Source organism: Ranitomeya imitator, chromosome 5 (assembly GCF_032444005.1).
Source record: "Ranitomeya imitator isolate aRanImi1 chromosome 5, aRanImi1.pri, whole genome shotgun sequence".
Taxonomy (NCBI): Eukaryota; Metazoa; Chordata; class Amphibia; order Anura; family Dendrobatidae; genus Ranitomeya; species Ranitomeya imitator.
The window spans coordinates 6,610,093-6,754,271 of NC_091286.1; the positions used below are offsets into that span (position 1 = coordinate 6,610,093).

At 46.9% G+C, this 144,179-nt stretch overlaps 1 long non-coding RNA gene across 1 annotated transcript; it reads right to left on the minus strand.

Annotated features, from left to right (window-relative positions):
• Positions 1 to 41,694: 41,694 nt before the first annotated feature.
• Positions 41,695 to 112,160, minus strand: LOC138680501 (uncharacterized). Its single transcript, XR_011321621.1, has 3 exons — positions 112,089 to 112,160; positions 67,837 to 67,986; positions 41,695 to 42,061 (listed from the first exon to the last, which is right to left on the minus strand). It is a non-coding gene; the product is annotated as an uncharacterized lncRNA (long non-coding RNA).
• Positions 112,161 to 144,179: the final 32,019 nt, after the last annotated feature.

Below are 144,179 nucleotides of genomic sequence, written 5' to 3' on the forward strand. Positions count from 1 at the left end.
TTTGTGGTATAAGCATTCCCATTCGGTACTGAATACACTCTGCTGGACATAAAGTATTATAAGAGACTCACATTGAGAAATGTCCTCAGCAGAGAGTGGTTTTTGGCAGACGTGCCAACCATGACAGTCTTTGTCTCCATGTGAATTGTGATAAGATCTCGCAATGTGGACTAACCTTGCAATAGTCTTGACGAGTTTCATCCAATTGGAGAAGCGTTCAAAGCGCTGACAACCGAGGGTGGAGGTTCGTTTAGCGTTCGTGGCCAGAGCACTGACCTCGGAGTGGACTTCTGGATCATCGTCCGGATCCTGGATGCTGAAGACTTCCTGAACACATTCACTTCCCTTCTGTTCCAGCAGAAACTTTGGACCTGAAAGCCAAGAAGAGTTAGCAAAGGAATTTATAGACATAGATCTACTGGCATGGTCGGCTGGATTAAGTTCAGATGGGATATAGTGCCACTGTTCAGGTTTGGAAGACCTTCTTATTCTCTCAATGCGGTTACTGACGTACACGTAGAAGCGCCTTGTTTGGTTGTAGATGTAACCTAAGACAACTTTACTGTCACTGTAGTATTGTACGTCATCTATGTGAGTGTCCAGCTCATGCTGAATAAAGTCTGCGAGTTCTACTGCAAGCACAGTCCCACAGAGTTCCAGCCTGGGAATAGTGTGGTCAAGCTTGGGAGCCAACTTAGCTTTGCCGAAAACGAACCCAACATGATCTTGATTGTCAGATCCCGTTATCTTCAGGTAGACAACAGCTGCAATGGCCTCCGTGGATGCATCCGAGAACACATGGAGTTCCGTCCTAGTGCTAGCAGCAAGTGAGATTCCAGCGTAGCATCTCGTTATATGGATTTTATCCAAGGCACACAAAGACTGCTTCCAGGTTTCCCATTTTGGTTCCTTATCAGGAGGTAGAGGGGTATCCCAGTCCTTGACAGTTTCGGACAGCTGTCTCAGAAGGGATTTACCTTGTATGGTAATTGGTGCTACGAATCACAGTGGGTCATACAGGCTATTTACCACTGACAGGACACCACGTTTAGTGAATGGTTTGTCTGCACAGTTGATTTGGAATCCGAAGGTGTCGGCTGACAGGTTCCACCTCAGGCCTAAGCTTCTCTGCACAGGCGGACGGTCTGGTCCCAGGTCTATGTCCTTGAATCCAGGTGCGTGGTCGCTTGACTCAAAGGCTCTCATGACAGCCGGGCTGTTTGAAGCAATTTTGTGCAGTCTAAGCTTAGCTCGGTACAGCATATGTTGGGTCCTTTTGAGTAGGTCGATTGCAGCTTCTTCTGTAGGTAGAGATTTTAGTCCATCATCTACGTAGAAGTCTTTCTCTACAAAGTCTCTGGCGTCTGTTCCATACTCGGACTCTCCTTCTTGTGCGGTTCTCCGCAGGCCATATGTTGCCACAGCGGGTGAAGGGCTGTTCCCGAATACGTGCACCCGCATGCGATACTCCACCATCTCTTTGCTGGGGTCATTGTCCTTGTACCACAGGAACCTGAGGAAATTCCTGTGGTCCTCTCGGACTATGAAACAGTGGAACATCTGTTCAATGTCGGCGGTGATGGCAATGGGCTCTTTCCTGAACCTCATCAACACTCCTACTAGGTTGTTTGTTAGATTAGGACCTGTGAGGAGGACATCATTGAGAGATACGCCTTGATGTTTGGCGCTTGAATCAAAGACAACTCTAATTTGTTTAGGTTTCTTCGGGTGATATACTCCAAATGAGGGTAGGTACCAGCACTCCTCGTTTTCCTTTAAGGGAGACGCTGGCTCCGCATGGTTGTTATGGAATATTTTGCCCATAAAGGTGACAATGTGTTCTTTCATCTCCGGTTTATTGCTTAGCGTGCGCTGGAGAGAGTTAAATCTGGACAAGGCTTGTTCACGATTGTTCGGGAGCCTTACCCTGGTAGCTCGGAAGGGTAAGGGGAAAACCCAGTGATTGGTTTCATCCTTAAGGAACTCATTGTCCATTATCCTGACAAATTCCTTGTCTTCCATAGATGGGGCTACTTTGTTGTCATCCTTAGTGGTATGAAACACCAATTTTCCCAAGTCGTCTGCATAGGGAGAAGGGATAACATCAGGCAGCTGTACAGAATCTGGAAGCTTTTCCTTCACCTCATAGTGATGAGGACATGGTTTGCAGAAGGTAGTGCGCCCGTCTCGGCGTACGTACGTCTTAAAGGAATGGACTCCTGTTTGGTCCAAGCATACATTTCCTATGACTACCCACCCCAAGTCAAGTCTCTGGGCGTAGGGGGCGTAGTCAGGACCATTACACTGTTGGCGGACCTTATGTATCCTCAAATTGTCTCTGCCGAGCAGAAGTAGGATTTCAGCATCTGTGTCCAAAGGTGGGATAACGCTGGCTAGGTGCCTTAAGTGTGGTTGGTGGAAAGCAGCTTCCGGGGTAGGGATCTCATCCCTTTGGTCTGGTATTTGATCGCATTCAATTAGCGTAGGTAGGGGTATTTCTACGTCTTCATTGACAAGAGAAGCGATAAAACCTTGTGCTCTTCTGCCGCTAGTCTCTATGCGCCCCGAGCAAGTATTCAGAGTGTAGGGCGCTGCTGGTCCCTTGATTCTAAAGGCTTCAAAGAACTTAGGTCCAGCTAGGGATTGATTGCTCTGATCGTCAATGATGGCATACATTTTTACAGCCTTCTCTGGTTGCCCTTCTGGATAGACTCTGATTAGGCATATCCTGGCACAGCATTTAGCACTTTGATTCTCCCCACATACCTCTGAGCATGAGCAGGACACAGCTGTGGTGGACTTGGCGTGATTCTGTGGCTCCCCGCCATGGTTTGTAGCGGGACTAGAGGTAACTGCAACTGCTGTTTCGCCGGTGACTGAGCCTGGGTGCAAGGCTGATGGGTGTCTGTCGCTATGACACTCTTCACACTTAATGGCAGATTTACAGTCCTTGGCCATGTGTTCTGATGAAGCGCAGCATTTGAAACATATCCCAAGTTCACTGAGGATTTTCTTGCGCTCCTGCATGGTTTTGGACCTGAAGCCTCTACATTTGTTCAGTGAGTGTGGTCTTTTGTGAATGGGACACTCACGATTGAAAAACTTATCCCTCGACGGAATAGTGTACTGCTTGTCGGCAGGTACTGCAGGTGATGGCAGGTTAGTCTTTCTGACGCTTACACTGTTCCTTGAGTCCTTGCGTCTATGTGCGACGCTTTCATACCTTGATGAAGGTGTTGCTGGAGCTGCAGTGTTAGACTCCAGGAAGTCGAGGCTAGGGTCGTTCCTCATTTGGGCTTGTTCGTCAATGAACTTGCAGAACTGAATGAACGGAGGAAAGGTGACGTCATGTGACCTTTTATACCTGGAGACACACACTGCCCACTTCTCTTGCAGACTATGTGGCAGCTTTGAGACGATTGGGTTCACCCCATGGGCAGTGTCCAGGTAGCACAGTCCTGACAGACGAGGGTCTCTTTTAGCAAGTTCCAGCTCCATAAGCAGATCACTTAAGTCCAGAAGCTTGTGGGCTTCCTTAAGGTTGATCCTTGGAACGTTCTGCAGTCTCTTGAATAGGGACTTTTCTATGGCTTCAGCGCTGCCGTAGGTTCTTTCGAGTCTCTGCCAGGCAGCAGCGAGACCTGCTTCAGCTTGCCCCACATAGACTCTACTCTGGAACTCTCTACCCCAACACATCAGACTTGCGCCTACCATAGAAACCTTCAAAAAGAACCTGAAGACTCATCTCTTCCGACAAGCCTACAGCCTGCAGTGATCCTAAACCTACTGAACAGCCGTACAGCCAGCTCTTCCCTCTCCTAGTGTATCCTCACCCACCCCCTGCAGACTGTGAGCCCTCGCGGGCAGGGTCCTCCCTCCTTATGTACTCGTGTGCCTTGTTATCTGCTCATGTTTAATGTATTTGTCTATATTTGCCCCGTATTCACATGTAAAGCGCCATGGAATAAATGGCGCTATAAAAATGTATAATAATAATAATAATAAATAATAGACGGTCCTAAGACTCTTGATACGGTTTGTGGATTCAGGACCCAACCATTTTACCATGAGGTCGAGCTCCTGCTCCGCGGATAGGTTGAGATCAGCAATGGCGGCCTTGAAGGTTGCTTTCCAGGCTCTGTAGTTCTCTGCACGGTCGTCGAATTTTGAGAGGCTAGTGCTGATTAGCTCCCTGCTCACCATGAACCTGGCAAACTCGGACATGTCTGATCCTTCACTCCTTGTTACCATATTAGCTTGTGGTGCCCCTCGGGCGTATAAGCTGTGTGGCGTGGAAGGGTGAATTGTTCCCGGGTAGAATGATGTCGCTGCAGGGTTGAGCTGTGGTTTAACCTCTAGAGATTTCGATGACTGCTGCTTGAACTGTGGAGGCGGGCTGGAGTGTGCCTTGTGGTCGTCTTGCGATGATGATTGCTCCTGAGGGGGTACATCACGGCGTTGGTCTTGGGTCTCTGTAGGGGCTGTGGGCGATACTGGCACCATAGGTTGGGCTGACTTGGACGTTTCCGCAATGTTGGGTTGAACGTCACTGGAGAAGGTGTGCGCTGCAGGTATCTGTTTCTGCACGTAGTCTCTGGTACGAACAGCTGGGTCGTCTTCTTCCTGTGGTGGCAGGCAAATTGGGTCAGGTTTTGCTTCAATGCTTGCTCGAGTATTTTTACTTCGGCTAATGCAATTTCTTCCTCCATTTCTGTTTGAAGAATCTTTGCTCTAGCCTCTGCTTCTGTTTGAAGAATCTTTGCTCGAGCCTCTGCTTCTGCTCTCTTCGCTTCTGCTTGTTTGAAGAATCTTTGCTCGAGCCTCTGCTTCTGCTTTCTTTGCTTCTGCTTTAGCCTCTGCTTCTGCTTTCTTTTCGGTGTATGAACGTCTTAGTTTGGACCGCTCTGCATTTAAACGGGCCTCTAGGATTCTGTCGCTGAGGGCTGAAGTTCTTGAGCAGGATGATTTGTATGACCGAGCAGAGTGTTTAGACGAGGCTGACCTGTGCGATCTAGTTTCTTGCAGATGGGTGATACGAAGCTCCGCTTTATCTTTGGCGTCTTGCACGGCAGCGTCCCTTTCTCTGTCTGTGGAATCTGCCTTGCTTAACTCTGATAGGGCTTCGTCGATTTTAGATTCTTTTAGGAAGGCAGCATACTTTGTGGACAGTCTCTTGTATCTGCCGTGGGCCACGTCTAGCTGTCTTATAGTGTCCTGTAAACCCGCTGCATCATTTTTATGGCGTTGGACGCTTGACATAAGGGAGGCGACTCGTTCCCATAGGTCGTCCAAGTTGTCATTGAACTCATCCCTTGTGGAACAGTAATTCTCGAGGACCTTTAATGTTGGCTTGATGGAACGTACTGGTCGTGCATCTGGGTCTGCTGTGGAAGCGGGCTCTGCTTCCTGGTCTTCATAATGGACAGTATCAGGTTGTATTTGCTCTGTTTCAGCATTGGGGAACTGTGGAAGGTCCTTTTCGGCCATTTTGATTTAAGGTGCGCTGTCCCTTTAAGAAACTGAACCTTTGAATTGGGGGCTGGAAATTGCGGTGCAGCTTAGTTGCGACCCCCTGATAAGATTCCCAAGGTGTTGTTGGAGAATTGTGGGGTTCTGCGGTCCGACGATCTGCAGCAGTGTGGTATAATACACAGAGAGTCTTTATGTACAATGCAGTCTGAGGTGATGCTGCAGGAGATTTCTTAGCAGAGCAGGGCTGCAGTATGTGAGCGGGCAGAGAGCAGGCACGTGAATAGTGATATAAGGGTGATTCTGGCCGGGCTTCAAGGCAGTCTTTCGACTGTTCTGTCCCCACATGAGGCGAATGAAGGTGTCGCAGACTAATAAGAGTTGTGAGAGATAATCGTACCTTCGTATTTCTTCGATGTGAGGCAGACAGGACCAATGCCGCTCAGCGTCCAGAGAGATGATGCACTCCAGGGATTGTGTAATCCAGACTTGTTTATTTTGTAGATCTGGACATACAGCGTATAACTGGTAATACAGAACTTCTCCAGAAATGCAGGGTAGACAGGGTACAGTAAGATGTAGCACCAAGTGTGTCTGCAAGTGTGAGCAGCATGAGAGAGTGGTCAAAAGACTGATGCCTTCCTAAGCCCAGTTCAAAAGCACGTCCTCTCACAACAGAAAGTAAACTGGAAATGGCTGCCAGAGGAAGAGAAGATTTGACCCCTGAACCAGATGTAAGACATGCCCACAAGAAATACATGAAAAACAAGCTGCCATACAGAAAAAGGCCATTGGTGGCAGCAGAGTAAAATATAACAACATACATGGAAACTGAGGAATATACATGGAACAGCACAGTCGGGCCGAGATTCCGACGCTAGCGTTTGTTGTGCCGCACAACGGGTGCAGCGGATGCATTTCTCCGGCGCATCCGCTGCCCCATTGTAAGGTGCGTGGGGGCGGAGTTCCGGCCGCACATGCGCGGTCGGAAAAAGCGGTCCGTCGGCTGCAAGAAACGTTACATTTAACGTTTTTTGCTCCTGGCGGTCCGCGACAACACGACGCAACCGTCGCAATGCGTCAGTAATGTAACTCTATGGGGCAAAAACGCATCCTGCAAACAACTTTGCAGGATGCGTTTTTTCCCCTAAACGACGCATTGCGACGTATTAAAAAAAACGCCAGTGTGAAAGTAGCCTAAGTTGTAGGGCCACTGTCTCTTTGGTGCCTTCTTTTTATATTAGCTGATTACGCCTCCTGGTGGCTATAACAGGAACATCCTCTCTAATTGAGGGATCTGACCTTAGCGAGGTGTGGTCTGCTCAATGTCCCAAGGAATGTTGTAGGAAACATGCGGTCACTCTGACTTCTGATGTGTTGGTGCGCTGATCATTGAGAAATAATTCCCAGAATCCCCCTGGTGCCCCACCCCCGTGGAGCCACCTCCAGGGTCTGCTCCTCCCTCCTCCAGGGTCTGCTCCTCCCTCCTCCAGGGTCTGCTCCTCCCTCCTCCAGGGTCTGCTCCTCCCTCCTCCAGGGTCTGCTCCTCCCTCCTCCAGGGTCTCCTCCTCCCTCCTCCAGGGTCTGCTCCTCCCTCCTCCAGGGTCTGCTCCTCCCACCTCCAGGGTCTGCTCCTCCCTCCTCCAGGGTCTGCTCCTCCCTCCTCCAGGGTCTGCTCCTCCCTCCTCCAGGGTCTGCTCCTCCCACCTCCAGGGTCTACTCCTCCCTCCTCCAGGGTCTGCTCCTCCCACCTCCAGGGTCTGCTCCTCCCTCCTCCAGGGTCTGCTCCTCCCTCCTCCAGGGTCTGCTCCTCCCACCTCCAGGGTCTGCTCCTCCCTCCTCCAGGGTCTGCTCCTCCCACCTCCAGGGTCTGCTCCTCCCTCCTCCAGGGTCTGCTCCTCCCTCCTCCAGGGTCTGCTCCTCCCACCTCCAGGGTCTGCTCCTCCCTCCTCCAGGGTCTGCTCCTCCCTCCTCCAGGGTCTGCTCCTCCCACCTCCAGGGTCTGCTCCTCCCTCCTCCAGGGTCTGCTCCTCCCTCCGCCATGAACTGCTTGTTTCTCTGGTGCATATTTCATTACTGGACAAGTCTATGGGGTTAGTTGTCACCAGTGGTGCATGGCCCAGCGCTCTCTTCCTTTGTCGTTGTATGCCGCTGATCTCCACTGATTGTCGTTGTATGCCGCTGATCTCTACTGATTGTCGTTGTATACCGCTGATCTCCACTGATTGTCGTTGTATGCCGCTGATCTCCACTGATTGTCGTTGTATGCCGCTGATCTCCACTGATTGTCGTTGTATGCCGCTGATCTCCACTGATTGTCGTTGTATACCGCTGATCTCCACTGATTGTCGTTGTATGCCGCTGATCTCTACTGATTGTCGTTGTATACCGCTGATCTCCACTGATTGTCGTTGTATACCGCTGATCTCCACTGATTGTCGTTGTATGCCGCTGATCTCCACTGATTGTCGTTGTATGCCGCTGATCTCCACTGATTGTCGTTGTATGCCGCTGATCTCCACTGATTGTCGTTGTATGCCGCTGATCTCCACTGATTGTCGTTGTATGCCGCTGATCTCCACTGATTGTCGTTGTATGCCGCTGATCTCCACTGATTGTCGTTGTATACCGCTGATCTCCACTGATTGTCGTTGTATGCCGCTGATCTCCACTGATTGTCATTGTATGCCGCTGATCTCCACTAATTGTCTTTGTATGCCGCTGATCTCCACTGATTGTCGTTGTATACCGCTGATCTCCACTGATTGTCGTTGTATACCGCTGATCTCCACTGATTGTCGTTGTATGCCGCTGATCTCCACTGAATGTCGTTGTATGCCGCTGATCTCCACTGATTGTCGTTGTATACCGCTGATCTCCACTGATTGTCGTTGTATGCCGCTGATCTCCACTGATTGTAGTTATATGCCGCTGATCTCCACTGATTGTCGTTGTATGCCGCTGATCTCCACTGATTGTCTTTGTATGCCGCTGATCTCCACTGATTGTGGTTGTACGCCGCTGATCTCCACTGATTGTCGTTGTATACCGCTGATCTCCACTGAATGTCGTTGTATGCCGCTGATCTCCACTGATTGTCTTTGTATGCCGCTGATCTCCACTGATTGTCATTGTATGCCGCTGATCTCCACTGATTGTCGTTGTATACCGCGGATCTCCACTGATTGTCGTTGTATGCCGCTGATCTCCACTGATTGTCATTGTATGCTGCTGATCTCCACTGATTGTCGTTGTATGCCGCTGATCTCCACTGAATGTCGTTGTATGCCGCTGATCTCCACTGATTTTCTTTTTTATGCCGCTGATCTCCACTGATTGTCGTTGTATGCCGCTGATCTCCACTGATTGTCTTTGTATGCCGCTGATCTCCACTGATTGTCGTTGTACGCCGCTGATCTCCACTGATTGTCGTTGTATACCGCTGATCTCCACTGAATGTCGTTGTATGCCGCTGATCTCCACTGATTGTCGTTGTATGCCGCTGATCTCCACTGATTGTCATTGTATGCCGCTGATCTCCACTGATTGTCGTTGTATACCGCGGATCTCCACTGATTGTCGTTGTATGCCGCTGATCTCCACTGATTGTCATTGTATGCTGCTGATCTCCACTGATTGTCGTTGTATGCCGCTGATCTCCACTGAATGTCGTTGTATGCCGCTGATCTCCACTGATTGTCTTTGTATGCTGCTGATCTCCACTGATTGTCGTTGTATGCCGCTGATCTCCACTGTTTGTCGTTGTATGCCGCTGATCTCCACTGATTGTCGTTGTATACCGCTGATCTCCACTGATTGTCGTTGTATACCGCGGATCTCCACTGATTGTCGTTGTATACCGCTGATCTCCACTGATTGTCGTTGTATGCCGCTGATCTCCACTGATTGTCGTTGTATGCCGCTGATCTCCACTGATTGTCGTTGTATGCCGCTGATCTCCACTGATTGTCATTGTATGCCGCTGATCTCCACTGATTGTCGTTGTATACCGCGGATCTCCACTGATTGTCGTTGTATGCCGCTGATCTCCACTGATTGTCATTGTATGCTGCTGATCTCCACTGATTGTCGTTGTATGCCGCTGATCTCCACTGAATGTCGTTGTATGCCGCTGATCTCCACTGATTGTCTTTGTATGCTGCTGATCTCCACTGATTGTCGTTGTATGCCGCTGATCTCCACTGAATGTCGTTGTATGCCGCTGATCTCCACTGATTGTCTTTGTATGCTGCTGATCTCCACTGATTGTCGTTGTATGCCGCTGATCTCCACTGATTGTCGTTGTATACCGCTGATCTCCACTGAATGTCGTTGTATGCCGCTGATCTCCACTGATTGTCGTTGTATACCGCTGATCTCCACTGAATGTCGTTGTATGCCGCTGATCTCCACTGAATGTCGTTGTATGCCGCTGATCTCCACTGATTGTCGTTGTATGCCGCTGATCTCCACTGATTGTCGTTGTATACCGCTGATCTCCACTGATTGTCGTTGTATGCCGCTGATCTCCACTGATTGTCGTTGTATGCCGCTGATCTCCACTGATTGTCGTTGTATGCCGCTGATCTCCACTGATTGTCGTTGTATGCCGCTGATCTCCACTGATTGTCGTTGTATGCCGCTGATCTCCACTGATTGTCGTTGTATGCCGCTGATCTCCACTGATTGTCGTTGTATACCGCTGATCTCCACTGATTGTCGTTGTATGCTGCTGATCTCCACTGATTGTCGTTGTATGCTGCTGATCTCCACTGATTGTCGTTGTATACCGCTGATCTCCACTGATTGTCGTTGTATGCTGCTGATCTCCACTGATTGTCGTTGTATACCGCTGATCTCCACTGATTGTCGTTGTATGCCGCTGATCTCCACTGAATGTCGTTGTATGCCGCTGATCTCCACTGATTGTCGTTGTATGCCGCTGATCTCCACTGAATGTCGTTGTATGCTGCTGATCTCCACTGATTGTCTTTGTATGCCGCTGATCTCCACTGATTGTCGTTGTATGCCGCTGATCTCCACTGATTGTCTTTGTATGCCGCTGATCTCCACTAATTGTCTTTGTATGCCGCTGATCTCCACTGAGTGTCGTTGTATGCCGCTGATCTCCACTGATTGTCGTTGTATGCCGCTGATCTCCACTGATTGTAGTTGTACACCGCTGATCTCCACTGATTGTCATTGTATGCTGCTGATCTCCACTGATTGTCTTTGTATACCGCTGATCTCCACTGATTGTCGTTGTATGCCGCTGATCTCCACTGATTGTCGTTGTATGCCGCTGATCTCCACTGATTGTCGTTGTATGCCGCTGATCTCCACTGATTGTCGTTGTATGCCGCTGATCTCCACTGATTGTCGTTGTATGCTGCTGATCTCCACTGATTGTCGTTGTATGCCGCTGATCTCCACTGATCGCTGTGTTTTGCCTCTGATCTCCACTGATTGTCGTTGTATGCCGCGGATCTCCACTGATTGTCGTTGTATGCCGCTGATCTCCACTGATTGTCGTTGTATGCCGCTGATCTCCACTGATTGTCGTTGTATGCCGCTGATCTCCACTGATCGCTGTGTTTTGCCTCTGATCTCCACTGATTGTCGTTGTATGCCGCGGATCTCCACTGATTGTCGTTGTATGCCGCTGATCTCCACTGATTGTCGTTGTATGCCGCTGATCTCCACTGATTGTCTTTGTATGCCGCTGATCTCCACTGATTGTCGTTGTACGCCGCTGATCTCCACTGATTGTCGTTGTATACCGCTGATCTCCACTGAATGTCGTTGTATGCCGCTGATCTCCACTGATTGTCTTTGTATGCCGCTGATCTCCACTGATTGTCATTGTATACCGCTGATCTCCACTGATTGTCGTTGTATGCCGCTGATCTCCACTGATTGTCTTTGTATGCCGCTGATCTCCACTGATTGTCGTTGTACGCCGCTGATCTCCACTGATTGTCGTTGTATACCGCTGATCTCCACTGAATGTCGTTGTATGCCGCTGATCTCCACTGATTGTCTTTGTATGCCGCTGATCTCCACTGATTGTCATTGTATGCCGCTGATCTCCACTGATCGCTGTGTTTTGCCTCTGATCTCCACTGATTGTCGTTGTATGCCGCGGATCTCCACTGATTGTCGTTGTATGCCGCTGATCTCCACTGATTGTCGTTGTATGCCGCTGATCTCCACTGATTGTCTTTGTATGCCGCTGATCTCCACTGATTGTCGTTGTACGCCGCTGATCTCCACTGATTGTCGTTGTATACCGCTGATCTCCACTGAATGTCGTTGTATGCCGCTGATCTCCACTGATTGTCGTTGTATGCCGCTGATCTCCACTGATTGTCGTTGTATGCCGCTGATCTCCACTGATTGTCGTTGTATACCGCGGATCTCCACTGATTGTCGTTGTATGCCGCTGATCTCCACTGATTGTCATTGTATGCTGCTGATCTCCACTGATTGTCGTTGTATGCCGCTGATCTCCACTGAATGTCGTTGTATGCCGCTGATCTCCACTGATTTTCTTTTTTATGCCGCTGATCTCCACTGATTGTCGTTGTATGCCGCTGATCTCCACTGATTGTCTTTGTATGCCGCTGATCTCCACTGATTGTCGTTGTACGCCGCTGATCTCCACTGATTGTCGTTGTATACCGCTGATCTCCACTGAATGTCGTTGTATGCCGCTGATCTCCACTGATTGTCGTTGTATGCCGCTGATCTCCACTGATTGTCATTGTATGCCGCTGATCTCCACTGATTGTCGTTGTATACCGCGGATCTCCACTGATTGTCGTTGTATGCCGCTGATCTCCACTGATTGTCATTGTATGCTGCTGATCTCCACTGATTGTCGTTGTATGCCGCTGATCTCCACTGAATGTCGTTGTATGCCGCTGATCTCCACTGATTGTCTTTGTATGCTGCTGATCTCCACTGATTGTCGTTGTATGCCGCTGATCTCCACTGATTGTCATTGTATGCTGCTGATCTCCACTGATTGTCGTTGTATGCCGCTGATCTCCACTGATTGTCGTTGTATGCCGCTGATCTCCACTGATTGTCGTTGTATACCGCTGATCTCCACTGATTGTCGTTGTATGCCGCTGATCTCCACTGATTGTCGTTGTATACCGCTGATCTCCACTGAATGTCGTTGTATGCCGCTGATCTCCACTGATTGTCGTTGTATACCGCTGATCTCCACTGAATGTCGTTGTATGCCGCTGATCTCCACTGAATGTCGTTGTATGCCGCTGATCTCCACTGATTGTCGTTGTATGCCGCTGATCTCCACTGAATGTCGTTGTATGCCGCGGATCTCCACTGATTGTCGTTGTATGCCGCTGATCTCCACTGATTGTCGTTGTATGCCGCTGATCTCCACTGATTGTCGTTGTATGCCGCTGATCTCCACTGATTGTCTTTGTATGCCGCTGATCTCCACTGATTGTCGTTGTATGCTGCTGATCTCCACTGATTGTCGTTGTATACCGCTGATCTCCACTGAATGTCGTTGTATGCCGCTGATCTCCACTGATTGTCTTTGTATGCCGCTGATCTCCACTGATTGTCATTGTATGCCGCTGATCTCCACTGATTGTCGTTGTATGCCGCTGATCTCCACTGATTGTCTTTGTATGCCGCTGATCTCCACTGATTGTCGTTGTATGCTGCTGATCTCCACTGATTGTCGTTGTATACCGCTGATCTCCACTGAATGTCGTTGTATGCCGCTGATCTCCACTGATTGTCTTTGTATGCCGCTGATCTCCACTGATTGTCATTGTATGCCGCTGATCTCCACTGATTGTCGTTGTATGCCGCTGATCTCCACTGATTGTCTTTGTATGCCGCTGATCTCCACTGATTGTCGTTGTACGCCGCTGATCTCCACTGATTGTCGTTGTATACCGCTGATCTCCACTGAATGTCGTTGTATGCCGCTGATCTCCACTGATTGTCTTTGTATGCCGCTGATCTCCACTGATTGTCATTGTATGCCGCTGATCTCCACTGATCGCTGTGTTTTGCCTCTGATCTCCACTGATTGTCGTTGTATGCCGCGGATCTCCACTGATTGTCGTTGTATGCCGCTGATCTCCACTGATTGTCGTTGTATGCCGCTGATCTCCACTGATTGTCTTTGTATGCCGCTGATCTCCACTGATTGTCGTTGTACGCCGCTGATCTCCACTGATTGTCGTTGTATGCCGCTGATCTCCACTGATTGTCGTTGTATACCGCTGATCTCCACTGAATGTCGTTGTATGCCGCTGATCTCCACTGATTGTCGTTGTATGCCGCTGATCTCCACTGATTGTCGTTGTATGCCGCTGATCTCCACTGATTGTCGTTGTATACCGCTGATCTCCACTGAATGTCGTTGTATGCCGCTGATCTCCACTGATTGTCTTTGTATGCCGCTGATCTCCACTGATTGTCATTGTATGCCGCTGATCTCCACTGATTGTCGTTGTATGCCGCTGATCTCCACTGATTGTCTTTGTATGCCGCTGATCTCCACTGATTGTCGTTGTACGCCGCTGATCTCCACTGATTGTCGTTGTATACCGCTGATCTCCACTGAATGTCGTTGTATGCCGCTGATCTCCACTGATTGTCTTTGTATGCCGCTGATCTCCACTGATTGTCGTTGTATACCGCTGATCTCCACTGAATGTCGTTGTATGCCGCTGATCTCCACTGATTGTCGTTGTATGCCGCGGATCTCCACTGATTGTCGTTGTATGCCGCTGATCTCCACTGATTGTCGTTGTATGCCGCTGATCTCCACTGATTGTCTTTGTATGCCGCTGATCTCCACTGATTGTCGTTGTACGCCGCTGATCTCCACTGATTGTCGTTGTATACCGCTGATCTCCACTGAATGTCGTTGTATGCCGCTGATCTCCACTGATTGTCGTTGTATGCCGCTGATCTCCACTGATTGTCGTTGTATGCCGCTGATCTCCACTGATTGTCGTTGTATACCGCGGATCTCCACTGATTGTCGTTGTATGCCGCTGATCTCCACTGATTGTCATTGTATGCTGCTGATCTCCACTGATTGTCGTTGTATGCCGCTGATCTCCACTGAATGTCGTTGTATGCCGCTGATCTCCACTGATTTTCTTTTTTATGCCGCTGATCTCCACTGATTGTCGTTGTATGCCGCTGATCTCCACTGATTGTCGTTGTATGCCGCTGATCTCCACTGAATGTCGTTGTATGCCGCTGATCTCCACTGATTGTCGTTGTATGCCGCTGATCTCCACTGATTGTCGTTGTATGCCGCTGATCTCCACTGATTGTCGTTGTATGCCGCTGATCTCCACTGAATGTCGTTGTATGCCGCTGATCTCCACTGATTGTCGTTGTATGCCGCTGATCTCCACTGAATGTCGTTGTATGCCGCTGATCTCCACTGAATGTCGTTGTATGCCGCTGATCTCCACTGATTTTCTTTTTTATGCCGCTGATCTCCACTGATTGTCGTTGTATGCCGCTGATCTCCACTGATTGTCGTTGTATGCCGCTGATCTCCACTGAATGTCGTTGTATGCCGCTGATCTCCACTGATTGTCGTTGTACGCCGCTGATCTCCACTGATTGTCGTTGTATACCGCTGATCTCCACTGAATGTCGTTGTATGCCGCTGATCTCCACTGATTGTCTTTGTATGCCGCTGATCTCCACTGATTGTCGTTGTACGCCGCTGATCTCCACTGATTGTCGTTGTATACCGCTGATCTCCACTGAATGTCGTTGTATGCCGCTGATCTCCACTGATTGTCTTTGTATACCGCGGATCTCCACTGATTGTCGTTGTATGCCGCTGATCTCCACTGATTGTCGTTGTATGCCGCTGATCTCCACTGATTGTCGTTGTATGCCGCTGATCTCCACTGATTGTCGTTGTATGCCGCTGATCTCCACTGATTGTCGTTGTATGCCGCTGATCTCCACTGATTGTCGTTGTATGCCGCTGATCTCCACTGATTGTCGTTGTATACCGCGGATCTCCACTGATTGTCGTTGTATGCCGCTGATCTCCACTGATCGCTGTGTTTTGCCGCTGATCTCCAGGTGAGGCATTCTGGGTTACTATCAGTCAGGACCTTTGCACTGGAGGAAGCGACAATCTCATGGACTCTGGTTTTCCCTCCGCTCGTGTGTTACGTGTCGCTCTATGTGCAGAGCATCGCACCCGTTGCCTCTGAAGTCTCCGAGATGGCAGAGTTATAAATAGCCGGATCCGTGGCCTCAGATTACCGCAAAAAATCCGCAACGGACAAGGTGACATCTCTGCTCGAGCGTGGAAATATCTGTACAACCAGGAGCTGAAGAACGGAACAATGGACAGATAATGGCATCACAAGATCAGAGAAAGATACATAGATACATAGATAGATAAATGATAGATAGATAATAGATAGATAGATAGAAAGATAATAGATACATAGATAGATAAATGATAGATAGATAAATGATAGATAATAGATAGATAATAGATAGATAGATAGATAGATAGATAGATAGATAGATAGATAGATAGATAGATAGATGATAGATAGATAGATAATAGATACATAGATAGATAGATAGATAAATGATAGATAGATAAAAGATAGATAGATAGATAGATAGATAATAGATACATAGATAGATAGATAGATAGATAATAGATACATAGATAGATAGATAAATGATAGATAGATAGATAGATAGATAATAGATAGATAGATAGATAGATAGATAGATAGATAGATAGATAGATAGATGATAGATAGATAGATAGATAATAGATACATAGATAGATAGATAGATAGATAAATGATAGATAGATAAAAGATAGATAGATAGATAGATAGATAATAGATACATAGATAGATAGATGATAGATACATAGATAGATAGATAGATAGATAGATAATAGATACATAGATAGATAGATGATAGATACATAGATAGATAGATAGATACATAGATAGATAGATAGATAGATAGATAGATAGATACATAGATACATAGATAGATAGATAGATAGATAGATAGATAGATAGATAAATGATAGATAATAGATACAGTTATATGAAAAAGTTTGGGCACCCCTATTAAGCTTAATGTTTTATAAAAATTGTTTTTTTTGCAGCAGCTATTTCAGTTTCATATATCTAATAACTGTTGGACACAGTAATGTTTCTGCCTTGAAATGAGGTTTATTGTACAAACAGAAAATGTGCAATCTGCATTCAAACTAACTTTGACAGGTGCATAAGTATGGGCACCCTTATCATTTTCTTGTTTTAAATACTCCTACCTACTTTTTACTGACTTACTAAAGCACTTTTTTTGGCTTTCTAACCTCATTCAGCTTTGAAATTCATAGCCAGGTGTATACAATCATGAGAAAAGCTACTTAAAGTGGCCACTTGCAAGTTGTTCTCCTGTTTGAATCTCCTCTGAAGAGCGGTATCTTGGGCTCCTCAAAACAACTGTCTAATGATCTGAAAACAAAGATTATTCAACATCGTTCAGGGGAAGGATACAAAAAGCTGTCTCATAGATTTAACCTGTCAATTTCCACTGTGAGGAACATAGTAAGGAAATGGAAGAACACAGGTACAGTTCTTGTTAAGGCCAGAAGTGGCAGGCCAAGAAAACCATCAGAAAGGCAGAGAAGAAGAATGGTGAGATCAGTCAAGGACAATCCTCAGACCACCTCCAGAGAGCGGCAGCATCAACTTGCTGCAGATGGTGTCACTGTGCATCGGTCAACTATACAACGCACTTTGCACAAGGAGAAGCTGTATGGGAGAGTGATGCGAAAGAAGCCGTTTCTGCAAGCACGCCACAAACAGAGTCGGCTGAGGGATGCAAAAGCACATTTGGAGAAGCCAATTTCTTTTTGGAAGAAGGTCCTGTGGACTGATGAAACCAAGATTGAGTTGTTTGGTCATACAAAAAGGCGTTATGCATGGCGGACAAAAAACACAGCATTCCAAGAAAAACACTTGCTACCCACAGTAAAATTTGGTGGAGGTTCCATCATGCTTTGGGGCTTTGTGGCCAATGCCGGCACCGGGAACCTTGTTAAAGCTGAGGGACCCATTGATTCCTCTCAGTATCAGCAGATTCTTGACAATAATGTTCATGAATCAGTGACAAAGTTGAAGTTACGCAGCGGATGGATCTTTCAGCAAGACAATGATCCAAAACACCGCTCCAAATCTACTCAGGCATTCATGCAGAGGAACAATTACACTGTTCTGGAATGGCCATCCCAGTCCCCAGACCTGAGTATCATTGAACATCTGTGGGATCATTTGAAGAGGGCTGTCCATGCTCGGCAACCATCAAACTTAACTGAACTGGAATTGTTTTGTAAAGAGGAATGGTCAAAAATACCTTCATCCAGGATCCAGGAACTCATGAAAAGCTACAGGAAGCGACTAGAGGCTGTTATTTTTGCAAAAGGAGGATCTACTAAATATTAATGTCACTTTTCTGGTGGGGTGCCCATACTTATGCACCTGTCAAATTTTGTTTGAATGCAGATTGCACATTTTCTGTTTGTACAATAAACCTCATTTCAAGGCAGAAACATTACTGTGTCCAACAGTTATTAGATATATGAAACTGAAATAGCTGTTGCAAAAAAAACCCAATTTTTATAAAACATTAAGCTTAAAATTAATAGATAGATAATAGATAGGTAGATAATAGATAGAATAGATAATACATAATAGATAATTGATAGATAATAGATAATAGATAGATAATAGATAGATAGATAATTCATAATGGAATTAATAGATAATAGATAGATAATAGATAGATAATAGATAGATAATTGCCACGATAATGCCATATTATATTATGGGTTTAGTTTCAGAAGGACATGGCTTTCTACACACACAATGCAGCTGCGACCCCCTGTGATGAGGGAACATCCGCCATCTTGGATAGGGAATACTAACAGAGATTGGGGTGACTCCATGTTGTCTCCTATCAGAATTCACCTGGTCACACATCTGCAGGGATGAGCACTCCTGACCACCACCCTTTTCCCCTAGCTGAATAAAGTTCCTTTTAGTATGGTAATGGGCTGAGCACAGTGTAGCAGGCAGATGGCATTTCAAAGCCTGAGTGAGGAAGCCACGCCAGCAGGGGGCATTGAGGTGTCAATTAAAGCGTGCATATCAGGTGGCTTCAGGAGCCTAAGTCTATTATCTGCCCAGCCGGACCGTCTCCACCATGAAATTATGAATTATAGACGCGTTGTCCAAGGTACAGACTCATAAAAAATATCCTCATGGCCCTGAAGAAATTTTGCATCTGACAGTGCAACTCTCGGGTCCATGGGAGATGCGGAAGCTGAGATATAGAGATCAGCCTCCCACAGCGACCGAATGGGTCCAAGTTTGATCCCTATACGACTGGCAAAACAAACCTCATGCGCTGGTACCACCCGTGTACTGATCCGAGAGAGCAGTTATCCCATTTATTAGATATTGGAATAAATCTTGCAGGGAAGCTGAGGGGTGGAGAATGCTAGCACACCTAGTTACAGGGGGGAGGGACACGGAAGGTTTAAGAGCTGAGGACACTTGGAGAGACCCTCAGACAGAACAGAGGAAGATGACTAACTAAGGAACTAAGGGAAAGGGTATACCAGCCAGAGAGGAGCAAGCATACGCTTTCTGTGGGCTGCCCGGCAACTAAGTCTTGGATCGGCGGAACACTGAGCCCCCCAGCTTTCACAAGCGACCCTCAACCTGGTAAATTGACCTCCAGCTTTATACCTTTAAGCCTTGTCTTATGATTGTTATATTTTACTCTGTAACTCTTGATATATTTTGACTGTATATTTCTTGTAATTACCTATTGCGCCCTTAAGGCAATTAAATCATAAATTAATTTTGGGCTGATCCTTTTACTCTGATTGTGAATCTTAGAATACCCAGCGTGGGTAACTGGGCAGTCTCCCCGGCGGTCATTTGGTCTAGGTGCAGTTCCCTTATTGGCCTGAGAGACAAAGGGGGCGCCAGAGAGCTGTGCCTGTGTAGTTACATCACGAATTGGTGACGTGGGAGGAACTGGGTTTCAGTCACATTGGATGCAGCAGTTGGGATCAGAGTAATAGTGTGCGTGGGACCCCTACTCCCAGACACTAAAGACTACCAGTGGTAACTTTCACTGTTGGGGTCATAAGGTCAGCCCAGCACTAGACGGTCAGAGTGTAGCTATAATAAGTTGTGTGCAGGGTGTTATGACCTGGTGGTTAGGAGCACCCGACCTGATAGTTAAACTCATACAGGACGAGCTCTGGGATGTGGGAGCTCTGCTGACCGCAAGCCCTAATCCTATCGCACACACTAGAAATAGCCGTGGAGCGCTCCTGACGCTCCCTAGGCGCCTCGTCACAGCCTAAGAGCTAGCTAGCCCTAGAGAAGAAAATAAAGCCTACCTTAACATAGTAACATAGTAACATAGTTAGTAAGGCCGAAAAAAGACATTTGTCCATCCAGTTCAGCCTATATTCCATCATAATAAATACCCAGATCTACGTCCTTCTACAGAACCTAATAATTGTATGATACAATATTGTTCTGCTCCAGGAAGACATCCAGGCCTCTCTTGAACCCCTCGACTGAGTTCGCCATCACCACCTCCTCAGGCAAGCAATTCCAGATTCTCACTGCCCTAACAGTAAAGAATCCTCTTCTATGTTGGTGGAAAAACCTTCTCTCCTCCAGACGCAAAGAATGCCCCCTTGTGCCCGTCACCTTCCTTGGTATAAACAGATCCTCAGCGAGATATTTGTATTGTCCCCTTATATACTTATACATGGTTATTAGATCGCCCCTCAGTCGTCTTTTTTCTAGACTAAATAATCCTAATTTCGCTAATCTATCTGGGTATTGTAGTTCTCCCATCCCCTTTATTAATTTTGTTGCCCTCCTTTGTACTCTCTCTAGTTCCATTATATCCTTCCTGAGCACCGGTGCCCAAAACTGGACACAGTACTCCATGTGCGGTCTAACTAGGGATTTGTACAGAGGCAGTATAATGCTCTCATCATGTGTATCCAGACCTCTTTTAATGCATCCCATGATCCTGTTTGCCTTGGCAGCTGCTGCCTGGCACTGGCTGCTCCAGGTAAGTTTATCATTAACTAGGATCCCCAAGTCCTTCTCCCTGTCAGATTTACCCAGTGGTTTCCCGTTCAGTGTGTAATGGTGATATTGATTCCCTCTTCCCATGTGTATAACCTTACATTTATCATTGTTAAACCTCATCTGCCACCTTTCAGCCCAAGTTTCCAACTTATCCAGATCCATCTGTAGCAGAATACTATCTTCTCTTGTATTAACTGCTTTACATAGTTTTGTATCATCTGCAAATATCGATATTTTACTGTGTAAACCTTCTACCAGATCATTAATGAATATGTTGAAGAGAACAGGTCCCAATACTGACCCCTGCGGTACCCCACTGGTCACAGCGACCCAGTTAGAGACTATACCATTTATAACCACCCTCTGCTTTCTATCACTAAGCCAGTTACTAACCCATTTACACACATTTTCCCCCAGACCAAGCATTCTCATTTTGTGTACCAACCTCTTGTGCGGCACGGTATCAAACGCTTTGGAAAAATCGAGATATACCACGTCCAATGACTCACCGTGGTCCAGTCTATAGCTTACCTCTTCATAAAAACTGATTAGATTGGTTTGACAGGAGCGATTTCTCATAAACCCATGCTGATATGGAGTTAAACAGTTATTCTCATTGAGATAATCCAGAATAACATCCCTCAGAAACCCTTCAAATATTTCACCAACAATAGAGGTTAGACTTACTGGCCTATAATTTCCAGGTTCACTTTTAGAGCCCTTTTTGAATATTGGCACCACATTTGCTATGCGCCAATCCTGCGGAACAGACCCTGTCGCTATAGAGTCCCTAAAAATAAGAAATAATGGTTTATCTATTACATTACTTAGTTCTCTTAGTACTCGTGGGTGTATGCCATCCGGACCCGGAGATTTATCTATTTTAATCTTATTTAGCCGGTTTCGCACCTCTTCTTGGGTTAGATTGGTGACCCTTAATATAGGGTTTTCATTGTTTCTTGGGATTTCACCTAGCATTTCATTTTCCACCGTGAATACCGTGGAGAAGAAGGTGTTTAATATGTTAGCTTTTTCCTCGTCATCTACAACCATTCTTTCCTCACTATTTTTTAAGGGGCCTACATTTTCAGTTTTTATTCTTTTACTATTGATATAGTTGAAGAACAGTTTGGGATTAGTTTTACTCTCCTTAGCAATGTGCTTCTCTGTTTCCTTTTTGGCAGCTTTAATTAGTTTTTTAGATAAAGTATTTTTCTCCCTATAGTTTTTTAGAGCTTCAATGGTGCCATCCTGCTTTAGTAGTGCAAATGCTTTCTTTTTACTGTTAATTGCCTGTCTTACTTCTTTGTTTAGCCACATTGGGTTTTTCCTATTTCTAGTCCTTTTATTCCCACAAGGTATAAACCGCTTACACTGCCTATTTAGGATGTTCTTAAACATTTCCCATTTATTATCTGTATTCTCATTTCTGAGGATATTGTCCCAGTCTACCAGATTAAGGGCATCTCTAAGCTGGTCAAACTTTGCCTTCCTAAAGTTCAATGTTTTTGTGACTCCCTGACAAGTCCCCCTAGTGAAAGACAGGTGAAACTGCACAATATTGTGGTCGCTATTTCCTAAATGCCCAACCACCTGCAGATTTGTTATTCTGTCAGGTCTATTAGATAGTATTAGGTCTAAAAGTGCTGCTCCTCTGGTTGGATTCTGCACCAATTGTGAAAGATAATTTTTCTTGGTTATTAGCAGAAACCTGTTGCCTTTATGGGTTTCACAGGTTTCTGTTTCCCAGTTAATATCCGGGTAGTTAAAGTCCCCCATAACCAGGACCTCATTATGGGTTGCAGCTTCATCTATCTGCTTTAGAAGTAGACTTTCCATGCTTTCTGTTATATTTGGGGGTTTGTAACAGACCCCAATGAGAATTTTGTTACCATTTTTCCCTCCATGAATTTCAACCCATATGGACTCGACATCCTCATTCCCTTCGCTAATATCCTCCCTTAAAGTGGACTTTAGACAAGACTTTACATAGAGACAAACCCCTCCTCCTCTCCGATTTTTACGATCCTTTCTAAACAGACTGTAACCCTGTAAGTTAACTGCCCAGTCATAGCTTTCATCTAACCATGTCTCGGTTATTCCCACTATGTCAAAGTTACCTGTAGATATTTCTGCTTCTAGTTCTTCCATCTTGTTTGTCAGGCTTCTGGCGTTTGCGAGCATGCAGTTTAGAGGATTTTGTTTTGTTCCAATCTCCTCACTGTGGATTGTTTTAGAAATGTTCTTACCTCCCTTCTGAGTATGTTTTCCTGGGTCGTCTTTGTTCGAGTCTAATGTTTTTCTTCCCGTCCCCTCTTCTTCTAGTTTAACGCCCTCCTGATGAGTGTAGCGAGTCTTCTGGCAAATGTGTGTTTCCCAGGTTTGTTGAGGTGTAGTCCGTCTCTGGCGAGGAGTCCATCATACCAGTAATTCACACCGTGGTCCAGGAATCCAAATCCTTGTTGTCTGCACCATCGTCTTAGCCAGTTGTTTGCATCAAGGATCCTGTTCCATCTCCTGGTGCCATGCCCGTCTACTGGAAGGATAGAAGAAAAAACTACCTGTGCATCCAGTTCCTTTACTTTCTTCCCCAACTCTTCAAAGTCCTTGCAGATTGTCGGTAGGTCCTTCCTTGCCGTGTCATTGGTGCCAACATGTATCAGAAGAAATGGGTGGACGTCCTTGGAGCTGAAGAGCTTTGGTATCCTATCGGTCACATCCTTGATCATCGCACCTGGAAGGCAGCATACTTCTCTTGCAGTTATGTCCGGTCTGCAGATGGCTGCTTCGGTGCCTCTCAGTAGTGAGTCTCCCACCACCACCACTCTTCGTTGCTTCTTGGCTGTACTTTTTGCTGTCACTTGTTGCTGTGTGCCCTTTTCTTTTTTGCTTGCTGGTATTGCTTCATTCTTAGGTGTGCCATCTTCATCCTCTACAAAGATTTGATATCGGTTCTTCAGTTGTGTGGTTGGTGATTTCTCCATGGTCTTCTTGCTTCTTTTGGTCACATGCTTCCACTCATCTGCTTTTGGAGGTTCTCTTGCCTCAGAGAAATTCCCCAAAGGAATAGGCAGCCCCCCACATGTAATGACTGTGAGTAAAGATGAAAGTCACAAACGCAGAAATGAGATAGGTTTCAGCAAAGGGAGGCACGACTTACTAAACAGACAGAGGATAGGAAAGGAATCTTTGCGGTCAGCACAAAAACCTACAAAAGACCACGCAGAGTGTGCAAAAGGGTCCTCCGCACCGACTCACGGTGCGGGGGTGCCACCCTGCATCCCAGAGCTTCCAGCTAGCAAGACATAAACAAGAAAACCAGCTGGACAAAGAAACAAGAACGATAATAACAATCAGGAACTTAGCTTCTGCAGGAGAAGACAGGACACCAGACAGATCCAGGAGCGAACTGAACCAATGCTAAAACATTGACAGCTGGCATGGAGAAACGATCTGAGTGGAGTTAAATAGAGAAGCCAACCAAAGGATAAACCACGTCACCTGTGTAAGGAACCTCAGAAGCAGCAGCTCCACTCACAGCCACCAGAGGGAGCCCACGGACCGAACTCACCGAAGTACCATTCATGACCACAGGAGGGAGCTCAACAACAAAATTCACAACAGCAGGGTCAGGGTTACAGCTGTGTCAGTAACCAGAGGTTCCAAAGATAGTGGATGGCACCAGGAGTGCAGTGAGGGCGCAGGCCAGTGCTATGGTCTATGAGGAGGTGGTGGTTGACGATACCGTTCAAGGCAAGGGGGAGCTCAGCCCGGACTCCCCAAGGAGCCAGCCACCCGTGCTTAGTCCGGCAAGGGACTACCCACCACCTACCTGCCCCAGCCTGTCCACATCAGTGGCCCTTGTTGCAGCTGCAGTGGCATGTCTCGAGGCGGGTAATGAAGATGCCTATATGAGACTCATGGCAGCTGCAGAGAAAGCAGCGGAGGCCGAGCGTGCAGAATGGCGTGAAGCAGCGGAGCGAGCAGAGAAAGCTGCAGAGCAGGCAGAGAAAGCTGAAGAGCGGGCAGCGGAGCAAGCAGTGGCAGAGAGAGCAGTGGAATGCCAGCACCGACTGGAGATGGCTCAACACGTCATCCCACTGGATGCCCCAGCACCACCAGAGTCCAGGGCTTCCAAAGTCTGGGCCGAGGACTTCCCTGCTTGAGAAGGATGGAGACCTGGATTTCTTCTTGCTGGCCTTTGAAAGGACCTGCCTTCAACACCATCTGGCCCCGGATCAGTGGGCAAGATACCTGACCCCCCGTTCGAGGGGTAAGTCCGTGGAAGTTTTGGGGGACTTACCTGCCGGGGCGGAGCAGGACTACAGCAGCATCAAGCGGGCCCTGATCCAGCACTACAGCCTCACCCCGGAGTTCTACCGCAAGAAGTTCCAGAGCCTGCAGCAGGGTCCAAAGGACACCTGGACTGACCACATGCGGGCGTTGCTGAGAGCTGCAGAGTACTGGACCTCGAGTCTAGCGCTCACCACCCAGGAGGTCCAGGAACTGTTCGTCACAGAGCAGTTCTTGTGGAACTGCCCAGAGGACCTCCAGCAATTCCTCTGTGACCGGAAACCGAAGGGGGCTTCTGCTACAGCCGCCCTGGCAGATGAGTATGCCAATAACAGGGCGCCTGAGCCAAAGAAGCCTGCCAGCAGCACCTGGAGAGGGGGTAAGCCCAATCCTGCCCCTGTTTCCCCAGCCCCCAGAGTGCAAGGGGTGTACCCCCCTGCTGCCCTCTCCAGGCCAGGCGCAGAACCCAGACGTTGTCATCACTGCAACCAGCTGGGACACTTCGAGGCTGTATGTCCCCAGCGTCTTAAGTCCCCATCCCTGTCCCCAAAACCGTCCACTGTTTTATGTGTGGGAGGGGGTGGTGGGAGGTCCCTGGACAATTACCAACCCATCACCATTGGCCGCTCAGCTATCATGGGACTGCGGGACACAGGCGCTGAACGAACCCTGGTACGTCCTGAGGTGGTGTCCCCTCAAGACTTGGTACCAGGGAAAACCCTTTCTGTCTTCGGAATTGGAGGCATGGAACCGGCGCTGCCTGTCGCCAAGGTGTTTTTGGACTGGGGTGTCGGGAGGGGAATGCGGGAGGTGGGAGTAACGTCAAATATTCCTGCCAATGTATTACTTGGGACCGATTTGGGGCAGCTAGTGTCTCAGTATGTGGCCACTGAACCCCCAAGTTCGGCTCCCCAAGAATGTCATGACTCTACTGTCACAAGACTAGGGAGTCCACCACTCCTTATGGGTCATTTGCATCAAGGCTGTTCCATCCAGCATGTCCACATGAACATTTCCTCTCTGAACCCTGCTTATACAGGTACTATACAGATGATCAGGTTTTTAAATACATTAGTTAGGGATTATATACATTAGGTAGGACTGCTCTATATGGGTACACCTTGACAATTGGTGGAGCAGCTTAGTATACATTTTTTTGCAAAAAAAGTATCAACTAAATACCCTGTTTTTTCCATCTTTTGACTAGCACTTGCTTATTACTGTGATTTTTTTTTTTACAACAGAGTATTTTTGACCTCACTGTGCTCTTTTGTGTCTTCAAGTTTCTTGGTGGTGTGTGAACAGGTTCCTACAGACTTGTTCATTGTGCAAGTAGCCCATGTGTTTCTGGTTCTGTAATTGTTCTCTTGATTCTACAAGACTAGGGAGTCCACCACTCCTTATGGGTCATTTGCATCAAGGCTGTTCCATCCAGCATGTCCACATGAAAATTCCCTCTCTGAACCCTGCTTATACAGGTACTATACACATGATCAGGTTTTTAAATACATCAGATAGGGATTATATACATTAGGTAGGACTGCTCTATATGGGTATACCTTGATGATTGGTGGAGCAGCTTAGTATACTTTTTTTGCAAAAAAACGTATCAACTAAATACCCTGTTTTTTCCATCTTTTGACTAGCACTTGCTTATTACTTATTACACAGATGCGAGCCTGGAGAATTTGAGACACCTCGCCGAGACGCCCACTTCCGTGACTGATAAGGAGAGTGTGTTCTGGGAATAAGGGAGGTTGTACCGGGAGACAGTACTCGGAGAATCGCAAAAGGAGTGTGTCACGATAATGTATGAAATATAATATGATGTTGTAGCTTTGTCTTTCAGCCCACGCTGGGGGCTAAAACCCCCCTTCTTTCTCTGGCTCTCTTTGTCTCTTTGTGTTGGAATGTATGGTAGAAGAGGGTTTTATTGCCCTAGCCATAAATTCCAGGCTCAAGAAAGTTACTCGTACCCCTCCCAACTGCACTAGCAGAAACTGGTAGAGAAGCTTCCAGAATCCATGAGAGTCTTTGTTCTAATATGATAAGATATTGGGCCAACGACTTGGGCTACGAGAATATTGAATATATATTCTTAACGTCCATCGGCGGATCTGTCACCCGCTGTAAACATGAGCTTTAACTCCATCAGGTAAAAAAGTAGGGATTTCTCTGTAATTATGCATCACAAATAGGACATATTTGATCTCATTAGAATGCCAATGTTAATACGAGATGAATGCTGGGTTTGTTATGACTATGACATGTTCTGTAGCGGAATTACAGGCATTAGACAAATTTAGGTTAAATTTAGTTAGACTGAAGAGGTAGGAGGGTCTGGGATAGCCAGCCCTTTCTGTGATGTCACGGGCTGCAGGCTATAAGCGTTTTGCCAGACTCCAGCAGTGAGTCTGTCTGCTGGAGCCCATGTGAGTCTGACTTGAACAGCTGTTCCTATCCAGAGTCCTGATGCACTGGGACAGATAGAAACTCCACTAGCCTGGTTGCCTGAAATGATCTGAACACATGTAAGTGTTATTTCTCATGTAATCCCTGTTTTTTTTTTATAATTACATTGTACATATTTTCAATTGTCTCATATTGTAACATCTTTTTATAAACACTGCCTTAATTTTAACGGAGTAAAATATATAAATTACTAGTTCGTTCTTCCTGTTCTAAAACGTACCCTAAGTCTCCTGAAGAGAATTACGCTACTGTTTTGGGTTAGCTTTGGACCCGTTTAATCGAAGCTGGTGGCAGCTTACCGTGTGCAGGCCTTTGGGTGTCGTTGTAGCGACTGCGGCGTTGATAATTATTGTTCCTGCCTGAGTGGGAGTAGTTAATCGCGTCGCTGCAGCGTGCCCAATAGCCAGTACAGAGCAGGCAGCCTTTCTGGCGACTAATTACCCTAGGTGCAGTACCTAATCTGACCTGAGAGAAAGGGGGGCGCCAGAGAGCTGCAACTTTCAAGTGGACCTGTAAGCGGGATATACATAAATCCCTGCAGTTCGTGGTATATTGCAGAGCAATGGGATACCTAAAATAAGCCCCTGCTGTAAACTAAGAGGTCAATAGCCTTGTGTGTGTTTTTTTCATCACGTTGTGGAGTGGAGGGATAACTGTTGTGAATTCTGTGGCTGAATTCACTCCTGTGGTCACAAGTGGTACTGCAGCTTCTGAGCTTCCTCCCTCAGGTGTTCTGGTGAGCTCGTTAACTGCTTCATTACTTAACTCCGCCTGATGCTGCTATCCTTGCTCCTTGTCAATGTTTCAGTGTTCGATCTGAGCTTCTCCTGATTGTTCCTGTGACCTGCTGCTCTGTATAGCTAAGTGCTTTTGCTTTTTTGTTGCCTTTTTTCTGTCCAGCTTGTCTTTTGTTTTGCTGGAAGCTCTGAGACGTGGAAACTCTGTAGACTGCACACCTGATCCTATCCTAAACACAACTAAAAGCGGCTGTGGATTGCGCCTAACAACTACCTAGGCAACTCGGCACAGCCTAAGAAACTAGCTAGCCTGAAGATAGAAAAATAGGCCTGACTTGCCCCAGAGAAATTCCCCAAAGGAAAAGGCAGCCCCCCACATATAATGACTGTGAGTAAGATGAAAAGACAAAACGTAGGGATGAAATAGATTCAGCAAAGTGGGGCCCGATATTCTAGGACAGAGCGAGGACAGTAAAGCGAACTTTGCAGTCTACAAAAAACCCTAAAGCAAAACCACGCAAAGGGAGCAAAAAAAACCCACCGTGCCGAACTAACGGCACGGCGGTACACCCAGTGGCGTAGGAAGGGGGGTGCGGGGGGGGCGGTCCGCCCCGGGCGGCACAATGCGGGGGGGCGGCCGGCGCTGCAGAAGAAAAAAAAAAAAAAAAAAAAAAAAAGACGCCCCTTTAAATCTTCGGGCGGCGCCGTCCGCCACCACGACCAGGGCCAGCTCCCCCCACCACCGGACCCCGCCCCCCGCTCTATACTCACCTCTCCTGGTTCCTGCGGCGCCGGCAGTTGCAGCGTCCTCTGACTCTGCGACGTCTCAGAGCAGAGGGCGCGATGACGTCACTACTGTGCGCGCCGCTCAGCCTCTCTGTCCTGAGCGTCGCAGAGCCGGAGAGACTGTACCGGACCTGCGCTAGGAACGGGAGAGGTGAGGATTTTACTTTTTTTTTTTTTTCTTTATGTCTGACTGTCTGGGGCTGGGGCAATGCTGGACACACTGGGGCAATACTGGAGACCATGGGGCAGATTGCTGGACACACTGGGGCAGTACTGGAGACCATGGGGCAGATTGCTGGACACACTGGGGCAATACAGGAGACTATGGGGCAGAATGCTGGACACACTGGGGCAGTACAGGAGACTATGGGGCAGATTGCTGGACACACTGGGGCAATACAGGAGACCATGGGGCAGATTGCTGGACACACTGGGGCAATACATGAGACCATGGGGCAGATTGCTGGACACACTGGGGCAATACATGAGACCATGGGGCAGATTGCTGGACACACTGGGGCAATACAGGAGACTATGGGGCAGATTGCTGGACACACTGGGGCAATACTGGAGACCATGGGGCAGATTGCTGGACACACTGGGGCAATACAGGAGACCATGTGGCAGAATGCTGGACACACTGGGGCAATACAGGAGACCATGGGGCAGATTGCTGGACACTGGGGCAATACTGGAGACCATGGGGCAGAATGCTGGACACACTGGGGCAATACAGGAGACCATGTGGCAGAATGCTGGAGACCATGGGGCAGATTGCTGGACACACTGGGGCAATACAGGAGACAATGTGGCAGAATGCTGGACACACTGGGGCAATACAGGAGACCATGGGGCAGATTGCTGGACACACTGGGGCAATACTGGAGACCATGGGGCAGAATGCTGGACACACTGGGGAAATACTGGAGACCATGGGGCAGAATGCTGGACACACTGGGGAAATACTGGAGACCATGGGGCAGATTGCTGGACACACTGGGGCAGTACTGGAGACCATGGGGCAGATTGCTGGACACACTGGGGCAATACAGGAGACTATGGGGCAGAATGCTGGACACACTGGGGCAGTACAGGAGACTATGGGGCAGATTGCTGGACACACTGGGGCAATACAGGAGACCATGGGGCAGATTGCTGGACACACTGGGGCAATACATGAGACCATGGGGCAGATTGCTGGACACACTGGGGCAATACATGAGACCATGGGGCAGATTGCTGGACACACTGGGGCAATACAGGAGACTATGGGGCAGATTGCTGGACACACTGGGGCAATACTGGAGACCATGGGGCAGATTGCTGGACACACTGGGGCAATACAGGAGACCATGTGGCAGAATGCTGGACACACTGGGGAAATACTGGAGACCATGGGGCAGATTGCTGGACACACTGGGGCAATACTGGAGACCATGGGGCAGAATGCTGGACACACTGGGGCAATACAGGAGACCCTGGGGCAGATTTCTGGACACATTGAGGCAATGCTGGAGACCCTGGGGCAGACTTCTGGACACACTGGGGCAATGCTGGACACTGGGGCAGATTGCTGGACACACTGGGGGTAATATGCTGGACACACTGGGGCAATGCTGGACACTGGGGGTAATATGCTGGACACACTGGGGCAGACTGCTGGACACACTGGGGAAAGGCTGGACACTGGGGCAGATTGCTGGACACACTGGGGGCAGTGCTGGACATACTTGGGCAGATTGCTGGACACACTGGGGGTAATATGCTGGACACACTGGGGCAGATTGCTGGACAACATGGGGGTAATATGCTGGACACACTGGGGCAGATTGCTGGACAACATGGGGGTAATATGCTGGACACACTGGGGCAGATTGCTGGACAACATGGGGGTAATATGCTGGACACACTGGGGGCAGGACTTGAGGCATGGGCAGAATGTAGATACGGGGCATGATTGGAGACACGGGGCAGGATTGGATCATGGGGCAGGACGGATACGATGGAGGCTGGTGGGGCAGGATGTGGAGATCATATGGGGTAGAATGGATACTCATGAGGGCAGGATACGAGAACATATGGCTGGAGCCAGGAATGAGAAACGGGGCCAGGGTGAGGAATATTATTACCATAGGGGCTAATTAAGGGATATTATTACTGCAGTGATGTATTTATTTTATTTTTTGAGTATACTGTTTTAAATGGGGGGGCGGTCCTGTTACTGTGCAGAGTGACACTATATCACCTTTTTTTCTTCATGTGATGTAATGTAGAAGTTGTGAAAAATTAAGTAATGTGTTCTGCAAGCGGAGCTCGAGATAACTGTGTTATTTCCTGCAGAAACGAGTCCTGGCTGGAAGGAATGATGGCGGTCTGTGCTGGCTGAAAGATGAAGGACTTCACCTAGAGACGTCACTGGTGAGTCAGTGTTACCTATACACTGACACTATACACTGTATACTATATAGAGGTCCTGTGTATAATGTCACCAGTGATCTCTGTATTACCTCTACACAGACACTGCATACTAAGTACAGATCTCCTGTGAATACTGGCACTTATGGTGATAGTATTGTGGGTTTTTTTTTATTACTGATCAGTATTGTAGTATTCAGTCACTATGTGGTGGTAATATGTGGTCTGGAAATGGTGTTGTGGTATTTGTCCCTTGTATGTAGTATTATTCGGTCACTATGTGGCCTGGTCATGGTGTGGTGGTATTAAGTCACAGGTGTGGCATGTGGGGGTGACACCATTAGGCCCAGTTTAAGTTCTACAAAACAGGAAAACCGTTTTTGGTAACCTTTGTGTGTATTGAGCCGGGGGGGGGGGGCGCCAAACTCGGGAACAGCCCCGGGCGGCAAAAGCTCTAGCTACGCCTCTGGGTACACCCTTTGCGTCTCAGAGCTTCCAGCAAAACAAAAGACAAGCTGGACAGAAAAAAGGCAACAAAAAAGCAAAAGCACTTAGCTATACAGAGCAGCAGGTCACAGGAACAATCAGGAGAAGCTCAGATCCAACACTGAAACATTGACAAGGAGCAAGGATAGCAGCATCAGGCGGAGTTAAGTAATGAAGCAGTTAACGAGCTCACCAGAACACCTGGGGGAGGAAGCTCAGAAGCTGCAGTACCACTTGTGACCACAGGAGTGAATTCAGCCACAGAATTCACAACAGTACCCCCCCCCCTTGAGGAGGGGTCACCGAACCCTCACCAGAGCCCCCAGGCCGACCAGGATGAGCCGCATGAAAGGCACGAACAAGATCGGAAGCATGAACATCAGAGGCAAAAACCCAGGAATTATCTTCCTGAGCATAACCCTTCCATTTAACCAGATACTGGAGTTTCCGTCTAGAAACACGAGAATCCAAAATCTTCTCCACAATATACTCCAATTCCCCCTCCACCAAAACCGGGGCAGGAGGCTCAACAGATGGAACCATAGGTGCCACGTATCTCCGCAACAATGACCTATGGAATACATTATGTATGGAAAAGGAGTCTGGAAGGGTCAGACGAAAAGACACAGGATTAAGAACCTCAGAAATCCTATACGGACCAATATAACGAGGTTTAAATTTAGGAGAGGAAACCTTCATAGGAATATGACGAGAAGATAACCAAACCAGATCCCCAACACGAAGTCGGGGACCCACACGGCGTCTGCGATTAGCGAAAAGTTGAGCTTTCTCCTGGGACAAGATCAAATTGTCCACTACCTGAGTCCAGATCTGCTGCAACCTATCCACCACAGAATCCACACCAGGACAGTCCGAAGACTCAACCTGTCCTGAAGAGAAACGAGGATGGAACCCAGAATTGCAAAAAAATGGAGAAACCAAGGTAGCCGAGCTGGCCCGATTATTAAGGGCGAACTCAGCCAACGGCAAAAAGGACACCCAGTCATCCTGGTCAGCGGAAACAAAACATCTCAGATATGTTTCCAAGGTCTGATTGGTTCGTTCGGTCTGGCCATTAGTCTGAGGATGGAAAGCCGAGGAAAAGGATAGGTCAATGCCCATCCTACCACAAAAGGCTCGCCAAAACCTTGAAACAAACTGGGAACCTCTGTCAGAAACAATATTCTCAGGAATGCCATGCAACCGAACCACATGCTGAAAGAACAAAGGTACCAAATCAGAGGAGGAAGGCAATTTAGCCAAGGGCACCAGATGGACCATTTTAGAAAAGCGATCACAGACCACCCAAATGACTGACATCTTTTGAGAAACGGGAAGGTCAGAAATGAAATCCATCGAAATATGTGTCCAAGGCCTCTTTGGGACCGGCAAGGGCAAAAGCAACCCACTGGCACGAGAACAGCAGGGCTTAGCCCTAGCACAAATCCCACAGGACTGCACAAAAGTACGCACATCCCGCGACAGAGATGGCCACCAAAAGGATCTAGCCACCAACTCTCTGGTACCAAAGATTCCAGGATGACCAGCCAACACCGAACAATGAAGTTCAGAGATAAGTTTATTAGTCCACCTATCAGGGACGAACAGTTTCTCTGCTGGACAACGATCAGGTTTATTCGCCTGAAATTTTTGCAGCACCCGCCGCAAATCAGGGGAGATGGCAGACACAATGACTCCTTCCTTGAGGATACCCGCTGGCTCAGATAAACCCGGAGAGTCGGGCACAAAACTCCTAGACAGAGCATCCGCCTTCACATTTTTAGAGCCCGGAAGGTACGAAATCACAAAGTCGAAGCGGGCAAAAAATAACGACCAACGGGCCTGTCTAGGATTCAAGCGCTTGGCAGACTCGAGATAAGTCAAGTTCTTATGATCAGTCAATACCACCACGCGATGCTTAGCTCCTTCAAGCCAATGACGCCACTCCTCGAATGCCCACTTCATGGCCAGCAACTCTCGATTGCCCACATCATAATTACGCTCAGCGGGCGAAAACTTCCTGGAAAAGAAAGCACATGGTTTCATCACTGAGCAATCAGAACCTCTCTGTGACAAAACCGCCCCTGCTCCAATCTCAGAAGCATCAACCTCGACCTGGAACGGAAGAGAAACATCTGGCTGACACAAAACAGGGGCAGAACAAAAACGACGCTTCAACTCCTGAAAAGCTTCCACAGCAGCAGAAGACCAATTAACCAAATCAGCACCCTTCTTGGTCAAATCGGTCAATGGTTTGGCAATGCTAGAAAAATTACAGATGAAGCGACGATAAAAATTAGCAAAGCCCAGGAATTTCTGCAGACTTTTCAGAGATGTTGGCTGAATCCAATCCTGGATGGCTTGGACCTTAACTGGATCCATCTCGATAGTAGAAGGGGTAAAGATGAACCCCAAAAATGAAACTTTCTGCACACCGAAGAGACACTTTGATCCCTTCACAAACAAAGAGCACGCAGGACCTGAAAAACCATTCTGACCTGCTTCACATGAGACTCCCAATCATCTGAGAAGATCAAAATGTCATCCAAGTAAACAATCAGGAATTTATCCAGATACTCACGGAAGATGTCATACATAAAAGACTGAAACACAGATGGAGCATTGGCAAGTCCGAATGGCATCACTAGATACTCAAAATGACCCTCGGGCGTATTGAATGCAGTTTTCCATTCATCTCCTTGCCTGATTCTCACCAGATTATACGCACCACGAAGATCTATCTTAGTGAACCAACTAGCCCCCTTAATCCGAGCAAACAAGTCAGATAACAATGGCAAGGGATACTGAAATTTAACAGTGATCTTATTAAGAAGGCGGTAATCAATACACGGTCTCAGCGAACCATCCTTCTTGGCTACAAAGAAGAACCCTGCTCCCAGTGGTGATGACGATGGGCGAATATGTCCCTTCTCCAGGGATTCCTTCACGTAACTGCGCATAGCGGCGTGTTCGGGCACGGATAAATTAAATAATCGACCTTTAGGGAATTTACTACCAGGAATCAAATTGATAGCACAATCACAATCCCTATGCGGAGGTAGGGCATCGGACTTGGGCTCTTCAAATACATCCTGATTATCAGACAAGAACTCTGGGACCTCAGAAGGGGTGGATGACGAAATCGACAAAAATGGAACATCACCATGTACCCCCTGACAACGCCAGCTGGATACCGACATGGAATTCCAATACAATACTGGATTATGGGTTTGTAGCCATGGCAACCCCAACACGACCACATCATGCAGATTATGCAACACCAGAAAGCGAATAACTTCCTGATGTGCAGGAGCCATGCACATGGTCAGCTGGGTCCAGTATTGAGGCTTATTCTTGGCCAAAGGTGTAGCATCAATTCCTCTCAATGGAATAGGACACCGCAAAGGCTCCAAGAAAAACCCACAACGTTTAGCATAATCCAAATCCATCAGATTCAGGGCAGCGCCCGAATCCACAAACGCCATGACAGAAAACGACGACAAAGAGCAGATCAAGGTAATGGACAGAAGGAATTTGGACTGTACAGTACCAATGACGGCAGACCTAGCGGACCGCTTAGTGCGCTTAGGACAATCAGAAATAGCATGAGTGGAATCACCACAGTAGAAACACAGACCATTCAGACGTCTGTATTCCTGCCGTTCAACTCTAGTCATAGTCCTATCGCACTGCATAGGCTCAGGTTTAACCTCAGGCAGTACCGCCAAATGGTGCACAGATTTACACTCGCGCAAGCGTCGACCGATCTGAATGGCCAAAGACAAAGACTCATTCAAACCAGCAGGCATAGGAAATCCCACCATGACATCCTTAAGAGCCTCAGAGAGACCCTTTCTGAACAAAGCTGCCAGCGCAGATTCATTCCACTGAGTGAGTACTGACCATTTCCTAAATTTCTGACAATATACTTCTATATCATCCTGACCCTGGCACAAAGCCAGCAAATTTTTCTCAGCCTGATCCACTGAATTAGGCTCATCGTACAGCAATCCGAGCGCCAGGAAAAACGCATCGACACTACTCAATGCAGGGTCTCCTGGCGCAAGAGAAAATGCCCAGTCTTGAGGGTCGCCGCGCAAAAAAGAAATAATAATCAAAACCTGTTGAATAGGATTACCAGAAGAATGAGGTTTCAAGGCCAGAAATAGCTTACAATTATTTTTGAAACTTAGAAACTTAGTTCTATCTCCAAAAAACAAATCATGAATAGGAATTCTTGGTTCTAACATAGATTTCTGATCAATAGTATCTTGAATTTTTTGTACATTTATAACGAGATTATCCATTGAAGAGCACAGACCCTGAATATCCATGTCCACACCTGTGTCCAGAATCACCCAAATGTCTAGGGGAAAAAAAAAAAGTGAACACAGAGCAGAAAAAAAAAAAAATGATGTCAGAACTTTTTCTTTCCCTCTATTGAGAATCATTAGTTAGGCTCCTTGTACTGTTATGTTTGCTAATGACAGGTGTTATGAAGGCAATCCAGAAACACAGTGTGCTTAGCGATCAGAGCGCACACAGTGATCTGACAAATACCCAAAAATACAAGAACGAGCTCTGAGACGTGGAAACTCTGTAGACTGCACACCTGATCCTATCCTAAACACAACTAAAAGCGGCTGTGGATTGCGCCTAACAACTACCTAGGCAACTCGGCACAGCCTAAGAAACTAGCTAGCCTGAAGATAGAAAAATAGGCCTGACTTGCCCCAGAGAAATTCCCCAAAGGAAAAGGCAGCCCCCCACATATAATGACTGTGAGTAAGATGAAAAGACAAAACGTAGGGATGAAATAGATTCAGCAAAGTGGGGCCCGATATTCTAGGTCAGAGCGAGGACAGTAAAGCGAACTTTGCAGTCTACAAAAAACCCTAAAGCAAAACCACGCAAAGGGGGCAAAAAAAAACCACCGTGCCGAACTAACGGCACGGCGGTACACCCTTTGCGTCTCAGAGCTTCCAGCAAAACAAAAGACAAGCTGGACAGAAAAAAAGCAAAAAAAAGCAAAAAGCACTTAGCTATACAGAGCAGCAGGTCACAGGAACAATCAGGAGAAGCTCAGATCCAACACTGAAACATTGACAAGGAGCAAGGATAGCAGCATCAGGCGGAGTTAAGTAATGAAGCAGTTAACGAGCTCACCAGAACACCTGAGGGAGGAAGCTCAGAAGCTGCAGTACCACTTGTGACCACAGGAGTGAATTCAGCCACAGAATTCACAACAGATAACTAAGATAAGCCCACCTGCACATGTGATAGCCGTCTGTTGGTCTAAAGTCACCCCGATCTGTGACGTGGGGGTGACGGTCACGGTGTGAATCGTGACAAATTGGTGGCAAGGCGGTGGGATCTTAGAGCATTAGTGATTTGGTTTGAGCAATTATTCCTCTCACTAAAAACTTGCAAAGTTCTTGCGAGAACTCTGGAGAACGTACTCAGTGTTTATTAGTCCTGAGACAATTGTGTGTACTGGTAATTATCCCTTCCCTTTCTCTTCGTTTTTCTGTCCTATCTTTTATTTGGCAACCATGGTTGTGCTGGGAGAAACCTTTTATAAGAAGCAGTCCAAGGACACTCTTATGGCCTTGTGCATGTCACAGCATATTGACTGTGCGGGCAAGACCAAGGCTCAAATGGTCGCTGAACTGGTGCAATTTGAAGCAGACCAAGCCAGGCCACAGAGCCAAGAGGCTCTATAGAGTATGTCATGTGCTTCCATGACAAGATGCAGACCTTGCCGCAGTTGGTGCATGACAATATGACGCAGGCTCAGGCTGATCAGAAGAACTGGTACGACCAGAACGCCCGGGAGCGGACTGACCTACCACGTGGGTAAAAAGGTGTGGGTGCTGGTCCCCGCACCAAAGGATAAGCTTCAGGCAGCCTGGGAAGGCCCATACGTCATCCACCAACAGCTAAACCCGGTCACCTACGTGGTCACGCTTGACCACGCTCGGGGTAGGCAAAAGGCCTTTCACGTCAACATGACGAAGGCTCATCAAGAACATGAACCTTTCGTCCTACCGGTCTGCAGCCTGCCTGAAGACGGGGAGGAAGACCTCCTCCTGGACATGCTGGCCCAAGCCAAGGCCGGTTTGTCCATTGAGGACGTGGCGGTAAGCACCTCACTAATCGAACCCCAGCGGTTGCAGTTGCGGACCAAGCTGGAACTCTTCCGAGTCGTGTTCTCCAACCGACCTGGAAGGACTGAGTTAGCGGTCCATGAGGTGGACACCGGGAATCATGCCCCACTACGGCGAACACCCAATTGGATCTCCGACGAGGTGCAACAGGTTATGTGCCAGGAGTTCAATGAGATGTTACAGCTGGGGGTGATTAAATGGTCAAAGAGCGCGTGGGCCTCAGCTGTAGTCCTTGTGCCAATGAAGGATCGGACCACCCAGTTTTTCATGGACTACAGGGGGCTCAACGCCATCACAGCCTTCTGACGTGCACCTAATGCCGCGCATCGAGGAGCTGCTTGAGAGGTTAGCTGGGGCAGATTATCTGACCATAATGGATCTGATAGCAACTTATATGGCTTTCTGTATGGTGCATAATATTCAATCAATAGTCTGTACCCATAAATTGAAGGACATAGAGACCTATCATCAAATTGATAACACAACTACAAAAAAGCGGGGCGGAGGCACGTCCCTAGGAGTGTGAGTCTGCATTACAGTGGGTAAACAGTGTTTTTCATTGCATTATTATTTTTTTCATTGCATTACTTTCTATTATCCATCTCTTTTGGTTTCGCTATGACGGCGTTGTGGAGTATGTGCTGATTGCAGCTACTCTGGCAAATATTAATATTGATATTATGGCAATGCCTGGTACCCCCATTGGCAGCAAATATTCATGGTTATTGTACTAGCCCTTTTTTTTGATACTTTTGGGCAACCAGTAATTACTATCTATATAAAAACTTTTCAGGATTGATTAGTGACACTAATCTCCTGGGTACGTGCCTCCTGCTACTTTTACAGCATTTTCATGGATGTCGCTTTGTATATCACCTTTTTTGCACTTGTTGTCTGATGTTTTAAAAAAATCATTAATAAAGTGGTTATATTTTGATACTTTATTTCTTGACTTAATATCATCCTTTTTTGTATTTGTATAATGGATCTGAGTCAAGGATACTGGCAGATTCCCCAGAGCCCCGATGCGCAGAAGAAGTCCGCCTTTATCACACCCTTCGGACTGTATGTGTCCACGGTCATGCCCTTCAGCATGAAGAATGCTCCTGCCACTTTCCAGCGGATGGTCAACCACCTACTTCAGGGACTGGAGAAGTACACGGTGGCGTACTTGAATAACATTGCCATCTTCAGTTCCTCCTGCGATGAACACCTGCAGCATCTCGAGGAGGGCTCAGGCAAATTCACCGAGCTGGACTGTCTATAAAGCCCGGAAAGTGCCAGATGTGTATGAGTGAGGTCCACTACATGGGGCACCGGGTAGGCGGGGGCACCATAAAGCCAGAACCTGAGAAAGTGGAAGCGATCGTGTTCTGACCCATCCCGAGGACCAAGAAACAGGTGATGTCCTTCCTGGGCACTGCAGTGTACTATAGGCGCTTAGTACAGAACTATAGTAGCCTGGCAAAACTCTTGACGGACCTCACCAGGAACAAGCTACCTCACATTGTCAACTGAACCGACGGCTGTGAGAGGGCCTTCCAGGCATTGAAAACAGCCCTGTGCAACTACCCTGTGTTGAAAGCAGTCTACAGCAGTCAACCGTTCTTGGTGCAGACCGACGCCAGCGAGTTTGGCCTTGGTGCTGTGCTCAGCCAGCTTGACTCGGAGGACCAAGAACACCCCTTGTTGAACCTGAGCTGGAAACTTCTGCCGAAGGAAGTGGCCTACTCCACCGTCGAGAAGGAGTGCCTGGCCATAGTCTGGGCCCTACAACGCTTGCAGCTCTACTTGTACAGTCGCACTTTCATGGTGTTAACCGACCACAACCCTCTGCGCTGGCTAAATGCCATGTGTGGAACCAACGGAAGGTTGCTACGCTGGAGCCTTGCCTTTCAGCAGTTTGACTTCACCATCGAGCACAAAACGGGCAGGGAGCATGGCAATGCGGATGGGTTATCCTACAGGGGTGAACCTGCTGAGGTGCTCATGGAGGCGTACCGAGAGATTCTGCCTCTGTAGCGCAGTCCAAAAGGGGGAGGTGTCACGTGAATGTATAAAATAGAGTAGGATTTTTCATTCTCCCCTGTTACACACACTGTGGGCTCCGACCCCCCTTCTTCTTCCCACTGCCTTCGCTTGCCTAGGCACAATTCCTGTGTAACTGAAACCCAGTGGGGAGCCTTGAAACTCCTCTCTGCTCTTTTCCATCTCGTCGGAATGTTAATTAGCCCAGAGCTGGTTTCGTCCAAAAGAAGCATGTGCTTTCCTTTGTAGATATGGGAGGTAGTAAAAAGGGCATATCTCGGGCCAAATCAATGATAGAAAAGTTACGTATGCATATTCAGAATGTGATTTAATATAGCTTCACAACAGGGCCTCTTGCTGGAGTCTGGCACCAAGAGAACCAGAGAAATGGATTTCTCCTGAACCATGTGGAATAGCTAGCCCTAGTCCGGACTCATTAGAAAGCTAAATTCAGTATAAGATGATTGATGTGTGTGTGCCGTTACTCTGCTAAGCTCTCCAGACAAGATATGATCATTAGAAGTGTTGCTAACAAATCTGTAGCTTTGAGAAAAGGGGAGGGCGAGGGTAACTCAACCCCCTTTTGGGATGTCACAAGCCCAGCAGTATAAGTTCCTGCACTCAACCCAGCCTTCATTCTTTCCTGGGACCTCAATGCACCAAGACCCACTGATGAATTGGGATATATGGCTCCGCCTACCAGCATGTTTGGCATGAAATGATCTAAGCCACATGTGAGTGCTAATTTCTGTTTTAGTCCCTGTTTTTTTTGTGATTGCTTTGCACATACTTTAAATTGTCTCATATTGTAAAATCTTTATATACCTTTTGCAAACACTGCCTATGTCTTTTTATGGAGTGAAATATAAATTTACTAGTTTGTTTTCCTTGCTCTCATACCCTAAGTCCTATGAAGTTAATTACGCTACTAATTTGGGTTGGCTCGAACCCCTCTGTGAGAAATCTGAGCTGGTGGCAGCGAAGTGTGTTCTGGCTAGGTGGGTACAGATGGCAGCGACGGAATGGGGTTTATAAGCTATTGTCTGGCTGCGGCCTGAGCATTTATAATTCCCCCGCTGCAGCGTGCCTGCTAGCCAGTCCACAGTGAAGCGGCCTGTCCGGCAACTAATTATCCTAGGTGTAGTTCCCTGACTGACCTGAGGGTAAGGGGGCGCCGGAGAGCTGCAAGTTCCGAAGTGAACTGGAAAGCGGGATATACATGAGTAAGACTTCACAGTTGAAACGCGTTGATCCTCCTCACTGGTGTGCCAGGTGTTTGCTATGTTAAGATTTTTCTTGTTGAAGAACTTTTTATTGCTTTAGTTGTCTAATAAAGTCTCACAAAGTCTGAACTGCCTCCACCTCCAGCTCATTTCTCTTTTTGTCTTCATACATAAATCCCTCCAGTTCGTGATATATTGGAGGAGCAGTGGGAGAACTAAAATAAGCCCCTGCAGTAAATTGATAGGTCAATAGCCTTGTTTGTGTTTTCATCACATTGTAGCAGTGGTGGGATAATTAAGATAAGCCCCCTGCACATGTGATAGCCGTGTGCTGGTCAAAGGTCACCCCGATATGTGACAGCAGGATGTAACAAATGAAAGTGGAGGTACAGGTGGTGAAGTTCACATTCGTTTTTTATTGATATTTCTGTGGAACCTCGGGACAATGGTGCAGGGGGCTCCAAAAGGGGCATGACTACGTGAGGCCCAGGCACCCGTGGTAAGTCCCCTCGAACCGGGTCAGAATGGAATGCCTGGGGGACAGGGGTGCAACCTCCAGACATGAGGCAGCTGTCCCAGCGGGACAGACGGACAAGCAGGATTAACAGATGTCAAGGAGCTGACCGGTGGGTTCCGGGTGTACGGGTACGAGCTGGCACAGGTTGTACTGGCGTTGTCCAGAGATATGGATGGCTGAATGGCTGGATGAGACGGAACTGGCGTAGACAGAACAGACATTGTTCAGAATAGCCGGGTAACTGGTAGATGACAGTCTGCGGAGACAAAAAGTGTAAGCAGAGCACTGGCAGAACACTTCAGAAGCTAAAGCACAAACTAGCCGAAACCAGAAGCTAGCAACAGAGAATACTTGTTGCTCCGACACTCTCCCTATGGTGGAGGGGCTAGAAAGAGTAATCACTAAGATGCCATTGGTCAAAAGTACTTTTTGAAAAATGCATGCTGTCTCTTTAAGAGACTAGGAGCACGCGCGAGACCTAAACACTCTGCCCGAGAACCTGCTGGCCGTGCGCCAGGAAGCAGAGGGAAGAGAGGAAGCAGAGGCTGCAGCAGGACGGTGCACAGCCGGCGCAGAGCGGGAGTCCCGACGGGGACTCCGCGAAGGTACAGGACCGGGACAGGATGTAACACAGGATCTGCACCAGAGTGCAGCAGGCAGATTGCGTGTCAGAGTGCAGCAGGCAGAGTGCGTGTCAGAGTGCAGCAGGCAGAGTGCGTGTCAGAGTGCAGCAGGCAGAGTGCGTGTCAGAGTGCAGCAAGGACTGGTGTGCAACAACTTAGACTGCAGAAGAGGAAGGTTGCTCAGGCACCTCCTCAGTGGGGAGGAATATATTACATAATGCCCTACAGCCATTGGCTGGGGAGGAAATTGCAAATGCACGCACTGACCCTTTAAGAGAGTGGGAGCGCGTGTGTGTGTGTGCTCTAAAGACATCGCTGGAGGGCCAGCTGGAAGCATGCAGAGCATGGGGAAGGGAAGCACTGACCGCAGCACGGGTGAGTGAGGTGACGCCACAGAATGGGCAAAAATCACACCTGAGCAATGCCTGCAACTAGTTTTTCCCTATACAGGAGGCGTCTGGAAGCTTCAGCACCAACAAAGGCTTTTGTACAAATTATTATTTAAATTTCAGTAAGCGTGTTCAATGCTTTTTCCCTGCATCATTCCTCATTATTACACAATTTATGGATATCTATGGTGATTGCCTTCCTGTGTTGGGTTGGTACCGACATTTCATGTCAATGGCTCCTTTAGAAATAGATTTACTTAGAAAATTGGTTACGTGTTCAATACTTATTTCATCAGATGTAGATCCCAAACTGCGGATGAGAAATATACATCTTAGACACTTGATGATCACAAACCTCTGGAGAAAAGTATGGAACCCAGATCCCATACAGTATGAACACAGTGTAATCTTACAACCTTCCACGGGTGACCACAGCGTGAAATGTGAGATCAGGAGACCGCAGCAAAATCACAAGTGACCCGTAGATTTCAGACCTAAATTGTCTCCATGAAATGTGTGACCTGTAAAGGAGCAAAGCAAACAATGAAAGTAAATGGTAACTAGTTTATCCACATTATGCAGGGGCTGCCTGTGGGAAGTCTATCTTACACATCTGTGTGGGATCTTAGAGATCGGTAGGGAATCGTATAGATCTGTGCTGGATCCTGAGAGATCTGGCCTGGATTTCAGACATTTATGCTGAATATTATAAAATATACTGGATCCCAGACACCTGTGCTGTGCTGCAGATATCTGTTCTGGATCCTAGTAATTTGTGCTGGATCTTAGAGATTTGCGATGGATATTATAGACATTTATGCTGTATCACAGACATGTGTGCTGATTCCTATACATCTGTGCTGGATCTTAGAGATCTTTGTTGGATCCTAGACATCTGTGCTGGATATTAGAGAAATTTGCTGAATCTTAGACATCTTTGAAGGATGTGGAATGGCCGCCAGGGCCGTGGGGTACTTGGCACCGGGTCCGGTACTTAAATGATGGTATGGCTTCCCCCAGGGTTCCCAGTGTAATAGATGAAGATGGTGATAGATGATGTAGTAAGAAACAGAGGACACAGGGTTATAGTCTCTTTACCTCTTTACTGTAGTGTTCAGGCAGCCACAGTCCAGGGTACCGGATCACAGATGCTTGTGTGGTCCGGCCGGCTTGGAAGCATCTCAGGTTTCCCCCTAACCAGGTGGGGTTAGAAGCCTTCCTTCTAGAGCTGTGTTGTAGTCCCTTGCTGCCTTAGGCCTCACACAAGGTCCTCACGTTCTCTCTGTCCCCCTTTAGGTAGGACACTACTCGTACGACAGGTGGCTCGAGCCTTTTTACAGGATCTCTATCACGACTCGGGCTCTATCTGTTACTGTGTCCTCGGGTGTTAATGGTGAACAGGTAACTTGAAATTTATCTGTCTGCCGGTTTCTGCCGTGGGGCATGAAGTAGTGCACAACCTCAGTCTTCCTGCTACCGGTATCTACGCTCAGCGTGGAGGAAGCTCACTAGCAGCTTCTCTCTCCAGCTCTTCATTCTCCTTCACTTCTCTCCTCTATCAGTCTCCTACAGACTGCTCTGCTTTCTCTTTCCTTCCCAGGAGCCGTAGAATCACTTGTCTCCATGGCCCCAGCTTTCCTTCCTCCCTCCTCGCTCTCCTCCCACCAACTGTCTAACTCCAATTGCCTAGCAACTGCCCAGTAACTGACTCCTCCTCCTGACCAGAGAGAGCAGCTCCCCTGAAGTCGGGTATTGAGCTCCCCCTTATGGCCTGGAGTCAGAACAATGTTGTATGTGCTGATTACCTGATAAAAGGAATCCTTCCTCGCTTCCAAGCGTGACATCACTCTCCCCGTGAGGAAAGTAATGCCACTGTGACAACCAGGAACCTGGGGTGTTACAAATGCAAGAAATCTGTGCTGGATCATAGACATCTGTGTTAGATCTTAAAGATTTATACTAGATCCCAGACATGTGTGCTGGATCTTCGATATCTATACTGGATCTCAGACCTGTGTTGGATCTTAGAGAACTGTGTTGGTTACTAAATATCTGTACTGGAACTTAAGGTACCTTCACACATAACGATATTGTTAACGATATCGTTGCTTTTTGTGACGTAGCAACGATATCGTTAATAAAATCGCTATGTGTGACAGCGACCAACGATCAGGCCACTGCTGGGAGATCGTTGGTCGCTGAAGAAAGTCCAGAACTTTATTTCGTCGCTGGCTCTCCCGCTGACATCGCTGGATCGGCGTGTGTGACACCGATCCAGCGATGTCTTCACTGGTAACCAGGGTAAACATCGGGTAACTAAGCGCAGGGCCGCGCTTAGTAACCCGATGTTTACCCTGGTTACCATGCTAAAAGTAAAAAAAAACAAACAGTACATACTTACCTAACGCTGTCTGTCCTCCAGCGCTGTGCTCTGCTCTCCTCCTGTACTGGCTGTGAGCGTCGGTCAGCCGGAAAGCAGAGCGGTGACGTCACCGCTCTGCTTTCCGGCCGCTGTGCCCACACAGACAGTACAGGAGGAGAGCAGAGCACAGCGCTGGAGGACAGACAGCGTTAGGTAAGTATGTACTGTTTGTTTTTTTTACTTTTAGGAAGGTAACCAGGGTAAACATCGGGTTACTAAGCGCGGCCCTGCGCTTAGTTACCCGATGTTTACCCTGGTTACCGGCATCGTTGGTCGCTGGAGAGCGGTCTGTGTGACAGCTCTCCAGCGACCAAACAGCGACGCTGCAGCGATCCGGATCGTTGTCGGTATCGCTGCAGCGTCGCTTAATGTGAAGGGACCTTTAGACATCTATGCTGGATCACAGACATCTGTGTTCGATCTTAATGATGTTTGCTGGATCCTAGAGATCTGCTCTGAATCTTAGATATCTATACATGATCCCAGACATCTGTGCTGGATCTTAGAGATCTTTACTGGATGCCCGACATCTCTTTTGGATCATAGAGATCTGTGTTGGATCTTAGACATCTGTGTTGGATCATAGACATCTGTGCTAGATCTCAAAGATCTTTGCTGGATCCTAGAGACCTGTGCTGGATCTTAGAGATTTTTACTGGATGCCAGACATTTGTTTTGGATCATAGAGATCTGTTTTGGATCATAGACATCTGCGCTAGATCTCAAAGATATTTGCTGGATCCTAGAGACCTGTGCTGGATCCTAGAGATCTTCTCTGGATCTAAGAGATCTATACTGTATCCCAAAAACCTGTGCTGCATCTTAATGATCTGTGCTGGATCTCAGACATTTGTGCTGGATCTTAGAGACCTGTGCTGGATCCCAGACTTTTCTGTGCAGTCTTTTTGAGGTTGGTTGTATGGCCGCCATTGTGTTATATTCCCTGCGGTCTCTGCTTCCTACTTTAGTCTTAGTATTTACTACAGCTCTGTCCTGTGAATCAGGAGGCTCAGGATGAACAAAAGCAAAGCTTGCTCCAAGAGGACACGCTCCTATCTGCAGGACTCCGGCAAACAGAGGGTTACTGGAGACTGTCTGCCATTAGAGTAGACCCTTCCTTGTTCCTTGTACACGGCTCCCATGTTCCCAGGTTATAATGGTCTGCACTCAGAAAACACAAAACAACCAGTCCAGAGGCCAAAACCGCAGATATTTACTGCAGCCGAAAATATAGCCAAGTGGATGACCAGGGGCTCGTGCACCCACAGACCTCGCCCCAAACCTCAGACCTCAGCCAAGACCTCGCCCCAAACCTCGGACCTCAGCCCAGACCTCGCCCCAAACCTCGGACCTCAGCCCAGACCCCCAGTATTTACAACGAGGCCCTGGATCATGGACGCACAAAACTGAGTTATAAGCAAAAACGAAAAGCAAAAATATTCCCAAAAAATTTTGGAAAACGTGACCCCAGTGAGTGTAAAACGTCCCCTCTAGCAGGGCGGCAGGACGCTGGCCGCACGGCCCTCCATCTGCCATCCCATCGCACGGCTGCAGTCAGGGGTCCAGATTATCAGAGCTTTATGGAGGTGACCCGCTGTGCTGGGACGGGGCGAGCCGGAGCCTCTGCCAAGCCAGCAGGTATTCTGGGCAGCCGCAGTGTTAATAATAGTCGGTAAACAGGGAGGCGCTGCTGTTTATAGCCGCCCGCGTGCCCCGCTGTGTACGGGCGTTATTATGTCACGTTACCGTCTGTGCTGTCATTTACATTGCTGTGCAGACGTCTAAGGCTATGTGCACACGTTGCGGATTTGCCTCTGGAATTTTTGGTGCAGATTCTGCATCTCTTGGCAGAAAACGCGGTGCGGATTTGATGCGTTTTTTTATTTGGATTTTGTGCGGATTTCTTGCGTTTTTACCCCTGCAGATTTCTATAATGGAATGGGTACAGAAACGCTACAGATCCGCACAAATATATGACAAGCTCCTTCTTTTAATCTGCTGCGTTTTCCGTGCGGAATTTTCCGCACCATTAGCACAGCAATTTTTTTCCATTGATTTACATTGTACTGTAAATCGCTTGCGGATCTGCAGCATATTTGTGCGGAAAAAAAGGCTGCAGATCCGCAGTAAATCCGCAACATGTGCACATAGCCTTACACTGGCGTCACATCGCGTGCGGCCCCTACGATCTGTGGCCTCATAGGGGTTTATGTCTGAACTGCTACTCAAAAGGATCCGGGCGTATGTGCCAACGGCTAGTGACTATAATGACGCCATCACCATGTGCTCTGTGCATCATTCACAGCTTTAATCACCTACTGCATGTCAGCAGAAGATGTAGTCAACTGTGCCTCCATCATCAGTATGTGGTCACTGCCCATCACCTCCATCAACAGTATCTGGTGACCGCCCGTCACCTCCATCATCAGTATCTGGTGACCGCCCGTCACCTCCATCATCAGTATCTGGTGACCACCCGTCACCTCCATCATCAGTATGTGGTCACTGCCCATCACCTCCATCAACAGTATCTGGTGACCGCCCGTCACCTCCATCATCAGTATCTGGTGACCGCCCGTCACCTCCATCATCAGTATCTGGTGACCACCCATCACCTCCATCATCAGTATCTGGTCACTGCCCATCACCTCCATCATCAGTATCTGGTGATAACCCGTCACCTCCATCATCAGTATCTGGTGACCGCCCGTCACCTCCATCATCAGTATCTGGTGACCGCCCGTCACCTCCATCATCAGTATCTGGTGACCACCCGTCACCTCCATCATCAGTATCTGGTGACCGTCCATCACCTCCATCATCAGTATCTGGTCACTGCCCATCACCTCCATCATCAGTATCTGGTCACTGCCCATCACCTCCATCATCAGTATCTGGTGACCGCCCGTCACCTCCATCATCAGTATCTGGTGACCACCCGTCACCTCCATCATCAGTATCTGGTGACCGTCCATCACCTCCATCATCAGTATCTGGTCACTGCCCATCACCTCCATCATCAGTATCTGGTCACCTCCCATTACCTCCATCATCAGTATCTGGTGACCGCCCGTCACCTCCATCATCAGTGTCTGGTGACCGCCCATCACCTCCATCATCAGTATCTGGTGACCGCCCGTCACCTCCATCATCAGTATCTGGTGACCGCCCATCACCTCCATCATCAGTATCTGGTGACCGCCCGTCACCTCCATCATCAGTATCTGGTGACCGCCCGTCACCTCCATCATCAGTATCTGGTGACCGCCCGTCACCTCCATCATCAGTATCTGGTGACCGCCCATCTCCTCCATCATCAGTATCTGGTGACCGCCCATCACCTCCATCATCAGTATCTGGTGACCCCCCATGGCCTTCATCACTTCTTCTCGTCACTTGTACACAGGTTATGGAGGGTCTCGGCAGGAGATTGTGCCAAACATCTTGGAGACCTGACCCCAGATCTTCTGTGTATGATTCTTGTGCGGATCCTTCTGTCTCTTCCTTTGATCCCAGACAGACGGGACGATGTGAGATCAGGGCTCTCTGTTGCCGGACCATCACCCCCAGGACCTCTTATTAATGATATTTGCTGGATGTTGGAGGTCGTTGTCCGGCTGCAGAATAACTTTGGAACCAATCAGACGCCTCTCTCATGGTTGCTCATAACTCCCAGCAGCACGCCCGCTGTCTTGGGGTCATATACTTACATCTGATCACTTGCTCATGTCACATCTCTAGAATTTGACCCTTTTTCATCTTTGAATCCACAGAAACTCTTACTGTGTCTCTTATTCATTCTCGTCTGGACTACAGCAACTCTCTATTGGTAGGTCTCTCACTTACCAAACTGTCTCATATTTCTGTCCAGCCGCTACACAGATGCCTCCACCTTGTGCCAGTCATTACACTGGTTGCCCATTCTCTACAGAATGCAATATATACTTATCTCTGTCACCCACCAGGCTCTATACAGTCCACGAACTGTATTGGTGTTAACTTGATTTTTCTCCCCAGGAGTTTAAGGCTACTTTCACACATCAGGTTTTTGCCGTCAGGCTAAATCCAGCGAATTTCAAAAAAACGGATCCGGCAAAAGTTGCCACCGGATAGAATTTTTTCTCATAGACTTGTATTAGCGCCGGATTGCTACGGATGGCCTCATGTTTCATCCTTTTTTTTTGCAGGATCCGTCAAAAATCCGTTTTCCGGCCGGCAGAGAAAACGAACAGGATGACCTGAGGAGGGAGCCAGGTCAGGACCACATGGACTGTGAGTGCTCCTGGACTGTCGGAGCTGTGGTGACTTGGCCACTGGGCTACTAGGTTTGTTAACATTGAATTCCTTTATTTGGACACATGGAACAGGAAAAGGATTGGCCAACGGGTCTGGTGTGTCTTAAAGTGAACCGCATGTGTGTCTGAGTCCCAGGAGCAAAGGGACCAGGATCAGTCGGACCTTTGTTTAAATAGGAACTTGGACACTCTGTCGGGGTCCCTAAGAAAAAGGAATTGGGAGTCATGTGGACCCGTGGTGGCAAAGGTACTCAGACACAATGTGTCATGGTCCCCATGGCGGAGGGACCAGGGCCAAGCAAACCTGGAGTACTAAACTGACAACCCGAGGATTGTGCCGTGTTATAAGGGACTATGCCCACACGTCTGCAGGCTAATGGGTATTGTTGGCATAAGGGCCAGGTCAATATACAGAGTTGAACTGTTCCTTCCAGGGTCTCAACCAAGCGGGACCGGTACCAGTCCTGACCAGGAACAGGGTTAGATATGAACGAGAGAGAAGAAAAATGGACTCTTAAGTAGATTATAAGAATTTTTGTGGTTAGTTACACATATTTTATAATAATCTTTTATATTTGTGATATAACCTCCGTTACGGTATGGTCGGGGACGACCATGTTTTAGGAGGGAGGATTGTAAGGGTGTGTTGGGGTCAAGCCATGCCCAGCCTCCCTTCCTGGTAAAGCGGGTACATGTTACCTATAAGATGATGTATTATGTGATAATGCTTCATCGTGTACTAAGATGCTTTATGATGTATGTGTAATGTGCAGGTATGCATCTATTATGGACTAGGGATGGAGTTATGGAGTTACTGTATAAGTGTAGGATGCAGTTAGAGCAATAGTAATGGGTAGTATAGGGTTTAGTACAGTGGGGGGCATGGAGATTAGGAGATTAGATAAGGTTAGGATAGAACTGGTTAAGAGAATAAGGGATTTCCAGGTTAGGAGGGGGCAGGGTAGTGATAGTTGAGGCACTTCCTGGTTTTAACCGGTTAGAGAGTGGGATGAAGAACAGTGAGGTTGTTTCAGGAACAAGTTTAAGAAGAAAAGATCAGAAGTTCGGGGCCTCAGGGCTGGAAGCCATAAGAGTGGCAGCAACTAGCTATCTGAAATTCGAGGTTTCCATCCACAATGACTGGAGATCGTGCTAGCGGTGATGGTACAGAGGACGCAATGTATTTTTTGAGTAGAGTTCGATGTAACACATTATGGATCCTAAAAGAGAGCGGCAAAGCAAAGCAACAAGCTCCGGGATTGACGACGTCCACAATCTTGTAAGTACTGATGAATGAACCAAGAGGGAACCAACAAACATGTCCGTACCCACCAAACGTCTCCGATCAGCCACACTCTTATATTTGGACCCCATCTTCCTCAATTTATCAAGAGCTCATTGCCACACAGATGTAATTGATGATGAAATGCGTTCTTCCTCAGGTATTCCAGAACGATTCCTATTGAGTTGAACTGAGGATGATACCCGTATGCCCCAAAAATGGGGATCAGACGGTGTTAAAACTGATATGCCTTGGAGATCGCAGTCATACAGCTGAAGAGTTGTGGACAGTTCTCCAGGCCGAGTTTGATCAATGGCTGTCTCCACTGAACCTGGAGACGGGGAAGGTCGTGTCCGATAATGATGCGAACCTGGTGGCAGCCCTACGGCGAGGATTGCATGGCTCACGTCCTCAACTTGGTGGTACAGCATTTTTTCCTCCACTATCCTGGCCTGGCCGAGCGGCTGCAGAAAGCACGTAAGTTGTTTGCTCCTTTCTGCCGTTCGCTCCCCTCAGGTCATCGACTTGCATCGATACAGAGGTCTTTGTCCATGCCAGTTAACAGGTTGATAAGCGATGTGCCGACACGGTGCAATTGAGTCACCCACTAGGACAATGGGGACACTTGGTACCGGGTCCGGTCGCTCTTAAAGGGGATGTCACAGTGGCTGCGGCCCTGGGACTCAATTAAAGGGGAACGGTCTTTTAAGGGGTATTGTGAAAGTCTATTTTCGTGACTCTGGAGCGCACCCAGACGCAGGGCCGCAGGTTACTCGGTACCGGTCCTCTCTGGCTCAGTTCTGGGGTTGTCACGGTGGCTGGAACCGGTCCGTGACCCTGCTAAGGGGCGTCCAATAAAAGGGGTGGTGAAAGTCGGCTAAGGATTCGTGACGCCACCTGTGGTATTTGGTCAGGTCGACCGACGCTGCTTGGGGTCCACTGGGGTGATGTGATGGCAGCTAGATGGTATACCTTCCCACAGGTGAAGTATGTCCCCAGGGCTATCCAGTAGTGTAGGTGGCGATGGTGTGAGGCGGTCAATAACGAGGACACAGGGTTGCAGTCTCTTTACCTTTTACTGATGGCTTCGGGATCCTCAATCCAGAGCACTGCTAACAGGGCTGGCTGAGACCGGCCGGTCCGAAGGCACATCCAGAGTTCCCTTTACAGGTGGAAATCGTTGCCTACCACTAGCGCCTGTGTGTTGTAGTTCTTCCCTGCTGAGCATTCGGGATAGTCCTCACAACTTCTGTTCTCGTTCTTTCTCTTCTCTCCGTCCCCCAGATTATATGGCTAGGACGCACCCATATGACAGGTAGGCCTGGCGATGCCCCTCTCCCACGATTGCCTCCTATGTCTGTTCAGGTGATTTAAGTCAGACAGCCAACCTGTAATTAACTGTCCTGCCGCTGTTTGAAGTAATGCGTAGAGTCTGTTACTTCCTCGGTGCTCCGGCCACCGGCTACGCGCCTCAGTAGGAAGTTGCCGTTCTCGGGGCACGACTCCTACTGGCTCTCCTTTGTGCTTGATCTCGTTTCTCACTTTCCACAATATCCTTCTCTTCTTGTCCTTTCTTAGGATACCGCCGCAAGGTAGTGCAGGCGCAGTTCTGTTGCTTTCTATTCGTTCTGCTAGGCCCCTGTCAGGAACCCACCCCTGACAGGTCCTCCCTGGAGCTCTCCCAGGCTGCGTTCTGTCCTAACTTCCTATCTGACCCCTAGTTTTACCAGTGTGAGGAGTGGCCTAATACATAGTGCCTTTTGCTCCCCTAGTGGCCATAGTGTGAAGTGTAATGTGTGCTGTGATACCTGGTCAGATGAACTCCTTTAGTGCAATCAGACATAACATCACCCTCCTTAGCGGCAGAGCGACATTACTGCAATGACCAGGTCTCTGGGGCGCTGCAACTCCACCTGTGCTTCTCGGTCAGTAGGGACTGACGCCGCTTAAAGGGGTTCTCTGGGGTGGTGGTATGGCGGCTGGATGGTGACACTTCCCACAGGTGAAGCGGGGTCCCCAGTGCTCCTAAGGTGTATGGTGATGATGGTGTATGCCGGTGAATGAGTAAAGGACACAGCGTTGCAGTCTTTACCTGGTTTACTGAAGTTGTCACAGGCCTCAGTCCAGGGTACTGGCAACAGGTACATAAGGAGTCCAGGCAGCCCGGAAACAAGTGAAATCCCCTTGGCAAGTCAGGTTGGGAGCCTTCCACTTTGTGCTCACTATAAGTCCCTTCCTGCCTGAAGTGTCCTATCAAGTTCCTGGTCCGTTATCTGTCCTGGGACAGTAGCTGTATGATAGGCAGCTTGAGCCATTCTTTCTAGGGTCTCTGCACAGTGACTCCAGGCTCCAGAATGCTGCTGTACCACAGGCTTAATACAGGCAGTATATGTATAGTCCTATGCCCTCCGGTTCTGCTATGGGGCTTGCAGCTCTGTCATGATCCCAATGGCAGGGTATCACAAAAGGACAAGCACAAAAAAAACTGAACAAGCTCTAGGGTGATGGAAACTGAGCTGACCGCGATCCTGAACCTAATTCACAACACTAGCAGTAGCCGGGGATGATTCTAGACGTCTCGCGCCAGCCGAAGGACTAGCTTCCCCTATTAGAAGAAACAAAGACCTCTCTTGCCTCCAGAGAAACACCCCACAGAAATAGCAGCCCCCCACATGTAATGACGGTGAAATGAGAGGAAAGCACATACGTAGTAATGAAAACAGATTCAGCAAAATGAGGCCCGCTAAAACTAGATAGCAGAGGATACAAAAGTGAACTGCGCGGTCAGCGAAAAACCCTACAAAAAACCATCCTGAAATTACTTGAACTCATGTGCCAACTCATGGAACATGAGGAGTAATATCAGCCCACTAAAGCAACCAGCAACAAGGAATCACATAACTGCAAGCTGGACTAAAACAAAAATAAAGCAAAACGTGGAACAGGAAAATCAAAAACTTAGCTTGTCCTGATGATTACAGAAGCGGAAAGCAGAGGTAACAAGACACACTGATTACATTGATCGCCGGCGAGGAAATGACAAAAAAGCCAGGTTAAATAGGAAACTCCCATATCCTGATAGAACAGGTGGACACCAGAGACCGCAGAGAACACAAGTCACCCAGTACCATCTGTAACCACCAGAGGGAGCCCAAAAACAGAATCCACAACAGTACCCCCCCCTTGAGGAGGGGTCACCGAACCCTCACGAGAACCACCAGGGCGACCAGGATGAGCCCTATGAAATGCACGGACCAAATCAGCAGCATGAACATCAGAGGCAACCACCCAAGAATTATCCTCCTGACCATAACCCTTCCACTTGACCAAATACTGAAGTTTCCGTCTGGAAACACGAGAATCCAAGATCTTCTCCACAACATACTCCAATTCTCCCTCCACCAGCACCGGAGCAGGAGGCTCAAGCGAAGGAACAACAGGTACCTCATACCTCCGCAACAACGACCGATGGAACACATTATGAATAGCAAACGATGCCGGGAGATCCAAACGAAACAACACAGGGTTAAGAATTTCCAAGATCCTATAGGGACCGATGAACCGAGGCTTGAACTTAGGAGAAGAGACCTTCATAGGAACAAAACGAGAAGACAACCACACCAAGTCCCCAACACGAAGTCGAGGACCCACGCGGCGACGGCGATTAGCAAACTGCTGAGCCCTCTCCTGGGACAACTTCAAATTGTCCACCACATGACTCCAAATCCGATGCAACCTATCCACCACCATGACCACTCCAGGACAATCAGAAGGCTCCACCTGACCAGAGGAAAAACGAGGATGAAACCCCGAATTACAAAAGAAAGGAGAAACCAAGGTAGCAGAACTAGCCCGATTATTAAGGGCAAACTCGGCAAGCGGCAAAAAGGAAACCCAGTCATCTTGATCAGCAGAAACAAAACACCTCAAATAAGTTTCCAAGGTCTGATTAGTTCGTTCCGTCTGGCCATTCGTCTGAGGATGGAATGCAGACGAAAAGGACAAATCAATGCCCATCTTAGCACAGAACGTCCGCCAAAATCTAGACACAAACTGGGATCCCCTGTCAGAAACAATGTTCTCCGGAATCCCATGCAAACGAACCACGTTCTGAAAAAACAGAGGGACCAACTCAGAGGAGGAAGGTAACTTAGGCAAGGGTACCAGATGAACCATCTTAGAAAAGCGGTCACACACAACCCAGATGACGGACATTTTCTGAGAGACAGGGAGATCCGAAATAAAGTCCATGGAAATGTGCGTCCAAGGCCTCTTCGGGATAGGCAAAGGTGACAACAATCCACTGGCCCGAGAACAGCAAGGCTTAGCCCGAGCGCAAACTTCACAAGACTGCACAAAAGAACGCACATCCCTCGACAAGGAAGGCCACCAAAAAGACCTGGCCACCAAGTCTCTAGTACCAAATATTCCAGGATGACCTGCCAACGCAGAAGAATGGACCTCGGAGATGACTCTACTGGTCCAATTATCCGGAACAAACAGTCTTTCAGGCGGACAACGATCAGGTTTATCCGCCTGAAACTACTGCAAAGCACGTCGCAAGTCTGGGAAGACAGCCGACAAAATCACCCCATCCCTAAGGACACCAGTGGGCTCAGAATTTCCAGGGGAATCAGGCACAAAACTCCTAGAAAGAGCATCCGCCTTCACATTCTTTGAACCTGGCAGGTATGAAACCACAAAATCGAAACGGGAGAAAAACAGTGACCAACGAGCCTGTCTAGGATTCAGACGCTTGGCAGACTCAAGGTAAATCAGATTTTTGTGATCAGTCAAGACCACCACACGATGTCTAGCACCCTCAAGCCAATGACGCCACTCCTCAAATGCCCACTTCATGGCCAAAAGCTCCCGATTACCAACATCATAATTCCGCTCAGTGGGCGAAAACTTTCTAGAAAAGAAAGCACATGGCTTCATCACCGAGCAATCGGAGCTTCTCTGTGACAAAACCGCCCCCGCTCCAATCTCAGAAGCATCAACCTCAACCTGAAAAGGAAGCGAAACATCTGGCTGACGCAACACAGGAGCAGAAGAAAACCGGCGCTTAAGTTCCTGAAAGGCCTCCACAGCCGCAGGAGACCAATCAGCAACATCAGCACCCTTCTTAGTCAGATCCGTCAAAGGCTTAACAACACTAGAAAAATTAGTTATGAAACGACGATAAAAATTAGCAAAGCCCAAGAACTTCTGTAGACTCTTAAGAGATGTAGGCTGCGTCCAGTCACAAATAGCTTGAACCTTGACGGGATCCATCTCAATAGTAGAAGGGGAAAAAATATACCCCAAAAAAGAAATCTTCTGGACTCCAAAGAGACACTTTGAACCTTTTACAAACAAAGAATTGGCCCGCAGGACCTGAAACACCTTCCTGACCTGCTGAACATGGGACTCCCAGTCATCAGAAAAAAAACAAAACATCATCCAAATACACAATCATAAATTTATCCAGATATTCACGGAAAATATCGTGCATAAAGGACTGGAAGACAGAAGGAGCATTAGAAAGTCCAAAAGGCATTACCAAATACTCAAAATGGCCCTCAGGCGTATTAAATGCGGTTTTCCACTCATCACCCTGCTTAATCCGCACAAGATTATACGCACCCCGAAGATCAATCTTAGTGAACCATTTAGCCCCCTTAATGCGAGCGAACAAATCAGTCAACAATGGTAAAGGATACTGATATTTGACCGTAATCTTATTCAAAAGACGGTAATCTATACAAGGCCTCATGGAACCATCTTTTTTGGCCACGAAAAAAAAACCTGCTCCCAAAGGAGACGAAGATGGACGGATATGTCCCTTTTCCAAGGACTCCTTAACATAATCCCGCATAGCAGCATGCTCTGGCACTGACAGATTGAACAAACGACCTTTAGGAAATTTACTGCCAGGAATCAAATCTATAGCACAATCGCAATCCCTGTGAGGAGGAAGCGAACTGAGCTTAGGCTCCTCAAAAACATCCCGATAATCAGACAAAAATACAGGAACCTCAGAAGGAGTAGATGAAGCGATAGAAATCGGAGGTGCATCATCATGAACCCCCTGACATCCCCAGCTTAACACAGACATCGTTTTCCAGTCCAAGACTGGGTTATGAGTTTGTAACCATGGCAGACCAAGCACTAAGACATCATGTAAATTATACAGTACCAGGAAGCGAATCACCTCCTGATGAACGGGAGTCATACGCATGGTCACGTGTGTCCAGTACTGAGGTTTATTCATAGCCAAAGGTGTAGAGTCAATTCCTTTCAAAGGAATAGGGACTTCCAGAGGCTCCAGACTAAACCCACAGCGATTGGCAAATGACCAATCCATAAGACTCAGGGCAGCGCCTGAATCCACATAGGCATCGACGGAAATGGCTGATAATGAACAAATCAGAGTCACAGACAGAATGAACTTAGACTGTAAAGTACTAATGGCAACAGACTTATCAACCTTTTTTGTGCGTTTAGAGCATGCTGATATAACATGAGTTGAATCACCACAATAAAAACACAACCCATTTTTCCGCCTATAGTTTTGCCGTTCACTTCTGGACTGAATTCTATCACATTCCATTGTCTCAGGTGCCTGTTCAGAAGACACCGCCAAATGGTGCACAGGTTTGCGCTCCCGTAAACGCCGATCAATCTGAATAGCCATAGTCATAGACTCATTCAGACCTGTAGGCGCAGGGAACCCCACCATAACATCTTTAATGGCCTCAGAAAGGCCATCTCTGAATCTTGCAGCCAGAGCGCACTCATTCCACTGAGTAAGCACCGACCATTTCCGAAATTTCTGACAATATATTTCTGCTTCATCTTGCCCCTGAGAGAGAGCCAATAAAGCTTTTTCAGCCTGAATCTCTAGGTTAGGTTCCTCATAGAGCAAACCCAATGCCAGAAAAAAACGCATCCACATTGAGCAACGCAGGATCCCCTGGTGCCAATGCAAATGCCCAATTCTGAGGGTCACCCCGCAGGAAAGATATTACAATCTTGACTTGCTGAGCAGGGTCTCCAGAGGAGCGAGATTTCAAAGAAAGAAACAACTTGCAATTGTTCCTAAAATTCAGAAAACTAGATCTATCTCCAGAAAAAAACTCTGGGATAGGAATTCTAGGTTCAGACATAGGAGCATGTACAACAAAATCTTGTATATTTTGAACCTTAGCAGCAAGATTATTCAGGCTGGAAGCCAAACTCTGGACGTCCATGATAAACAGCTGAGGTCAGAGCCATTCAAGGATTAAGAGGAGGTAAGACGCAGCCAGGCTGCAATTAAGGCTAGGCAAAAAACTCTGAGGGAAGGAAAAAAAAAAAAAAAAATTCCTCAGACTACTTTTCCTCCTACTTCAGCCAATACGATTACCACTTTTTGGGCCGGCGATACTGTCATGATCCCAATGGCAGGGGATCACAAAAGGACAAGCACAAAAAAAACTGAACAAGCTCTAGGGTGATGGAAACTGAGCTGACCGCGATCCTGAACCTAATTCACAACACTAGCAGTAGCCGGGGAACGTGCCTACGATGATTCTAGACGTCTCGCGCCAGCCGAAGGACTAGCTTCCCCTATTAGAAGAAACAAAGACCTCTCTTGCCTCCAGAGAAACACCCCACAGAAATAGCAGCCCCCCACATGTAATGACGGTGAAATGAGAGGAAAGCACATACGTAGTAATGAAAACAGATTCAGCAAAATGAGGCCCGCTAAAACTAGATAGCAGAGGATACAAAAGTGAACTGCGCGGTCAGCGAAAAACCCTACAAAAAACCATCCTGAAATTACTTGAACTCATGTGCCAACTCATGGAACATGAGGAGTAATATCAGCCCACTAAAGCAACCAGCAACAAGGAATCACATAACTGCAAGCTGGACTAAAACAAAAATAAAGCAAAACGTGGAACAGGAAAATCAAAAACTTAGCTTGTCCTGATGATTACAGAAGCGGAAAGCAGAGGTAACAAGACACACTGATTACATTGATCGCCGGCGAGGAAATGACAAAAAAGCCAGGTTAAATAGGAAACTCCCATATCCTGATAGAACAGGTGGACACCAGAGACCGCAGAGAACACAAGTCACCCAGTACCATCTGTAACCACCAGAGGGAGCCCAAAAACAGAATCCACAACACAGCTCCCCACAGCCTCGGGCTCCCGGTACCCAGTCCACAGGCTTAATACAGACAGTATACATATAGTCCAATGCCCTCCGGTTCTGCTATGGGGCTTGCAGCTCCCCACAGCCTGGGCTCCCGGTACCCAGTCTCCACGCTCTGGCTCACAGGAGGCCCACTCTCAGCCTCCCTTAGCCCTAAATCTCGTCTCTGCTCCTTTCCTGCCTCTACTCGGCGTCTCCTCTCTCTGGACCAACTGTCTGCTGTCTGGGATGAACGAACTACCTTCCCTCCAAAACCAGAATATATCCAGGGGAGTTCACCCTGAATCCGGGTTCAGAGCTCCCCCTTCTGGCCTGGAGTGTGAACGTGTTGTATGTAGTGATTACCTGGTGAAAGATATCCTTCATCGCTTCCAAGAATGACATCACTCTCACCGTGGGGAAAGCAATGCCACTGTGACGACCAGGACCCTGGGGCGTCACACAATTCCACTCTGCACATATTGCAGCGACTGTGGCAGCAACGAGCCCTGATGTAGTATATCAAGTCGTATAGCCTGGGCCAACGCAGTACGGACAATGTGCATATCACGTTTACAGAGTGGGCACAGATTAAGGACCTCTGCACCCTTCTGCACAGTTTCAAAATGGCTACTAAGATGGTTAGTGCTGACGATGCCATCATCAGCATCACTATTCCGGTCATATACATGCTGGAGCAGACTTCGAATAACCTGCGGGGGGAGATGGTGGTCCCAGAAGAATAGGAGGAAGCAGAGGAGGATGCATAAGGGATATCATTGTCTCTAAATTCAAGACTGTCGTCACACAGACAGGTGCCAAGGTAGGGGGGATTACTGCGATCGAGTGGACTGGTGAAAACAGACAAACTGCTATCGAAGGTGCAAGATCCGAGGAACAAATAGAGGAAGAGGTGATGGGCGAGCAACTGTCAGATGAAGAGGATAATCCCCCCTCTCTGTTGTTCTTGGTTGGTGGGGGGGACGGAGGAAACTCATTGTTACTCCGCCACCAACACAGCATGGGCTTGGACCTCATGGTAGACCCCGACATATTATTATTATTATTTATTGTTATAGCGCCATTTATTCCATGGCGCTTTACATGTGAGGAGGGGTATGCATAAAAACAAGTACAATAATCTTAAACAATACAAGTCATAACTGGTACAGGAGGAATGAGGACCCTGCCCGCGAGGGCTCACAATCTACATGGGATGGGTGAGGATACAGTAGGAGAGAGGACCCTGCCCGCGAGGGCTCACAATCTACAAGGGATGGGTGAGAATACAGGAGGAGAGAGGACCCTGCCCGCGAGGGCTCACAATCTACAAGGGATGGGTGAGGATACAGTAGGTGAGGGTAGAGATGGTCAGGCAGCGGTTTGATCGATCGGTGGTTACTGCAGGTTGTAGGCTTGTCGGAAGAGGTGGGTCTTCAGGTTCTTTTTGAACCTTTATGAGCGCCTTCTTGCTGCACTATCAGCAGCATGATCCCCGTATAGTAATGATTAGGAATAATGCTGACTACTGGGTGCCGCTCTGTTAGATTCATGTTATAAAACCAAATTTTGCCAGATGATTCCCGCCCTAGAAAGGGACCCGCGAATGCTGGAGTATCAAAACACGCTTTTACACAACTTTAAGAGATCTTTTCTCCAAGACAGCAGTGAAGCACACCGTTCACATCGCAGCTCTAGACTACCAACCTCCGGCACATCAATTCATCAATGACAAAACATTAGCAGCAGCAGTGGTGGAAGTGGAAGAAGACCAACTCATGAACCAGCACAACAGAGTCCACTAGAAACCACTCACTAGTGACCCCATTTTGGAAACTACACCATGTTCCAAATTATTATGCAAATTATATTTTTCTCAGATTTTCCTAAATGGTCGGTGCAAATGACAGTCAGTCTAATAAAAGTCATCACCCGTTAGATTATACATCGAATTTTATTGAAGAAACCTCCCAATGATAACAGTATAATCTCCAAAATGAATAAAACCCCACAATGCACTGATCCAAATTATTAAGCCCAGTAGAATTTCTATACATTTGATATAAAGAACTGAAAAGTCTCATTTGTGGAATTTGCAGCATTAGGAGGTCACATTCACTGAACAAAAAAGCTATTTAACCCCAAAACCTCCTAACAGGGCAAGTTACATGTAACATAGGAGCCTTCTTTGATGTCACCTTCACAATTCTTGCCTCCATTGGACTTGTGAGTTTTCGGAGAGTTTCTGCTCGTATTTCTTCCTTCTCAGAGCTGCTGTTTTGATGTGATCGGCCTCCCACCTTCATAGATCTTTTGCTGGATGATTCTCCAAAGGTTCTTGATAGGGTTGAGGTCAAGGGAAGATGGTGGCCGCACCATGAGTTTATCTCCTTTTATGCCCATAGCAGCCAATGACTCAGAGGTTTCTTTGCAGCATGAGATGGGGCATTGTCAGCATGAACATGATTTTGCTCCTGAAGACACGTTTCTGCTTTTTATACCATGGAGGAAAGTTGTCAGAAGCTCTATATACTTTGCAGAGGTCATTTTCACACCTTCAGGAACCTTAAAGGGCCCTACCAGCTGTTTCCCCATGATTCTGGCCCAAAACATGACTCCTCCACCTCCGTGCTCATGTCGCAGCCTTGTTGGGACATGGTGGCCTCCACCAACCATCCACTACTCCATCCATCTGGACCATCCAGGGTTGCTCGACACTCATCAGTAAACAAAACTATTTGGAAATTAGTCTTCAAGTTTGTCTGGGCCCACTGCAACCGTTTCTGCTTGTGTACATCGATTAGGGGTGGCTGAATAGTAGGTTTATGAACCACAGCAAGCCTTTGAAGGATCCTACACCTTGAGGTTTGAGGGACTCCAGAGGCACCAGCAGCTTCAAATAACTGAAAAAAAAGAAAGTATGACGGCACCAGGATGAGTGGTTATTGATGGTAATTGATATAGGCAAACAAGCTGCAAAAAATCAATGTTTCATGCGGCAGGCAGACAAACCGTGGATTAGAATCGCATAGTGGTGCACAACCAAGCAGCAAGTCATATAAGGGCGTCCAGAGAGAAAAAAGAAAAAAGTTGGCACTCACCCACCGATGAAAGTAGAAAAGTCCTTTATTTATCCATGCAATGGGATGCGGACATGCCTGTAGGGCTGCAGTACAAACGAGAGGGTATGATACCTGGACCCGTTGAAGCGCAGTTCGCGCGAAACGGCCGTCGTCCGGTTCCCTCCTCGCACCCTCTCGTTTGTACTGCAGCCCTACAGGCATTTCCGCATCCCATTGTATGGATAAATAAAGGACTTTTCTACTTTCATCGCTGGGTGAGTGCCAACTTTTTTCTTTTTTCTCTCTGAGCTTCAAATAACTGTTTGCTGGTTTGTAATTGCTTTTTAATAATAATCTTTATTTAGCGCTAACATATTCCGCAGCACTTTACAGTTTGCACACATTATCATCACTGTCCCCGATGGGGCTCACAATCTATATTCCCTATCAGTATGTCTTTGAAATGTGGGAGGAAACCAGAGTGCCCGGAGGAAACCCACGCAAACACAGAGAGAACATACAAACTCTTCGCAGATGTTGTCCTTGGTGGGGTTTGAACCCAGGACTCCATCGCTGCAAGGCTGCTGTGCTATCAACTGCGCCACCGTGCAGCTGCTCTCCTAATCCGATGAAGTTGCCTGGCAGAAACCTTTCTCATTATGCCTTTATCAGCACGAACACGTCTGTGCTCAGATTCAGCCACAAATCTCTTAACAGTACGATGATCGCGCTTACGTTTTTGGGAAATATCTCATGTTTTCATCCCTTGACCAAGGCATTGCACTATTTGATGCTTTTCGGCAGCAGAGAGATCCTTTTTCTTTCTCATATTGCTTGAAAACTGTGGCCTGCTTAATAATGTTGAACATCATTTTTAAGTAGTTTTCCTTTAATTAGAATCACCTGGATAACTAATTATCACATGTGTTTAAGATTGATTTCAGTGATCCATTGAGCCCCGAGACACAAAACCATTCATGAGTTTATTTGAAAAACAAAACAATTAAATATTTCTGACACTTAAATCCAATGTGCATAATAATTTGGAACACGGTGTAGACCCCTCAAGGAATGTATTTAGATGTGTGGTGAGCACCTTGAACCAGCAGGTGCCTCACAGAAGTTCATAACATTGAGCCATGAAGTTAATAAAAGCACATTTTCCCCAAAAAATGTGATTTTAGCCCCAAATTTCGCATTTTCAGAAGGGTAAAGAGGAATTTGCACCATACAATTTGTTGTGCAATTTCCCCTGAGTACGCCAATACCCCATATATAGGGGATTACTACTTTTGAGGCACAGTGCAAAGCTCAGAAGGGAAGAGGCGCCATATTGGAGTTCAGATTTTGCTGGAATGGTTCCAGGGTGCCATGTCACATTGGCAGAGCCCGTGAGGTGCCAGAACAAAAGAACCCCCATAAGTGTCACCATTTTACAAACTACACTCCCCATTGAATTCTAGGGGTGCAGTGATCATATGGACACCACCTGTGCCTCACAGAATTTTATACCACTGAGCAGTGAAGAAGGAATAATTTACATTTTTACCACTAAAATGTTGTTTTAGTTCCAAGCTTTTAATTTTTCTAAGGGCCAATAAGAAATTTTATTACAGCAAACAAAGGTCCATTTCCTGAGCTCGTCACTACCTTACATGTGATCAGGAAATATTTTTCAAGCACAGCGCAAAACTCAGAGGGCAGAAGCGCCAGATTTTACTGTTAGGGTTTGGAGGTGCAAAGAACCAGTGGGAGAGCACATGAGGTGCCAAAACAGCAGAACCCCACTTAAGTGACCCCATTTTACAAACTACACCTGAAATGTAGAGAAATAAGTAGACATTCACCTTGGTGGTTTAACCCTAGTGTTATTGTTGTACATTCCCATGGCAGTTGGCAGAAACGATTTCCTATATTTTTCCTTCTTACACCTCAGCAGTATTAGCCGGTTACTGAAGGTGCTCTTCTGTCTCATGAATAGCTCATATAATGGATGTGCATTATTGTTCATAATTGTCATACACTTTCTCAGAGTTCTTCTCTCCACTACCTCCCCAAAAGAGTCCAGATTGCAGCCCCCAGCAGAACTTGCCTTCTTGATAATCTTATTCAGCTTATTAGCATCAGAGGCCCGCACACTACTACCCCAGCACGTGATTGCGAAAAAGATGGCACTTGCCACCACAGACTGGTAGAACATTTCTAACATTTTGCTACACACATTAAAAGACCTCAGTTTCCTTAGGAAATACAATCTGCTCATCCCCTTCTTGTAGACAAACTCTGAGTGGCATCTCCAGTCCAGTTTACTATCCAAATGGACCCCCAAATATTTGTACCTCTCCACCTGCTCGACCTCCTGACCAGCAATAGTGATCGGTAAGCATTCCATCTTTATCCTGCTATAGTTGGCCACCAACTCCTTAGTTTTCTTAACATTTAGTTGTAGATAGTTACCATTGCACCAATCCACGAAATTCGACACCACCCTTCTATATTCCTCATCCCCCTGATCTCCCCTAATGCATCCCACAACCACAGAGTCATCCGAAAATTTCTGAAGGTGGCAAAGATCAGATTTATACTGAAAGTCTGAAGTATACAGTGTGAATAGAAAGGGCGCAAGCACCGTTCCCTGGGGGGCACCTACACTGCTCAATAATCTGCTTGACACCACTGCTCCCATCTGTACAAACTGTGGCCGATCTGATAGGTCGTCAGTTATCCAATTTCTCATCCCCACCTCAACCTTCATATCAGTCATCTTTTTGTGTAGTAAAAGTGGCTGCAGGGAGTTAAATGCACTCGAGAAATCGAAGAACATCGCTCGCACCGTGGTTCCATCAGTCTCCAGAAATGAATGTACCCTATGTAACAGAGAAAGAATAGCATCGTCCACCCCCAATCTATGTCGGTAGGCAAACTGAAGGGGATCAATAAAAGCATTGACCCTCGGTCTTAAGTGAGCAAGCACTAATCTTTCCAAGGCCTTCATAGCGTGAGATGTTAAGGCTACAGGACGATAGTCATTTAGGGTTGCAGGAGAAGTCGTCTTGGGTACCGGCACCAGACAGGAAGTTTTCCATAACACTGGTACCCTCTGTGTTTGTAGACTTCCATTAAATAGGCGCGTAAAGACAGTACACAGCTGGTCTGCACACACTTTAAGGACACGTGAGCTGAGTCCATCTGGTCCTGCAGCTTTACCAATGTTAAGTGACTTACACTGCCTCCTCACATCATTTTCAGATACTATGTAATACTATATAAGGGGACAATACAAATATCTCGCTGAGGATCTGTTTATACCAAGGAAGGTGACGGGCACAAGGGGGCATTCTTTGCGTCTGGAGGAGAGAAGGTTTTTCCACCAACATAGAAGAGGATTCTTTACTGTTAGGGCAGTGAGAATCTGGAATTGCTTGCCTGAGGAGGTGGTGATGGCGAACTCAGTCGAGGGGTTCAAGAGAGGCCTGGATGTCTTCCTGGAGCAGAACAATATTGTATCATACAATTATTAGGTTCTGTAGAAGGACGTAGATCTGGGGATTTATTATGATGGAATATAGGCTGAACTGGATGGACAAATGGCTTTTTTCGGCCTTACTAACTATGTTACTATGTTACTATGTTACTATGTAAAATAAACTAAAAACTATTTTATAGAAAAAAATTATTATTTTTGCATCGCTTTATTCTGAGAGCTATAACTTTTTTATTTTTCTGCTGATGAAGCTGTTTTTTGTGGGACAAGATGATGTTTTCAGCGGTACATGATTATTTATATCCGTCTTTTTGATCGTGTTTTATTCCACTTTTTGTTCGGCAGTGTGATGATAAAGCATTGTTTTTTGCCTAGTTTATTTTTTTTTTATGGTATTCACTAAAGGGGTTAACTAGTGGGTCAGTTTTTATAGGTCAGGTTATCCCGGAAGCGGCAAATACCAAATATGTGTACTTTTAGTATTTATATTTTTTAATACAAATATTCATTTATGGATACAGATTTTTTATTATGATGTTTTATATATATATATATATATATATATATATATATATATATATATATTTACAATTATTTTTATTTTTTTCTCTTTTTTAACTTTTTTACTTTGTCCCTATATGGGACTATCATTTTTTGAAGGCTGATTACTTCTACAGAATGGGGATGCAGCAGCATCCCCATTCTGTAGAAACTGTCAGCTCTGCACTGATCAGCAAATTTACTAGTTCTGGTGACTCGGATGTCACCATGACGACATCGGGTCACCATGGCAATGATCAAGACTTTGCATCACGTTGTGGGGTCTTCGATCCAAAGGCACAGGGGCTGTCATCGAGCACCCGGAATGCTGTGATCGAGTTTGATCACAGCATTTAGGGGTCAAAATGTCAGGAGCGATGCGGGACCACTCCTGGTACTTAGTGCCGGGTGTCAGCTGTCAGAGTCAGCTGACACCTGGTGGCAATCGCCCGCGCACAGCCAGTGTGCATGCAGTAATAATACATCTTGCGTCAACAAGTACCATGGCACGTGGACATATTATTACTGCAAATGTCAGAATGGGATTATCCAGAGTCAGCATGGGTTTGTAGCAAACAATTCATGCCAGACTAATCTAATTTCTTTCTATGATTGAATCACTGACTGAGTGGATCAGGGAAATGGGGTAGATATAGTATATCAAGACTTCAGCAAAGCATTTGATAAGATATCTCATACTATCATTATTGAAAAAATCACCAAGTATTGGATTGACAAGGCTACGGTTAGGTGGATTCCTAACTGGCTCAGTGATCGTACTCAAACAGTGGTGATAAATGGTTGCACATCCAATTGGAAAAGTGTCTCAAGTGAGGACCACAAGTTTCTGTCCTGGCTCCAGTGTTACAAGTGGGGTACCACAAGGCTCTGTCCTGGCCTGAGTCTTACAAGTGGGGACCGCAAGGCTCTGTCCTGGCACCAGTGTTACAAGTGGGGACCACAAGGCTCTGCCATGGCCCCAGTGTTACAAGTGGGGACCACAAGTCTCTGTCCTGCCCCAGCGTTACAAGTGGGGACCACGAGGCTCTGTCGTGGCACGAGTGCTACAAGTGAGGACCACAAGGCTCTATCCTGGCACCAGTGTTACAAGTGGGGTACCACGAGGCTCTGTCCTGGCCCCAGTGTTACAAGTGGGGTACCACGAGGCTCTGTCCCGGCCCCAGTGTTTCAAGTGGGGACCACGAGGCTCTGTCCTGGCCCCAGTGTTTCAAGTGGGGACCACGAGGCTCTGTCCTGGCCCCAGTGTTTCAAGTGGGGACCACAAGGCTCTGTCCTGGTAGCACTGTTACAAGTGGGGACCAAAAGGCTCTGTCCAGGCCAGCCAGTTTGTTCACTTGCAAAATAGAGAATGAAAAAATATATAAGTAGATTACGTAATCAAACAAGAGTTGATCTTATCACCATTATTCTCCTTTACCTGTGAATACTGAATGAAGGACACTTTTTAACTATAAAAATAGGTTTTATGCCTTTAAATGAAGAGACAGATATTTAGCCGAGACATCTAAAGAACCAGAGACTTGTTACAGGACCTCACTTAAGACATCATGGCTCAATCACGAGGGACACAGATTATACAGTTAACAGGATGCCAGCTTATGGGACCACAACCCCGGCTGGAAGAATACAGATCTGCTCCATTGACCATCGCAAATCCATGGAGATGTTCGGAGAAGCCAGGTTGTGACCCTCCGGTCACCTGGTCTTGAACCTGAATGGACTGTCATCTTCCTACACTTGTCCTTACCTCTTCTCTGTGCGTGCCACAGGTGGGGTTGTCGGCCCTGGAAGCTCTGAAGTCACACCTGTCATTATCCCGGTGAGTCAGTGGAAGGGTGAGATCCTGTAATGTTCACCATCTTGGGTATTTGCTGGGACTGTTCTACATGTTATCTGCCTGAAGACACAAAAGAGAATAGTAAAACCAAAAACACTCAGTTTGAAAAAATGTTGCAGTAATCCGCAAGTGCTAGTAAAAGATGTAAAAAACAGGGTATTTGGTTGATACGTTTTTTTCAAAAAATGTATACTAAGCTGCTCTACCAATCTTCACGGTATACCCTTATCAGAGCAGTCCTAACTAATGTATGCAATCCCTATCTGATGTATTTAAAAACCTGATCATCTGTATATAACCTGTGTGAACAGGGTTAAGAGAGGAAAAATCCATGTGTGCATACAGGGTAGAACAGCTTTTGTGCAGATAGCCCAAGAGGAGTGGTGGAACTCCCCAGTCTTGTAGACACAAGAGAACAATTATGGAAACAGGAACACATGGGCTACTTGCACAGTGAACAAGTCTGTATGATCATGTTCACACACCACCAAGAAACCTGAAGACACAAAAGAGAATAGTAAAACCAAAAACACTCAGTTTGAAAAAATGTTGCAGTAATCCGCAAGTGCTAGTAAAAGATGTAAAAAACAGGGTATTTGGTTGATACGTTTTTTGCAAAAAATGTATACTAAGCTGCTCTACCAATCTCCACGTTTCTTGGTGGTGTGTGAACATGATCATACAGACTTGTTCACTGTGCAAGTAGCCCATGTGTTCCTGTTTCCATGTTATCTGCCTGGTTTGTGCTTCAATAAAGTATTGGCGCACTGTGTTACCCTCACCCTGTGTGGTCTGAGTAGCGTTATACCCACAGTAAAAGGAGAGCAGGCGTTCGGTGGGATGAGCCCTGGTCCATGCGGTTTCAGCTAGCAGACCAGGGTGCTTGCTGACCCTCCCATGTCTCCACAGGGATCATATAAGGAAATCATATAAGGGGATCGTATAAGCGGATAACAAAAGGGGGTCACATAAGGAGACCATATAAGAAGATTGTATAAGGATATAATATTGCGGGATCAAATGTGGGAGGATTATATATGGGAGCATATAGGAGAATCAGATGGGCAGTAACATAGGAAAGAGCAGGATTTGGAGAGCTGGTAACATAGTAACATAGTAACATAGTTAGTAAGGCCGAAAAAAGACATTTGTCCATCCAGTTCAGCCTATATTCCATCATAATAAATCCCCAGATCTACGTCCTTCTACAGAACCTAATAATTGTATGATACAATATTGTTCTGCTCCAGGAAGACATCCAGGCCTCTCTTGAACCCCTCGACTGAGTTCGCCATCACCACCTCCTCAGGCAAGCAATTCCAGATTCTCACTGCCCTAACAGTAAAGAATCCTCTTCTATGTTGGTGGAAAAACCTTCTCTCCTCCAGACGCAAAGAATGCCCCCTTGTGCCCGTCACCTTCCTTGGTATAAACAGATCCTCAGCGAGATATTTGTATTGTCCCCTTATATACTTATACATGGTTATTAGATCGCCCCTCAGTCGTCTTTTTTCTAGACTAAATAATCCTAATTTCGCTAATCTATCTGGGTATTGTAGATCTCCCATCCCCTTTATTAATTTTGTTGCCCTCCTTTGTACTCTCTCTAGTTCCATTATATCCTTCCTGAGCACCGGTGCCCAAAACTGGACACAGTACTCCATGTGCGGTCTAACTAGGGATTTGTACAGAGGCAGTATAATGCTCTCATCATGTGTATCCAGACCTCTTTTAATGCACCCCATGATCCTGTTTGCCTTGGCAGCTGCTGCCTGGCACTGGCTGCTCCAGGTAAGTTTATCATTAACTAGGATCCCCAAGTCCTTCTCCCTGTCAGATTTACCCAGTGGTTTCCCGTTCAGTGTGTAATGGTGATATTGATTCCTTCTTCCCATGTGTATAACCTTACATTTATCATTGTTAAACCTCATCTGCCACCTTTCAGCCCAAGTTTCCAACTTATCCAGATCCATCTGTAGCAGAATACTATCTTCTCTTGTATTAACTGCTTTACATAGTTTTGTATCATCTGCAAATATCGATATTTTACTGTGTAAACCTTCTACCAGATCATTAATGAATATGTTGAAGAGAACAGGTCCCAATACCGACCCCTGCGGTCCCCACTGGTCACAGCGACCCAGTTAGCGACTATACCATTTATAACCACCCTCTGCTTTCTATCACTAAGCCAGTTACTAACCCATTTACACACATTTTCCCCCAGACCAAGCATTCTCATTTTGTGTACCAACCTCTTGTGCGGCACGGTATCAAACGCTTTGGAAAAATCGAGATCTACCACGTCCAATGACTCACCATGGTCCAGTCTATAGCTTACCTCTTCATAAAAACTGATTAGATTGGTTTGACAGGAGCGATTTCTCATAAACCCATGCTGATATGGAGTTAAACAGTTATTCTCATTGAGATAATCCAGAATAACATCCCTCAGAAACCCTTCAAATATTTTACCAACAATAGAGGTTAGACTTACTGGCCTATAATTTCCAGGTTCACTTTTAGAGCCCTTTTTGAATATTGGCACCACATTTGCTATGCGCCAATCCTGCGGAACAGACCCTGTCGCTATAGAGTCTCTAAAAATAAGAAATAATGGTTTATCTATTACATTACTTAGTTCTCTTAGTACTCGTGGGTGTATGCCATCCGGACCCGGAGATTTATCTATTTTAATCTTATTTAGCCGGTTTCGCACCTCTTCTTGGGTTAGATTGGTGACCCTTAATATAGGGTTTTCATTGTTTCTTGGGATTTCACCTAGCATTTCATTTTCCACCGTGAATACCGTGAAGAAGAAGAAGGTGTTTAATATGTTAGCTTTTTCCTCGTCATCTACAACCATTCTTTCCTCACTATTTTTTAAGGGGCCTACATTTTCAGTTTTTATTCTTTTACTATTGATATAGTTGAAGAACAGTTTGGGATTAGTTTTACTCTCCTTAGCAATGTGCTTCTCTGTTTCCTTTTTGGCAGCTTTAATTAGTTTTTTAGATAAAGTATTTTTCTCCCTATAGTTTTTTAGAGCTTCAATGGTGCCATCCTGCTTTAGTAGTGCAAATGCTTTCTTTTTACTGTTAATTGCCTGTCTTACTTCTTTGTTTAGCCACATTGGGTTTTTCCTATTTCTAGTCCTTTTATTCCCACAAGGTATAAACCGCTTACACTGCCTATTTAGGATGTTCTTAAACATTTCCCATTTATTATCTGTATTCTTATTTCTGAGGATATTGTCCCAGTCTACCAGATTAAGGGCATCTCTAAGCTGGTCAAACTTTGCCTTCCTAAAGTTCAATGTTTTTGTGACTCCCTGACAAGTCCCCCTAGTGAAAGACAGGTGAAACTGCACAATATTGTGGTCGCTATTTCCTAAATGCCCGACCACCTGCAGATTTGTTATTCTGTCAGGTCTATTAGATAGTATTAGGTCTAAAAGTGCTGCTCCTCTGGTTGGATTCTGCACCAATTGTGAAAGATAATTTTTCTTGGTTATTAGCAGAAACCTGTTGCCTTTATGGGTTTCACAGGTTTCTGTTTCCCAGTTAATATCCGGGTAGTTAAAGTCCCCCATAACCAGGACCTCAACTGGTAAGCTATACTGGGTGCGAGGTGCAGGAGGGGGTTGAGCCCTTCTGTCCTGTATCTGGGTCTATGGACTCGGCTTTCTGGCGATGCTACGTGTCTCTGGTTGCGTCCACACAGGATAAGAGCAACAAGATGGGTATTGTGTCTCCGGCTGCCGCAGACATGAATGCACTAGGAACGGAGAAGGAGACAAAGCGGCTTCTCAGCAGAATGACCCCTTTATATCACTGCCAGATTACCCCTATTCTGCACCGCAGACATGGCACAGAGAATGAAGGTAGTGGTACTGAGCCTGGGGCATGTATGATCAGAGGGTCAACGACATCCGTGCACCAGACCAAGCCTAACCCTGTGCTAGCCACTAACAACGGCACAGTACATTAGCAGATAACCAGTGCACAGTACCACTCCTCCTGTATACAGTATATACTCTGCACAGTACCACTCCTCCTGAATATATACACTGCACAGTACCACTCCTCCTGTATATATATATACACTGCACAGTACCACTCCTCCTGTATATATACACTGCACAGTACCGCTCCTCCTATATATATACACTGCACAGTACCACTCCTCCTGTATACAGTATATACTCTGCACAGTACCACTCCTCCTGTATATATACACTGCACAGTACCGCTCCTCCTGTATATATACACTGCACAGTACCACTCCTCCTGTATATATACTCTGCACAGTACCACTCCTCCTGTATATATACACTGCACAGCACCACTCCTCCTGTATATATACACTGCACAGTACCACTCCTCCTGTATATATACACTGCACAGTACCACTCCTCCTGTATATATACACTGCACAGCACCACTCCTCCTGTATATATACACTGCACAGTACCACTCCTCCTGTATATATACACTGCACAGTACCACTCCTCCTGTATATATACACTGCACAGTACCACTCCTCCTGTATATATACACTGCACAGTACCACTCCTCCTGTATATATACACTGCACAGTACCACTCCTCCTGTATATATACACTGCACAGTACCACTCCTCCTGTATATATACACTGCACAGTACCACTCCTCCTGTATATATACACTGCACAGTACCACTCCTCCTGTCCTGTATATATACACTGCACAGCACCACTCCTCCTGTATATATACACTGCACAGCACCACTCCTCCTGTATATATACACTGCACAGTACCACTCCTCCTGTATATATACACTGCACAGCACCACTCCTCCTGTATATATACACTGCACAGTACCACTCCTCCTGTATATATACACTGCACAGTACCACTCCTCCTGTATATATACACTGCACAGTACCACTCCTCCTGTATATATACACTGCACAGTACCACTCCTCCTGTATATATACACTGCACAGTACCACTCCTCCTGTCCTGTATATATACACTGCACAGTACCACTCCTCCTGTATATATATACACTGCACAGCACCACTCCTCCTGTATATATACACTGCACAGCACCACTCCTCCTGTATATATACACTGCACAGTACCACTCCTCCTGTATATATACACTGCACAGCACCACTCCTCCTGTATATATACACTGCACAGTACCACTCCTCCTGTATATATACACTGCACAGTACCACTCCTCCTGTCCTGTATATATACACTGCACAGTACCACTCCTCCTGTATATATACACTGCACAGCACCCTCCTCCTGTATATATACACTGCACAGCACCACTCCTCCTGTATATATACACTGCACAGCACCACTCCTCCTGTATATATACACTGCACAGTACCACTCCTCCTGTATATATACACTGCACAGCACCACTCCTCCTGTATATATACACTGCACAGTACCACTCCTCCTGTATATATACACTGCACAGTACCACTCCTCCTGTCCTGTATATATACACTGCACAGTACCACTCCTCCTGTATATATACACTGCACAGCACCCTCCTCCTGTATATATACACTGCACAGCACCACTCCTCCTGTATATATACACTGCACAGCACCACTCCTCCTGTATATATACACTGCACAGCACCACTCCTCCTGTATATATACACTGCACAGTACCGCTCCTCCTGAATATATACACTGCACAGTACCACTCCTCCTGTATACAGTATATACTCTGCACAGTACCACTCCTCCTGTATATATACACTGCACAGTACCACTCCTCCTGTATATATACACTGCACAGCACCACTCCTCCTGTATATATACACTGCACAGCACCACTCCTCCTGTATATATACACTGCACAGTACCGCTCCTCCTGAATATATACACTGCACAGTACCACTCCTCCTGTATACAGTATATACTCTGCACAGTACCACTCCTCCTGTATATATACACTGCACAGTACCACTCCTCCTGTATATATACACTGCACAGCACCACTCCTCCTGTATATATACACTGCACAGCACCACTCCTCCTGTATATATACACTGCACAGTACCACTCCTCCTGTATACAGTATATACTCTGCACAGCACCGCTCCTCCTGTCCTGTATATATACACTGCACAGTACCACTCCTCCTGAATATATACACTGCACAGTACCACTCCTCCTGTCCTCTATATATACACTGCACAGTACCACTCCTCCTCAATATATACACTGCACAGTACCACTCCTCCTGTATACAGTATATACTCTGCACAGTACCACTCCTCCTGAATATATACACTGCACAGTACCACTCCTCCTGTATACAGTATATACTCTGCACAGTACCACTCCTCCTGAATATATACACTGCACAGTACCACTCCTCCTGTCCTGTATATATACACTGCACAGTACCACTCCTCCTGTATATAAACACTGCACAGTACCACTCCTCCTGTATATATACACTGCGCAGTACCACTCCTCCTGTATATATACACTGCACAGTACCACTCCTCCTGTCCTGTATATATACACTGCACAGTACCACTCCTCCTGTATATATACACTGCACAGTACCACTTCTCCTGTATATATACACTGCGCAGTACCACTCCTCCTGTATATATACACTGCACAGTACCACTCCTCCTGTATATATACTCTGCACAGTACCACTCCTCCTGTATATATACACTGCACAGTACCACTCCTCCTGTATATATACACTGCACAGTACCACTCCTCCTGAATATATACACTGCACAGTACCACTCCTCCTGTATATATATACACTGCACAGTACCACTCTTCCTGTATATATACACTGCACAGTACCACTCCTCCTGTATATATACACTGCACAGTACCACTCCTCCTGTATATATACACTGCACAGTACCACTCCTCCTGAATATATACACTGCACAGTACCACTCCTCCTGTATATATACACTGCACAGTACCACTCCTCCTGTATATATACACTGCACAGTACCACTCCTCCTGAATATATACACTGCACAGTACCACTCCTCCTGTATATATACACTGCACAGTACCACTCCTCCTGTATATATACACTGCACAGTACCACTCCTCCTGTATATATACACTGCACAGTACCACTCCTCCTGTATATATACACTGCACAGTACCACTCCTCCTGTATATATACTGCACAGTACCACTCCTCCTGTATACAGTATATACTCTGCACAGTACCACTCCTCCTGTATATATATACTGCACAGTACCACTCCTCCTGTCCTGTATATATACACTGCACAGTACCACTCCTCCTGTATATATACACTGCACAGTACCACTCCTCCTGTATATATATACTGCACAGTACCACTCCTCCTGTCCTGTATATATACACTGCACAGTACCACTCCTCCTGTATATATACACTGCACAGTACCGCTCCTCCTGTATATATACACTGCACAGTACCACTCCTCCTGTATATATACACTGCACAGTACCACTCCTCCTGTCCTGTACATATACACTGCACAGTACCACTCCTCCTGTATATAAACACTGCACAGTACCGCTCCTCCTGTATATATACACTGCACAGTACCGCTCCTCCTGTATATATACCCTGCACAGTACCGCTCCTCCTGTATATATACCCTGCACAGTACCACTCCTCCTGTATATATACACTGCACAGTACCACTCCTCCTGTCCTGTATATATACACTGCACAGTACCGCTCCTCCTGTATATATACACTGCACAGTACCTCTCCTCCTGTATATATACACTGCACAGTGCCACTCCTCCTGCATATATACACTGCACAGTACCACTCCTCCTGTATATATACACTGCACAGTACCACTCCTCCTGTATATATACACTGCACAGTACCACTCCTCCTGTATATATACACTGCACAGTACCACTCCTCCTGTCCTGTATATATACACTGCACAGTACCACTCCTCCTGTATATATACACTGCACAGTACCACTCCTCCTGTATATATACACTGCACAGTACCACTCCTCCTGTCCTGTATATATACACTGCACAGTACCACTCCTCCTGTATATATACACTGCACAGCACCACTCCTCCTGTCCTGTATATATACACTGCACAGTACCGCTCCTCCTGTATATATACACTGCACAGTACCACTCCTCCTGTATATATACACTGCACAGTACCACTCCTCCTGTATATAAACACTGCACAGTACCGCTCCTCCTGTATATATACACTGCACAGTACCACTCCTCCTGTATATATACACAGCACAGTACCACTCCTCCTGTATATATACACTGCACAGCACCGCTCCTCCTGTATATATACACTGCACAGTACCACTCCTCCTGTATATATACACTGCACAGTACCACCCCTCCTGTCCTGTATATATACACTGCACAGCACCACTCCTCATGTATATATACACTGCACAGTACCACTCCTCCTGTATATATACACTGCACAGTACCGCTCCTCCTGTATATATACCCTGCACAGTACCGCTCCTCCTGTATATATACACTGCACAGTACCGCTCCTCCTGTATATATACACTGCACAGTACCGCTCCTCCTGTATATATACCCTGCACAGTACCGCTCCTCCTGTATATATACCCTGCACAGTACCGCTCCTCCTGTATATATACCCTGCACAGTACCACTCCTCCTGTATATATACACTGCACAGTACCACCCCTCCTGTCCTGTATATATACACTGCACAGTACCACTCCTCCTGTATATATACACTGCACAGTACCACTCCTCCTGTATATATACACTGCACAGTACCACCCCTCCTGTCCTGTATATATACACTGCACAGTACCACTCCTCCTGTATATACACACTGCACAGTACCACTCCTCCTGTATATATACACTGCACAGTACCACTCCTCCTGTATATATACACTGCACAGTACCACTCCTCCTGTCCTGTATATATACACTGCACAGTACCACTCCTCCTGTATATATACACTGCACAGTACCACTCCTCCTGTATATATACTGCACAGTACCACTCCTCCTGTATATATACACTGCACAGTACCGCTCCTCCTGTATATATACCCTGCACAGTACCGCTCCTCCTGTATATATACACTGCACAGTACCGCTCCTCCTGTATATATACACTGCACAGTACCGCTCCTCCTGTATATATACCCTGCACAGTACCGCTCCTCCTGTATATATACCCTGCACAGTACCACTCCTCCTGTTTATATACACTGCACAGTACCACCCCTCCTGTCCTGTATATATACACTGCACAGTACCACTCCTCCTGTATATATACACTGCACAGTACCACTCCTCCTGTATATATACACTGCACAGTACCACTCCTCCTGTATATATACCCTGCACAGTACCACTCCTCCTGTATATATACACTGCACAGTACCGCTCCTCCTGTATATATACACTGCACAGTACCACTCCTCCTGTATATATACACTGTACAGTACCACTCCTCCTGTATATATACACTGCACAGTACCGCTCCTCCTGTATATATATACACTGCACAGTACCGCTCCTCCTGTATATATACTCTGCACAGTACCACTCCTCCTGTATATATATACACTGCACAGTACCACCCCTCCTGTATATATACACTGTACAGTACCACTCCTCCTGTATATATACACTGCACAGTACCACTCCTCCTGTATATATACTCTGCACAGTACCACTCCTCCTGTATATATATACACTGCACAGTACCACCCCTCCTGTATATATACACTGTACAGTACCACTCCTCCTGTATATATACACTGTACAGTACCACTCCTCCTGTATATATACACTGCACAGTACCGCTCCTCCTGTATATATACCCTGCACAGTACCGCTCCTCCTGTATATATACCCTGCACAGTACCACTCCTCCTGTATATATACACTGTACAGTACCACTCCTCCTGTATATATACACTGCACAGTACCACTCCTCCTGTATATATACCCTGCACAGTACCACTCCTCCTGTATATATACACTGTACAGTACCACTCCTCCTGTATATATACACTGCACAGTACCACTCCTCCTGTCCTGTATATATACACTGCACAGTACCACTCCTCCTGTATATATACACTGCACAGTACCACTCCTCCTGTATATATACTGCACAGTACCACTCCTCCTGTATATATACACTGCACAGTACCGCTCCTCCTGTATATATACCCTGCACAGTACCGCTCCTCCTGTATATATACACTGCACAGTACCGCTCCTCCTGTATATATACACTGCACAGTACCGCTCCTCCTGTATATATACCCTGCACAGTACCGCTCCTCCTGTATATATACCCTGCACAGTACCACTCCTCCTGTTTATATACACTGCACAGTACCACCCCTCCTGTCCTGTATATATACACTGCACAGTACCACTCCTCCTGTATATATACACTGCACAGTACCACTCCTCCTGTATATATACACTGCACAGTACCACTCCTCCTGTATATATACCCTGCACAGTACCACTCCTCCTGTATATATACACTGCACAGTACCGCTCCTCCTGTATATATACACTGCACAGTACCACTCCTCCTGTATATATACCCTGCACAGTACCACTCCTCCTGTATATATACACTGTACAGTACCACTCCTCCTGTATATATACACTGCACAGTACCACTCCTCCTGTCCTGTATATATACACTGCACAGTACCACTCCTCCTGTATATATACACTGCACAGTACCACTCCTCCTGTATATATACTGCACAGTACCACTCCTCCTGTATATATACACTGCACAGTACCGCTCCTCCTGTATATATACCCTGCACAGTACCGCTCCTCCTGTATATATACACTGCACAGTACCGCTCCTCCTGTATATATACACTGCACAGTACCGCTCCTCCTGTATATATACCCTGCACAGTACCGCTCCTCCTGTATATATACCCTGCACAGTACCACTCCTCCTGTTTATATACACTGCACAGTACCACCCCTCCTGTCCTGTATATATACACTGCACAGTACCACTCCTCCTGTATATATACACTGCACAGTACCACTCCTCCTGTATATATACACTGCACAGTACCACTCCTCCTGTATATATACCCTGCACAGTACCACTCCTCCTGTATATATACACTGCACAGTACCGCTCCTCCTGTATATATACACTGCACAGTACCACTCCTCCTGTATATATACACTGTACAGTACCACTCCTCCTGTATATATACACTGCACAGTACCGCTCCTCCTGTATATATATACACTGCACAGTACCGCTCCTCCTGTATATATACTCTGCACAGTACCACTCCTCCTGTATATATATACACTGCACAGTGCCACCCCTCCTGTATATATACACTGTACAGTACCACTCCTCCTGTATATATACACTGCACAGTACCACTCCTCCTGTATATATACTCTGCACAGTACCACTCCTCCTGTATATATATACACTGCACAGTACCACCCCTCCTGTATATATACACTGTACAGTACCACTCCTCCTGTATATATACACTGTACAGTACCACTCCTCCTGTATATATACACTGCACAGTACCGCTCCTCCTGTATATATACCCTGCACAGTACCGCTCCTCCTGTATATATACCCTGCACAGTACCACTCCTCCTGTATATATACACTGCACAGTACCACTCCTCCTGTATATATATACACTGCACAGTACCGCTCCTCCTGTATATATACTCTGCACAGTACCACTCCTCCTGTATATATATACACTGCACAGTACCACCCCTCCTGTATGTATACACTGTACAGTACCACTCCTCCTGTATATATACACTGCACAGTACCACTCCTCCTGTATATATACTCTGCACAGTACCACTCCTCCTGTATATATATACACTGCACAGTACCACCACTCCTGTATATATACACTGTACAGTACCACTCCTCCTGTATATATACACTGCACAGTACCGCTCCTCCTGTATATATACACTGCACAGTACCGCTCCTCCTGTATATATACCCTGCACAGTACCGCTCCTCCTGTATATATACCCTGCACAGTACCACTCCTCCTGTATATATACACTGCACAGCACCACTCCTCCTGTATATATACACTGCACAGTACCACTCCTCCTGTATATATACACTGCACAGTACCGCTCCTCCTGTATATATACCCTGCACAGTACCGCTCCTCCTGTATATATACACTGCACAGTACCGCTCCTCCTGTATATATACACTGCACAGTACCGCTCCTCCTGTATATATACCCTGCACAGTACCGCTCCTCCTGTATATATACCCTGCACAGTACCGCTCCTCCTGTATATATACCCTGCACAGTACCACTCCTCCTGTATATATTCACTGCACAGTACCACCCCTCCTGTCCTGTATATATACACTGCACAGTACCACTCCTCCTGTATATATACACTGCACAGTACCACTCCTCCTGTATATATACACTGCACAGTACCACTCCTCCTGTATATATACCCTGCACAGTACCACTCCTCCTGTATATATACACTGCACAGTACCGCTCCTCCTGTATATATACACTGCACAGTACCACTCCTCCTGTATATATACACTGTACAGTACCACTCCTCCTGTATATATACACTGCACAGTACCACTCCTCCTGTATATATACTCTGCACAGTACCACTCCTCCTGTATATATACTCTGCACAGTACCACTCCTCCTGTATATATATACACTGCACAGTACCGCTCCTCCTGTATATATACTCTGCACAGTACCACTCCTCCTGTATATATATACACTGCACAGTACCACCCCTCCTGTATATATACACTGTACAGTACCACTCCTCCTGTATATATACACTGCACAGTACCACTCCTCCTGTATATATACTCTGCACAGTACCACTCCTCCTGTATATATATACACTGCACAGTACCACCCCTCCTGTATATATACACTGTACAGTACCACTCCTCCTGTATATATACACTGTACAGTACCACTCCTCCTGTATATATACACTGCACAGTACCACTCCTCCTGTATATATACTCTGCACAGTACCACTCCTCCTGTATATATATACACTGCACAGTACCACCCCTCCTGTATATATACACTGTACAGTACCACTCCTCCTGTATATATACTCTGCACAGTACCACTCCTCCTGTATATATATACACTGCACAGTACCACCCCTCCTGTATATATACACTGTACAGTACCACTCCTCCTGTATATATACTCTGCACAGTACCACTCCTCCTGTATATATATACACTGCACAGTACCACCCCTCCTGTATATATACACTGCACAGTACCACTCCTCCTGTATATATACTCTGCACAGTACCACTCCTCCTGTATATATACTCTGCACAGTACCACTCCTCCTGTATATATATACACTGCACAGTACCGCTCCTCCTGTATATATACTCTGCACAGTACCACTCCTCCTGTATATATATACACTGCACAGTACCACCCCTCCTGTATATATACACTGTACAGTACCACTCCTCCTGTATATATACACTGTACAGTACCACTCCTCCTGTATATATACACTGCACAGTACCACTCCTCCTGTATATATACTCTGCACAGTACCACTCCTCCTGTATATATATACACTGCACAGTACCACCCCTCCTGTATATATACACTGTACAGTACCACTCCTCCTGTATATATACACTGCACAGTACCACTCCTCCTGTATATATACACTGCACAGTACCACTCCTCCTGTATATATACACTGCACAGTACCACTCCTCCTGTATATATACACTGCACAGTACCACTCCTCCTGTATATATACACTGCACAGTACCACTCCTCCTGTATATATACACTGCACAGTACCACTCCTCCTGTATATATGCACTGCACAGTACCACTCCTCCTGTATATATACACTGCACAGTACCACTCCTCCTGTATATATACACTGCACAGTACCGCTCCTCCTGTATATATACCCTGCACAGTACCACTCCTCCTGTATATATACACTGCACAGTACCACTCCTCCTGTATATATACACTGCACAGTACCACTCCTCCTGTATATATACACTGCACAGTACCACCCCTCCTGTATATATACACTGTACAGTACCACTCCTCCTGTATATATACACTGCACAGTACCACTCCTCCTGTATATATACACTGCACAGTACCACTCCTCCTGTATATATACACTGCACAGTACCACTCCTCCTGTATATATACACTGCACAGTACCACTCCTCCTGTATATATACACTGCACAGTACCACTCCTCCTGTATATATACACTGCACAGTACCACTCCTCCTGTATATATACACTGCACAGTACCACTCCTCCTGTATATATGCACTGCACAGTACAGCTCCTCCTGTATATATACACTGCACAGTACCACTCCTCCGGTCCTGTATATATACACTGCACAGTACCACTCCTCCTGTCCTGTATATATACACTGCACAGTACCACTCCTCCTGTATATATACACTGCACAGTACCACTCCTCCTGTATATATACACTGCACAGTACCGCTCCTCCTGTATATATACACTGCACAGTACCACTCCTCCTGTATATATATACTGCACAGTACCGCTCCTCCTGTATATATACACTGCACAGTACCGCTCCTCCTGTATATATACACTGCACAGTACCACTCCTCCTGTATATATATACTGCACAGTACCGCTCCTCCTGTATATATACACTGCACAGTACCGCTCCTCCTGTATATATACACTGCACAGTACCGCTCCTCCTGTATATATACACTGCACAGTACCACTCCTCCTGTATATATATACACTGTACAGTACCACTCCTCCTGTATATATACACTGCACAGTACCACTCCTCCTGTATATATACACTGCACAGTACCACTCCTCCTGTATATATACACTGCACAGTACCGCTCCTCCTGTATATATACACTGCACAGTACCACTCCTCCTGTATATATATACACTGTACAGTACCACTCCTCCTGTATATATACACTGCACAGTACCACTCCTCCTGTATATATAAACTGCACAGTACCACTCCTCCTGTATATATACCCTGCACAGTACCACTCCTCCTGTATATATACACTGCACAGTACCGCTCCTCCTGTATATATACACTGCACAGTACCGCTCCTCCTGTATATATACACTGCACAGTACCGCTCCTCCTGTATATATACACTGCACAGTACCACTCCTCCTGTATATATACACTGCACAGTACCGCTCCTCCTGTATATATACACTGCACAGTACCACTCCTCCTGTATATATAAACTGCACAGTACCACTCCTCCTGTATATATACACTGCACAGTACCGCTCCTCCTGTATATATACACTGCACAGTACCGCTCCTCCTGTATATATACACTGCACAGTACCGCTCCTCCTGTATATATACACTGCACAGTACCACTCCTCCTGTATATATACACTGCACAGTACCGCTCCTCCTGTATATATACACTGCACAGTACCACTCCTCCTGTATATATACACTGCACAGTACCGCTCCTCCTGTATATATACACTGCACAGTACCACTCCTCCTGTATATATACACTGCACAGTACCGCTCCTCCTGTATATATACACTGCACAGTACCACTCCTCCTGTATATATACACTGCACAGTACCGCTCCTCCTGTATATATATACTGCACAGTACCACTCCTCCTGTATATATACACTGCACAGTACCACTCCTCCTGTATATATACACTGCACAGTACCACTCCTCCTGTATATATACACTGCACAGTACCACTCCTCCTGTATATATGCACTGCACAGTACAGCTCCTCCTGTATATATACACTGCACAGTACCGCTCCTCCTGTATATATACACTGCACAGTACCACTCCTCCGGTCCTGTATATATACACTGCACAGTACCACTCCTCCTGTCCTGTATATATACACTGCACAGTACCACTCCTCCTGTATATATACACTGCACAGTACCACTCCTCCTGTATATATACACTGCACAGTACCGCTCCTCCTGTATATATACACTGCACAGTACCACTCCTCCTGTATATATATATACTGCACAGTACCGCTCCTCCTGTAAATATACACTGCACAGTACCGCTCCTCCTGTATATATACACTGCACAGTACCACTCCTCCTGTATATATATACTGCACAGTACCGCTCCTCCTGTATATATACACTGCACAGTACCGCTCCTCCTGTATATATACACTGCACAGTACCGCTCCTCCTGTATATATACACTGCACAGTACCACTCCTCCTGTATATATACACTGCACAGTACCGCTCCTCCTGTATATATACACTGCACAGTACCACTCCTCCTGTATATATACACTGCACAGTACCGCTCCTCCTGTATATATACACTGCACAGTACCACTCCTCCTGTATATATACACTGCACAGTACCGCTCCTCCTGTATATATACACTGCACAGTACCACTCCTCCTGTATATATACACTGCACAGTACCGCTCCTCCTGTATATATACACTGCACAGTACCACTCCTCCTGTATATATACACTGCACAGTACCACTCCTCCTGTATATATACACTGCACAGTACCACTCCTCCTGTATATATACACTGCACAGTACCACTCCTCCTGTATATATGCACTGCACAGTACAGCTCCTCCTGTATATATACACTGCACAGTACCGCTCCTCCTGTATATATACACTGCACAGTACCACTCCTCCGGTCCTGTATATATACACTGCACAGTACCACTCCTCCTGTCCTGTATATATACACTGCACAGTACCACTCCTCCTGTATATATACACTGCACAGTACCACTCCTCCTGTATATATACACTGCACAGTACCGCTCCTCCTGTATATATACACTGCACAGTACCACTCCTCCTGTATATATATATACTGCACAGTACCGCTCCTCCTGTAAATATACACTGCACAGTACCGCTCCTCCTGTATATATACACTGCACAGTACCACTCCTCCTGTATATATATACTGCACAGTACCGCTCCTCCTGTATATATACACTGCACAGTACCACTCCTCCTGTAAATATAAACTGCACAGTACCACTCCTCCTGTATATATACTCTGCACAGTACCACTCCTCCTGTATATATACTCTGCACAGTACCACTCCTCCTGTATATATACACTGCACAGTACCACTCCTCCTGTATATATACACTGCACAGTACCGCTCCTCCTGTATATATACACTGCACAGTACCACTCCTCCTGTATATATATACTGCACAGTACCGCTCCTCCTGTAAATATACACTGCACAGTACCTCTCCTCCTGTATATATACACTGCACAGTACCACTCCTCCTGTATATATATACTGCACAGTACCGCTCCTCCTGTATATATACACTGCACAGTACCACTCCTCCTGTATATATACACTGCACAGTACCACTCCTCCTGTATATATACACTGCACAGTACCGCTCCTCCTGTATATATACACTGCACAGTACCACTCCTCCTGTCCTGTATATATACACTGCACAGTACCACTCCTCCTGTATATATACACTGCACAGTACCACTCCTCCTGTATATATACACTGCACAGTACCGCTCCTCCTGTATATATACACTGCACAGTACCACTCCTCCTGTATATATATACTGCACAGTACCGCTCCTCCTGTATATATACACTGCACAGTACCGCTCCTCCTGTATATATACACTGCACAGTACCACTCCTCCTGTATATATATACTGCACAGTACCGCTCCTCCTGTATATATACACTGCACAGTACCGCTCCTCCTGTATATATACACTGCACAGTACCGCTCCTCCTGTATATATACACTGCACAGTACCACTCCTCCTGTATATATATACACTGTACAGTACCACTCCTCCTGTATATATACACTGCACAGTACCACTCCTCCTGTATATATACACTGCACAGTACCACTCCTCCTGTATATATACACTGCACAGTACCGCTCCTCCTGTATATATACACTGCACAGTACCACTCCTCCTGTATATATATACACTGTACAGTACCACTCCTCCTGTATATATACACTGCACAGTACCACTCCTCCTGTATATATAAACTGCACAGTACCACTCCTCCTGTATATATACCCTGCACAGTACCACTCCTCCTGTATATATACACTGCACAGTACCGCTCCTCCTGTATATATACACTGCACAGTACCGCTCCTCCTGTATATATACACTGCACAGTACCGCTCCTCCTGTATATATACACTGCACAGTACCACTCCTCCTGTATATATACACTGCACAGTACCGCTCCTCCTGTATATATACACTGCACAGTACCACTCCTCCTGTATATATACACTGCACAGTACCACTCCTCCTGTATATATAAACTGCACAGTACCACTCCTCCTGTATATATACACTGCACAGTACCGCTCCTCCTGTATATATACACTGCACAGTACCGCTCCTCCTGTATATATACACTGCACAGTACCGCTCCTCCTGTATATATACACTGCACAGTACCACTCCTCCTGTATATATACACTGCACAGTACCGCTCCTCCTGTATATATACACTGCACAGTACCACTCCTCCTGTATATATACACTGCACAGTACCGCTCCTCCTGTATATATACACTGCACAGTACCACTCCTCCTGTATATATACACTGCACAGTACCGCTCCTCCTGTATATATACACTGCACAGTACCACTCCTCCTGTATATATACACTGCACAGTACCGCTCCTCCTGTATATATATACTGCACAGTACCACTCCTCCTGTATATATACACTGCACAGTACCACTCCTCCTGTATATATACACTGCACAGTACCACTCCTCCTGTATATATACACTGCACAGTACCACTCCTCCTGTATATATGCACTGCACAGTACAGCTCCTCCTGTATATATACACTGCACAGTACCGCTCCTCCTGTATATATACACTGCACAGTACCACTCCTCCGGTCCTGTATATATACACTGCACAGTACCACTCCTCCTGTCCTGTATATATACACTGCACAGTACCACTCCTCCTGTATATATACACTGCACAGTACCACTCCTCCTGTATATATACACTGCACAGTACCGCTCCTCCTGTATATATACACTGCACAGTACCACTCCTCCTGTATATATATATACTGCACAGTACCGCTCCTCCTGTAAATATACACTGCACAGTACCGCTCCTCCTGTATATATACACTGCACAGTACCACTCCTCCTGTATATATATACTGCACAGTACCGCTCCTCCTGTATATATACACTGCACAGTACCGCTCCTCCTGTATATATACACTGCACAGTACCGCTCCTCCTGTATATATACACTGCACAGTACCACTCCTCCTGTATATATACACTGCACAGTACCGCTCCTCCTGTATATATACACTGCACAGTACCACTCCTCCTGTATATATACACTGCACAGTACCGCTCCTCCTGTATATATACACTGCACAGTACCACTCCTCCTGTATATATACACTGCACAGTACCGCTCCTCCTGTATATATACACTGCACAGTACCACTCCTCCTGTATATATACACTGCACAGTACCGCTCCTCCTGTATATATACACTGCACAGTACCACTCCTCCTGTATATATACACTGCACAGTACCACTCCTCCTGTATATATACACTGCACAGTACCACTCCTCCTGTATATATACACTGCACAGTACCACTCCTCCTGTATATATGCACTGCACAGTACAGCTCCTCCTGTATATATACACTGCACAGTACCGCTCCTCCTGTATATATACACTGCACAGTACCACTCCTCCGGTCCTGTATATATACACTGCACAGTACCACTCCTCCTGTCCTGTATATATACACTGCACAGTACCACTCCTCCTGTATATATACACTGCACAGTACCACTCCTCCTGTATATATACACTGCACAGTACCGCTCCTCCTGTATATATACACTGCACAGTACCACTCCTCCTGTATATATATATACTGCACAGTACCGCTCCTCCTGTAAATATACACTGCACAGTACCGCTCCTCCTGTATATATACACTGCACAGTACCACTCCTCCTGTATATATATACTGCACAGTACCGCTCCTCCTGTATATATACACTGCACAGTACCACTCCTCCTGTAAATATAAACTGCACAGTACCACTCCTCCTGTATATATACTCTGCACAGTACCACTCCTCCTGTATATATACTCTGCACAGTACCACTCCTCCTGTATATATACACTGCACAGTACCACTCCTCCTGTATATATACACTGCACAGTACCGCTCCTCCTGTATATATACACTGCACAGTACCACTCCTCCTGTATATATATACTGCACAGTACCGCTCCTCCTGTAAATATACACTGCACAGTACCACTCCTCCTGTATATATACACTGCACAGTACCACTCCTCCTGTATATATACACTGCACAGTACCACTCCTCCTGTATATATATACTGCACAGTACCACTCCTCCTGTAAATATACACTGCACAGTACCGCTCCTCCTGTATATATACACTGCACAGTACCACTCCTCCTGTAAATATACACTGCACAGTACCGCTCCTCCTGTATATATACACTGCACAGTACCACTCCTCCTGTATATATATACTGCACAGTACCGCTCCTCCTGTATATATACACTGCACAGTACCACTCCTCCTGTATATATACTCTGCACAGTACCACTCCTCCTGTATATATACACTGCACAGTACCACTCCTCCTGTATATATACACTGCACAGTACCACTCCTCCTGTCCTGTATATACACACTGCACAGTACCACTCCTCCTGTATATATAAACTGCACGGTACCACTCCTCCTGTATATATACACTGCACAGTACCACTCCTCCTGTATATATACACTGCACAGTACCACTCCTCCTGTATATATACTCTGCACAGTACCACTCCTCCTGTATATATACACTGCACAGTACCCTCCTCCTGTATATATACACTGCACAGTACCACTCCTCCTGTATATATACTCTGCACAGTACCACTCCTCCTGTATATATACACTGCACAGTACCACTCCTCCTGTATATATACACTGCACAGTACCACTCCTCCTGTATATATACACTGCACAGTACCACTCCTCCTGTCCTGTATATACACACTGCACAGTACCACTCCTCCTGTATATATAAACTGCACGGTACCACTCCTCCTGTATATATACACTGCACAGTACCACTCCTCCTGTATATATACACTGCACAGTACCACTCCTCCTGTATATATACTCTGCACAGTACCACTCCTCCTGTATATATACACTGCACAGTACCCTCCTCCTGTATATATACACTGCACAGTACCACTCCTCCTGTATATATACTCTGCACAGTACCACTCCTCCTGTATATATACACTGCACAGTACCACTCCTCCTGTATATATACACTGCACAGTACCACTCCTCCTGTATATATACACTGCACAGTACCGCTCCTCCTGTATATATACACTGCACAGTACCACTCCTCCTGTATATATACTCTGCACAGTACCTCTCCTCCTGTATATATACACTGCACAGTACCGCTCCTCCTGTATATATACACTGCACAGTACCACTCCTCCTGTATATATACTCTGCACAGTACCACTCCTCCTGTATATATACACTGCACAGTACCACTCCTCCTGTATATATACACTGCACAGTACCACTCCTCCTGTATATATACTCTGCACAGTACCACTCCTCCTGTATATATACACTGCACAGTACCACTCCTCCTGTATATATACACTGCACAGTACCGCTCCTCCTGTATATATACACTGCACAGTACCACTCCTCCTGTATATATACTCTGCACAGTACCTCTCCTCCTGTATATATACACTGCACAGTACCGCTCCTCCTGTATATATACACTGCACAGTACTGCTCCTCCTGTATATATACACTGCACAGTACCACTCCTCCTGTATATATACACTACACAGTACCACTCCTCCTGTATATATACACTGCACAGTACCACTCCTCCTGTATATATACACTGCACAGTACCACTCCTCCTGTATATATACACTACACAGTACCACTCCTCCTGTATATATACACTACACAGTACCACTCCTCCTGTATATATACACTGCACAGTACTGCTCCTCCTGTATATATACACTACACAGTACCACTCCTCCTGTATATATACACTACACAGTACCACTCCTCCTGTATATATACACTGCACAGTACCACTCCTCCTGAATATATACACTGCACAGTACCACTCCTCCTGTATATATACACTACACAGTACCACTCCTCCTGTATATATACACTACACAGTACCACTCCTCCTGTATATATACACTACACAGTACCACTCCTCCTGTATATATATACTGCACAGTACCACTCCTCCTGTATATATATACTGCACAGTACCACTCCTCCTGTATATATACACTGCACAGTACCACTCCTCCTGTATATATACACTGCACAGTACCACTCCTCCTGTATATATACACTACACAGTACCACTCCTCCTGTATATATATACTGCACAGTACCACTCCTCCTGTATATATACACTGCACAGTACCACTCCTCCTGTATATATACACTGCACAGCACCACTCCTCCTGTATATATACACTGCACAGTACCACTCCTCCTGTATATATACACTGCACAGCACCACTCCTCCTGTATATATACACTGCACAGTACCACTCCTCCTGTATATATACACTGCACAGTACCACTCCTCCTGTCCTGTATATATACACTGCACAGTACCCTCCTCCTGTATATATACACTGCACAGTACTGCTCCTCCTGTATATATACACTGCACAGTACCGCTCCTCCTGTATATATACACTGCACAGTACCACTCCTCCTGTATATATACACTACACAGTACCACTCCTCCTGTATATATATACTGCACAGTACCACTCCTCCTGTATATATACACTGCACAGTACCACTCCTCCTGTATATATACACTGCACAGCACCACTCCTCCTGTATATATACACTGCACAGTACCACTCCTCCTGTATATATACACTGCACAGTACCACTCCTCCTGTCCTGTATATATACACTGCACAGTACCACTCCTCCTGTATATATAAACTGCACAGTACCACTCCTCCTGTATATATACACTGCACAGTACCACTCCTCCTGTATATATACACTGCACAGTACCACTCCTCCTGTCCTGTATATATACACTGCACAGTACCACTCCTCCTGTATATATACTCTGCACAGTACCACTCCTCCTGTATATATATACTGCACAGTACCACTCCTCCTGTATATATATACTGCACAGTACCACTCCTCCTGTATATATACACTGCACAGCACCACTCCTCCTGTGTATATACACTGCACAGTACCACTCCTCCTGTATATATATACTGCACAGTACCACTCCTCCTGTATATATATACTGCACAGTACCACTCCTCCTGTATATATACACTGCACAGCACCACTCCTCCTGTGTATATACACTGCACAGTACCACTCCTCCTGTATATATACACTGCACAGTACCACTCCTCCTGTCCTGTATATATACACTGCACAGTACCACTCCTCCTGTATATATACACTGCACAGTACCACTCCTCCTGTATATATACACTGCACAGTACCACTCCTCCTGTCCTGTATATATACACTGCACAGTACCACTCCTCCTGTATATATACTCTGCACAGTACCACTCCTCCTGTATATATACACTGCACAGTACCACTCCTCCTGTATATATATACTGCACAGTACCACTCCTCCTGTATATATATACTGCACAGTACCACTCCTCCTGTATATATACCCTGCACAGTACCACTCCTCCTGTATATATACACTGCACAGTACCACTCCTCCTGTATATATACACTGCACAGTACCACTCCTCCTGTATATATAAACTGCACAGTACCACTCCTCCTGTATATATACACTGCACAGTACCACTCCTCCTGTATATATACACTGCACAGTACCACTCCTCCTGTATATATACACTGCACAGTACCACTCCTCCTGTATATATACACTGCACAGTACCACTCCTCCTGTATATATACACTGCACAGTACCACTCCTCCTGTCCTGTATATATACACTGCACAGTACCACTCCTCCTGTATATACACTGCACAGTACCACTCCTCCTGTATATATACACTGCACAGTACCACTCCTCCTGTCCTGTATATATACACTGCACAGTACCACTCCTCCTGTATATACACTGCACAGTACCACTCCTCCTGTATATATACTCTGCACAGTACCACTCCTCCTGTATATATACACTGCACAGTACCACTCCTCCTGTATATATATACTGCACAGTACCACTCCTCCTGTATATATATACTGCACAGTACCACTCCTCCTGTATATATAAACTGCACAGTACCACTCCTCCTGTATATATACACTGCACAGTACCCCTCCTCCTGTATATATACACTGCACAGTACCACTCCTCCTGTATATATACTCTGCACAGTACCACTCCTCCTGTATATATACACTGCACAGTACCGCTCCTCCTGTATATATACACTGCACAGTACCACTCCTCCTGTATATATACACTGCACAGTACCACTCCTCCTGTATATATACACTGCACAGTACCGCTCCTCCTGTATATATACACTGCACAGTACCACTCCTCCTGTATATATAAACTGCACAGTACCACTCCTCCTGTATATAAACTCTGCACAGTACCACTCCTCCTGTATATATACACTGCACAGTACCACTCCTCCTGTATATATACTCTGCACAGTACCACTCCTCCTGTATATATACACTGCACAGTACCACTCCTCCTGTATATAAACTCTGCACAGTACCACTCCTCCTGTATATATACACTGCACAGTACCACTCCTCCTGTATATATACACTGCACAGTACCACTCCTCCTGTATATATACACTGCACAGTACCACTCCTCCTGTATATATACTCTGCACAGTACCACTCCTCCTGTATATATACACTGCACAGTACCACTCCTCCTGTATATATAAACTGCACAGTACCACTCCTCCTGTATATATACACTGCACAGTACCACTCCTCCTGTATATATACTCTGCACAGTACCACTCCTCCTGTATATATACACTGCACAGTACCACTCCTCCTGTATATATACACTGCACAGTACCACTCCTCCTGTATATATACACTGCACAGTACCACTCCTCCTGTATATATACACTGCACAGTACCACTCCTCCTGTATATATAAACTGCACAGTACCACTCCTCCTGTATATATACACTGCACAGTACCACTCCTCCTGTATATATACACTGCACAGTACCACTCCTCCTGTCCTGTATATATACACTGCACAGTACCACTCCTCCTGTATATATACTCTGCACAGTACCACTCCTCCTGTATATATACCCTGCACAGTACCACTCCTCCTGTATATATACCCTGCACAGTACCACTCCTCCTGTATATATACACTGCACAGTACCACTCCTCCTGTCCTGTATATATACACTGCACAGTACCACTCCTCCTGTATATATACACTGCACAGTACCACTCCTCCTGTATATATACACTGCACAGTACCACTCCTCCTGTATATATATACTGCACAGTACCACTCCTCCTGTATATATATACTGCACAGTACCACTCCTCCTGTATATATAAACTGCACAGTACCACTCCTCCTGTATATATACACTGCACAGTACCACTCCTCCTGTATATATATACTGCACAGTACCACTCCTCCTGTATATATATACTGCACAGTACCACTCCTCCTGTATATATAAACTGCACAGTACCACTCCTCCTGTATATATACACTGCACAGTACCGCTCCTCCTGTATATATAAACTGCACAGCACCACTCCTCCTGTATATATAAACTGCACAGTACCACTCCTCCTGTATATATATACTGCACAGTACCACTCCTCCTGTATATATAAACTGCACAGTACCACTCCTCCTGTATATAAACTCTGCACAGTACCGCTCCTCCTGTATATATACACTGCACAGTACCACTCCTCCTGTATATATACACTGCACAGCACCACTCCTCCTGTATATATATACTGCACAGTACCACTCCTCCTGTGTATATATACTGCACAGTACCACTCCTCCTGTATATATAAACTGCACAGTACCACTCCTCCTGTATATATACACTGCACAGCACCACTCCTCCTGTGTATATATACTGCACAGTACCACTCCTCCTGTATATATATACTGCACAGTACCACTCCTCCTGTATATATAAACTGCACAGTACCACTCCTCCTGTATATATACACTGCACAGTACCCCTCCTCCTGTATATATACACTGCACAGTACCACTCCTCCTGTATATATACTCTGCACAGTACCACTCCTCCTGTATATATACACTGCACAGTACCGCTCCTCCTGTATATATACACTGCACAGTACCACTCCTCCTGTATATATACACTGCACAGTACCACTCCTCCTGTATATATACACTGCACAGTACCACTCCTCCTGTATATAAACTCTGCACAGTACCACTCCTCCTGTATATATACACTGCACAGTACCACTCCTCCTGTATATATACTCTGCACAGTACCACTCCTCCTGTATATATACACTGCACAGTACCACTCCTCCTGTATATATACTCTGCACAGTACCACTCCTCCTGTATATATACACTGCACAGTACCACTCCTCCTGTATATATATACTGCACAGTAGCACTCCTCCTGTATATATACTCTGCACAGTACCACTCCTCCTGTATATATACACTGCACAGTACCACTCCTCCTGTATATATAAACTGCACAGTACCACTCCTCCTGTATATATACACTGCACAGTACCACTCCTCCTGTATATATACTCTGCACAGTACCACTCCTCCTGTATATATACACTGCACAGTACCACTCCTCCTGTATATATACTCTGCACAGTACCACTCCTCCTGTATATATACTCTGCACAGTACCACTCCTCCTGTATATATACACTGCACAGTACCACTCCTCCTGTATATATACACTGCACAGTACCACTCCTCCTGTATATATATACTCTGCACAGTACCACTCCTCCTGTATATATATACTGCACAGTACCACTCCTCCTGTCCTGTATATACACACTGCACAGTACCACTCCTCCTGTATATATAAACTGCACAGTACCACTACTCCTGTATATATACACTGCACAGTACCACTCCTCCTGTATATATACACTGCACAGTACCACTCCTCCTGTCCTGTATATATACACTGCACAGTACCACTCCTCCTGTATATATACTCTGCACAGTACCACTCCTCCTGTATATATATACTGCACAGTACCACTCCTCCTGTATATATACTGCACAGTACCACTCCTCCTGTATATATATACTGCACAGTACCACTCCTCCTGTATATATACTCTGCACAGTACCACTCCTCCTGTATATATACTCTGCACAGTACCACTCCTCCTGTATATATATACTGCACAGTACCACTCCTCCTGTCCTGTATATACACACTGCACAGTACCACTCCTCCTGTATATATAAACTGCACAGTACCACTACTCCTGTATATATACACTGCACAGTACCACTCCTCCTGTATATATACACTGCACAGTACCACTCCTCCTGTCCTGTATATATACACTGCACAGTACCACTCCTCCTGTATATATACTCTGCACAGTACCACTCCTCCTGTATATATATACTGCACAGTACCACTCCTCCTGTATATATACTGCACAGAACCACTCCTCCTGTATATATATACTGCACAGTACCACTCCTCCTGTATATATACTGCACAGTACCACTCCTCCTGTATATATATACTGCACAGTACCACTCCTCCTGTATATATATACTGCACAGTACCACTCCTCCTGTATATATACTGCACAGTACCACTCCTCCTGTATATATACACTGCACAGTACCACTCCTCCTGTATATATATACTGCACAGTACCACTCCTCCTGTATATATACACTGCACAGTACCACTCCTCCTGTATATATATACTGCACAGTACCACTCCTCCTGTCCTGTATATACACACTGCACAGTACTACTCCTCCTGTATATATAAACTGCACAGTACCACTCCTCCTGTATATATACACTGCACAGTACCACTCCTCCTGTATATATACACTGCACAGTACCACTCCTCCTGTATATATACACTGCACAGTATCACTCCTCCTGTATATATACACTGCACAGTACCACTCCTCCTGTATATATACACTGCACAGTACCACTCCTCCTGTATATATACACTGCACAGTACCACTCCTCCTGTATATATACACTGCACAGTACCACTCCTCCTGTCCTGTATATATACACTGCACAGTACCACTCCTCCTGTATATATACACTGCACAGTACCACTCCTCCTGTATATATAAACTGCACAGTACCACTCCTCCTGTATATATACACTGCACAGTACCCCTCCTCCTGTATATATACACTGCACAGTACCACTCCTCCTGTATATATACACTGCACAGTACAGAACCTCCTGTATATATACACTGCACAGTACCCCTCCTCCTGTATATATACACTGCACAGTACCACTCCTCCTGTATATATATACTGCACAGTACCACTCCTCCTGTATATATAAACTGCACAGTACCACTCCTCCTGTATATATACACTGCACAGTACCCCTCCTCCTGTATATATACACTGCACAGTACCACTCCTCCTGTATATATACACTGCACAGTACCGCTCCTCCTGTATATATACACTGCACAGTACCACTCCTCCTGTATATATAAACTGCACAGCACCACTCCTCCTGTATATAAACTCTGCACAGTACCACTCCTCCTGTATATATACACTGCACAGTACCACTCCTCCTGTATATATACTCTGCACAGTACCACTCCTCCTGTATATATACACTGCACAGTACCACTCCTCCTGTATATATACTCTGCACAGTACCACTCCTCCTGTATATATACACTGCACAGTACCACTCCTCCTGTATATATAAACTGCACAGTACCACTCCTCCTGTATATATACTCTGCACAGTACCACTCCTCCTGTATATATACACTGCACAGCACCACTCCTCCTGTATATAAACTCTGCACAGTACCACTCCTCCTGTATATATACACTGCACAGTACCACTCCTCCTGTATATATACTCTGCACAGTACCACTCCTCCTGTATATATACACTGCACAGTACCACTCCTCCTGTATATATACACTGCACAGTACCACTCCTCCTGTATATATACACTGCACAGTACCACTCCTCCTGTATATATACACTGCACAGTACCACTCCTCCTGTATATATACACTGCACAGTACCACTCCTCCTGTCCTGTATATACACACTGCACAGTACCACTCCTCCTGTATATATACACTGCACAGTACCACTCCTCCTGTATATATACACTGCACAGTACCACTCCTCCTGTATATATACTCTGCACAGTACCACTCCTCCTGTATATATACACTGCACAGTACCACTCCTCCTGTATATATACACTGCACAGTACCACTCCTCCTGTATATATACACTGCACAGTACCACTCCTCCTGTATATATACACTGCACAGTACCACTCCTCCTGTATATATAAACTGCACAGTACCACTCCTCCTGTATATATACACTGCACAGTACCACTCCTCCTGTATATATACACTGCACAGTACCACTCCTCCTGTATATATACACTGCACAGTACCACTCCTCCTGTATATATACTCTGCACAGTACCACTCCTCCTGTATATATACACTGCACAGTACCACTCCTCCTGTATATATACACTGCACAGTACCACTCCTCCTGTATATATACACTGCACAGTACCACTCCTCCTGTATATATACACTGCACAGTACCACTCCTCCTGTATATATATACTGCACAGTACCACTCCTCCTGTATATATACACTGCACAGTACCACTCCTCCTGTATATATACACTGCACAGTACCACTCCTCCTGTATATATATACTGCACAGTACCACTCCTCCTGTATATATAAACTGCACAGTACCACTCCTCCTGTATATATACACTGCACAGTACCACTCCTCCTGTATATATACACTGCACAGTACCACTCCTCCTGTATATATACACTGCACAGTACCACTCCTCCTGTATATATACACCGCACAGTACCACTCCTCCTGTATATATACACTGCACAGTACCACTCCTCCTGTATATATACACCGCACAGTACCACTCCTCCTGTATATATACACTGCACAGTACCACTCCTCCTGTATATATAAACTGCACAGTACCACTCCTCCTGTATATATACACTGCACAGTACCACTCCTCCTGTATATATACACCGCACAGTACCACTCCTCCTGTATATACACACTGCACAGTACCACTCCTCCTGTATATATACACCGCACAGTACCACTCCTCCTGTATATATACACTGCACAGTACCACTCCTCCTGTATATATACACCGCACAGTACCACTCCTCCTGTATATATACACTGCACAGTACCACTCCTCCTGTATATATAAACTGCACAGTACCACTCCTCCTGTATATATACACTGCACAGTACCACTCCTCCTGTATATATACACTGCACAGTACCACTCCTCCTGTATATATACTCTGCACAGTACCACTCCTCCTGTATATATACACTGCACAGTACCACTCCTCCTGTATATATATACTGCACAGTACCACTCCTCCTGTATATATACACTGCACAGTACCACTCCTCCTGTATATATACACTGCACAGTACCACTCCTCCTGTATATATATACTGCACAGTACCACTCCTCCTGTATATATAAACTGCACAGTACCACTCCTCCTGTATATATACACTGCACAGTACCACTCCTCCTGTATATATACACTGCACAGTACCACTCCTCCTGTATATATACACTGCACAGTACCACTCCTCCTGTATATATACACCGCACAGTACCACTCCTCCTGTATATATACACTGCACAGTACCACTCCTCCTGTATATATACACCGCACAGTACCACTCCTCCTGTATATATACACTGCACAGTACCACTCCTCCTGTATATATAAACTGCACAGTACCACTCCTCCTGTATATATAAACTGCACAGCACCACTCCTCCTGTATATATAAACTGCACAGTACCACTCCTCCTGTATATATACACCGCACAGTACCACTCCTCCTGTATATACACACTGCACAGTACCACTCCTCCTGTATATATACACCGCACAGTACCACTCCTCCTGTATATATACACTGCACAGTACCACTCCTCCTGTATATATACACCGCACAGTACCACTCCTCCTGTATATATACACTGCACAGTACCACTCCTCCTGTATATATAAACTGCACAGTACCACTCCTCCTGTATATATACACTGCACAGTACCACTCCTCCTGTATATATACACTGCACAGTACCACTCCTCCTGTATATATACTCTGCACAGTACCACTCCTCCTGTATATATACACTGCACAGTACCACTCCTCCTGTATATATATACTGCACAGTACCACTCCTCCTGTATATATACACTGCACAGTACCACTCCTCCTGTATATATACACTGCACAGTACCACTCCTCCTGTATATATATACTGCACAGTACCACTCCTCCTGTATATATAAACTGCACAGTACCACTCCTCCTGTATATATACACTGCACAGTACCACTCCTCCTGTATATATACACTGCACAGTACCACTCCTCCTGTATATATACACTGCACAGTACCACTCCTCCTGTATATATACACCGCACAGTACCACTCCTCCTGTATATATACACTGCACAGTACCACTCCTCCTGTATATATACACCGCACAGTACCACTCCTCCTGTATATATACACTGCACAGTACCACTCCTCCTGTATATATAAACTGCACAGTACCACTCCTCCTGTATATATAAACTGCACAGCACCACTCCTCCTGTATATATAAACTGCACAGTACCACTCCTCCTGTATATATACTCTGCACAGTACCACTCCTCCTGTATATATACACTGCACAGTACCACTCCTCCTGTATATATACTCTGCACAGTACCACTCCTCCTGTATATATACACTGCACAGTACCACTCCTCCTGTATATATACACTGCACAGCACCACTCCTCCTGTATATATACACTGCACAGTACCACTCCTCCTGTATATATAAACTGCACAGTACCACTCCTCCTGTATATATACTCTGCACAGTACCACTCCTCCTGTATATATACACTGCACAGTACCACTCCTCCTGTATATATACTCTGCACAGTACCACTCCTCCTGTATATATACACTGCACAGTACCACTCCTCCTGTATATATACTCTGCACAGTACCACTCCTCCTGTATATATACACTGCACAGTACCACTCCTCCTGTATATATATACTGCACAGTACCACTCCTCCTGTATATATACTCTGCACAGTACCACTCCTCCTGTATATATACACTGCACAGTACCACTCCTCCTGTATATATAAACTGCACAGTACCACTCCTCCTGTATATATACACTGCACAGTACCACTCCTCCTGTATATATACTCTGCACAGTACCACTCCTCCTGTATATATACACTGCACAGTACCACTCCTCCTGTATATATACTCTGCACAGTACCACTCCTCCTGTATATATACACTGCACAGTACCGCTCCTCCTGTATATATACACTGCACAGTACCACTCCTCCTGTATATATACACTGCACAGTACCACTCCTCCTGTATATATAAACTGCACAGTACCACTCCTCCTGTATATATACACTGCACAGTACCACTCCTCCTGTATATATACTCTGCACAGTACCACTCCTCCTGTATATATACACTGCACAGTACCACTCCTCCTGTATATATACACTGCACAGTACCACTCCTCCTGTATATATACACTGCCCAGTACCACTCCTCCTGTATATATATACTGCACAGTACCACTCCTCCTGTATATATAAACTGCACAGTACCACTCCTCCTGTATATATATACACTGCACAGTACCACTCCTCCTGTATATATACACTGCACAGTACCACTCCTCCTGTATATATACACTGCACAGTACCACTCCTCCTGTATATATACACTACACAGTACCACTCCTCCTGTATATATAAACTGCACAGTACCACTCCTCCTGTATATATATACACTGCACAGTACCACTCCTCCTGTATATATACACTGCACAGTACCACTCCTCCTGTATATATACACTGCCCAGTACCACTCCTCCTGTATATATACACTACACAGTACCACTCCTCCTGTATATATAAACTGCACAGTACCACTCCTCCTGTATATATATACACTGCACAGTACCACTCCTCCTGTATATATACACTGCACAGTACCACTCCTCCTGTATATATACACTGCACAGTACCACTCCTCCTGTATATATACTCTGCACAGTACCACTCCTCCTGTATATATACACTGCACAGTACCACTCCTCCTGTATATATACACTGCACAGCACCACTCCTCCTGTATATATACACTGCACAGTACCACTCCTCCTGTATATATACTCTGCACAGTACCACTCCTCCTGTATATATACACTGCACAGCACCACTCCTCCTGTATATATACTGCACAGTACTACTCCCCCTGTATATATAAACTGCACAGTACCACTCCTCCTGTATATATATACACTGCACAGTACCACTCCTCCTGTATATATACACTGCACAGTACCACTCCTCCTGTATATATACACTGCACAGTACCACTCCTCCTGTATATATACTCTGCACAGTACCACTCCTCCTGTATATATACACTGCACAGTACCACTCCTCCTGTATATATACACTGCACAGCACCACTCCTCCTGTATATATACACTGCACAGTACCACTCCTCCTGTATATATACTCTGCACAGTACCACTCCTCCTGTATATATACACTGCACAGCACCACTCCTCCTGTATATATACTGCACAGTACTACTCCCCCTGTATATATATACTGCACAGTACCACTCCTCCTGTATATATACACTGCACAGTACCACTCCTCCTGTATATATACTCTGCACAGTACCACTCCTCCTGTATATATACACTGCACAGCACCACTCCTCCTGTATATATACTGCACAGTACCGCTCCTCCTGTATATATACAGGTCCTTCTCAAAAAATTAGCATATTTCACCCATCCAATCAAATAAAAGTGTTTTTTAATAACAAACAAAAAAACCATCAAATAATAATGTTCAGTTATGCACTCAATACTTGGCCGGGAATCCTTTGGCAGAAATGACTGCTTCAATGCGGCGTGGCATGGAGGCAATCAGCCTGTGACACTGCTGAGAGGTTATGGAGGCCCAGGATGCTTCAATAGCGGCCTTAAGCTCATCCAGAGTGTTGGGTCTTGCGTCTCTCAACTTTCTCTTCACAATATCCCACAGATTCTCTATGGGGTTCAGGTCAGGAGAGTTGGCAGGCCAATTGAGCACAGTAATACCATGGTCAGTAAACCATTTACCAGTGGTTTTGGCACTGTGAGCAGGTGCCAGGTCGTGCTGAAAAATGAAATCTTCATCTCCATAAAGCATTTCAGCCGATGGAAGCATGAAGTGCTCCAAAATCTCCTGATAGCTAGCTGCATTGACCCTGCCCTTGATGAAACACAGTGGACCAACACCAGCAGCTGACATGGCCCCCCACACCATCACTGACTGTGGGTACTTGACACTGGACTTCAGGCATTTTGGCATTTCCTTCTCCCCAGTCTTCCTCCAGACTCTGGCACCTTGATTTCCGAATGACATGCAAAATTTGCTTTCATCAGAAAAAAGTACTTGGGACCACTTAGCAACAGTCCAGTGCTGCTTCTCTGTAGCCCAGGTCAGGCGCCTCTGCCGCTGTTTATGGTTCAAAAGTGGCTTTACCTGGGGAATGCGGCACCTGTAGCCCATTTCCTGCACACGCCTGTGCACGGTGGCTCTGGATGTTTCCACACCAGACTCAGTCCACTGCTTCCTCAGGTTCCCCAAGGTCTGGAATCCGTCCTTCTCCACAATCTTCCTCAGGGTCCGGTCTCCTCTTCTCGTTGTACAGCGTTTTCTGCCACATTGTTTCCTTCCAACAGACTTACCATTGAGGTGCCTTGATACAGCACTCTGGGAACAGCCTATTTGTTGAGAAATTTCTTTCTGGGTCTTACCCTCTTGCTTGAGGGTGTCAATGATGGCCTTCTTGACATCTGTCAGGTAGCTAGTCTTACCCATGATGGGGGTTTTGAGTAATGAACCAGGCAGGGAGTTTATAAAAGCCTCAGGTATCTTTTGCATGTGTTTAGAGTTAATTAGTTGATTCAGAAGATTAGGGTAATAGGTCGTTTAGAGAACCTTTTCTTGATATGCTAATTTATTGAGACAGGTTTTTTGGGTTATCAGGAGTTGTATGCCAAAATCATCAGTATTAAAACAATAAAAGACCTGACAAATTTCAGTTGGTGGATAATGAATCTATAATATATGAAAGTTTAATTGTAATCATTACATTATGGTAAATAATGAAATTTAACACTATATGCTAATTTTTTGAGAAGGACCTGTACACTGCACAGTACCACTCCTCCTGTCCTGTATATATACACTGCACAGTACCACTCCTCCTGTATATATATACACTGCACAGTACCACTCCTCCTGTATATATACACTGCACAGTACCACTCCTCCTGTATAAATACACTGCACAGTACCACTCCTCCTGTATATATACACTGCACAGTACCACTCCTCCTGTATAAATACACTGCACAGTACCACTTCTCCTGTATATATACACTGCACAGTACCACTCCTCCTGTCCTGTATATATACACTGTACAGCACCACTCCTCCTGTCCTGTATATATACACTGCACAGTACCACTCCTCCTGTCCTGTATATATGCACTGCACAGTTCCTGTCACGATATTGTATGAAATATCATATAAGTTTAGTTTCTCTTGTTAGCCCAGGCTGTGGGCTAAACCCCCCCCCCCCTTCCCTTTCACTCAGGCAAGAGCTTGCCTTGTCAATGCATGTGGGGGAGTTTTATTGAAGAAAGGTATTTACGACTGGCATAGCTGCAGTGGAAAGTTGTGCCAGCCAAAACCGGTCTGGTTCCCTTCTGTAAATGCAAGAAGTCCTTTGTTCCATTATTGTAAGATATTGGGCCAACGATTTATGCTAGAAAAAGGAAAAATACATATTGCTAACATTCCTCGGCTGTTCTGTCAGCCACTCTAAACATGAGCTTTTAACTCCATCAGGTAAAAAGTAGGGATTTCTCTGTAATTATGCATCACAAATAGGACATATTTGATCTCATTAGAATGCCAATGTTAATGCGAGATGAATGCTGGGTTTGTTATGACTATGATATGTTCTGTAGCGGAGTGATGACAGACCAATGGCTTGTGTAAACGCTTCAATGGTACCCTCAAACAGATGCTATGCATGCTGGTTGAGACCCAAGGGCGCGACTGGGAGCGGTACCTCCCACACCTGCTATTCGCTTACTGAGAGGTTCCGCAGACCTCGACGGGGTTCTCCCCCTTCGAGCTCCTGTACGGCAGGCGAGTCCGGGGACCCCTTGGGTTGGTAAGAGAATCCTGGGAAGAGGAGCCGAACCCTTCTGAAGTGTCCATAGTGGAGTATGTCATGCGCTTCCGTGACAAGATGCAGACCTTGACGCAGTTGGTGCATGACAACATGACGCAGGCTCAGGCTGACCAAAAGCACTGGTACGACCAGAACGCCCGGGAGCGGACCCACCACGTGGGTTAAAAGGTGTGGGTGCTGGTCCCCGTACCAAAGGATGAGCTTCAAGCAGCCTGGGAGGGCCCGTACGTTGTCCACCAACAGCTCAACCCGGTCACCTACGTGGTCACGCTGGACCACGCTCGGGGTAGGCGAAAGGCCTTTCACGTCAACATGATGAAGGCTTATCACGAACGTGAACCTTTTGTCCTACCGGTCCGCAGCTTACCCGAGGATGGGGAGGAAGACACCCTCCTGGACATGCTGGCCCAAGCCAAGGCCGGTGGGTCCATTGAGGACGTGGAGGTAAGCGCCTTGTTAACTGAACCCCAGCGGGTGCAGTTGCAAACCACACTGGAACCCTTCCGGGTTATGTTCTCCAACCGACCTGGGAGGACTGAGTTAGCAGTCCACGAGGTGGACACCGGGAAACACGCCCCACTACGACGAACACCCTATCGAATCTCTGACCAGGTGCAGCAGATTATGCACCAGGAGATTGATGAGATGTTACAGCTGGGGGTGATTCGACGGTTAAAGAGCGCGTGGGCCTCACCTGTAGTTCTCGTGCCAAAGAAAGACCGGTCCACCCGGTTCTGCGTGGACTACAGGGGGCTCAACGCCATCATAACCTCTGACGCGCACCCAATGCCGCACATCGAGGAGCTGCTTGAGAGGTTAGCTGGCGCAGAGTACCTGACAATAATGGATCTGAGTTGAGGTTACTGGCAGATTCCCCTGAGACCCGAGGCGCAGGAGAAGTCCACCTTTATCACACCCTTTGGACTGTACGAGTCCACAGTCATGCCCTTCGGCATGAAGAATGCCCCTGCCACTTTCCAGCAGATGCTCAACCTCCTGCTTCAGGGACTGGAGGAGTACGCCACGGCGTACTTGGATGACATTGCCATCTTCAGTTCCTCCTGGGATGAACACCTGCAGCATCTCGAGGAGGTGCTCAGGTGAATTCACCGAGCTGGACTGACTATCAAGCCGGGAAAGTGCCAGATGGGCATGAGTGAGGTCCACTTCCTGGGGCACCAGGTAGGCGGGGGCACCCTAAAGCCAGAGCCTGAGAAAGTGGGAGCGATCGTGAACTGGCCCACCCCCAGGACCAAGAAACAGGTGATATCCTTCCTGGGCACTGCAGGGTACTATAGGCGCTTCGTACAGCACTATAGTAGCATGGCAAAACCCTTGACGGACCTCACCAGGAAGAAGCTACCCCACATCATCAACTGGACCGATGGCTGTGAGGGGGCCTTCCAGGCATTGAAAACAGCACTGTGCAACGCCCCTGTGTTGAAAGCAGTCGACAGCAGTTGACCGTTCTTGGTGCAGACCGACGCCAGCGAGTTTGGCCTTGGTGCTGTGCTCAGCCAAGTTGACTCGGAGGACCAAGAGCCGGAAACTTTTGCCGAGGGAAGTGGCCTACTCCACCATCGAGAAGGAGTGCCTGGCCATAGTCTGGGCCCTGCAGCGCTTGCAACCCAACTAGTACGGTCGCACCTTCACTGTGGTGACCGACCACCACCCTCTGCGCTGGCTAAACGCCATGTGTGGAACCAACGGCAGGTTGCTACGCTGGAGCCTTGCCCTTCAGGGGTTTGACTTCACCATTGTCACAAAACGGGCAGGGAGGATGGAAATGCAGATGGACTGTCCCACCAGGGTGAACCTACTAAGGTGCGCATGGAGGCATACCAAGGGGTTCTGCCTCTGTAGCGCACACCAGAAGGGGGAGGTGTCACGATATTGTATGAAATATCATATAAGTTTAGTTTCTCTGCCAGCACGTATAGGGTGGGCGTTGACCCCCCTTCACTCTGTGTTTAGCTTGCCTTGTCACTGAATGTGGGGAAGTTTTATTGAAGAATGGGCTGTTCCTAACCAGGGGTTTTTGGCCGGTTGGGAGGACACAGATCTGATCCAGTGACCATCTCTGAACCATGGATATGTTTGGAGAAAGCCAGGTTTGGGACCCGCTGGTCACCTGGTTCCATGGAGATGGTCAGATAAGCCAGGTAGTGACTCTCGTGTCAACTGGCTTTGGACCTTGTATGGACTCTATGCACAGTTCTTGGTCATCTCCCTATGCTTGTTGTTACCTCTTCTCTGTGCATGCATCCACAGATGGAGTAGCGACCCTGGGAGCTCTGACATCATGTCATACTGGAAATACGTGGAGACGCAGTGATCTTTTATATGCGCCCATGTAATCAAGCAATTGCAGCCATGTTGGGATTGTTCTGTTTGCTATTGTGTGCTGTGGTTCAATAAAGTATTGCCGCCCTGTTTTACCTTAACCCTGTGTTGTTTGTGTAGTGTATTGCCCACTGGGAGATAGAGCGGGCGTTCAGTGGTATGAGCTGTGGTCCATGCAGTCTTGCTAAAGACAGCCGGGCCAGCGAACGAGAGCACCCACTGACCCCGTTTCTCCGTTACACTGTATATACCACTGCACACCAGGACTGTATATACCACTGATCACCAGGACTGTATACACCACTGATCACCAGAACTGTATACACCACTGCACACCAGGACTGTATACACCACTAATCACCAGGACTGTATACACCACTGATCACCAGAACTGTATACACCATTGACGACCAGGACTGTATACACCACTAATCACCAGGACTGTATACACCACTGATCACCAGGACTGTATACATCACTGATCCCCAGGACTGTATACAACACTGACCACCAGGACTGTATACACCACTTATCCCTAGGACTGTATCCTCCACTGATCCCCAGGACTGTATATACCACTGCACACCAGGACTGTATACACCACTAATCACCAGGACTGTATACACCACTGATCACCAGGACTGTATACATCACTGATCCCCAGGACTGTATACAACACTGATCACCAGGACTGTATACACCACTGATCCCCAGAACTGTATACACCATTGACGACCAGGACTGTATACACCACTAATCACCAGGACTGTATACACCACTGATCACCAGGACTGTATACATCACTGATCCCCAGGACTGTATACAACACTGATCACCAGGACTGTATACATCACTGATCCCCAGGACTGTATACACCACTGATCACCAGGACTGTATACATCACTGATCCCCAGGACTGTATACAACACTGATCACCAGGACTGTATACACCACTGATCCCCAGAACTGTATACACCATTGACGACCAGGACTGTATACACCACTAATCACCAGGACTGTATACACCACTGATCACCAGGACTGTATACATCACTGATCCCCAGGACTGTATACAACACTGATCACCAGGACTGTATACATCACTGATCCCCAGGACTGTATACACCACTGATCACCAGGACTGTATACATCACTGATCACCAGCACAGCCTGTGGTCCGGTTTCCTCTTCCTAGTTTTGCTGTTATTTCAGTGTTACAGTATCTGCAGTTGGATGATGGCGGGTTATGTTTGGGGTGCGGAGGAGTTCGGACTTGTGCAGATTTTTGGTCCCTGGAAATCCTTGGCTCTTGGGGACAAGATGCAGTTTTTGCCAAGTTGATGAATGTTTCAAGTGACTGTAAGCAGCGGCCAAGATCTCTGGAAAGAAAGATAGAAGATGAGCAAAACACCAGGAAACCTGTCCTTCCCGTGACCTCCAGCTGCAAACCAGGGCAGCTAACCACAGCCACCAATCAGGGCTGCTAACCAGGGCCACCAACCACGGCCGCCAACCAGGTCCCCCAACTAGGTCTGCCAATCAGAGCCACCAACCAGGGCCGCCAACCAGGGCCGGGAACCAGGGCCACCAACCAGGTCCCCCAACCAGGTCCGCCAACCTGGTCCCCCAACCAGGTCTGCCAAAAAGGGCTGCCAACCAGGTCCTTCAACCAGGGCTGCCAACCAGGTCCCCCAACTAGATCTGCCAACCAGGGCTGCCAATCAGGGCTTATTATGGCCTCTTTTACAGGTTATTACAGATACTTGGATGTTTGGGTCCTATTATTATATAGGTTTTTAGGACTGCCTCATTAGGTAGGTGGATAAGCCACTTTGGCTCTGGGATATTGTTAGCCTTTAGTACTGGCTCATTAGGCAGGTTAATGGCTTTCTATTCCATGCTGGGTTATTATTATTTTTATTTTTATTATTTTTTTCTTTATATTATATTTATATGCTCTGAGCCCGCTCCACCTCTCCCCCTTCCCCCCCCCTTCCCCCTTTTGTGCCTTGGGTTATTATGCCCTACTGTACATGCCTTACTCATTCATGGAAATTGTAATAGCATTTTATACTAACATGTAGACCTTTATATTATGGGATGTTGTAAGATATAATAAAGTTGGTTTGAATCATTCTGGACTTATGCTCAATATATTTATATTGTGTGCTTTATATATGTGGCTGCTTGTGGTGAACTCTCCGGAGAGTGCTTGATGTATGATTGGATGTACATGGTATATGGTCTAAAAAATCCCCTCTCCCCCTTGCCCTGGGGTCTATTGGGGTTATGCGTGCTCTCCCTTGCCCTTTGGTTTACATCTTATATATGCTATATTAGATCTTGGCTTATGGTTGCCATCTGGGTACTATCAGGCAATCTGCCCATGTGTCTGTTGGTGGCTTATCTATTTTTAGATTTAGCCATTTATTGGGGATCTTTCACATGGGCTATTGTTTGGATATATCCACCTTGGGGGCTAGGCTATTCTTGCGGTGTTATTGTTTTTTGTCACCGCCCTATCCATGTTTCTCTATTTTTTTTACATGGGTGCTTCTTTCCTCCGGGTCCCGATTGGGGGCGGAGTTTTGCTGGCACACCGGCTCCGTGGACACGCCCGGCTGGCCCTGTTTTGGGTGCCGTGTGGTCTCCATGGTGCCGGCTTTAGCGTCTGTGCAGCTTGTTATCTTATGTCCGCGCAGGCGCTTGCTCTCCTACTCTCCTTATGGGAGGTGGAGCCTGGGGTGCCGCTGGTTCCCATGGTGCCGGCCTCAGCGTCTGTGCGGCTTGCTATTGGGTGTCCGCGCAGGCGCCTGCTCTTTTGTTCTCCTGATGGGAGGCGGTGCTTCATCTGTATGCGATGTGTCAGCCTTATGTTTCATTAGCTCTTGCTATGTCATATGACCGCGCGACTCTCCTGCTCCTTCCGGTTGGCCGGGCCTTGCACACCGGTGTGTTGTTTGTCATTTATGTCGTATGTATATAAGCCCTACATTTGCGCTTTTCCACACACTTCCTGAGGAAGCCCGGTTTGCCGGGCGATACGCGTGGGATATCGGTTTACACCAGGTTGTATGCACTTTGGGATCTCATTATGAGTCTTTATTGGTGCTGCTTATATGGCTGATTGCCTTTCCTTTGTCCTGTTTATTCTAGGACTTTGGTTTCCTATCTAGCCTAGGCCATGCATTTGTGGGAATACACTTACTTTCCCCTGTTGGACCCTTATTAGTGGCTTCTACCCTGTTATGGCCGCATGGGATACCATCATATGAGCCAGTTAGGTTAGGATTTGGTGGTTGCCTTATTTTGTATATGATTCAACCTGTTATGTTTTGTGTCGGTTTTTAAGTATGTTTTATTTATTGTTTGGTGTGTTTTAAGTGCATTAATAAATTATATATTTTTTCTTTGTATATTTGTTATTATTTGGATGGTGTGCATATTATGCAGTGATGCTTTTTCTATATATATTTTCTCTGGTTCTGTTTATTACTGCTCTTTGCACCCTCCTTACTTATGTCACATTTATATAGCTGTGCACCTTGCCCCTATTCTAGTGTGGACGAGAGTCCTGATGTCCGATATTTAGGAGTGCTGATATTTTCTTCCCTCTCCGGGTCCTAACATGGCGGCAATTTATAATGTCCACTGAGGATGCAGCCTCCCATGGAAAGACCTCACAATGATGGAGATGTTTGCAGCGGGGCCCTTGTGCCCAGGGCCTCATACAACATGCTGGGGTGCAATGATTCCTAGTGTTGTTGACACTGGGGCGGCTACGTGTCTTGGATGGGGTCAGCGTTAGTCCCAGGTTCAGTATTTGGAGCTCGACCTCTGTGTAGACCTCGCTCACCAGTCATCATGTTTGTACTGACCAGTCACAGAACATCTCTAGATAACTGCACAAAGAGGGGGAGAGCCTGAATGGTATGGCCCAGGAAGTGTGACCAGGAATGCACACCTCTGTGAGTCATGGCGCTCCACATGCCTTGTCCACTGTGAGTCACCTCAGGACAAACACTGGTGTATTACAGGTGTGAGGAAGTGACAGGTGAGACATCACTGCCGGGGACGTCGGCGCTCACATTACACAATGCCGGGGATGGATCTGGAGGATCACCAGTGACATCATCATCATCCATAACATCCCATCCACAGGTGCAGAGGTCACGGGACAGAAGACCATCACCAAGAATACGATCTGCTGATGCCCAGCCTTGTGACCTCTGGAAACCTGTCCGTCCACACTCTGTCCTGTTGGATTCTTCAATGAGTTCGGTGACACCACCTTCTTGACTTTGGTTCTTCTGCTGCATGTTCACCTTCTTGGTTTTGTATCTTGCCCCTTGAGATCTTGTAAATATTTCTGGGGAGTCAGTGGTGAGTCCTGGAGGGTCTTTATAGTCCTGGGGGCTCCACACCACGATGACCCCAACCATTCAATATCTCGTACTGAAGAAGGGGATCCAAGTAGTATTGTTTCTCCTTGTGGAGAGTGACATGTTAAGCATGTCGAGATGAGGACACTTAAAGCCACAATGCTCCTCTGGGAAATATGCAAATGGTCTCTTAAGAGAGGAGGACTAGAACTCTAGTGCCACATATAGGAAGTAGCAATCCTAACAGTCAATGTCGACCCTTTAACGAGCCTTGTCACATGACTTAGGATAAAAGCCAAACCAGAATCTCAATTTGCAGACACTGTGTTCCGGAGTACTGCCCCTCGTCAGTGCAAAGTGGAGATTCTGGTTTGGCTGGGTGAGAGGCAAGGCTCATTAAAGGGAACCTGTCACCCCAAAATCGAGGGTGAGGTAAGCCCACCTGCATCAGGGGCTTATCTCCAGCATTCTGTAATGCATTCTGTAATGCTGTAGATAAGCCCCAGATGTACCCTGAAAGATGAGAAAAAGAGGTTAGACTATACTCATTCAGGGGCGGTCCCGCTGCGGTCCGGTCCGGGGCCTCCTCTCTTCTTATGATCACGTCCTCTTCTGCTCTTCACGCTGCGGCTCCGGCGTACTTTGTCCTGTTGAGAGAGAGCAAAGTACTGCAGTGCGCAAGCGCCGGAAACGTCAAGAGAGGTCCAGCGCCTGCGCACTGCAGTACTTTGCTCTCCCTCAACAGGACAGACAAAGTACGCCGGAGCCGCAGAGTGAAGACAAGAAGAGGACGTGATCTGATGAAGATGGGTGGCGCTGGACCGGACCGCGATGCCCATCGGACCGGACCGCAGCGGGACCGCCCCTGGGTGAATATAATCTAACCTCTTTTTCTCATCTTTCAGGTTATATCGGGGGCTTATCTACAGCATTACAGAATGCATTACAGAATGCTGGAGATAAGCCCCTGATGGCGGTGGACTTACCTCACCCTCGATTTTGGCGGTGACAGATTCCCTTTAAAGGGTTGACATTGACTGTTAGTGCAGCGCCCCAGAGACCTGGTCATTGCAGTAGTATCGCTCTGCCACTAAGGGGAGTGATGGTACGTCTTATGACACTAAAGGAGTTCTCCTGACCAGGTATCACCAGCACACATTACACTTCACACTCCGGCCACTAGGGGGAGCAAAAGGTTTTATTTATTAGGCCACTCCTCACACTGGTAAAACTAGGGGTTGGATAGGAAGTTAGTCAGAAGCTGACTGGGTTTTGTTCAGGCAACATCCCGTGGCAGGGGGTGTTGTGGGGGGAAGATTCAGGGGGGTCCCTGTCAGGCGTGGGAACCTGGCAGGTACCTAGCGACAAGAACAGAACGTTACGGAGCCGCGCCTGCACTACCTTGCGGCGGCATCCAAAGAAAGGACACGAAGCGAAGGATATTGTGGACAGTGAGAAACGAGATCAAAGCACAAAGGAGAACCAGTAGGAGTCGTGCCCCGAGAACGGCAACATCCTACTGAGGCGCGTAGCCGGTGGCCGGAACACCGAGGAAGTAACTGACTCTAGGCCTTACTTCAAATACCGCAGGACAGTTAATTATAGGTTGGCTGTCTACCTTACATCACCTAAGCAAACATAGGGGGCAACGCGTGGAGAGGGGCATCTCTAGGGTCCCGGAAGAGCTCCGAGCCTTCCCGTCAAACGGGTGCGTCCTAGCCATAACAAACCTGGGGGACGGAGAATAGAAAGAACGAGAAAGAACGAGAAAGAACGAGAACAGAAGTTGTGAGGACTATCCCGAATGCTCAGCAGGGAAGCACTACAACACACAGGCGCTAGTGGTAGGCAACGATTTGCACCTGCAAAGGGAACTCTGGAAGTGCCCATCGGACCGGCCGGTCTCAGACAGCCCTGTTAACAGTGCTCTGGATTGAGGATCCTGAAGTCACCAGTAAAGAGGTAAAGAGACTGCAACCCTGTGTCCTCGTTATTGACTGCACCTCACACCATCACCATCCACCTTACTGGGAAGCCCTGGGGATATACTTCACCTGTGGGAAGGTATACCATCCAGCTGCATCACATCACCCCAGCGGACCCCAAGAAGCGTTGGTCACCCTGACCGAATACAACAGGTGGCGTCACAAACCCTTGACAGACTCGTATCACCTTTCCTTGGATGCCCCTTAGCAGGGTCACGGACCGGGTCCAGCCACCGTGACAACCCCAGAACTGAGCCAGCAGAGGACTGGTACCGAGTAACCCGCGGCCCTGCGTCTGGGTGTGCTCCATTAGGATGGCTACTTCCAATAGGTGGCACTAGAGTTCTAGTCCTCTTCCTCTCTGAAGAGACAATTTGCATAGTACTGAAAAATAATGACATCGATCTCAGAATCAAATCGCAGCCGCCATGGAACGTAAAACCCCTACAATGAATGTGTCTGTGGGGCCGTACAATACCCCTCTGTCAGTGACATGGAACATTCCACTAAATATCATGTAGCTACAATATAACAAGTCCAACGCTCAGTATTATTATTATTACTTATTTCTCTAGCACCATTGATTCCATGGTCTGTACATGAGAAGAGGTTACATACAAATTACAGATATCACTTACAGTAAGATAACAATGACAGACTGATACAGAGGGGTGAGGACCCTTCCCCCGCGGGCTTACATTCTACAGGATGGTGGGGAAGGAGACGGTATGTTGAGGGTTGCAGGAGCTCCGGTGTTGGTGAGGCGGTAGCTCCGGTGTTGGTGAGGCGGCAGCTCCGGTGTTGGTGAGGCGGTAGCTCCGGTGTTGGTGAGGCGGTAGCTCCGGTGTTGGTGAGGCGGTAGCTCCGGTGTCGGTGAGGCGGTAGCTCCGGTGTCAGTGAGGCGGTGGCTCCGGTGTCGGTGAGGCGGTAGCTCCGGTGTCGGTGAGGCGGTAGCTCCGGTGTTGGTGAGGCGGTGGCTCCGGTGTCGGTGAGGCGGTGGCTCCGGTGTTGGTGAGCCGGTAGCTCCGGTGTTGGTGAGGCGGTGGCTCCGGTGTCGGTGAGGCGGTGGCTCCGGTGTCGGTGAGGCGGTGGCTCCGGTGTCGGTGAGGCGGTAGCTCCGGTGTTGGTGAGGCGGTGGCTCCGGTGTCGGTGAGGCGGTGGCTCCGGTGTTGGTGAGGCGGTAGCTCCGGTGGTGGTGAGGAGGCAGCGGGCTCAGTGCAGGCTATAGGCTTTCCTGAAGAGATGGGTTTTCAGGTTCCGTCTGAAGGATCCGAATGTGGTTGATAGTCGGACGTGTTGGGGCAAAGAATTCCAGAGGATGGGGGATATTCGGGAGAAGTCTTGGAGGCGAATGGATGAGGAGCGAATAAGTGTGGAGGAGAGAAGGAGGTCTTGGGAGGACCGGAGATCACGTGAGGGAAGATATTGGGAGATTAGTTCAGAGATATATGGAGGAGACAGGTTGTGGATGGCTTTGTAGGTCAGTATTAGTAATGTGAACTGGATACGCTGAGGGAGTGGGAGCCAGTGAAGAGATTTGCAGAGGGGGGAAGCGGAGGAGTAGCGAGGAGAGAGATTAATTAGTCGGGCAGCAGAGTTAAGGATGGACTGGAGAGGTGCAAGGGTGTTAGCAGGGAGGCCGCAAAAAAGGATGTTGCAGTAGTCAAGGCGGGAGATCATGAGGGCGTGCACAAGCATTTTAGTAGATTGAGGGTTGAGGAAAGGACGGATTCTGGAGATATTTTTGAGCTGGAGGCGACAGGAGGTGGAAAGATGATATAAATGAGGTATCGCTGTAATCGTACTGACCCGAAGAATAAAACTGCTTCATCAATTTTACCAAACGTGGAACGGTATAAACGCCTCCCCCAAAAGAAATTCATGAATAGCTGGTTTTTGGTCATTCTGCCTCACAAAAATCAGAATAAAAAGCGATCAAAAAATGTCACGTGCCAGAAAATATTACCAATAAAAACGTGTACTCGTCCCGCAAAAAACAAGACCTCACATGACTATGTGGACCCAAATATGGAAAAATTACAGCTCTCAACATGTGGCAACACAAAAAATATTTTTTGCAATAAAAAGCGTCTTTCAGTGTGTGACGGCTGCCAATCATAAAAACCCGCTAGAAAACCCGCTAGAAAAGTAAATCAAACCCCCCTTCATCACCCCCTTAGTTAGGGAAAAATTAAAAAAAATGTAGTTGGAGCGCCCCCAGACACAGGGCCACTAGTCACTCGGTACCGGTCCCTTCTCCTTCGGTTCTGCGGTTGTCACGGTGGCTGGACCCAGTCGTGACCCTGCTAAGGGGCGTCCAATGGAAATGGTAGTACAGTCTGTCAGTAGTTCGTGACGCCACCTGTGGTGTTCGGTCAGGGTGACCGACGCTGCTGTGGGGTCCACTGGGGTGATGGAATGGCAGCCAGATGATATAACTTCCCACAGGTGAAGTATGTCGCCAGGGCTTCCCAGTAGTGTGGATGGAGATGGTGTGAGGTGAAGGCAATAACGAGGACACAAGGTTGCAGTCTCTTTACCTTTTTACTGAAGGCTTCAGTACACTCAGTCCAGAGCACGTTCAACCGGGCTATCAGAGACCGGCCGGTCCGATGGGCACATCCAGAGTTTCCCTCGCAGATGGAAATCGTTGCCTACCAATAGCGCCTGTGTGTTGTAGTCCTACCCTGCTGAGCATTCGGAATAGTCCTCACAACTGCTGTTCTCCTTCGTTCGTTCTCTACAGCTTTCTCTCTCTCACTCTCGTTCTTTGGTTCCAGATGTTGCTAGTTTCTAACGTCCCCCAGATATAGTATGGCTAGGACGCCACCCGTTTGATGGGAAGGCTTGGAGGTCTTCCGGGACCCTAGAGACGCCCCTCTCCCAATGTTGCCCTCTATGTCTTCGTAGGTGTAAAAGGTAGACCGCCAACCTATGATCAACTGTCCAGCGGAATTTGAAGTAAGGCCTGAAGTCAGTTACTCCTATGGTGATCCGGCCACCGACTACGCGCCTCAGTAAGATGTTGCCTTCCTCTCTCGGCACGACTCTTACTGGCTCTCCTTTGTGCTGATCTCGTTTCTCACTGTTCCACAATATTCTTCCCCTCTTGTCTCTTTCTTAGGATACCGCCGCAGGGTGTGCAGGCGCGGTTCCGTTACGTTCTGCTCTGTTCGCTAGGCGCCTGCCAGGTTCCCAAGCCTGACAGGGACCCCCCTGTGTCTTCTCCCCGCAACACCCCCTGCTACGGGATGTTGCCTGGTTCCAACCCAGTCAGCTTCTGACTAACTTCCTCCCCAGCCCCTAGTTTTACCAGTGTGAGGAGTGGCCCAATAAATAAAGCCTTTTTCTCCCCCTAGTGGCCGGAGTGTGAAGTGTAATGTGTTCTGATGATACCTGGTCAGGAGAACTCTTTAGTGCCATCGACGTACCGCTACTCGCCTTGGGGCCATACAGCAACGACCAGGTCTCTGGGGCGCTGCACTCCCCCCCGGTTAAATCCAGTACTCCTGGACTGGTAAGAAGAACAACAATATAATGCAGTGAAAGACATACAAAATTTTTGGATGCTATGAACAAATAAATAGAAAAAGTGCTTCCCTTTATGGGAGGTAAGGACACTTGAACATTACAAACAAAAATAACAGTTAAATATTTTTAAATAACATTTAGAGTATAAATAACCTTCAGTACCCAGCCGGGTATTCTTACTAAGTGCAAATTTTTGAACCATAAACTAACTCTTCCTTTAAGGGCGTATTCGCTGAACCCACTAATGGCCAACCATAAAATACTATTACAACATTTCAACTTTCTTTCCATTCCAACCTCACCAATGCAGGACCGCCTAGCTCCTTGGCTGAGCCTACTGCCATTGTGCCGACCATCTTTCTACGTTTCTCAGGAGGACTCTCTCTCTAACCCCTACGGGCTCACTTCAAACTTTCCTGTCCTCAACCTTTATTAACATTATTAAACTATCTAAATTCCTCAACATTATTAACGTTTCAACATTTATCAAAGTTATCATCAAACATTCCCTTTAAGAGGGACCCAAGTCTCTGGTGCAGATTCTCTTTCCAGCAAGCAAGTTCACGGCAAGCAAGTCCTTCTGCAGCAAGTCTTCGCAAAGTCTTCCTCGACTTATAAAACCAGTAGGGGGCACCTTTAAGAAGGTGCAACTATTTACAAAGCCAGTTTGTGAATCATTCACAGTCCATGATTCGGCAGTCTTTAAAACAATGATGAACAGTAGAAAAACAAACAATAGAAAACAATAGGGATCCCGGGTCAACAAAGGGATCCCTAGGAGTTAACCCTGGACGGGTTGGAAGTAGCAGCAGGTAACAGTTAACTATTTACAAATCGGGTCTCCGAGGTTTATTTCCTCGGCATTAGTGACCATGACATCTCCACCGGCAGCAGTGGGCGGGGCCATCCTCCCGGGTACTCGCGGGCACTCGGTGTAGTGACAGGAGATTCTGAGCTCCAATCCGGGGTCTGAGTGGCGATGGTTCTGAATCCCGCAACAACCGAGGAACTGGCCACCCCAGAGGTGGAGCTTTCGGGCACCACCGCAGTGACAGTGTTCACAGTGCAGGTAGTGGTTTCCACCACGGTACATGTGGGGAGCACCACCGTGGTCTCGGTGACAGTCGTGGTCCGATCACAAGGGGGCACCCTCGCTATGGGGGACGGCTTCTCTGCCGCTCTGCTGGATGATGACCCGGAGGCTGACTGCTTACGCACGTTCAGGGCGAACCAGCCCCTCTCTCCGAAGTGCCGGGTGTAAGTGACCTCATCCCCCTTGTACAAATCCTGATCTGGGTGGCCTTCTCTGAGATGGGACTCCACGTCTCTCCGGCTCACAAAGACCTCGGAGTATAGGTCCGGCTCCTTAATAAAGCCCCATCCTCCGCGGAGCTGGAACTCGACAACGGTGCCCTGCCTGCGCGGGGCCTGGTGGGTGGTACGGTCTTTGCGGGCCCGGTCCTTCACCGCAAGGTCCCGCCGGTAATGGGCCTCCCGCTGGGCCTGACGATGTTCCTCCGACTCCTTCCACTGCTGATCCAGCCGGGCCTGGTATTGCTCCCAGCTAAGGGCCTCGACCAATTCCCCTTCCTGCGTCTGCACTCCGGGAAACCCCATAATGTTCGTCCCCGGGTTCACCCAGCGGCACACCATACGCTCGGCGTAGACCTCGCCTGGCATGGTAAGCGGCGAGATCGGGGCCTTCAGGAAGTGCTCCATGCCCGTGGGTTGGTCCCATTGGGGAAGTCGTTGGAGTCTATGGGTCCCAGGGAGAGGGGGCGCTGCGACGGGGCCGATTAACAGGTCCTTCGCCGGCAGGACGGGGTCGACAGACTCACCGATCAAGGCGACTTTTTCCCTTGCGGTCGGCTCCGGTGATAGCAGAGGATCCAGGATCAGGGGCTCCTCCGCCGGCGTCTCCTGGCACGGGGTCTTAGCCTCCAGTCGCCACTGGAGCAGCTGCTCCATGAGATCCTCCATCTCATTCTGCAGGAGACCGGTCCCACTGTTGGAGATTTGGCTGCTGGGCTCGTCCGGGTAGCTGGGGGAGCCCTCCGCTTCAACCCCGCAGTCTGGGTCTGAGCTGCTGGCCATGGCGTCCTCCACGTGGGTCACCTCCTGGTCTCTTTCCCGCTCTCTTCTTCGTGGGCGGTTGTGTTTCTTGTTCCTCCGCCCCCCATTGAGGATCAGGAGGCGGATCTCTGCTGCTGACGGACACGTCCTCACAGTGCAGAAGTATTTAGACTGGGCGGCCATTATTTTTCGCGCTCTCCAGTTTATTCACGCCCACTTCTACGCCCCTCTTCTTCTCCTGCACCCCTCGTGGCGCTATAATGGCGGCAGTTTTGGCGGGAATCTTGCGGCAGATAGCAACACACAGTCTTTGCAATAAATCACAGTCCAACACTTTTCAATTACAGTTCCAAGGCACACATGACCTGCTTCTCAGGCTTAAGTAGGATCCTGTTCGTGACGCCAAGTTGGAGCGCCCCCAGACACAGGGCCACTAGTCACTCGGTACCGGTCCCTTCTCCTTCGGATCTGCGGTTGTCACGGTGGCTGGACCCGGTCGTGACCCTGCTAAGGGGCGTCCAATGGAAATGGTAGTACAGTCTGTCAGTAGTTCGTGACGCCAACTGTGGTGTTCGGTCAGGGTGACCGACGCTGCTGTGGGTTCCACTGGGGTGATGGAATAGCAGCCGATGGTATACCTTCCCACAGGTGAAGTGTGTCCCCAGGGCTTCCCAGTAAGGTGGATGGAGATGGTGTGAGGTGCAGGCAATAACGAGGACACAGGGTTGCAGTCTCTTTACCTTTTACTGAAGGCTTCAGTACACTCAGTCCAGAGCACGTTCAACCAGGCTATCAGAGACCGGACGGTCCGATGGGCACATCCAGAGTTTCCCTCGCAGATGGAAATCGTTGCCTACCAATAGCGCCTGTGTGTTGTAGTCCTACCCTGCTGAGCATTCGGAATAGTCCTCACAACTGCTGTTCTCCTTCGTTCGTTCTCTACAGCTTTCTCTCTCTCACTCTTGTTCTTTGGCTCCAGATGTTGCTAGTTTCTAATGTCCCCCAGATATAGTATGGCTAGGACGCCACCCGTTTGACAGGAAGGCTTGGAGGTCTTCCGGGACCCTAGAGACGCCCCTCTCCCAATGTTGCCCCCTATGTCTTCGTAGGTGTAAAAGGTAGACAGCCAACCTATGATCAACTGCCCAGCGAAGTTTGAAGTAAGGCCTGAAGTCAGTTACTCCTATGGTGATCCGGCCACCGACTACGCGCTTCAGTAAGATGTTGCCTTCCTCTCTCGGTACGACTCTTACTGGCTCTCCTTTGTGCTGATCTCGTTTACACTGTTCCACAATATTCTTCCCCTCTTGTCTCTTTCTTAGGATACCGCCGCAAGGTGTGCAGGCGCGGTTCCGTTACGTTCTGTTCTGTTCGCTAGGCGCCTGCCAGGTTCCCACGCCTGACAGGGACCCCCTGTGCCTTCTCCCTGCAACACCCCCTGCCACGGGATGTTGCCTGGTTCCAACCCAGTCAGCTTCTGACTAACTTCCTCCCCAGCCCCTAGTTTTACCAGTGTGAGGAGTGGCCCAATAAATAAAGCCTTTTTCTCCCTCTAGTGGCCGGAGTGTGAAGTGTAATGTGTTCTGGTGATACCTGGTCAGGAGAACTCTTTAGTGCCATCGGACGTACCGCTACTCGCCTTGGGGCCATACTGCAACGACCAGGTCTCTGGGGCGCTGCATATTTATTTCCATTTTCCCATTAGGGTTAGGGTTGGGGCTAGGGTTAAGGCTACAGTTAAGGTTGGGGCTAAATTTAGGGTTAGGGTTTGGATTACATTTACTGGTGGGATTAGGGTTAGGGGTGTGTCAGGGTCAGAGGTGTGGTTAGGGTTATGGTTGGGATTAGGGTTAGGCGCTCCTTCCCTTCCGAGCTCTGCCATGCGCTCAAATGGTGGTTTCCCCCCACATATGGGGTATCAGCGTACTCAGGACAAACTGGACAACAACTTTTTGGGTCCAATTTGAACTGTTACCCTTGGAAAAATACATAACTGGGGGCTAAAATATAATTTTTGTGGAAAAAAAAGGATTTTTTATTTTCACGGCTCTGCGTTATAAACTGTAGTGAAACACTTGGGGATTCACAGTTCTCACAACACATCTAGATAAGTTCCTTAGTGGGTCTAGTTTCCAAAATGGTGTCACTTGTGGGGGGTTTCAATGTTTAGTCACATCAGTGGCTCTCTGCCATGCGCCCAAACAGTGGTTTACCCACATGTCGGGTATCGGCGTACTCAGGACAAATTGTTCAACAATGTTTGGGGTCCATTTTCTCCTGTCACCCTTGGTAAAATAAAACAAATTGGAGCTGAAGTAAATTTTTTGTGAAAAAAAGTTAAATGTTCATTTTTTTTTTAAAACATTCCAAAAATTCCTGTGAAGCACCAGAAGGGTTAATAAACTTCTTGAATATGGTTTTGAGCACCTTGAGAGGTGCAGTTTTTAGAATGGTGTCACACTTGGTTATTTTCTATCATATAGACCCCTCAAAATGACTTCAAATGAGATGTGGTCCCTAAAAAAAATGGTGGTGTAAAAATGAGAAATTGTTGGTCAAATTTTAACCCTTATAACTCCCTAACAAAAAAAAAAAATTTGGTTCAAAAATTGTGCTGATGTAAAGTAGACATGTGGGAAATGTTACTTATTAAGTATTTTGTGTGACATATCTCTGTGATTTAATTGCATAAAAATTCAAAGTTGGTAAATTGCGAAATTTTCAAAATTTTCGCCAAATTTCCATTTTTTTCACAAATAAACGCAGGTAATATCAAAGAAATTTTACCACTATTATGAAGTACAATATGTCACGAGAAAACAATGTCAGAATCACCAGGATCCGTTGAAGCGTTCCAGAGTTATAACCTCATAAAGGGACAGTGGTCAGAATTGTAAAAATTGGCCCGGTCATTAACGTGCAAACCACCCTTGGGGGTAAAGGGGTTAAGAAGCTCATGTTATGGTGGTGCCTGACAGCGAGTCCTAGTGATGGCAGCCAGTGCTATCCCTTTAAGAAGCCCATGTTATGGTGGTGCCTAACAGCGAGTCCTAGTGGTGGCAGCCAGTGTTATCCCTTTAAGAAGCTCATGCTATGGTGGTGCCTGATGGCGAGTCCTAGTGATGGCAGCCAGTGCTATCCCTTTAAGAAGCCCATGTTATGGTGGTGCCTAACAGCGAGTCCTAGTGGTGGCAGCCAGTGCTATCCCTTTACGAGGCTCATGTTATGGTGGTGTCCTAGTGGTGGAGCCAGGGAAGCAGCAGATCATTCATTCCACCCTGTAGATCCTTTCTGCTGGATGGAGCCGTCACCAGACTGAACCACGCTCATCGCAGGATCCATCACAGGTCCAATCAGAAGGTGACAAAACCAGAAAATGCTCAAAATACAACAGAAGGACATGAAACAAGTGCGGGAAAGGGATGGAGTCACTCACGGGCCGGAGTCACAGGGAAATATAATGTGAAGAGTGCTGCAGTTTTCTGCTACTATCCCATATAGTTGTGAGGCTGCCCCCATCTTGTATGACCTGCATGATCTTCCCCACTTCAGACTCCTCTGTTTTCTTCTCCTCCTCCAGACTCTTCTGTCCTTCTCCAGATTTCTCTGTCCTCTTCCAGACTTTTCTATCCTCCTCCTCCTCCTTCAGACTCCTAATTTCTCCTCCAGACTCCTCTGCCCTCCTTCTCTTCCACACCGCTCTGTCTTCCTCCTCCTCCAGACTCCTCTATGTACCTCCCTAGGCTATGAATATCAGCCCACCGCTGTATACATAGCCGTTACAGGATATTAAAATAAGGAGACCCCCCATAAAATGATGTGGGGTTCACCTATAATTAACAGCCAGCAAAGGCTATGCAGACAGCTGCGGGCTGATATTAATAGCCTAGAGAGGGGCCATGGATACTGCTCCCCCCCCCCCCCGGCTACAAACAGCAGCTCACAGCCACCCTAGAAATGGTGTATCTGCAAGATGCACCAATTCCGGCACTTAGCCTCTCCCCACTGCCCTGTAGTGGTGGCATATGGGGTAATAGGGGGTTAATGTCACCTTTGTATTGTAAGGTAACATCAAGCCTGGTTAATAATGGAGAGGCGTTAGTAAGACACCTATCCATTACTAATCCTACAGTTGTTAATGGGTTAAAAAAAAACACGCAGCCAGAAAAAAGTATTTTAACCCCTTCAAGACCCAGCCTATTTTGACCTTAAAGACCTTGCCGTTTTTTGCAATTCTGACCAGTGTCCCTTTATGAGGTAATAACTCAGGAACGCTTCAACGGATCCTAGCGGTTCTGAGATTGTTTTTTCGTGACATATTGGGCTTCATGTTAGTGGTAAATTTAGGTCAATAAATTCTGCATTTATTTGTGATAAACACGGAAATTTGGCGAAAATTTTGAAAATTTCGCAATTTTCACATTTTGAATTTTTATTCTGTTAAACCAGAGAGATATGTGACACAAAATAGTTAATAAATAACATTTCCCACATGTTTACTTTACATCAGCACAATTTTGGAAACAAAATTTTTTTTTGTTAGGAAGTTATAAGGGTTAAAATTCGACCAGCGATTTGTCATTTTTACAACGAAATTTACAAAACCATTTTTTTTAGGGACCACCTCACATTTGAAGTCAGTTTGAGGGGTCTATATGGCTGAAAATACCCAAAAGTGACACCATTCTAAAAACTGCACCCCTCAAGGTACTCAAAACCACATTCAAGAAGTTTATTAACCCTTCAGGTGCTTCACAGCAGCAGAAGCAACATGGAAGGAAAAAATGAACATTTAACTTTTTAGTCACAAAAATTATCTTTTAGCAACAATTTTTTTATTTTCCCAATGGTAAAAGGAGAAACTGAACCACGAACGTTGTTGTCCAATTTGTCCTGAGTACGCTGATACCTCATATGTGGGGGTAAACCACTGTTTTGGCGCACGGCAGGGCTTGGAAGGGAAGGAGCGCCATTTGACTTTTTGAATCAAAAATTGGCTCCACTCTTTAGCGGACACCATGTCACGTTTGGAGAGCCCCCGTGTGCCTAAAAATTGGAGCTCCCCCACAAGTGACCCCATTTTGGAAACTAGACGCCCCAAGGAACTTATCTAGATGCATAGTGAGCACTTTGAACCCCCAGGTGCTTCACAAATTGATCCGTAAAAATGAAAAAGTACTTTTTTTTCACAAAAAAATTCTTTTAGCCTCAATTTTTTCATTTTCACATGGGCAACAGGATAAAATGGATCCTAAAATGTGTTGGGCAATTTCTCCTGAGTACACCAATACCTCACATGTGGAGGTAAACCACTGTTTGGGCACATGGTAAGGCTCGGAAGTGAAGGAGCGCCATTTGACTTTTTGAATGAAAAATTATTTCCATCGTTAGCGGACACCATGTCGCGTTTGGATAGCTCCTGTGTGCCTAAACATTGGCGCTCCCCCACAAGTGACCCCATTTTGGAAACTAGACCCCCCAAGGAACTAATTTAGATGCCTAGTGAGCACTTTAAACCCTCAGGTGCTTCACAAATTGATCTGTAAAAATGAAAAAGTAATTTTTTTTCACAAAAAAATTCTTTTCGCCTCAATTTTCTCATTTTCACATGGGCAGTAGGATAAAATGGATCATAAAATTTGTTGGGCAATTTCTCCCGAGTACGCCGATACCTCATATGTGGGGGTAAACCACTGTTTGGGCACTCGGCAGGGCTCGGAAGAGAAGGCGTGCCATTTGACTTTTTGAATGGAAAATTAGCTCCAATTGTTAGCGGACACCATGTCGCGTTTGGAGAGCCCCTGTGTGCCTAAACATTGGAGCTCCCCCACAAGTGACCCCATTTTGGAAACTAGACCCCCCAAGGAACTTATCTAGATGCATATTGAGCACTTTAAACCCCCAGGTGCTTCACAGAAGTTTATAACGCAGAGCCATGAAAATAAAAAATAATTTTTCTTTCCTCAAAAATGATTTTTTAGCCTGGAATTTCCTATTTTGCCAAGGATAATAGGAGAAATTGGACCCCAAATATTGTTGTCCAGTTTGTCCTGAGTACGCTGATACCCCATATGTGGGGGTAAACCACTGTTTGGGCGCACGGCAGGGCTCGGAAGGGATGGCACGCCATTTGGCTTTTTAAATGGAAAATTAGCTCCAATCATTAGCGGACACCATGTCACGTTTGGAGAGCCCCTGTGTGCCTAAACATTGGAGATCCCCCAGAAATGACACCATTTTAGAAACTAGACCCCCAAAGGAACTAATCTAGATGTGTGGTGAGGACTTTGAACCCCCAAGTGCTTCACAGAAGTTTATAACGCAGAGCCATGAAAATAAAAAAAAAAATTATTTTCTCAAAAATGATCTTTTAGCCTGCAATTTTTTATTTTCCCAAGGGTAACAGGAGAAATTTGACCCCAAAAGTTGTTGTCCAGTTTCTCCTGAGTACGCTGATACCCCATATGTGGGGGTAAACCACTGTTTGGGCACATGCCGGGGCTCGGAAGTGAAGTAGTGACGTTTTGAAATGCAGACTTTGATGGAATGCTCTGTGGGCGTCACGTTGCGTTTGCAGAGCCCCTGATGTGGCTTAACAGTAGAAACCCCCCACAAGTGACCCCATTTTGGAAACTAGACCCCCAAAGGAACTTATCTAGATGTGTGGTGAGCACTTTGAACCCCCAAGTGCTTCATAGAAGTTTATAATGCAGAGCCGTGAAAATAATAAATACGTTTTCTTTCCTCAAAAATAATTATTTAGCCCAGAATTTTTTAATTTTCCCAAGGGTAACAGGAGAAATTTGACCCCAATATTTGTTGTCCAGTTTCTCCTGAGTACGGTGATACCCCATATGTGGGGGTAAACTACTGTTTGGGCACATGCCGGGGCTTGGAATTGAAGTAGTGACGTTTTGAAATGCAGACTTTGATGGAATGCTCTGCGGGCGTCACGTTGCGTTTGCAGAGCCCCTGATGTGCCTAAACAGTAGAAACCCCCCACAAGTGACCCCATTTTGGAAACTAGACCCTGAAAGGAACTTATCTAGATGTGTGGTGAGCACTTTGAACCCCCAAGTGCTTCATAGAAGTTTATAATGCAGAGCCGTGAAAATAATAAATACGTTTTCTTTCCTCAAAAATAATTATTTAGCCCAGAATTTTTTATTTTCCCAAGGGTTACAGGAGAAATTGGACCCCAAAAGTTGTTGTCCAGTTTCTCCTGAGTACGCTGATACCCCATATGTGGGGGTAAACCACTGTTTGGGCACACGTCGGGGCTCAGAAGGGAAGTAGTGACTTTTGAAATGCAGACTTTGATGGAATGGTCTGCGGGTGTCACGTTGCGTTTGCAGAGCCCCTGGTGTGCCTAAACAGTAGAAACCCCCCACAAGTGACCCCATTTTAGAAACTAGACCCCCCAAGGAACTTATCTAGATATGTGGTGAGCACTTTGAACCCCCAAGTGCTTCACAGACGTTTACAACGCAGAGCCGTGAAAATAAAAAATCATTTTTCTTTCCTCAAAAATTATGTTTTAGCAAGCATTTTTTTAGATTCACAAGGGTAACAGGAGAAATTGGACCCCAGTAATTGTTGCGCAGTTTGTCCTGAGTATGCTGGTACCCCATATGTGGGGGTAAACCACTGTTTGGGCACACGTCAGGGCTCGGAAGTGAGGGAGCACCATTTGACTTTTTGAATACGAGATTGGCTGGAATCAATGGTGGCGCCATGTTGCGTTTGGAGACCCCTGATGTGCCTAAACAGTGGTAACCCCTCAATTCTACCTCCAACACTAACCCCCCCCACACCCCTAACCCTTATCCCAACTGTAGCCATAACCCTAATCACAGCCCTAACCGCAACACACCCCTAACCACAACCCTAACCCCAACACACCCCTAACCCTAATCCCAACTGTAGCCATAACCCTAATCACAGCCCTAACCGCAACACACCCCTAACCACAACACTAACCCCAACACACCCCTAACCCTAACCACAACCCTAATTCCAACCCTAACCCTAAGGCTATGTGCCCACGTTGCGGATTCGTGTGAGATATTTCCGCACCATTTTTGAAAAATCTGCAGGTAAAAGGCACTGTGTTTTACCTGCGGATTTTCCGCGGATTTCCAGTGTTTTTTGTGCGGATTTCACCTGCGGATTCCTATTGAGGAACAGGTGTAAAACGCTGCGGAATCCGCACAAAGAATTGACATGCTGCGGAAAATACAACGCAGCGTTCCCGCGCGGTATTTTCCGCACCATGGGCACAGCGGATTTGGTTTTTCATATGTTTACATGGTACTGTAAACCTGATGGAACACTGCTGCGAATCCGCAGCCAAATCCGCACCGTGTGCACATAGCCTAATTCTAAAGGTATGTGCACACGCTGCGGAAAACGCTGCAGATCCGCAGCAGTTTCCCATGAGTTTACAGTTCAATGTAAACCTATGGGAAACAAAAATCGCTGTGCCCATGCTGCGGAAAAACTGCACGGAAACGCAGCGGTTTACATTCCGCAGCATGTCACTTCTTTGTGCGGATTCCGCAGCGGTTTTACAACTGCTCCAATAGAAAATCGCAATTGTAAAACCGCAGTGAAATGCGCAGAAAAAAACGTGGTAAATCCGCCATAAATCCGCAGCGGTTTAGCACTGCGGATTTATCAAATCCGCAGCGGAAAAATCCGCAGAGGACCAGAATACGTGTGCACATTCCTAACCCTAACCCTAACCCTACCCCTAGCCCTACCCCTAACCCTACCCCTACCCCTAACCCTACCCCTACCCCTAACCCTACCCCTAACCCTAACCCTACCCCTAACCCTAACCCTACCCCTAACCCTAACCCTAACCCTAACCCTACCCCTACCCCTAACCCTATTCTAACAGTGGAAAAAAAAAAATTTCTTTATTTTTTTATTGTCCCTACCTATGGGGGTGACAAAGGGGGGGGTCATTTATTATTTTTTTTATTTTGATCACTGAGATAGATTATATCTCAGTGATCAAAATGCACTTTGGAACGAATCTGCCGGCCGGCAGATTCGGCGGGCGCACTGCGCATGCGCCCGCCATTTTGGAAGATGGCGGCGCCCGGGAGAAGAAGGACGGGACCACGGCTGGATCGGTAAGTATGATAGGGTGGGGGGGGACCACGGGGGGGGGGATCGGAGCACGGGGGGGGGAATCGGAGCGCGGGAGGGGTGGAACGGAGCGCGGGGGGCGTGGAACGGAGCACGGGGGGGCTGGAATGGAGCACGGGGGGGTGGAACGGAGCACGGGGGGGGGGTGGATCGGAGTGCAGGGGGGGTGATTGGAGCACGGGGGGGTGATTGGAGCACGGGGGGAGCGGGCACGAGCACGGGGGGGGAGCGGAGCACAGGACGGAGGGGAGCCGGAGCAGTGTACCGGCCAGATCGGGGGGGTGGGGGGGCGATCGGAGGGGTGGGGTGGGGGCACACTAGTATTTCCAGCCATGGCCGATGATATTTCAGCATCGGCCATGGCTGGATTGTAATATTTCACCCGTTATAATGGGTGAAATATTACAAATCGCTCTGATTGGCAGTTTCACTTTCAACAGCCAATCAGAGCGATCGTAGCCACGAGGGGGTGAAGCCACCCCCCCTGGGCTAAACTACCACTCCCCCTGTCCCTGCAGATCGGGTGAAATGGGAGTTAACCCTTTCACCCGATCTGCAGGGACGCGATCTTTCCATGACGCCGCATAGGCGTCATGGGTCGGAATGGCACCGACTTTCATGACGCCTACGTGGCGTCATGGGTCGGGAAGGGGTTAATGAAATAAAACAATAAACACAGTTTTTTCATCTTTATTGTTCTCCCAATCCATGCGACACCCTCGATCTCCTGTAAAAAATAAAAAAACAACAATATACCCATACCTGTCCGGCATACAGTCAGTTCCACACTGTAATCCGAATCTAGGGGAATGTACAGTTTACAACCAGGAGTGCTGCTAATGTGACCGTCCCGGCTGTAAACTACTGGGGAATTAGAAGCTGCCGGCGCAGACTCGGTGACTAGCGCCAATGTCATTGATGCTGCGCTCCCTCACAGCCTGACCCGCGGTGAACTCTTCAGCATGAGAAATTGAACTGGCATTTTCCCACGCTACAGAAGTCATCCCAGTTCCATGGCTGTGAGGGAGCGCAGCATCCATGATTGTCACAATTCACACCGTGACCGTCACCCCTATGTCACGGATCAGGGTGGCTTTAGGCCAACAGTCGGCTATCACATGTGCAGGGGGGCTTATCTTAGTTATCCCTCCACTGCTAACACTGTGATGAAAAAAACACACACAAGGCTATTGACCTCTTAGTTTACAGCAGGGGCTTATTTTGGTTATCCCACTGCTCTTCAATATACCATGAACTGCCGGGATTTATGTATATCCCGCTTTACAGTTCCGCGTAAACTTGCAGCTCTCTGGTGCCCCCTTACCCTCAGGTCAGATTAGGTACTGCACCTAGGGTAATTAGTCACCAGAAAGTCTGCCTGCTATGTACTGGCTATTGGGCATGCTGCAGTGAGGCGATATAACTACTCCCACTCTGGCAGGAACAATAATTATCAACGCCGCCATCGCTACAACAACTCCCAAAGGCACAGCACACGGTATGCTGCCACCAGCTTCGATTAAACGGGTCCGAAGCTACCCCAAAACAGTAGCGTAATTCCCTTCAGAAGGCTTAGGGTACGTTTTAGAACAGGAGAACAAAACTAGTAATTTATATATTTTACTCCGAAAGTTTAAGGCAGTGTTTATAAAAAGGCATATAAAGATGTTACAAAGGAGACAATTGAAAATATGTACAAGGTAATTATAAAATAAAGGGATTAAAAGAGAAAAGGTAAAACTCCCATGTTCTCAGTTCATTTCAGGCAAAACCATGCTGGTAGGCAGAACCCCAAATGTCCCAGTGCATCAGGAGGTCTGGATAGGAACAGCTCCTCAGGAAAGACTCAGACTAAAGGCTGGGTTAAGTGTAAAGACTTATAAACTCCAGCCTCATGACATCACTAAAAGGGTTGGTTTCCTCGGACCCTCCTCTCTCCTCAGATTCACCAAATTTAACACAAATTTGTATAATGCTCGTATCTCCGCTCCAGAACATGTCAGAAGCATAACACACCCAGCATTCATCTTATTTTACCATTGGCTTTCTATTGATACTAAATTTGGGCTCATTGGGATGCCCAGTTCTGCAGAAATCCATACTCTTTCCCTGTTGGAATTAGAGGCTCATGCTTACAGTGGCTGATAGATGCGCCAATGGAGATTCGCAAAATGGACTTATTATTTTCCTAGCCCAAATCGGTGGCCCAATATCTTATTATAGTGGGACAAAGGACTTTCTGCCTTTAGAGACATTCTATCCCAGTTCTAGCTGGAGGGAGATTTGAGCCTAGTCGTAAAAATTCCTTCGGTGGGAGCAGAGGAGTAAGTCGCTCCGAACCTGGAATTTGCAGCTAGAAGCAATAAACCCTCGGCAAAACACAGAGTGAAGGGGGTCAGCGCCCACCCTATATGTGCTGGCAAGAGAAACTAATATTTATATTATACATTTTCTTCACAATGATGTCAGCGCTAGTCACTAAAGCTCGCAGCCGTGCTGAACTGGGATGATATATCTGTACTGGGCAGGTGATGAGCAGTGCCTGGTTTTCTCCACACATATCGCTTAGAATTATCACCAGAAAGGTCTATCTTCATCTCATCAGACCAGAGAATCTTATTTTTCATAGTCTAGGAGTCCTTCATGTGTTTTTTAGCAACCTCTATGCGGGCTTTCATATGTCTTGCACTGCGGAGAGGCTTCCATTGGGCCACTCTGCCATAAAGGCCTGACTGCTGGAGGCTGCAGTGATAGTTGACTTTGTGGAACTTTCTCCCATCTCTGGATCTCAGCCACAGTAATCTTAGAGCTCTTCTTTACCTCTCTCACCAAGGCTCTTCTCCCACGATTGCTCAGTTTGGCTGGACGGCCAGGTCTAGGAAGACTTCTGGTGGTCCCAAACTTCTTCCATGTAAGGATTATGGAGGCCACTGTCCTCTTAAGAACCTATTAATAGCCTAGAGAGGGGCCATGGATACTGCTCCCCCCCCCCCAGCTACAAACAGCAGCTCACAGCCACCCTAGAAATGGTGTATCTGCAAGATGCACCAATTCCGGCACTTAGCCTCTCCCCACTGCCCTGTAGTGGTGGCATATGGGGTAATAGGGGGTTAATGTCACCTTTGTATTGTAAGGTAACATCAAGCCTGGTTAATAATGGAGAGGCGTTAGTAAGACACCTATCCATTACTAATCCTACAGTTGTTAATGGGTTAAAAAAAACACGCAGCCAGAAAAAAGTATTTTAATGAAATAAAACAATAAACACAGTTTTTTCATCTTTATTGTTCTCCCAATCCATGCAACACCCTCGATCTCCTGTAAAAAATAAAAAAACAACAATATACCCATACCTGTCCGGCATACAGTCAGTTCCACACTGTAATCCGAATCTAGGGGAATGTACAGTTTACAACCAGGAGTGCTGCTAATGTGACCGTCCCGGCTGTAAACTACTGGGGAATGAGAAGCTGCCGGCGCAAACTCGGTGACTAGCGCCAATGTCATTGATGCTGCGCTCCCTCACAGCCTGACCCGCGGTGAACTCTTCAGCATGAGAAATTGAACTGGCATTTTCCCACGCTACAGAAGTCATCCCAGTTCCATGGCTGTGAGGGAGCGCAGCATCCATGATTGTCACAATTCACACCGTGACCGTCACCCCTATGTCACGGATCAGGGTGGCTTTAGGCCAACAGTCGGCTATCACATGTGCAGGGGGGCTTATCTTAGTTATCCCTCCACTGCTAACACTGTGATGAAAAAACACACACAAGGCTATTGACCTCTTAGTTTACAGCAGGGGCTTATTTTGGTTATCCCACTGCTCTTCAATATACCATGAACTGCTGGGATTTATGTATATCCCGCTTTACAGTTCCGCGTGAACTTGCAGCTCTCTGGTGCCCCCTTACCCTCAGGTCAGATTAGGTACTGCACCTAGGGTAATTAGTCACCAGAAAGTCTGCCTGCTATGTACTGGCTATTGGGCATGCTGCAGTGAGGCGATATAACTACTCCCACTCTGGCAGGAACAATAATTATCAACGCCGCCATCGCTACAACTCCCAAAGGCACAGCACACGGTATGCTGCCACCAGCTTCGATTAAACGGGTCCGAAGCTACCCCAAAACAGTAGCGTAATTCCCTTCAGAAGGCTTAGGGTACGTTTTAGAACAGGAGAACGAAACTAGTAATTTATATATTTTACTCCGAAAGTTTAAGGCAGTGTTTATAAAAAGGCATATAAAGATGTTACAAAGGAGACAATTGAAAATATGTACAAGGTAATTATAAAATAAAGGGATTAAAAGAGAAAAGGTAAAACTCCCATGTTCTCAGTTCATTTCAGGCAAAACCATGCTGGTAGGCAGAACCCCAAATGTCCCAGTGCATCAGGAGGTCTGGATAGGAACAGCTCCTCAGGAAAGACTCAGACTAAAGGCTGGGTTAAGTGTAAAGACTTATAAACTCCAGCCTCATGACATCACTAAAAGGGTTGGTTTCCTCGGACCCTCCTCTCTCCTCAGATTCACCAAATTTAACACAAATTTGTATAATGCTCGTATCTCCGCTCCAGAACATGTCAGAAGCATAACACACCCAGCATTCATCTTATTTTACCATTGGCTTTCTATTGATACTAAATTTGGGCTCATTGGGATGCCCAGTTCTGCAGAAATCCATACTCTTTCCCTGTTGGAATTAGAGGCTCATGCTTACAGTGGCTGATAGATGCGCCAATGGAGATTCGCAAAATGGACTTATTATTTTCCTAGCCCAAATCGGTGGCCCAATATCTTATTATAGTGGGACAAAGGACTTTCTGCCTTTAGAGACATTCTATCCCAGTTCTAGCTGGAGGGAGATTTGAGCCTAGTCGTAAAAATTCCTTCGGTGGGAGCAGAGGAGTAAGTCGCTCCGAACCTGGAATTTGCAGCTAGAAGCAATTAACCCTCGGCAAAACACAGAGTGAAGGGGGTCAGCGCCCACCCTATATGTGCTGGCAAGAGAAACTAATATTTATATTATACATTTTCTTCACAATGATGTCAGCGCTAGTCACTAAAGCTCGCAGCCGTGCTGAACTGGGATGATATATCTGTACTGGGCAGGTGATGAGCAGTGCCTGGTTTTCTCCACACATATCGCTTAGAATTATCACCAGAAAGGTCTATCTTCATCTCATCAGACCAGAGAATCTTATTTTTCATAGTCTAGGAGTCCTTCATGTGTTTTTTTAGCAACCTCTATGCGGGCTTTCATATGTCTTGCACTGCGGAGAGGCTTCCATTGGGCCACTCTGCCATAAAGGCCCGACTGCTGGAGGCTGCAGTGATAGTTGACTTTGTGGAACTTTCTCCCATCTCTGGATCTCAGCCACAGTAATCTTAGAGCTCTTCTTTACCTCTCTCACCAAGGCTCTTCTCCCACGATTGCTCAGTTTGGCTGGACGGCCAGGTCTAGGAAGACTTCTGGTGGTCCCAAACTTCTTCCATGTAAGGATTATGGAGGCCACTGTCCTCTTAGGAACCTTGAGTACTGCAGAAACTCTGCTGTAACCTTTGCCAGATCTGTGCCTTGCCACAATTCTGTCTCTGAGCTCCTTGGCCAGTTCCTTTGACCTCATGATTCTCATTTGGTCTGACATGCACTGTGAGCTGTGAAGTCTTATATAGACAGGTGTGCGCCGCTCCAAACCAAGTCCTATCAGTTTAATTACACACAGCTGGACTCCAATGAAGGAGGAGAACCATCTCAAGGAGGATCACAAGGATATGGACAGCATGGGACAAATATGAGTGTCTGAGCAAAGGGGCTGAAGACTTATGACCATGGGATATTTCAGTTTTTCTTTTTTATTAAATTTGCAAAAATTTCTACATTTCTGTTATTTTTCAGTGAAGATGGTGTGCAGAGTCAGAGTGAACATTAATGAGAAAAAAATAAACTTTTTAGAATTTACCAAATGGCTGCAATGAAACAAAGAGTGAAAAGTGTAAAGGGGTGTGAATACTTTCTGTATCCACTGTATATGCAGGCTTATCCTCCGTGGTGGTCTAGGACCCCTTTATTCTTGTCCTGGCTAGCTCATGAGTCTTCTGTCCTTCCCATTCATGTGTTTTGGGACACGTGTTAAATATTTTACCAGAGCTGCAGCTATGAGAAAAGATCCTGAAAAAGGTGAGAATTGTGCTGGGAGAACCTGGAAACCATGCAGACTCCATAGAAATGTGGCCCTTGGATAGATTCTTCTGCGGGGTCCCGTGACCCCAACCTCTGAGCCTTATACACTGACACTGTCAACTTGCGGGACAGAGAATATGAGGAGCCGTCTGCCACCTCCGCTAGAAATGAGCAGAGTCTGAGGGATAATGGCCAGAAAGGACAGACTACACTACAGCTGATCACCAGGAGGGGGCAGTGGCGCTCTTCACGTTTTCGCGATTTGAGGTTGTATCATCTTCATAGTTGTAGCATGTAAAGCAATGAATTGTTCCTGAACCAATGATACATGGGGGACAGAGACCTCCTAATGAACGCACACCCCTGCCCAAGAGGGAGCCATGAGCAGGAGACCCTAAGGTGAGGCCTCTGAGTCTGTTCTGTAATCCAGGAACAGCTTCACTGGTCCAGAATGGAACTTGCTGCAGACATCACCCTGACCATCACCTGACCTAAGCAGAGTCACCATTACCCTTGTCCTCTGCTCTGTGGATGAGCCGTCATGCTGATGGACAGCTGGCTTCCCACTGCCTAACTGCGAGGAGCTGACTGTGAATCACTGGCGTGGAGCCCAATCCAGATTGCTATAACACCTAACCCTACAATGCATTATCTGGAGGACCACAATTCCCAGCATGCTCTGGGTCAGCTGATGCTGCTCAGTGTGATTTAAGCTGTTCGCACGTTTTTTGTCTTTGAGCAGTTCTCCAGATACATATAGGACCGGGATATTAAATAACGTTATTACAGGTCCTCTGGGGGCTCCAAGGTCTCTGTTGTCTGTGGTTAGTTCTGCTAATTAGCTCCCCAGCTCATTTGCTAATTCTGGCATCATCATTAGTCTCCAGAATGTTTTACTCATAGATACTTTGTATACTTATAATCTTTTCTTGTTATAATTGTCCCAGAAATGAAGAACCTGGCCCCCTGACAGCTGCCCCTTAAGAATAAATAGTAAAAACAGTCATAAAAATAAAGTACGTAAGGAATGAAAACATCATAGAAAGTTAAGATTTGGGGCTCTGCAATGAAATTGCAGAAAGTGCAAGTGGTCTGAAACTTTATTTAAGTAGAGGACAAGTAGGATGTGCTTGTAGGGGACCGCTATGGGCATCCAACCAACCCCATGGGCATTATAAAATATGCTTGATTATAACAATCAATGACTTGTCTTATTCTCTACTTTACTGAGATCTGTTATACTTCCTGTAGATGTTCACTGAGGCAGGAACCACCATTTTAAGGGTAGGACAAGCAGTAATCTAAATGACCAGACATAAAATGCATTCTTGTGTCTGTGGTGTGTCAGCTCTCTAATTGTGACAGCATCTTGTGAGACTTCTCCTTGAAATCTCTCCTGATAAACATCCCATGACCAAAACAAATTTCTATCTGAATGATTGCTCTTACATAGTACAAAATAACTCCTCTAATAATGCAATAAATACCAACATTCCAAAGACATACTGATAGGGAATTTAGATTGTGAGCCCCATCGGGGACAGCGATGATGATGTGTGCAAAACTGTGAAGCGCTGCGGAATATGTTAGCACTATATAAAAATAAAGATTATTATTATTATTATTATTATTAAATATGCCCAACCCCCACGTCTGAACGTCCAGGCTGCACTACCACTCACTGACTGCAGGGAGCAGCAATAGCAATGACTTGTGCAGATCCCTGCATGATCCAGTGTATATAGCCATTATGCAATAAATCGTTTTATACATTATAGTCTAATATATTCCTCTATTATTTGCTGCTTCTACAGATGTTATTTTATACTATAGAAAATTATATTAAGTTATTTCAGTCTATTATATTGTTATATATTACAGCACAGTACATTGTCATATTTTATGTTGCAATATATATATATATATATATATATATATATATATATTATACTATATGTTGTTATTTTATATTAAAGGAAAGCTGTAATCATAACATTACCTATTGTATAAATAGGACTCGTTACCATATTTTTCATGATGAACTGGACACACCATGTAATGAGACTGCAGAATTGAATAAAACTTTTTTTTTTTTAAATGTCACCTCTCCATTGCAGAGATATTAGCAATCAAGCTATTTGGCAGCTATTCAGATAACTCTTGATAAGGGCAAGTGGGTGTTATGACTTAGTTTGCAGTTGGGGCGTGTTCTTCTTCTCCCTCTATGATGCTGACCAATTATAAGTATCAACAACACACAGGAGAAAGAAGACCACGCCCCACCACAGCTTACAGGAGGTTTCTCAGTGCGTGAGCTGTAATTATTATTATTACTATTAGACTTTTTTTATAGCATCATGTATTCCATGGCGCTTTACATGTAAAATGGAGAAAATATAGACAGGTACAATAAACATGAGCAAAAAACAAGGCACACACAGGTAAAGAAGGAGAGAGGACATTTCTGTCTGCTGTGCTGAAGCAACTTCTGCAGTGAGATCAGAGCATGGTGTCTGTTGTGAATTCAGCTTTTGGGCTCCCTCCGGTGGTTGTAGAGGGTAATGCAGTTGTGCCTGGACTGCAGGAGTGGACAGGTGTATCTACTAATTGCAAAACTGACTGGGGTATATAGCTTTGCAGGATCCTTTAGTCAGTGCCAGTTGTCCATTGTTCTTGAAGGATTCACTTCCCTGCTGGTCTCTCCAGTTTGCTGTGTTTTTCTACAAAGATAAGTCCTGGCTTTGTTTTTGCTGTCCACCTGCAGTGGACCTTATAGTTCTGTGCTATTTCATGTTTTTGTCTTGTCCAGCTTAGTCTGTGAAGGTTTTTTATGCAGCCTTGCTATTTCTCTGGAGATGCAGATATACCCCCCATGTCTTTAGTCAGATGTGGTGATTCGTATTTTCTGCGGTGGATATTTTCTAGTGTTTTTATACTGACCGCATAGTACTCTGTTCTATTCTTTCTTTTTAGCTAGTATGGCCTCCTATGCTAAAATCTGATTTCATATCTGCGTATGTTATTTCCTTCTCCTCTCACAGTCAATATTTGTGGGGGGCTATCTATCCTTTGGGGATTTTCTCTGAGGCAAGATAGGTTTCCTGTTTCTGTCGTTAGGGGTAGTTAGATCTTAGGCTGTGCCGAGGGGTCTAGGGAGTGTTAGGTACCCCCCACGGCTACTTCTAGTTGCGCTGCTAGGTTCAGGGTTTGCGGTCAGTACAGGTACCACCTTCTCCAGAGTCTGTCTCATGCTGCTCCTAGGCCACCAGATCATAACAGGTGTCATTACAGCTCACTAAGGAGTAACCTGTCTGCTCAGGGTCCTCCTGTGTGAGAAGGTAATGACACCATGCTCTGATCTCACCGCAGTGTGATTACTAGTTGCCCAGAGCACAACAAACATACACTAAGTGTAATATTGACACATCTCCCATCTCCGGATATGCAGTATGGGGAAGAGTGTGGCACCCCAGGAGTCCGGTTGCCACAGTGGCATTGCCTCCCTCACAGGGGGTGATGTCATGCCTGGAAGAAAGGAGGGGTCCCCTTACCAGGTAATACCAGTTGTCACGATTCACACCGTGACCGTCACCCCCACATCACAGATCGGGGTGACTTTAGGCCAACAGATGGCCATCACATGTGCACGGGGGCTTATCTTAGTTATCCCTTCACTCCACAATGTGATGAAAAAACACACACAAGCCTATTGACCTCTTAGTTTACAGCAGGGGCTTATTTTAGGTATCCCACTGCTCTCCAATATACCACGAACTGCAGGGATTTATGTATTTCCCACTTACAGTTCCACTTGAAACTTGCAGCTCTCCGGTGCCCCCCTTACTCTCAGGTCAGATTAGGTACTGCACCTAGGGTAATTAGTCACCAGAGAGGCTGCCTGTTATGTACTGGCTATTGGGCACGCTGCAGCGACGCGATTAACTACTCCCACTCAGGCAGGAACAATAATTATCAACGCCGCAGTTGCTACGACACCCAAAGGCCCGCACACGGTATGCTGCCACCAGCTTCGATTAAACAGGTCCAAAGCTAACTCAAAACAGTAGCGTAATTCCCTTCAGAAGACTTAGGGTACATTTTAGAGCAGGAAGAACGAATCTAGTATTAAATATTATACTCCATCAAAGGTTTCAGGCAGTGTTTATAAACAGTTATATAAAGATGTTACAATATGAGATAATTGAAAATATGTACAAGGTAATTACAAAAATAACAGGGGTTAAATGAGAAATCAACACTTACATGTGTTCAGAGCATTGCAGGCAACCAGGTTAGTTTCCATATGTCCCAATGCATTAGGACTGGCAGTCAGGGCTTCCCAGGTAAAATCTCAGAATGGCCAGGCTGGGTTAAGTGTGGGGGCTTATATACTCCAGCCTCGGGACATCACTAAAGGGCTAATTAATGATATTCAATGAGGTCAGAGATATTTAAGTTTTGAGACTCTGGAGACAAAGACATTCCTGACTGAGAAGGGAGGGACCACAGGTGGCTTTGCATGATTGGTCACCTGCAGATTAAGGCCACACCCTGCTCACACACAAGCTTCAGGTTACCCAGTGTCTGCTTGAAAAGAAAAGCTAAACCGTGAAGTAAAGGGAAGGGGGGTCAACGTCCATCCTATATGTGATGGCAGAGAAACTAAACTTATTATATACATTTTCCTCACACCTCCCCCTTTTGGTCTGCGCTAGTGAGACAGAACCCCACGGTATGCCTCCATGCGCCTTTCAGTAGGTTCACCCTGGCGGGACAGTCCATCTGCATTGCCATGATCCCTGCCCATTTTGTGTTCAATGGTGAAGTCAAACTGCTGAAGGGCAAGGCTCCAGTGTAGCAACCTGCCGTTGGTTCCACACATGGCATTAAGCCAGCGCAGAGGGTTGTGGTCGGTCACCACGGTGAAGGTGTGACCGTACAAGTAGGGCTGCAAGCGCTGCAGGGCGCCGACTATGGCCAGGCACTCCTTCTCGATGGTGGAGTAGGCCACTTCCCTCGGCAAAAGTTTCCGGCTCAGGTACCACACGGGGTGCTCTTGGTCCTCCGAGTCAACCTGGCTGAGTACAGCACCAAGGCCAAACTCGCTGGCATCAGTCTGTACCAAGAACGGTTGACTGCTGTCGACTGTTTGCAACGCAGGGGCATTGCACAGTGCTGTTTTCAATGCCTGGAAGGCCCCCTCACAGCCGTCGGTCCAGTTGATGATGTGGGGTAGCTTCTTCCTGGTGAGGTCCGTCAAGGGTTTTGCCAGGCTACTATAGTGCTGTACGAAGTGCCTATAGTACCCTGTAGTGCCCAGGAAGGACATCACCTGTTTCTTGGTCCCGGGAATGGGCCAGTTCACGATCGCTCCCACTTTCTCAGGCTCTGGCTTTAGGGTGCCTCCGCCTACCCGGTGCCCCAGGTAGTGGACCTCCCTCATGCCCATCTGGCACTTTCCCAGCTTGATAGTCAGTCCTGGTCGGTGAATTCGCCTGAGCACCTCCTTGAGATGCTGCAGGTGTTCCTTCCAGGAGGGACTGAAGATGGCAATGTCATCCAAGTACGCCACTGCGTACTTCTCCAGTCCCTGAAGCAGGAGGTTGACCATCCACTGGAAAGTGGCTGGGGCATTCTTCATGCCGGAGGGCATGACCGTGGACTCGTACAATCCAAAGGGTGTGATAAAGGCGGACTTCTCCTGCGCCTCGGGGCTCAGGGGAATCTGCCAGTATCCTCGACTCAGATCCATTATTGTCAGGTATTTTGTGCCAGCTAACCTCTCAAGCAGCTCCTCGATGCGCGGCATTGGGTGCGCATTAGAGGCTGTGATGGCGTTGAGCCCCATGTAGTCCACGCAGAACCAGGTTGTCCAGTCCTTCTTTGGCACGAGAACTACAGGTGAGGCCCACACGCTCTTTGACCGTCGAATCACCCCCAGCTGTAACATCTCATCGATCTCCTGGCGCATAACCTGCTGCACCTGGTCGGAGATTCGATAGGGTGTTCACCGTAGTGGGGCGTGATTGCCGGTGTCCACCTCGTGGACTGCTAACTCAGTCCTCCCAGGTCGGTTGGAGAACACGACCCGGAAGGGTTCCAGTGTTGTTTGCAACTGCAACCGCTGGGGTTCGGTTAGTGAGGCACTTACCTCCACATCCTCGATGGAGCCACCGGCCTTGGCTTGGGTCAGCATGTCCAGGAGGGTGTCTTCTTCCCTGTCTTCGGGCAAGCTGCAGACCGGTAGGACAAAAGGTTCACGTTCACGATGAGCCTTCATCATGTTGACGTGAAAGTCCTTTCACCTACCCCAAGCGTGGTCAAGCGTGACCACGTAGGTGACCGGGTTGAGCTGCTGGTGGACGACGTACGGGCCCTCACAGGCTGAATGAAGCTTATCCGTTGGTACAGGGACCAGCACCCACACCTTTTGACCCATGTGTTAGGTCCGCTCCCGGGCATTCTGGTCGTACCAGTGCTTCTGGTCAGCCTGAGCCTGCGTCATGTTGTCATGTACCAACTGCGTCAAGGTCTGCATCTTGTCACAGAAGCGCATGACATACTCCACTATGGACACTTCAGAAGGGTTCGGCTCCTCTTCCCAGGATTCTCTTACCAACCCAAGGGGTCCCCGGACTCGCCTGCTGTACAGGAGCTCGAAGGGGGAGAACCCCGTCGAGGCCTGCGGAACCTCTCGGTAAGCGAATAAAAGGTGTGGGAGGTACTGCTCCCAGTCATGCCCTTGGGTCTCAACCAGCATGCGTAGCATCTGTTTGAGGGTACCATTGAAGCGTTCACACAAGCCATTGGTCTGTAAGTGATACGCACTCAATACCAGGTGCTTCACCTGCATTCTCTTACAGAGAGCCTCCATTAGGCGAGACATAAATTGGGTCCCTTGATCAGTAAGCATTTCCCTGGGAAATCCTACACGTGAAAAAATGGCCAACAGGGCATCCGCCACCTTATCTGCCCTAGTTGATGACAGAGCTACTGCCTCTGGGTACCAGGTAGCGTAGTCTACCACAGTAAGGATGTATTGCTTTCTAGAGCTGCTGGGGAAGGCCAGCGGGCCCACAATGTCCACCGCCATCCTCTGGAAAGGCTCCTCTATCACTGGCAAAGGGATCAGGGGAGCCTTAAGAGCAGGCCCCGCCTTCCACACTCCTTGCTGCGGGACGACCAGCTGTCTTTCCCTCACCCACTCCTTTTGTGATTCTCCGGGTACTGTCTCCCGGTTTAACCTTCCTCGTTCCCAGAACACCCTCTCCTTATCAGTCTCGGAGGTGGGCGTCTCGGCGAGTTTTCTCAAACTCTCTAGGCTCGCATCTGTGCACAGAGTGGCCTGAAACTCCTGGCTAGGGAAGCCAGAAGCGATGTCAGGGTCCCTTCCCCACGGGAACCCTCTTGGACCTGCTCTAGGTCGACCTCTGGTTCAGTCACACTGATGACTGAGGAGGGTCCGGAAGGCCGAAAGTTATCTGCGTTCCGGGCACTCTAACTGTGGGTGATAGCAGCTACGTAGGCTGTCTCCCCGGGGGTTTCTACAGACCCATCAGCCGGGGCTGCTATGGGCTCTACCTCCTCATCCACCCCCAACACTCCAGGAGCATTGCTACTTATGGGCCAGTTACCTTCCTCGGTGGCACTGGTCACTTTCATGGCATCACCTTCCTCACGGTTCCCATGCTTCTCCCCATTTCCTGTAGCACCAACACTTGCCCCTGTTAGGGGTTCCTCAGCCGTCTCACTCCGCAGAGCGATGTGGCTGGACACGCCTGTACCTATGGACACATTAACCATTGCAGAAAAATGGTTATCAGGTTCAGTTGGCACAGGTATAACATTTTCACCATCAATCCTAGGGAAAAAATGGTTATCAGATGCATCATTACAAGATAAAGCATGGTCAGGTAACACATGCGATTTCCCATCATTATCATCATCATCATCATCAGGGTTAACGTTACCCTCATTAGTAGATTGGGGAGGGGTGTTAGGGATGTATTATGCAACCATCCTCCCCAAATCAGTCCCCAACAAAACATCAGTGGGCAAATTATCAGACAGCCCCACTTCCTTCACCCCGCTCCCGGCACCCCAATCAATATAAACCCAGGCCATTGGTAAGGGACAGCTGATGCCCCCAATCCCAGTGACAGTTAGGGTTTTCCCCGGAATGATTTCTTCAGGGGCCACCAGTTCGGGTCGGATGAGGGTTCGTTCAGCCCCGGTGTCCTTGAGGCCTGTAGCAACATGGCCTCCCACAGTGACGTGCTGTACGTTGTCACACACCCTTCCAGCCACACCACCCACCAAAAGAACTGCTGCATTAGGCCCTGGGTCCTTGGATGGGGGGTTCTTCGGCCTGTCTGGACAGTGGGGACTGATATGACCATTCCGCTTGCAAAAAAAACACTGGCGAGGTTCGGTGGTAGGTCTGGTGCTGTTGGCCACGGGGACAGGACCTCTGGTGTGTTGGCTGGCACGAGTACTGGCGTTAATTGCAGGCTTACCCCCTCTCCAGCTGGTGGTTACTGGCTTCCACACTTCCGATCTACGGTTGGCCTCATAGGCATCGGCAATCTGCGCTGCTTTCATCACGTCTTTGGGTTCTCTGTCCATCATGAACTGTCGCCCCTCAGCTGGGCAAAGATGTAAGAACTGGCCTTTGATCATCAGGTCTCCCAGCTGCTCAAAGGTGGTCACTGACAGTCCTTGGATCCACTGGTTAAAGTGGGTCCTGAGTCCATGCACCACATCGCCGTAGCTGTCGTGTGGGCCACGTTGGAGGTTCCGGAACTTTCTACGGTAAACCTCAGGTGTAAGCTGGTACTTGGCTATGATGGCCTGTTTGATTGCCCCATATTCACCATCTTGTTCTTGAGGGAGGGCACCAAACGCCTCCAGAGCTTTGCCTCTCAGCCCTGGGGTTCAGGTATGGTGCCCATTCATCTACAGGCAGCTGGTACTGTCTGCAGGCTTTCTCAAAGGCCCGCAGAAAAGTGTCCAAGTCCCCGTCCTTTTCCATAACAGAAAAGTGATCGGGCCGGGGCTTCGGTATCTGAGCGCTGCTGGGCTCACGGCTCCGGGCGGTGGAGGGCATCACCCCCTTGCCGGAGCATCTCCCATTCATGTTCTTGCTGGGCTTGGCGCTCGGCTCTCTCAGCCTCCTGCTCGGCTCGCTGGGCCTGGGCCTCTCGCTCGGCTCGGTCCTCTCGCTCGGCTTGCTGGGCCTGGGCCTCCTGCCAGTATTGCTGAATCAGCTGCCGACATCCCTCATGGTCGTCAGTGAGAAATTCTTCCAAGGCCGCCAGCAGGTGGGGGTCCAATTCGCCCTGATTGCTAGTAGGGCCGGCATTCAGTGGTTGGACCTCTACTGCAGCATCCCCTCTGCTTGGGCCGGGTTCTGCACCCACTGGGCTCTGGCCGGTATCCCATTGCACCAGAGCCGCGACCAGTTGGCCTTTGTTTTTGTTTGTGGTGTTGATCTGCCACACCCCGCTCAGGGCAATAAGAGTGTCTTTCTTAAGCTGCTTATACCACTCTTCTCCCATTGCAGCCATGGTTGCCAAATGAAAGATAGGATAGAAAAACGAAGAGAAAGGGAAGGGATAATTACCAGCACATGTCAGAATCATAACTCTCCCAGCATTCCTCTTGTATTAAGATTTGCTCTCTATAGATACTAAATTCGGGCTAGT